Source organism: Mastigoproctus giganteus, chromosome 8 (assembly GCF_048544385.1).
Source record: "Mastigoproctus giganteus isolate SK-2022 chromosome 8, ASM4854438v1, whole genome shotgun sequence".
NCBI lineage: Eukaryota > Metazoa > Arthropoda > Arachnida > Uropygi > Thelyphonidae > Mastigoproctus > Mastigoproctus giganteus.
Window position 1 is genome coordinate 43,702,075 of NC_143582.1, and position 144,179 is coordinate 43,846,253.

Consider the following 144,179-nt stretch of genomic DNA (forward strand, 5'->3'; position numbering starts at 1 on the left):
TCATCTTTTGAACCATGCAAACAGAGATCAAGCTGAGAATGACTTTCTTAGCCAAGAGCAGGAGCAATCATCGGATGTGACATGCGCAAAAATATTGACCATCACGTGACCTCTTTCTTTATTAGGGCGCCTAATTGTATATTCTAACATTCAAACAAAACAAGCATGAGCCTGTCCTTTTTGGTAACCAGCTATGATTCATTTCCTATGGAAATAACGGTTGACATTACAGATACTTCTGGAAGTTTCTTCTCAAAGTAGCATCCTCTCAGTAGCCTTGAGATTCCGTTTATTTCCAAAGACATCTCTTTCTGATTGGTTGAACATGCGAACTGATATTTATTTTCCTTCTTCGGAATGAAATTGATTTTTTTTCCATTGTCTGTAGCTATCTTTTGAAAATCTAAAATCAACAAGCCGTTCGCTTTGAGTTTGTGATTCTCGCGGAAAAACAGACGCGAGCGTACATTTATTTTGAATTTACAATAATACTATTTTTCTTCAATTTATTTTGAAAGGCTAACTTCGAAAGAAAAAAAAAAAATAAGGATGTATTTCCCACTTCCAAGCCCGCGCACGGAATTAGCGCCCAGAGCCGGAAATCAGGTGGTGACATCAAAGGGGAAACTTCCGCCCTTACCATCACAGCTCATACATGGTATTGACATTGACCTACGTTTGAAAACGATAAAATATCTTGCGTCTTTGGAATTTAATGGATATTTTTGTTGTGAAATTAAATAGATATTTCTCCTTGACAAATCATAGAGAAATTTTTTTCTTTCATCTCAGTAGTTTTTTTTTTTTTTTTTTTCAAAATCTAAAAAATCCACTTTGTTGCCTGTATTTAAGTCAGAATTAAAATTGACATGTTCTCATGGGAAAAGCACAGCACGTGTGTTTATTTTCAAATATACATTGCCATCGGTTGCCATTTACACGTCATAAACTTCATCTGCCCGGACCCCGGTTCATCCCACAGCGCCAGTTCTGCCTACCAAAAGTGGCCCACTGGGCACTCACATCCTTTCGTCCGGGCTTCGAGTCAAGCAAGCCGGACTTCTCACCCATTTAAAGTTTGAGAATAGGTTGAGGTCGTTTCGGCCCCAAGGCCTCTAATCATTCGCTTTACCGGATGAGACTGATTCCCTCGAGCGCCAGCTATCCTGAGGGAAACTTCGGAGGGAACCAGCTACTAGATGGTTCGATTAGTCTTTCGCCCCTATACCCGGGTCTGACGATCGATTTGCACGTCAGAACTGCTGCGGACCTCCACCAGAGTTTCCTCTGGCTTCGTCCTGCCCAGGCATAGTTCACCATCTTTCGGGTCCCAATTCGAGAATTACATGCGGGATGGGGTTCCTAGGACCAGAAATCAGAAACAGGTCCTCTGCTAGAGAGTCCTGTACTGTCGAGAATTTGTACGGTTGGTTCCAGAGCTTGCTGTGCTAACGACAATTTGGACCGCAAGAGTACACCGACTGCCCGCCCCTCAACGATCCATCTACGTTTCCTCCTGCTTTTGACTATCAAGTCGATTTTCAGCTTTTTAAAATCACATAAAGAGATACTGTACCAGTTTTTACAACAGCAGAGCAGGAGTTTTCCAAGAAAAAATTAAGTCTAAGGCTTTTCACCCCAGCGTAATATCGATAGATGACGATGTCCCAGGAGTTATTATTTTGTTCCTCAGAAATTTTTTAGATCCAAGCGTAATGTCGTTATATGTGAATGTCGATATGAGACGAAATATGAGGAGATATTATTTTTTGTTCCTCGGAAAATGGTTAGGCAAATAAAAAATGCTATGGTTCTCAACTGCGTTTGATCATAGATATTTTGAAAAGAAAAAATCATGGGTATAGTGTTCACCTTGTTTGCTTAAAAGGAATTTCATCTTTTGCAGATGCTCAATGCCTTTCTTGACTTCTGTTCCTGTGAATATATCTATGTCAATGGTTTAAGGCAATACAGAGCCACTTAAGAGTAGCCATTTTTCTAACTTGACACTTAACATTGGAAGAGTGTTGTGGTTTTCCTCGTGCTGTGATTTCCTCCCCAAGAACCAAACATTAAGAATAACAGCAAGTAATCTTTTTTTAGTGGAGTGGAACTAAGTGATGATGTTTTTCGTAACATTAGAAAAAGCAAACAGTAGAAATCTTTTACTTGATAATAGTAAGTTCAACTTGAAACTAACACTGACAAGCAATCATATTTGCGTTTTCAACCCTAGCGACAACGAAAAATACACGCTTGATGACATCATAAGTTTTGAAAATCGCCCACTTGTTCAGAAAATGAATTGACAACCCAAAACAACTTGCTTTTGTGTGTATTCATACAGTTGGGAAATAACATGTTGCTAGCTTTCAGCATACTTTCCAAATCAGTATTTATGTGAGGTGAATGATACGTAAAATTTTAACTTTTGAAAGAACAAAATACTGATGGAAACGCTGAAACCAACAAACACTCAGACCTTTGTTATTACGAAAAAAATTTGTGTTCGAAACGAATAGTTATTTTTTCAATCACACATTTACATTTTTGAAAGTTAACGTTATCTTTCAGTAAAAATATGTAGCATATAGAGATCTCTTTGTTGATTGTCGCTGTCGGTCCAAAAGTACAACCGTTCTTTAGTCACTATAACTAATGAAAAATCAAAATGTGTGTGTATTCAGGCAGTTGGGAAACAGCATGTTGCTAGCTTTTAGCATACAAATTTATACACCTAAAACTAAGCGAGTCTTTTGTCAACGTCAGAACCAATGTGGGAACAGATAAACAGCCCAAACAGTCTTTAGCTCTCTGTAGCTATCTCAGATAGTTTGATCAAGGTTGTCGTGTGAATCTAGTTCCTTAATAGCATTAACAGAATATGGCGGTTTTCTTACAAGTAACAGTGATATCAGCGGTATGCATCGCACACAGTTTGATTTTTTTCATTAACAAGCATCACTATTCCCAAAACAACAGGGTCATTTCAGATTAAAAGGCAGTGAAATTATTTTCTTCATTGATTTTTGAATGTATAGGTAAACGTTTTCAGCGAAAAACCACCCGAAGCTAGATTCCCACCATAACACATCATCATCCCAGGTCAAGATATTAGAACTCGGTGCAGGAAATGAATGAATGAGTAGGCAATCATAGGGTAATTAACTCTCTGCTCTGTCTATGTGTTTCGTTCTTTGCATTGAGATATCTTTCTGAAAAGCCTGCTGCAACGTGAGAATAGGCAACAACGCGAGTCGACTATGAAAACAACCTTCATTGGTTAAATTTTCAGCTTTCCCACCAACTGATTGCTTATATTGGGTTAACATTTGAATCCTCACTTGGAGTTAAAAGGGCTAATTTTTGGTGGTGCTGTCTTCATGTTAGTCTTGCGTTCTAGTTGTTATATTTTCTGTTGTAATTTTACCGCTGATAATTTTTTTCCAATGGCTTGTAGTCATAGCTCAGTCTCCAATGTTTTAACTTCCACCATACTAGTGGTGGAAGTTCTGAGTGTTGTAAAAATTGGCATCTTGGGGAGGATGTTGACCTTCTGCATATTGCAGGGGAACACTGCATTTTGAGTGTTGGAATGGGGAAACCTCTATCCATTCCTACATTGCGGAGCTCAACCCCCACTAGTTTGACTCCTTCCTGTACTGATATCAATCCCTTTACTTCCTCTCCATCGAGGGATGACAGCATTTGGTATTATGCTAACTACAGTTCAAGCGATACATCTATGATAATTTCAATTCCCACAAGCTCGTGTATTTCCAGTGGTTCGTATGAAGTGGATATGTACTCCATCTCCTCAGACAGCACTATGTCTCGGTCTGTATCGTCAGTGTCCATTAGCCCAGGTTCAAATGGTTTAAGTTTTCATGGATCATTTCTACTAATCTCTGTAAACAATTGCCTTTGGACAGCCAGCACACATCTGAGTGAAACAACAAATTATTATATATTTCGTCATTGCTACACACAATTGTGCAAAAAGACATTCATTTAAAGTTTCGATTTTATAATATTTATAGTTTTTATGCCCAAATCTAAATAATCATGAAGTTTTTCATTAATTTTTTTTTTTCAACTAAATGTTGTCTGTGTAAAACACAATGCACTGTTCAAACGTTCCGGACTTTTTTCTTCAAATGAGCTAGAAATCCTCTATATTTACCAATCATTGCAGGCGCTCCATCACAAACAGCCGCAATTACATTGGAAATAGGTATTTTATATTTGTCTAAAATTTGTTTCAAAACAATCAAAAATAATTTCACCTGTCGTGTAAGTCTCTAATTTCTCAGCAGTAAGAAATTCTTCTTGCCCAATTATAGCCCAAGAAAATTCTTTTCTTGGGCTATAATAGCGAACATAAATCATCAACATGCCCATTCTTTCGAAAGTTGCCACGTCTAACTGAATGGCGAATTTATTTGTTTGTAGATTAAATAATAAAGACTTTTTAATATTCTCGGCCATTTCATCGATGCGACCTTGCACTGTGTTATTACTCAGCGGAATATTTTTTAATATTAGATCTGGGTCTATCTTCATTACAGTACTTATTGCCTCTCTTACTGCAGGTAAAATTAATTTTTCACCAACTGTATGAGGATATCCTCCTTTTGTAATCTTGCAATCTTTGTTGTAAGATGCTTCCATTCCGCCTTTCAACATTTTTTAGATGTGAATGATTTCAAAAATGACTTAGGTCCCGTTTTTGAACGTAAAAGAAAATTTTCTTTTAAATTTTTAAAATACTCTAAATTATTTTCTTTTTTTATTAGGATGCATTCTTTCAATGTGCTCTTTCATCTTTGATGGCTTCATAGCATCGTTAGTAAATGTTTTTTCACAGATGAGACATAGAGGCATTGTATCATTTCCCGGCGTAGAAATAAACCTTAAGTTTAAATATTCTTGGGAATACTGCAGGCACTTTCTTTTTGGTAGGGACATATTTACTGAATTCCTTAAAATTAAATAAAAATAATGAAGCAATCACATCTGACAAATAATTATTATATACATACAACTATATTCACAAATTACTATATTTTTATAAACTGCATCTACCATAAAACAGGCCTCTGTAGCACACGCTCCTTGAGTAGACCCGGGGTTCGAGCCCCTGACTGATAAATACGGTTGATCTGCCAACCTGCACTAGACCAGCGTGGCAGATTATGGTCAATTTCCCTCAACATGAATTGCTGAGGAGGCTTCCATCCTGCAGTGGGTTGATAATAGCTGCAGTTTACCTTTTTTTTTTACCATAAAATAAATATAAAACTAATGTATGTTTAAATTTCGACCTTACTCATTGCATTCTAAATCCATACTATAACTGTCGTCACTAAAACCAGAGAAATTACAAGTGATGGTCACGCAGTGTTCACGTGAACAATAGGTTCACGTGCACACGCTCCTTGAGTAGACCCGGGGTTTGAGCCCCTGACTGATAAATACGGTTGATCTGCCAACCTGCACTAGACCAGCGTGGCAGATTATGGTCAATTTCCCTCAACATGAATTGCTGAGGAGGCTTCCATCCTGCAGTGGGTTGATAATAGCTGCAGTTTACCTTTTTTTTTACCATAAAATAAATATAAAACTAATGTATGTTTAAATTTCGACCTTACTCGTTGCACTCTAAATCCATACTATAACTGTCGTCACTAAAACCAGAGATATTGCAAGTGATGGTCACGCAGTGTTCACGTGAACAATAGGCGGGCCTAAAGGGCCCGTATTACATTGGACAACTTGCTAGCTACACAAAAACACTAAACCAGACTTCTGAACAATACGAAAATTTTAAAAGAAATGAATTTAGTTAAGAAAAATGTATAAAAAAAATTAAATATAATAATACAACATAGATCTGAATCGACCACTAATAGTTCATTTACCCCTAAAACACCGCTAAAGTTTAATCGACCTCCCAGGGGGTCGATATCAACCCCGTTGGGAACCCCCTAAGCTAAAGGGATAAATTCCACGAATTAAGAGCTAAAACATTCTACAATTTAGTGGTGCCTGTAAAACCCAGCAGGAGGAAACTGGCTAACCATGGTGCAGGTTAGAGGAAGATGGTTTTGGGAGAGGCCTTTCCCAATCAGTGTATCAGCAATGGCTAAAAAGAAGTAAACAACTTTTACACTACTGTACCAAGAAATCATGCAGGTCAACTGCTGTGTCGACAGCCATTGACAAAGATTAAGGAATATTCCTGATGCAGACATTGGCTCTGGTAAACCTGTTTTATATATAAAAGCATCCTATTAGAGAATTAGGAGAGAGGGATTTTCTTTTATCCCGGAAATTCATCTGTTATTTCGAAGAAATGAGTCATGCAAACTTTCAGTATAATGTTCTCGTATCGTAACAGTACACTGAGTGGACAGAAATCATGGCATTCCTATCTAGTAACGGGTAAGCCCATCTTTCGTCCGGATAAGGGCAGTCACATGGCAAGACATTAAGTCCACTAGTTCACGAAAGCGTTCCACAGGTATTTTCATCCACGCTTGCTGCACCAATGTCCATAATCCTTTCGCATTCCTGGGTGGAGAATGCAAAGCTCGAACACACCCTTTGCACAGCATCCCAAAGATGCTCCACATGGTTAATGTCCAGCAAACAAGTAGGCCACTCCACGGTGCTAATACCTGCAGTATGCTCTTCGAACCATGTTCTAGTCACCACGTTGTTCTGCTGGAAGAGTCCATTGCCCTGTGGTTGCATGATGACCACAAAGGAATGCAGATGTCCTGTGCTTCTTAAGTAAATTCGTAGATATCTTCCTGTCAGTGCATGTACAATATCAGTGTCCTTAAAAGGTGATATCTTCTCTACATTGTTTGCCCCCTAGCAACCATACATTCTATTCCACCTATCAATATTTCCCACGTTCCTGCTAAGTCACCAACAAATCTCCTGTGGGACTAGCACATATCTCTTTAATATTGCCGCTGTTGCTTGATGCAAAAGATTGATGTGGTGTTGAATTTGGCAGCTGAGAGCTTAATGGATCCCCATTTTAATTCCTTCGAGGGAAGACATCTACACTACTGCTCACTCTCATAGATACCATGAGCATGCAGAGTTGGTTATCTGATTTTTCCATTTGTTGTACCTACCACTCACAAAGAAATCCCCCTTGGCTAGCTCATTATTATTCTGTTCTAGTTTCCATCCATGTAGCAGTGATTTTATCCCTCCAGAAACTGGGTTTTTATTCGTCCAGCATAACAGGCAAATTATGCCAGTGAACACACGCAAATTAGACAATACTTGAAAGGAAGCCTGAGGCTTACGCTGCACCAGCCAAAAAAAAAAATAAATAAATAAAAAATTACCCTGAGTGGGTGAGAAGAGGGTTAGAAACAGAAACACCAAAAAATAGAAGAATGATGATATCCAACTCAGGACCCCTGGGTGTGCCAAGCCTATACTCATCAGATATCAGCCCCTGGGGTTAATTGACTTACCTATAGTTTGTAAACTGCAAGTTCTCTTGGTCGGTTTGGGTTTTGATGGACGAACAATCCGAGTTTCCACGGATTAAAAATCTTGCTATCTGGCTTGAGACAGATTAACTCAGTCAGGGATTGCAAAAAAAAAAAGAAAAACAGCATGTGTATCCTGTACGCACAAAAGATGTTTTATGTGAAAACACCTTTGACAAAAATCATAACTTTTAAAATCGAACAGCTAAAACCAGCCACAATGTAACGTTTTATGCTCACGCCTACTAATTACTCTGAAATCAATGTTCGCTACATTAGTCATACTTCTGTCCGAACAATGCAATGTTTCATGCACACGCCCACTACTTACTCTACTGAGTGAACGTTTGGAATAGCCTAATTACCCATTTGCTGAGTAGTATGATTGCAACAATACAAATACTTGTATTGTTGCAATCCGTATTTTCATTAAATTTCACTGTACTGCTATAGATGTTTCACATCAATAATTTTACGAGTAGTGAAATGGACTGAATGCCACACTGCTAGTCTGTGTTCAACGGTGATGTCAAAGTCAAATTGAGAGCACTGTCGAGAGTATCGAGCAAGCCAACCTAACAAAATAAAGATGGAGGCAGCAATGAGTGTGAGAATGACAGACTAGAATGCATAAAAGACAAACAGAAAATCGAAGTGTTCGATTTAGCAGTGCCTTCAACCAGCAATGCCGCTCCACCTAACAATGGTATACCAAAAGTATTATGTGCAACAGAGCATTTCTCCGATTGCAGAGTAGATGTTTAATCAATTTCCTTTTCTTTACACATTCACATAAGAAAGCACATCGAGAGTTTGAAAGGATATTTACAAAAAATGATTTGTTCTGTATGCTACACTTGTGACCATCTATGGTCTACAAAAACGACACAAAGAAACCATCTGCTAAAAACGCACCATATTTCCACGTTTACAAGATTCGTGTCGTCATAATAGCTGCAGAGGATCACTAAAAACACCATTCCAGCACAAGCTAAGTCGAACAGCTTTCTCTATCTAGAAATTCCACGGCATTTACCAAAATAGTCAATCTCCCTTGGCAAGCAATGGACCATCATGTTCACTGAAACATGAACATTGATGACTTGGCCCAGAATGCAGTATTGTCCACGTGTCTCAGGCACTTCATTTGTGCATATAAAATACAATAAATTACACAAGTTCAGCTATTTGATTGGGTTAGTAAGAAAGTGAGTGGCTTCAGTATTCGGTCAACATGTCTCTATTGATTGTATAAAACCATAAAAGATTTTAATTTGGCTAAAAACACAAGCAAAGCGGTTCCGATCAAGGAGTCTCGTCTGTAACGATATTAGAATCACCCCACGAGAAACTAATGTACTGCAGAGCTTACTGTTTGATGAGCACACAGAGGAACTGTCCTTTCCTAGCATTAATCTTGTACAATTGAGAATGTTCGGAGAGAATTTACATGTGACTCAGTTCCCTGGTTATATGGCACATTTTGTTGGAAGTCTTGCCAACGATAATTTAATTCAACAGCTCATGAGAAAAAAAAAAAAAAAAAAAAAGCTAAATCTGGTGATATGTTAGGGAGAAAGGGTGCTTTGCAAGAAATCATTGCATGGAAAGCACCCAGTTTATCTTTGAACAGCATTACAAACCCAGCAAAACAATTTAATCCCCCCCCCCCCCAACCAGTTAACTGTGTTGCCACATAAAATAGTTTTCTGACCAACTTTTTTTTGGGCCCTAAGACACGATTTTCTATTGCAAGGACCGGACTTTGTTTCCAGGTTATAGATGCACATGCATAATTCACAACTACTAACAATGGCAGAAACAGTGTAGGTTAGCAGCAACACACTGAAAAACATGTGACCCATTGCTCTCGATCAGTAATGCTCAAATCTGTTGAAATATGACCCTCCCTCAAGAAATACCAATTTCTCTTGCAACTTTGGGGATAGTTAAACATTGATCACTCTTAATCAGAACACAAACAACTGAACTGTTGCTATTTTAAATTTTATGAGCAACCAAAGTGACAACCATCTTCAACAGCGGTCTTTAAACTATGCAGACACTGAAGTCTTTGAAATCTCGAATATCCTCAATTTTATTTTAATGTCCCATTTTCCTCTATTTGAAACAGAATTTGATGCAAATTCTGTTCACTAAAATCACATTTCAAAAAATGGATAAAAAATAAAGAATCTTCAAATTCAATGTAAATTAATTTAGAGAAATTGGTGATTCATGCATTAGTCAAGTCAAACATGATGCAACTCTCAAATGATACTGTTACTGAGTATCATTTAAATCCTTAAAATGTGCCAAAAATGAATGTTTAAGTCTGACTGTGGGTTCTTTTCAAGTGCAAGAATTAATGTTGAAAAGGGTAGTAAGCAGTTGCCCTTTGCCCAAGTACATTGCACCCGCCTCTACCTCCGCCACAACTCATTGCCCTGTATTATGTGAAGAATGTTAAATGAAAAACAACACTTTCTTCATTTACAGATATCAGTTTTTCACCAATGTCCAGAAATTAAAGTAAACGGGTACTTATTCTGGCACATACCACCATATGAGCAGAACAACCCATTGCCTTTTATGGGTCTAAAAAATTGTTAAATTTGGTAGAACCATAACTAAAAAAAAAAAAACAATTTCATGTGTATTTGAAGTATAATTAAAAGATGTCCTGAGTTGTAAGATCACCATTTGGGTGATCCTACTGCATATTCAAGTCACCTTTGAATAATGAAACATACATCAGCTATCAGAAGTTTTAATCTTTTTTATGTACATTGTTATTTTGATGGTTCAAAGTGATGGAGTCATTAAGACCTGAGGTTTAACCTTCATCACCCATGTGTTCAACGTGAAAAGAGGAGCACTCCTGTCCAGCAACCAGGTAAGAAAATAAAAAACTGCAAAGCACTGACCTTAACCAGCCAAGAGCAGACCTGAATAGGCTGGTATAATTATTCCATTATTATACAGAATAAAATGTTTGTTGCAATAGAATTTAGTTTCTATCTTCTGCAGGACTAAACTTTTGTTTGACAAATTCTCTACTAGAATTAAAGCATCAGAATGGGGAAATTATAGAGTGCGACAACTGAAAAACAAGACCGATCGATGATAAAAAAAATAGTCCCACTTACGAATAAACTAACTTCTTCCCACATTCACACTGCATGCAATGATCACAAAACAACTGGAATTGGTGGAGGGCCGTGACTGGTAAACTGTTCGTTTTTGTCACAGCTCTGAATGGTGCATGAACTCTGTGCACAATTTTTTGCTATCGTAAAAGTGCTCAGCATAGTTATGATTTTGGACTTTCCTCGATGAACTTTAATTGGCTTTCGGAGAATTTGCTGACTTCAAATACACTTTGCTGCAGGGTTGCATTGAAAACATCTCATCACACAATGATCGAATTCAGGAAGCTGGGTTTGCTTTCGGTGGCCTCAATGAGTTCCCTGCAGCAGTGTTCAACTCTTACCCATCATTGTTGACAAATGTGAAACAAACTTCACAGACCTACAAATCCTGGGTTGTCAAATGGTTTCCTTATTAACACAGCTCAGAAGTCATTTGGAGCATTGCACGTCGATCGCTGATACCAATTCCCCACACCTTTTCAATCAACTCTGGCATTTAAACCATTTTTGCTGGGCTTAGATGTTTGTCATCCAGAGATTCTCATCCACGGAAAAAAGGTTTAAGCCACTTGATCACAGATGCAAGAGACAGACAATTCTCTCCCTTCACTTGCTTCAACAAAATTCAATGTTTGCTCCTTGTTCCACTGTCCCTCCACAACAGGCACAGGAGCAATGTACAGTTCAGTTCATACATTCTGAAATGGCCACAATTTCTGCCAACTGTGGAGCTTGAGGAACAATCACTCTTTCATGTTATGTTTACTTCTAGTAAATGTAAGCACCAGCACTCATCTCATGTCTCATTTTCCAATTGCCTCACTGTGTACATACACACTCAAAGTATTGGGATACCATGAGAATGACAGTAATGCTTAATGTCATTGATGAAAAGTTAATTTTAACAAGATTTGCTTGTGATGCCTTAACCTATAACATATCACAACAATGGAAATATTTGCATTTCACAAGTAGAACAGTTTATTTCAGCGATGCTAACCTTGGATGAACACAGATTGGAATTCGAGTTAAACAATGCAGTATCACATTTTACCAAGCCAACACAGAGCTTTATATGAGAATCACTAAATGCTAACCTAAGATCCAACATCACAAACTTACAATGTTAAAAGACCACATAAATAATAGCTTGCTGTCTGCAAGCTATTATCCTCATAAATCATTATTTCCAATGGCATACTACGAAAAGCCAAAAGCAGACATTGATCATTTGCTCCACATTTGGGACTCTCCAAGTTGGCACACGTATACTAACCTGGAGAGATCTGAGAAAATGAATGGCTGTTCAGAATGTATGCCAGTGGAACTGAAGTCTCAGTGAGTATTGTATGTAAACTGCACGTTTTCATTTTGTGAGACAGAAAGCAGGAAGAAAATCATGCACTTCTTACATTCCAAACCATTGATGAATAATAAAACAGATAAAAGTTCCTCAGATTCTGATAGGAATAAAACCAGAAATGTGAGAGCAGTCACTTTCCACTGGACTATTCACAAGGATTTATTCAACATTAAAGAGTGATGTCACAAGCACTGGACATAATTTGACTGATTTTAAGTGTCATTACAGAATCAATGAGTAATGAGGATAAGTTCCAAAAGGTTAACTAGTGTTTTAGTTAAATCAGAGAGAAAATTTTCTATAATTTTCAGAAAACACTGCACAGCATATTAAAATTTATTGTTGGGATATGTTCAATATTACCATTAACAAAGAAAGACATTTCCCCCATCATCTCCTTCAATAACATAGTTGCCTGACTATCATACCATACCCAGAAGCAGAGGGCTGAAACCAGTTGGCATTTATGATTTAGGTGCAGATTTACAACTGTTCACCTTTAGCATCAGTATCCATAAGGTAGACAGCCCAGCCAATTTCAAGCCACCTCCTAAGACTGGACATTAACTCTTCTCTGGTCCCTGAAAACTAAGACATTACATGGATCTCTGCGGAACCAGGTAAATGTGAACAACCCATAGACATAAGATTATTATTTTTCCACCAATAATGAGCTTATTAATTTTAATTTAAATACATCAGCAGGACTATTTTATTTAAATTGTTCATTCAATAAAAAAATTAAGTTTAATTCTATTTGCAAAATTGCTGAGCAGTTAAATCTATTAATACATTTTCCTATTAACTATTCAGTGCAGTGTTTTTTCAAAATTATATTTCCTGAAAACAGCAGGCCATACAAGCTAAAGTAAGTCTGATAAACTTGCTTGTGTTTAACCTAAAGCAAGTTTTAGTGTGCATGTCCACTTAAATTTTATCTTCAAAGAACATATCCTGCTTTTTGCAATTTCATTTTATGTTGCCATGTGTATCTTCTGAGAAAAGTAAAGATGCCCTCAACATTGTTTACTCAACCCATTCAAAGCCTTACTAAAGTGTTGCTTGTGATTAAATAAATTCAAATAACAATTTTATTTCTTCATTTTAAATCATCCAAGTGTTTGAACATTTTAACGTGCACTAACAGAAACATGCCAAACTCTAATGCAGTTATCTGTATATCCAGCAAACAAAGCTTGTCCATCAGCTGACCAAGCCATTGAGATACATTGTGGAGGTTCTGCCTTAACATTACTGGTGATTACCTCAGGACGCAATTCATCAACCATATTTTTACCTTCCAAGTCCTGTAAGATATAATTACATAAAAACAATCATTTACTGTCACTAATTACATTTGAAGAAAGAATACATTAGGACTAAAACAAATGTTGAGTTAAATGGCTGTGCCTTAGTGTTAGATACATAATGCACTAAGAAAATTATAACAGATCTGGTGGTAAAAAATTAGAACACACAGAAAATTACTAAAAATCAAGAAGCAATAACAAAAAACGTTTTCAATTTAAATTTCTCCATTCTTCTAAAATTACTGACCCAAAGCATCTGCATGTGTTATTATTTAAAGAACCAATGATGTTATTCAGTTTATTAGTAGTCAGTTCTCCATACAATTATACTTTTTTCACTTAAGTTTTATAAATTTTGCTAGTAACCCTGCACAAGGTTCATAAGCAAAATTTAAATATTCAATACCTATAATATGGTCTTCAATTCTGACCTGCATCATTTTTTAAATTAATATAACTTAAAAAATAAACAAAATCTTTCTACAGTGATGTATGAAATGCAGTGTGCACCACAGCTTATTATTTTTCCATTTGAGTTTTGGTTTCTGTGTTTTGGAAGTAAATCAGTTGAAAATAATTTTTATTGGATAACAATAAGAACTACTGTTACACAAGATACTTTCTTATTATCTAATATATTGTCAAAATAAACAGAATTATAAACTGCACCATTTTAAAATTGGTGTTTTCACAAAAAATACTGATTGTTATATGCAGTACAAATGCATGCCTACTCATACAACTTTTTTTGGCAAGTTCAAATCTAAATGAACAACGAAGTTTCTATTTTCATCTGTTATTTCAAGAGATGAAAAAAAAAAAAAAAAAAAAAATTGGCCATTAGAATAACTGGACGTACATTTGATTATACTATTCCATGGTATAACGAAAAAGAAAAACTAATTAACTTGGCAGGTTGAAATGGTCTCTAATGGTTGGCAGCAACTTGCCTTCCAATATAGCCAGGTATCCACTGGCATTTATGAAACCTTTTATAAACTGCATGTGACCTTCTCCACGATACGAAATGCACCCCCATATCATTTGGCTGGTAGGGGATTTCACTGTAGATACCATACAGTCTGGATGGTATTCTTCACCACATCCACAGCGAAACGTTTGTCTCCCATCAGAGCCACGCAGGTTGAATTTCTCCTCATCCAAAAAAATAACTGACTTCCACTGTCTGGGTTCTATTTGATATGCTCCTTACATCAAATTAACCAGACCCTTTTCATTTTTTGTGTGGTAGGAGGGGCATCTTCTGACTGTTACTGCACTTGCTACCACTCCTGTATGTTCTTCCCATTCTCCTTTCAGCTCAGATTAAGAAGCTTTACAGTTTTTAAGGCATAAGCACTTCAAAATGCAGTCCTGTTTTGGCACAGGGACTTGTTTGCATCCAGTTCCTTTTTTCTTATCAGCAAAACCAGTATTCTTGAGTTTGGAAAGAAATGTATTCGCTGTCGACTGATTACAAGACACTCTATAAGCAATATGACGGGAAGAACATCCTTCCCCACGCAACTTGCCATCCTGATACAAGCAAGGAATGACTGCAACTCTTAAAGTTCATGCTTATATAGCTGATACAATATTACGTCACCACCCATATGCGTGTCAATCTTATCTGATGCAATCTGTAAGAAATACTGCCATATACTTAAGTTATTTGGACAATTACAATTTTAAGGGGTGATGCACTTTCTTTGAACTATATATAGGCAACCCCCGTATAACACAGTACTTCTACAACACATTTTTGCTCTAACACGATTGATAAATTGTGGCAAACATCGCACAACACGGTTAGAAAATTTTGATAAACCTTGCATGACGGTATTTTTGAGCTGTTGTGCACTGGAAACCCTGCTATTATGTTGGATGTAATTTTTCAAAATTTCCACTCTTTTTGAATCCCAGCTGTTGACTTGCTGGTCAAAAAAAAAAAAAAAAAAAAAAACCCCGGCCAAATAAGGAATCAAGCACGAGAACTTGCTACGTCGCTAGGAGGGGAAGGATTTGATGACATGACTACTGAAGCCACCATGGGTAGCACAGTTGAAAGAATTGCCCCTCCACACTGGGTGGAAATGACCTGAGTTCTATGCCCGTCGATGACAGGAGGAATTTTTATGGGTCTTTTTCACAACGTGGCTGAGTCAGTCGGGCTCAGGCGAGGGTAGCATGGTTTCCCCCCCGCAAATAGAAAATCAACCTCATGACAATATACATAGAGTAACATGGCCTTAGTTGCCGATGCTCCTAAAAAAAAAGATATGATTACTGAAGACGTTCAAAGAATAAATTTGTTAATATTTAAAAATACTTTTAATATTAACAAAAGCTAAATTCTACAAGCTATAATTCATTAATTCGATTATACCCATTACTACTCTTAATAGAAATCTTGATGCTTGGACTAACTGCTGAAAGTGTTAGTGACACATAACACGAAATATTGAATGTTATTACCTTGACAATGTGTTAAGAATAACTATTAAATAACAGAAAAAGTAAAAACAAACTGTTCTTAGTCCAATTAAAAACCTGTAATAAAAACAATTTCTTATAAGGGATATATTTTTACATAAAGCTGCTTTTCCTCCCAATGAACAGAAGTTATTTTAATAATACTTACCCAAATTTTGATGCTTGGACCTGTAGCAACACAAAGCCAGTATCGATTAGGGCTAAAGCATAATGCATTAATGATATCAGTGTGATCTAATGTGTAGAGATGCTTTCCTTCATTTAGATCCCACAGCATAGCTTTGCAATCCTGAAAATACAGCAATGTGGATTTAACTTCTCAAAGTTTATTTCACAGGCTAAATTCTAAATACACTAAATCTATAGAAATAAGGCATTCAGCTTTTTTTTTTTTTTTTTGTGAAATATCATTTCTATAAAACAAATTTGCACTGTAAAAAATGCAGCTGAACTTTTATTAGCAAACTAGTTACCAGAGTAAATATCTTAAATGAGTGTAATGTTACCAACCCTATACCAGCTTCTTTTCCCATGTATGAGCAAGAACAAACAAAACAAAATTTCCTTTCTCAAACTGCTGCCATCACACTTTAAGACTCACCTCTAATTCAACATCCAGTCTTCTCAGACTATTGTTCTCCAGTACCCACCTCCCACACTCCATAGTTGTATGTTTCTGTTTTAAGCAAATGGCAAACTTGAAGCACTTCAGCCACAAGCTATTCGTACAGCTCTTGTCAGCGGCCTGCCTCTTGATTTGGTAAAAAAATTACTCAATTCCACTTTTATTTCCAGAAATTATAACCTGGCTTTCTGGCAAGGCATTTACAACATACATGGAAAGCTGCAGGAAAAGTATTCCCTTGGGTTTAAACCAACCGTGCTAAATTTGTCAATGTAAAAGGATTCTTTTACTTTTCTTTTTTCAAAGTCTCTTCTATCCCCCCCCCCCCAACATTAACTGCAAAATCTGTATCACTATACATCTGGATGCATCTCAGCTAATGCTTTGCTAATTTCGGTTTTTTAGCATTCTCTTCAGTCATGTTTGTTGGTGTTCATCCATGCAAGCTTCAAATCTCTTCTTCTTTACTATGCATATCTTCCCACATTTTTGTACATTACATATATTCTGTTATAATCTGGTGTTGGATCTTTGAACAAATTGCTCATTTTATTAATCAACTTAAAAATCATCAAGGTTACTTTTTACAGATTTGTAGAGTATGATCATACTGTACGTATGGTCTACAAAATGCCAATGCCATTTGACTGATTTCATCCACTGAGATATGTGCTTGGAGAATAGTGAGAAAAATAAGCACTATAACATGCATAGAGCATAATCTGTTTTTAATTTCTTAAAGGACTGTGTAAAGACAACAGAACAGGCAAATGCAGCAACTTAATTACACATAATTACTTTAATTTTACTTTTAATACTTTTTACTGTAGGTAATTTCTGTTAATTAATTCATAGTTAAATAATTTAGTAATAAATTAATAAATAAAACAAAGTCGGCATTTCATGTGTATAAATATCCTTTATTTGTTTAAAGTAGAAACTACTCTTAACTAAGTAAAGAAACTACAGTAAAAACTAATAATCGTTAAAGGAAATAAGTGACCGCTGCAGCCTTATCTTCAGAGCACACACAAAATAAAGGAATTCACATTTAGACAACTGATTTTATCTTGTTTAAAGTAGGTGTTTTTGCCTGATTCATGGATATGGAGTAGAGTACCTTAAGGTTAAAACAAATCAATTAACAGCTGTCAAAAAACACTGGAAAGTTAAATTTAGTTATCTGATTTCATTCTATGCTTCATGACTTCTGCAAAGCAAACTCTTCTCATTCTTGGGTAGAATGCAAGACCCATTTGATTAATGACAAGATTACAGATGTATAATTCATGGTGACAGCTAATATTAAATGAATAATTGTCATTTGATCAGTAGGAATAGCAAGTGACTGCTTTGACACTTTCTTCTATTTAAATTAACTGAAATTAGAGAATGAATTTTTTTTAAATAAATTTACACTGACACTGAAATTTCAACACCCTGAAGGAACAGGAATACAGAGGATACTAGAGTAATGATAGCTAAGGAGTTGAGTAACACATGATGAAAGTTTCATTCATTAACTGTGTGTGTGTGTGTTAGCACGCTTAATGACACTATTTATGACTAATACACAAAGGCATTAAGAAATTCTATTAGGAATCCAAAATTGACAATTACAGGGGAAAATAGTCCTGTTATTTGCACCTGGTCCCACAGAACATCCATGATCTATGCTGGCTGTGGGTGGAATCCAATCATGGCCCACACGTACTTGATGGGGGAGAAATCTGGAGACCTGGCTGGCTAAGATAGTACATCCACAACACAAAGACACCCAGAGGAAACTCCTGTGGTAAGTATTTAGGCATTGTGCTTTTGAAAAACGGCATCAAGCACCCCAGTAAAAACGGAGGCAAGTGATGGGTTCCAGAATCATGGCATAGCAGCAATCAGTCAGAGTGCTGCTGGCAAACATTAACCTGATCATTCCATAACACCAGCATGGCATTCAACAATAGTTCTAGGATCATTGTGTTTGCCACATGTGTATGCGGTGATCATTGGTCCCCAAGCATAAGTGTGATTTATCACTGAAGACTGCCTGACACCATTCTATACTCCAGGTGGCACATACACGACTCTTTCGTATGCCTCTGATTACTTGCAGCAGCCCCATGCATACTGCCCATTTTATCAGCATTGACAAAATGGGCAGTATGCATGGGGGCTCCTTCTGTAAGTTGACATGCAATGGAGTGACAGTCAACTGATATCACAGCTTGTTGGGTGGTAGCCAGAGTGACTGTAGCTGTGGTGTAAACGTTGTCAACAGATAAGACAATCTTCCATTTTGTAGTCTTTTGTCATGCTCCACTACCCATTTGACAAGCAGTCACCTTCCCACAGCCCACATGTTCTGCTATATGACCATCTAGCCCCTCGAAGGATGATGATCTGCCTTGTGTCATGAGTTACAGATACTGAACACGATATCTAGACATGTTCAGCTCAACTCAGAGGAAAGAGAAAAAAAAATAAATAAAATAAATTCGGATAAAATCATTATGTGCATGTAGAATGTTATAACAAACCAATAATGATATTTAACACAATATTAAAATGTGTAAAACATCTGTGATTAATGTGCCACATACCAAAGCTCCACAGCTGCTAATCACAGAAAACTGTTCTGGTTCACAGAAAACCCACATTTTATGCCAAGAAACTGGACCACAATCTGTCATGTCACAAAATGCACTGGTAATACAGCAAATGACTATTGGGACTATAATTCTTTAAATACCTCAGTTAATCTAAGAATGCTACAAGAATGACATGCTCATTAACTTTATTTTCTGATTCTGTCATCAGTTATCCAGCTGGAGAACTGATAAGATAGAACCAGCACATTACATGCTCCCTTAGTGATGCTTTCCTGTATTGTCTGATTGGTTGTGGGTTACCTATTTGCTACCTGCTCTATTTGACTGGTCATCTTGAGATCTGAGTTGACATAAAGGAGACTGTTGCAAAACGACACAAAACATTTATGAGATTTGTTTTTTACCATGCTGTTATCATACGCATGAAAGACTACTACAGCAACCTTGTAGAAGTGATTACCATTTCTACAAGGGTAACAAGACAGTGGCACCCCTGACAACCTCATAATTGTAAGCTGCTGCTTGATCCCACTCACTCCATAAAGGTACTGAACACACTAAACCACTTATTTCAGTGTTACAAAACTAAATACAGTTTTTAATCTAGTAGTGATGGTGCCCATTTTCTTTTTGTTTGGAATATGTTTTGGGGTTTTTTTTTTAATGCTGTTTGAACAATGCCAATATTTCAACTTATCATAAATAGACTGCAGTACTTATTGCAATAGTTTAAATTTAAAAAACAAAGGTTTTACAACTTTCATTTAAAAAATGAATCAGACATAAAATAGAATGATCAGTCTCTTACATTTTCCTATTTAAAAGTAAGTGTACAATATTTCAAATTTCAACACTAACAGTTACTTCCATTTTCAGACTTATTTCAAATTTGATACCCTTCACAGCATGTGAAATTTGAAACTACATACGTTGCTTCTTGGAGATTAGCAGCCATTTTAACAGAATACCAGGTTTTGTGTTATTGTCTTTATGATTGGACAACAATAATAAATCTTTCAAAAACACTTAGGATGTTACAGTCAATTGACTATTGGCCTAGTGAGGGAGGGAACTGCATCAGCACTTCGTCCAGTAGCATGCAATTCAAGCAAAATTCAAATAGTTGCAAAAATGTTATCATCCTAAATGACAGGTTCTCATGTCCAATTTCCATAAGAAAATTAAGAATCACTTCAAAACTATTGCAGTAAACATTTGACTACATTTCAGATGATAAAAAATATTTCAGATTTTTAATCATTGATTAATGGCTAATGAGAGAACACTGGATGCAAGGGGCACCTGTGAGGTACCCTGTCGCCACCACTGGATTAATCTAGATTTGAGACTGAGAATGGTGAAGGAAGGGAGTCAAAGTGTTTAAACTCCTAACTTTTTACACTCTTCTCTTTAAATAGCCCATATTCAAAATGAGCAATTAAAAGAAATACATATATTATTCAAATGACGGCAAATTTTGGATTATTCACTCATCAAATAAAGTGCTTAATACGTGAAAGGACATTTTCAAATGATGCCAAAAAGGCTTGGGAACTGGGCTACCAATTAAACACATATCATACAGATAAAATAAACAAGGCCATACCTGTATTTGTAATTTGAAAAATTACATCATGTTTAAAAAAAAAAGTACCCAGTGTCTTTGATCATTAACAGCATTTGGTTGGTTAACAACACAGTGCTAGTCCTCAATAAACAAAAAATGAAGAATCTCAGTGTCTTATCCTGACATGAGAGCCCATCAGTTTTTTCAAAGGTAACTATTTATGATGCCTGTGAAATGCTTGATATTTTTCTTAGGTTTTTTTCAATCAATTAACCAAATAATGTGAGCAAAGTATGGACAAAGCAAACTGATGGCATTTACATCCCACATCTTCAACAAATTAATTAAAAGTGACAAACTGAGAAAAAGGGCAAACAGAAAATGAATTTCAACAAACCGAATCATGGCCTTTGTCACCAAGTAACATTCTTTAATCTTAACTGTTGCGAGAAAATACTGGAAACTTGACAGTTTCAAAATTTATAGAAAACATTAAATAAAAAATAAATTTTTTGTTTATAATCTGGTAGAACCACATGGTCAGAGGAATTCACAATACAGAGAATAAAAAAAAAACAGCACCATATTTAGTAGTCACATGAACTTACAGACCACTGTCACTCACAGCATACTTATGCACCCTCGTGCCAGACCACTTGGGTACAGCAGCCTGATAAATAATTGAACAATAATTTGATAAATTATTATCGGTCAATAATGATCTGGAAATCAATACTTCCATCTTAGAGCACTCAAAAACTTGATGTAGCACCCTAATGTCTTTTTGCAAAATGTACAAGAAGTTTGCTAAAAGGTGCAAAAGGAATTACAACATGATTAAGAAGTTCAAGCACTGTTTGTACCTGCACCAACTAAGACTAATAGGTAGATTATGGCCTTAGTAAACCGATAAATCAATGAAACAAAAAAAAAAAAAAAAAAAAAACCCAGCATACTGTATTGAAGTAAATATTAATTCTCCTCACCTTCAGCAAGAAATTAAATTGCTATTATTATTACATCCCCACATTATACTTAGCACAAAGGTTTCTGTGCTAACCGTCACTAACCACACAACAGAATAAGCTGCAAATTAGTGCATTTAAGACTCCATTTTGTCACTCTGAACCTTATTTACATCAACAATTAAGCATGTTATGCCAACAGTAACAAGCACAAGTTATCAACATCCATTTGTGTTGGTTATCAAGATTTAATTTACTTTTGATTTGCTCATCATTAATTTCGTAATTTTAATATACAGTCAAACATGATTATAATGAACACGGACGTTGGGTATATTCATACTATGATTTTTTAGTGTTTCTCACCAACCATTGAAGTAAAAACGAAAGACGAAAAACCAAATTCTTAAAATTTTAATATTTACAATAAATTTATTTACAGACAAAACAAAATGCCATATTACTGATGATAGCAATTTTAAAATAAGACAACTGTGATAATACAGATACCAAATTTAAAATACAATAAAATATACTAGGTTAAAAGTGCTAAAATACTAACTGAACTGAAGCTTTCAAAGGCTTCTGCCTTCTTTTTCAACAGTGTACTTCTATTCTGCGATGCATTATTAAATACCAGCAGGTTCACGTAAACGTATACTGTTCCCGTCGGAACCGGAAGTGGCTTGGGAGCGTTTCAGGCAAAAACGTTCATCCCCTCTATGAGGCGGTAATCCTTGGAGGGGATGAACGTTTTTGCCTGAAACGCTCCCAAGCCACTTCCGGTTCGGACAGGAACAGTATACACTTACGTGAGATGAACCTGCTGGTATTTAATGATGCACCGCAGAATAGAAGTACACTGTTGAGAAAGAAGGCAGAAGCCGTTGAAAGCGTCAGTTCAGTTAGTATTTTAGCACTTTTAGCCTAGTATATTTTATTGTATTTTAAATTCGGTATCTGTATTATCACCTTGTATATTTACTGTATATCACAGTTGTCTTATTTTAAAATTGCTATCATCAGTAATATGGCATTTTGTTTTGTCTGTAAATAAATTTATTGTAAATATTAAAATTTTAAGAATTTGGTTTTTTGTCTTTCGTTTTTACTTCAATGGTTGGTGAGAAACACTAAAAAATCATAGTATGTAATGAGGTCATAGCTACAGTGAGCAATGCTATCCCCAAGTTAAGCTTACAAGCATTTACATATAAAAATCTCACACATATAACGAGTACGCTTCATGGATATGTTGAGCAAATGTGGTCTGCTCATTTACAAAGTAGGCTGTGTTCTCTTTCTGTGGCATATTTCCTTAGAAGGAACATAACATAAAATTATTATAAAACAGGACTCATCCAAAATAAACTACTGCAGATGTTTAGTTCTGCACCTATCTCCCTCACTTAGAGATGAAATAAAAAGCACATTAATGAAATGTTAATTGCATGCAGGAAACTCACAAAAGTAAATATATGTCCCAGAGAGGGAACCTAGCTACCAAATTTGTCAGCTGCAATTCAGTTGTAAAGTTTTGTAAACTACAGCATGTGACATCCCTTTCAACAGTATCAGGAACAGTGAAAGCCAATGGAAAAGCTGGGTCCAATGAGCACCTAATGGGAAACTGAACTTGCGATAGCATTTAGCTGCATCACACACAGTAATATATTTGAGTTTTACAAAGATCTGGGTGATGATGATAAAAACACTAAATATTTTGCCCTTCAACGAGTAATATGTTTGCAAATAAAAGTGTCAGTTTATTTACCAAAAAAAAAAAAAAAAAAAAGTTGAAATCATCCAAAAGTTAAGAGAAGTAAAAAAAAAATGAAGTGTGCTAAATATTTAATTTATCATCATCTATAGTTTCAATTTTACAGAAAAGAAAATAACAAAATTAAACAACATCACTACAAATAAGAATGTGGAAATGTGATTTGGCCAATGCTATCCAGCAAGCACTGCTATGATTTTTTTGCAATGTAAAAAGGATTTCTGCAAAAATGAGAATTTTTGAAACATATCAGTTGTTATTTATTACATTAGAATAACATATATTTTTAAATATTGTAAATATACAGGTTAAAGAATTTTATTTATTTTTTAGATGTCAATCCGGAGACCCAGCTTACTTAGAATGCAACATTTTAATGTTGTGTTTTACATCGCTTTACATTCAATTGACACTAAACTAGAAAATCCAAATTCAGAAAAATAAGTAGTGGGCAAAATTACTACTAGGGCTAAGCTGAAAATATATTTTTTAATATTTTCCCTTCATCTTCAAATCAAAACTCTATTGAGTTCACATCACAACCAAGCAACATTTTGGCATCTCCATCTCTGTGTAAACCAAATAATTCTATTAAGTATTATTCTCTTTTACATCTGCTTGGCATAAAAAACCAATTTGGAATGAGCTACATGGGCTACAGTATTAAAACTTTTAAATCGTTGAAAAACTGGGATAACTGGAAAATATAACCTCACTTAAACCTACCCGTGTCTTCTATAAACTGTGCCAGTGTGGGGAAAAATGAAAAACGCAACTTCAACTTTTATGATCCAAAGGTCGAGCACTTTTGACCATTGTTTCCCAGCCGGTGTTCCGCAGAACTAGATAAGACAGCTTTATTGTGATAGGCAATTATGCCATTATAACAGTGATGATGGGAAATACAGATATGCCTATAACAACCTAATATATACTACATAATGCTAAGTAGAAGTACATAATACTATTTTTAAAAATTAGTTAAATATTGTATGCATAGTTTAATATTTTTGTGTTCTGTGGTATCCACCTCAAATATAAAAGTTTTCTGTAAAAAAGATTGGGAAACATTGCCACAGACCATTGCATCCTAACTTGTGGTCTGTAAATTAATGTATTGCATATATTAGTGTAAATCTAACTGATTACATCTGAACTACAGTGGAAGTCACACCTGACCCCTGCACCATTTTCTTTATGTAAACAATTAAAAAAATTTAATCTTCAAAAAAATCAAATGCAATATGTAATCATAACAATTACCTTTCCACCAGATGCACACAGTGATCCATCAGGTGACACAGTTACAGTGTTTAAGTAACCAGTATGACCAATGTGGTTAGTCTTGAGTCTACAATTTGTAAGATTCCATACCTATAAAAAACAAGATTAAAAGTAATTCATTTATGGAAAAAAAATAAAATAAAATAATAAAAATAAGAAAATGACAGGATTTTCTTAACATGCATTTGATGTTTAAGAGATAGGTGATGCCTTACACAAGAAAGAAATTATGTACTTTAAAACAATAAGAAAACAAACTTGACAAGTCTATGCTAATAACAAATTCTTGTGATGCAATCAATTTAAATCACTTAGTTTCTAACACTTATATACATATTATGGTATACAATTTGGCAAATATTTTAACTATTCCAAAGTATTCAATTACTCAAAAAAATTTGCAATCCTGTTTAGTACTAACCAAAAGTTTTAAGAGGGTAATGTAATGGAATGTATAAAAAGGTTCCAATGCTGAAATTTCAAAAAGCACAGCAGCATGAATTATGACTTGCTGTTAGCTACAATCAGCATTATGTTCTTAGTTCATGATAAAAGTAAAATTTTATCTGGTCTAAAGGTTAATTTAATTCAAAGTATACTAAGTTGTAAACTGAACTGCTATTCTAATAGTGGTTATTTGTTGCATTGGTGCACAATTAAAAAAAAAAAAGAAAGAAAAAAAGTTTTTTTGTAATGCTACATACTGTTATTTAAAAGATGAGTTTTAATGAGGACACAAGAGCATTTAGACTCTAATAACCTATAACTACATTTTGAATCCAGCAATTACGAGAAGCCATATCACTCACTGGTGCTATAAAAATTTTATTTATTTTTTATTGGTTGGAGATCAATCTATTGGGCTATCCTACAGTTGCCCCCTCAACTAATTAGGTGGTTCTAAATGAAGGTGCCTCATGGAATATACCATTTGAAACTCTCTGAAACAATGCCTCCTTTACATAATATAAACAAACATGGTTTGATCATGGTGTTTTAACTGGTCATGTGTGGAGGGCTAGGGAGGATATTTGAAATTATAATTCTTTGAATTATACTCTTTTTTTTAATGATGTATCTGTATCCAGGATTTCTGTGTTGCCAGAATCCAAATTATGGGCTTCCAAGATATTAGGGTTGGATACATATCTTATGTGTTCACATTCATCAGGTTAGCACAATATTTTAATTCTTTTACTTGTTCTGTACACCTGGCCAATAAAGCTCTGCTGCATTCTAAGCAGTTCCTATAAGTGTCTCCTCTGTTAAAGTGCATTCAACTTTAACGTGGCTTATATACACTGCTTTACCATTAATATCTGGACACCTGCCTTTAGACAAAAAAAAAAAAAAAAAACCACCTTTATTGTAATTTAATATTTTGTGCTGAAACCTTTTGCTTTTATGACAGCCTTTAATCTTCGTGGCATACTCTCAACCAGCTTTTTATAGATGTCAAGTGTTATGTTCCTCCACTCAGCCTTTAACCAGCCACCAGTTCAGTCTTGCTTTCTGGGCGATCTCGACATGCATGTACCCGATACATCCCAAAGATGCACAATAGGGTTCAGATCAGAACTCTGGGCTGGCCAATCCAACTTTTCCACATCCGTGTCCTCAAACCACTCCGTCATGACCTGAGCAGTATGGCATGGTGCATCATCTTGCTGATACAGGTATAGGCCTTCCCTGAAGTATTGCCATAATGTTGCAAGTGCATAATTGTCCAGGCTTCTTGGTATTGCACAGCATTTATGGTTTGGCTTGGCCAAACCACGAAAAGCAGCCCCATACCATGATACTACCTACAGCAAATTTCATTGTTGGGAGGATACAATTCAGGAAGGAACTGTTCTCCTGACATTCGTCACACCCAGGAATGGCCATAACACTGGTAGAATGCAAACCTCAACTTGTCTGTCCATAAGACTGTTTTCCACTGCTCTAAAATCCAGGATTCGCACTCCTTACACCATGTTAATTGGTCTCTAGCATTTGTTGAGGTGATCAATGGCTTGTGAACAGCTGCACAACCATTGTAATCCATATTACGAAGTGTCCTTCATGTACTAGTGCTGACATTAGTCCCAATACTCTCACAGAGGGTTTGGGTGACTTGAGACAATAGCAAATTACAATTTGCACACACATCTGTTGAACGTGTCATCTTGCATGCCCACTTTTGCAACTGTTTGTTCGGAGCCCAGCGTGCATATTTATAGCAGGTTTAGCGACTTTGTTGCGTGCATAGGACCTGTTTCTCCATCCACGGAGGGGCGTCTGGATATTAATGGTAGGGCAATGTATACCGTATGAGGGTGACATATAGCTAAACACATGCACAAACAAGTCACAGAGGGTAAGGGAAGACAAGTACAGAAGAGGATAAAATAATAAATAAAAAAATTATCCCTACAAGATAATTTTACTGTTAGGGATGATACTAATAATAATAAACAACAGAGGGCCTACATTAAAGAATACATACCTTTACATATTTATCCCATCCACAAGACACAATAATTGGATTACTGTTATTTGGAGAAAATCGAACACAAGATACCCAATCAGTATGACCTTCTTCCTAAAATAATAATAAAAAAAAGTTGAGAATTCCATGACATTCTCTTTAATATAATACTGAATGTTTTGAAAGAATATTTGCATTTTCAGGACAGAATACACATTTAATTTAAAAGGAATGAAGTGTTAATGTTTTCTTTGTTAAAGGATATTGTTTTAATCATTAGTATAACTTTAAACAGCATGGTGACAATTATACTCAGTTTAAGGTGATAGTATAGTATCATAAAGAGAATACCGGAATATCACCTACACTGTTACTTTGAATGAAAGTCAATAGCATTCTTGTACAGTCGGTCCTCGTATAACACGTGTTTCCATTACACGAATTCGATCATACACGATTTATAAATAGGGGAACGATATCTTATGTAACACGAACCGAATTCGCTTATGCACGATTCGCCTTGGTGTTTACAAGAAATGGCAATCACCCCAACCGAACACAACACGATAGAAATGAAGAGAAGATTCTGAAAATGTATTTATGCTTTTATATCAGTGAAGGGGAAACATATTTCACCATAATAACGTAAAAACCAACACAATTCCAGCTATCAATATAATCGCAAATGCAATTAGATCGAGTTTACTACCAGTTTATAATAGATTCCACTAGCAGAAACGCAACTGGAAATTGTTTTATGGTAGTAACCCCCAGAAATGTGCTTTAGTAAAATGTGAGGTGTTAATAGTATATCTTGGCCTTTACGGTGTTGTTTATTCAGTTGCTACACGGGCGCAGCTTTGTTTATGTGTATCAAGCGTGCCTCCTCGTTTTGTAATTGTGCTTTATTCCCTAAAAATGAGTAAAATACTTAAAAGGTGTGAAAAGGAAGCGTCCTGGATCGTTATAAAATACGTAAGTATTTTATAATGATTAAAATTACCCGATTATTTATTGTGTTTGGTAATGTTTTGGTTCCAAATGTGTGTTCAATCTTGGGTGGTCGGCACCTAACCCCACTTTTCCCATAGGGCATGTTGTTTATATTGCACGATTTTGCATTGCACGAGAGTTTCTAGGAACACAACTATCGTGCTATACGAGGACAGACTGTACTATCTATGTATGCAGCCACTGCCCGGATTGTGTAATACCCGATTTACGGAAATTCAACTTTACCTAAGATTTTGCCGGCCGGTGCAAACTCAAAAAAATCATGAAAACGTATTTTGCAGCCTGCAAGGAATAAATGGAGGTATCATGAAAAAGTGATGTAAACCAAATGACACACTGCTTTTTTTTTTTTTTTTTGGTAATTCGTTGCAAAGCATAGGAAGTTCAAATTTTTTGCTATATAACTAAGCTATTTATTCTCTAAAAGTTAATTTTTATAATAGAAATTGCACTACACTTCCATCATTATCATATGTTCTGTTATAAGAATCAATTTTGAATGCCTTTGTGATATTTTTCTAAAACACATTTCTGGAGGTCGCTACCATAAAACAATAAAAACAATTTGCACTTTCCGGTTTATTGGGCTTTTCTGTTAGCGCAATCTATTAAAAACGGGTAGTAAACTATATTATTGCATTTGCGATAATGCCGATAACTGGAATTCTGTGGGTTTTTACATTAGGGTATTATGGTGAAATGAGTTCCCATTCACTGAAATCTTCAATCATATAAAAAACAAATAAAATTTCAGAATCTTCTCTTCATTCCTATTTACTTATTACAATGGTGAAGGGAAAGGGACCAACGGAAAGTGCAAGCGCTGGCACTGCTAGGAAACAAAACAAAGTTGATTTAGAAATGAAAATAATTAATTAAGAAGTATGAAGCAGGACAAAGTTTGTCATCTATTGCATGGAATTAGGTCGCACTGCTTCAACAGTGAACACTATTTTAAGGGACAGCGTATGTATAAAGGTTTTAAAAGATCAACAGCGACATTCAGGTGCTATATTGAAGATGGAAAAGCTATTAATAATATGGATGGAAAATCAGATTCTGAAGTGAGTGCCCCGAGTCCAATGGCCATTCAAGCAAAGGCAAGAAGTATTTATGAAAACATTAAGGGTAAGTACAACGAACCCCAAGCCAAGTTCGTGGCAAGCAACAGGTGGTTTAATAGGTTCAAGCATTGCGCTGGTTTCCAAAACATTAAAGTATGCGGTGAAGTCACCAGTGCTGATTGTGCAGCTGCAGAGAAATTTTGTGATGTGTTCAAAAAAATGCCATCCAAATCTCCACAGCCCTCAACTTCCGCAGTGGCTTGCTTATCAGCTGAACAGTTAATTCTGGCAATGATGCTCGAAAGGGAAACTTACTGATGTTATTGGCTGTCTCCTCTCTCTTTTTGTAATTTTGTGCACTTCTGTAATTTTTCCTGCGATAAAAAAATTAATTTTTTTAAATGAAAAACCTAACACAAACTGTATTAGAACCTATATTACTTAGTACCGTGCATGGGTCGGAGGTTGGGAAGACGAACTCAATTTTCTCCCTGTCAGTGTTTTTCTTGCTCTTCATTTGTCGTCTTTGGTTCATCATGACAAGTGTTTCTTGACTAATTTTTTCTTCTTTGGATTTCTGTTTCCCTATAGAAGATATTTGTTGACATTAGACTTGAACTTCCATAGACTGTCATTTTCAGGAAATATGTATGAAGGAAGGTTGTTCCAGAAAACAGCAGTTCAACGAATAAACGAAGAAGATGCTAAAGTTGGACCGTGTTCAGACTGTTTTGAAAGAGAGAGCAGAAATTATAGAAGAGCAGTGCCCATGGAATTATCTGTAAAAAAGCATGCAACAGAAACAGAACGTCTACGAGACAAGAGTGCAGAGACTGTTAGAGATGAGTCATTAATTAACCTAATTGCCCTCTTCTGAATGGAATCTAGAAGCCCAAGAGGTTTTCGAGGTACCGATGCAGATGCCGAAACAATATTCCACGTTAGGGCAGATTTGCGATTTGTACAGAGGAAACAACTGTTTGAAAGAAAAGTAATGTAGAACAAAAGAGAAAAAGCAAGTTTCTTAGATGCAGAGGAAGCAATATTTGTAATGTGCTTGTACTAAGAGAGATCAGAAGTCAGGGTAACCCCGAAAAGAGATATATCATCTTGCCTAGAAATCGAAGTGTCACCAAAGATAAGCACAGGAGCAGAAGAATCTTTTTTGCGAGATACAAAACAGAACTGAGTTAATTATGGATAGGATTTCTGGTCAATCGAAGGCATTAATATACAAGAGGAAAAGAGTGGGGGAAAGAACTGAATCTTGGGGGATTCCAACATTAGTGAAGTTAGAAGACAGAGAGCCATCTACCATCACCTCCAGCAAGTGGTCTGAGAGAAAACTGGATAACCAATTACAAAAAAACAGTTGGCAAACCATAAGATGGAAGCTTGTTTAGAAGACCTTTATGCCAAATATGATCAAAAGCCTTTGAGATGTTAAGAGCAACTGCTTGTGCTTTACCAAACTTTTCCATTGAATTTCTCCATAAATGAGTCACAAGCTAGAATATTATCAGTGGATCGAAGCTGATGGAGTGTTTCTAGATAGTTTAAGAGTTGGCAGTAAATTGATTTCTCCATTACTTTAGAAAGAGAAGTAATTGCAATGGGAGTGATTTGTCTCCCTTTTTAGGAAGTAGCTGGACATAAGCAAATTTCCAAGCAAAAGAAAAAACACCTTTGGAATAAGAAAGTGAAAAAAGGCGTCAGAGAAAATGAGTAAATTCAGGAGCACAGGTTTTGAGAACAAGTGGAGAAATACTATCAGGACCTGAAGCTTTCTTAGCATCAAGATTTGTCAAAATCCTTTTGACGAAAGACCACAGGAGGCATTGAATGGAGGGTATTGGGAATGGTGGGAGGTGTTTTACCACGATCATTAATACATGAGTTGGAAGAAAAATAGGATGCTAGCAGGTCAGCTTTATCCTTGGCTGAAGTGACAATAGAACCATGTGGTTTTGATAGAGGTGGGCAAAAGTTGCAGCCAATAGCTTTGGCAAGAGATCAGAATGCTCAGCTACCATTAGGGCATGAAGCAAGTTTTCTACTCTTAGCCTGTTCAAAATCTAGTTTGAACTGATTAATAACTGCTTTACAATTGTTGCGAGCTCTGGTGTAGGCAGAAAATTAAACTGAAGAATTGGAAGCAAGCCAATTATGATAAGCAATATTCTCAGCAGATTTATTGGAAAACCAAGGTTTAGTTAAAAGGACGAGATTTTAAAGTGGAGTGTGGAATAAAGGATTCCATTCCTACAAGAATAATTTCACTGACATGGTCTGAGCAAACGTTAATATCAGAAGTTTTTGAAACAGTTTGCATTCTTGTAATGCCAAACAACACGAGGTTGGGAATAGCCATGAGATAAAGGTTCCACTGGAGAAGAGACAATCACCAAGTTGTGATCTGAAGTGCCTAAAGGACCACTCAGTTTGACTGTGTGTACTTAGAAAGGTTGTTTGTGAGAAAAAGATCAAGCATGTTAGCAGTATGGTTAGGATTGTCGAGTATTCTGGTAGGTAAACGAACAATTTGTGCAAGGTCATTAGTAATTGCAAAAGCATCAGCATCTCGACCAGCTGGGTCTGTGTGACTAGAAAACAGAAGCCAGCTGTAGTTGTGAACATTAAAATCACCAAGGAAACTTACCTCACTGTTAGGAAAGTTGGACTGCAGAAAGTGAAGTTGCAAAGAGTTCCAAGTGATTAGTGGAGTTGGGAGAACGGTAGAGACAAGAGATGAATTTAACAGAATGAGGTAGAGAGATTTTAAGCCAGAGAAGATTGAAAAGAGGAGATTCTAAATTACCACCAAGTCTCTGACAAGGAATATCGGAACAGACATATGAACAAGTACCACCACCTTTCAGGAAAAGGAATCATACTACAAATAATTTGGGCAACTGAGATGAGCAGTGATTGAATAAACCAACAACTGAGATTCCGCCAGAAAAAGTACATGGGGTTTGGCAGACTGTAAGTGGAAATGGACATAATTGAGATTAGAACCAATATTTGTGAAATGAACTAGAAGTGTTTGGGAAATTTAGATCTTTTTGCAGATAAGTTTGCTCTATGAGCTTGACAATTCATGGTGTATTCAATAGTAAGAAAAAGTGTGTGTGGGGGGGGGGGGATGCTGTATGAAGTGATTAAATTTTTGGATGTGGCATACACATGGTAAGAATATATCCAGATCCTTGACATAATATGGCTCGAAAAATGCCCACAACATACACAGTACCCAGACTCCCTCCAGTCACTATCTGGCAGAGTAGAGGTAGCAAGCTGTACACTTGCTGATCCAGAAGCCTCCTAGAGAGTTAACAATAGGTTCTGTCCAGTGTATTAACTAGTGGCCAGCCTGCAAACACCGTTTTAGAGCTGTACCCTCGAAATGTAAGGAAGTTTGGATCCTGCCATGGTGTTCATCATAAACTCAAAAGACATCAATCATACTGCAAGGTGGAAGAAATGGGGAAGGGTTGACCGGAACGTAGCTCTGGAGACTAAACATGGGTTCCACCACTTCAAGCTCGAATAAGCAAAGTGGCGGTATTGCACCAGTTGATGAGAGATGTCTACCAACTAGTAAATAATTCTATTTACATGTTCGAACATTTTTTTGTTTCAATCAAATTGAATCAATTTGCGAGTGATGCATAAGCATTTAGGGAAATTCCAACTTACCTAGAGTTCTGGGGAACACAACCCTTACGTAAATCGGGGAGTGGCTGGATATGTATTGCATTAAACCCCTATACAAAATTCTTTATTAGTATTAGTAACGGCCGCATGGTGCAAGAAAGCCTATGGCTTATGCTGCACCAGCCAAAAAAAAAAAAATCCGAACAAAACAATGATAAAAACAAAAAATAAATAAATAACTAAATAATAATAATTAATAAATAAAAAAAAAATAAAATAAAAAATAAATAAAAAGGAAATTAAACCTATCATCCTATGCACTTCCCTTACCCGAAAGTACTATCCAGATGACCTTTGAATTTCCCCAAACTGTCGGCCTCTACCACCCATGAAGGCAACTTATTCCAGTAATTTATAACTCGCTGGCTAAAATAGAACTTCCTGCAGTCCAATCTAAACATTTCCCCCCGTAACTTGAATTTATGTCCCCTAGTTCTAGCATCATTTATAATCTTGAAAATTTTGTCCTCATTCATTTTACTGATGCCTCTCAGAGCCTTAAACACCTCAATCAAATCTCCTCTAAGGTGTCTAGTTTCCAAACTCTGCAACCCACATATTCGAAGTCTTTCTTCATAAGGACGCCCCTTTGCCGATCTCACCAGGCGAGTTACCCTTCTTTGCACCCTTTCAAGAAGCTCGATGTCTTTCTTCAGGTGCGGTCTCCATACTTGAACACAGTATTCCAAGTGTGGTCTAACATAAGCCTTATATAATGGGATTATCACGTCCCTATCTCTACTTGCAAAAGTTCGATAGATCATCGATAGGACACCATGGGCCTTCCTTGCAACCTGTTTACAATGCTCAGAGAATTTCATGTCTGACTGTATCGTAACACCCAAGTCCCTTTCCTCCAGTACTGGCTTTAGTTGAACTCCACCAAGTGAATACGTTTTTTTGGGATTACTGTTTCCCAGGTGTAATACCTTACACTTTGTTGGATTAAAGCACAGCTGCCATTTTTCTGACCATTCCTGAAGTCTATCTAGGTCTCTCTGAAGCTCAGCTTGACAGTGATCATTAACTACTCTCCCAATTTTAACATCATCTGCAAATTTAGACATCACGCCCTCTATCCCTTCATCAATGTCGTTTATGAAAATTAAAAACAACAGTGGTCCTAATACTGATCCTTGGGGAACCCCACTTCTTACATCAACCCAATCTGAGGAATAGCCATTTATCACAACCCTCTGCCTCCTGCCCTGAAGCCATCCTTCTATCCATCTCAGGATTTTCCCAGTGATTCCAACCTGTTCCAGCTTATAAAGCAACCGCTCATGTGGGACTGAGTCAAAAGCTTTGCTGAAATCTAAATAAACAATGTCGAAATTATTCCCTAAATCCAGCTCGTGAGTGACCCTTTCGAAATAGCGAACCAGATTTGTTAAACATGATTTTCCTTTTACAAAACCGTGCTGAGTATCCTTGAGAATTTCCATTCGATCCAAATGATCCTGAATTCCACCCTTGATCATTGCCTCCATGATTTTCCCTACTACTGAAGTCAGACTGACAGGTCGATAATTTCCAACTTCACTTTTAGAGCCACCCTTATGTATGGGAGATATATTTGCACTTTTCCAATCCAAGGGAATCTCCCCAGAGTCTAATGATGCTCGCATAATTAGCCTCAATGGTCCAATGCACTCGCTTGCCGCCTCTCTTAAGATTATAGGGTATATTCCATCAACTCCAGGAGCTTTACTGGTCTGTAGGCTCGAGAGTTTTTTCATTAAATAATCTTGCGAAATTTCAATATCATTAATTACATATTTTTTAACTTCGCTCCCACAATTTCCCTTTGCCACAAAAGGCTTTTCATTTGTAAATATCGATGCAAAATAACTGTTGAGTTCATCTGCAAGTAAGAAAAAGTGTGTGTGTGGGGGGGGGGGGGGATGCTGTATGAAGTGATTAAATTTTTGGATGTGGCATACACATGGTAAGAATATATCCAGATCCTTGACATAATATGGCTCGAAAAATGCCCACAACATACACAGTACCCAGACTCCCTCCAGTCACTATCTGGCAGAGTAGAGGTAGCAAGCTGTACACTTGCTGATCCAGAAGCCTCCTAGAGAGTTAACAATAGGTTCTGTCCAGTGTATTAACTAGTGGCCAGCCTGCAAACACCGTTTTAGAGCTGTACCCTCGAAATGTAAGGAAGTTTGGATCCTGCCATGGTGTTCATCATAACCTCAAAAGACATCAATCATACTGCAAGGTGGAAGAAATGGGGAAGGGTTGACCGGAACGTAGCTCTGGAGACTAAACATGGGTTCCACCACTTCAAGCTCGAATAAGCAAAGTGGCGGTATTGCACCAGTTGATGAGAGATGTTTACCAACTAGTAAATAATTCTATTTACATGTTCTAACATTTTTTTGTTTCAATCAAATTGAATCAATTTGCGAGTGATGCATAAGCATTTAGGGAAATTCCAACTTACCTAGAGTTCTGGGGAACACAACCCTTACGTAAATCGGGGAGTGGCTGGATATGTATTGCATTAAACCCCTATACAAAATTCTTTATACAGAATAACACAGTAGAGATTTTTACTTTTTGAAATGAGTGAGAATCATCTACTTTAAGTTTACTCAAAGGTAAACCATAGATGACCCAGGGGAAGATAAATAAGAAAATAAACACACTTTCTTGGTTTACACTAGTCAAAAGGGAACAGACTTTTTGTCCTTGAATTTGAAATTAGATACTAAAGTGTTAGTTAAGGTAAAGAAGAAAGTAATAATAAAAGAACAACCTGCACAAGAATTCATTATGAGAAATAAAATTCTAAATACAATCTGGGCCCGAGCTCACTCAGTCACACACACACACACACACACACACACACACACACACACACACACACACACACACACACACACACACACACACACACACACACACACACACACACACACACAATGCGGAAGAAGTTAGCCTCATTCTATTCTGTTACTGAGACACCCCAACTTCTTTTAGCTGTCAACAGTGACAAACAATACATCAAACTGACACCATAAGACTGTACAAAAATGACAAGTTAAATAGGCAATTCAGTTACATCAATAAACTTCAGATGTAAGTAATTAACATTACTTCTTTATTAAAGAATTAGACAATTTATGAAGTCAAGCTGCCGAGACATAGGTACAAATAGACAGTCATACAATAAATTGAGCGCACTGCTTGTATGCCTCAGTCTACTCTTATAAAACTCTTTAGCTTGGCATATAATGTTCATAACATAAAAAAAAAAACACCTTTATTTCACCCATCCACTCGATCCAAATGTTTGTCAAGTTCTGCCTTGAATCTATTTGAGCTATTTGAACTTCTATGACAGATGGAAGTTTGTTCCAGCAAATAACCACCTGCTGGCTAAAGCCAAATTTCCGCACATCTATCTGTCATTTATGCTTTTTGTTCGCAAATGTCTGATTACATAGTTTCCTACTGCAAATGAAAGCAAGTCATTTATTAGTATGTTAGTACTATTATCATGTAAGTTTTCTGTGTCTGAATCATGCAGAATTTGTGGTTAATGGCAAAACGGCCCTAGAAAAAAAGATGAACAATTTTATGTTATTACCTTTTCATTGAAAATGTTAATTCCGCAGTGTTTTCTTAAATACTGACAAAATTTTCATGCAATAGCTGTCTCCACCAATTTAAATATAGAAGTTCTTAATAACTGCACATTTCTATTCTGTGATGCAAGCTAAAGATTCACTGGTTAATCATTAAACTGTTAATATTTGTCCAGAAGGAACTGGACAAATATTTACAGGGGATTGTTTGTAATTTTTTTTTTTTTTTTTTTTTGGCTGATGCTGCATAAGCTCATACACTTGCTTTCTTGCATCACATGTCACTACTTACTACTTGGAATACTGTAATTTGAGCAAAATTTTTTTAAGTCTTTGGAATCCAATATCAGACGTTACCCAATATGGCTGAAAGTCAATAGCTATCATTTCCCCAACTAAATAATGGATCTCTTTGGCCTTGTGGTCATTAATATCCCAAAGCTGCATCTATGTTAAAACTGTTTCTATAGTAGTTAACACTTCAGCAGGAGGTTCAATGGTGCTGGCACTTCCCAAACATTCAGCATATGTCCTTTTCAACTTATCTGATGCTTCTATTTCTTCTGGATGGAACTGTTTAAGATGATTCATCATATTTGTGGTTGTAAACTTTTTGGCTGTTTTACTACCCCATAAAATGGTGGCACCACATAAATTACACATGCAAACAAAGTGCCCTTTGGATTTATCTTAAAATACTTCTATGCAGTACTTGGTGCCACAATGGTCACCTTGACAATTACTTAGATTTTAATAAAATTTAATCTGAAAAAAAAAAAAAATAAGAGGATTGGGAACAATTATGGATTAATAAGGTGTACAAACAAGTTGAATACAACATGGGGCGAAGGTAAAGAAAGCCAACATGAGAACCACGGCAAACTATGGGATACGTATCTGACAAACTGCTTCACCACTACCACCCCTTTGTGCTGCATGCTCAGTAAACAGGCAATCAATCTGGAGCAGAAGTTGAGAACGATATATTGATTGACGCGTAAGCATGACAGACGATATGCTGATTGGTGCTTGAACATAACAGACGATAACATCACAGCCTTAAGTGATAGACTACCATTATGATATGTACATGATATAAAGAATCTTTCTTTTCCTGTTACATTCAGTCCTCGTATAACATGATAGTTGTGTTCCTAGAAACCCTTGTGCAATGCAAAATTGTGCAATATAAATAACAAGCCTTATGGGGAAAAATGGGGTTAGGTGCTGACCACCGAAGATTGAACACATTTATAACCAAAACATTTTCAAAAATGGATTTTGTTTCACTTTGAGTTGTTCCTGCTATGAAAGTTGCCTTTATTTTCTCTGCATTCTCTCTAATTGTTCTTGGCATTGCCTCGTTTAGGCCGGTAGCAGGTGCAATATGTTCTTTCATTTTGCTCAAAGAGTTTCACAATTTCGTATTTTCCTCTATCAACAGAGACAGACTGGTCATAAGCTTTACAGGGGAAACCCTCGTAGGCTGGTGTGATTTTGGCTGTAAACACCAGTATGAGGCAACTACTAATTTTCCTCGGTAAAAATTTTTGACCCAGTCCTCCTCTGTCAATCGATATTGCTTTTCTTTTTCTCTCTGAATCTGTAGTATCTTCACCAGAATGCTTCCTTTTCACACCTTTTCAAGTAGTTTACTCATTTTTAGGGAATTACAGTATAAAAAGGACAAAAATGAGGCGGCATGCCTGATACACATAAACAAAGCCGTGCGCAGGTAACTGAATAAACAACACTGTAAAGACAGAAACACTATCATCGCCTCACCTTTTATTAAGCACATTTCTGGAGGTCACTACCATAAAACGATAACAATTTCCAGTTGCATTTCTGCTAGTGAAATCTGTTATAAACAGGTAGTAAACTCTATCAAATTACATTTGCGATAATACCGATAGCTGGAATTGTGGGTTTTTACGTTATTACGGTGAAATGTGTTCCCCTTCACTGAAATCTTCAATCATATAAAAAACAAATTTCAGAATCTTCTCCATCATTCCCCTATTTATAAATCATGCATGACTGAATTCATGTAGTGTAAACACGTGTTATGAGGACTGACGGTATTTCCTAACCTTAAAAATTACTTGTATTAATGAAAATGAACCCCCCCCCCCACCAGAAAAGCACCATTGCATTCATTTTTATTATCATTATTATGTTGTTTTGGTAATCCTTTACTGTAGTGTCACAAGTTGACAAAAATAACTATCAATACTATTTTAGCACCATTATTAATACTGTAAATAACAAAATATCACTTCAATTTACCTGCAATACCATTAAATTCATTGGTGTTGAGTAGAACTGTCAAAGTCCCCAGCACTGCCACAAATTTCTAAGTCCAAAATGGCAGAAACAAAAAAAGACTTAAGTAGAAGGGGAAAAAAAAAAAAAATTTCATCCATAGGTTGCAATTTTCAACAGGTTCAGGTGAGATGGTCAGACTATCGAAGCAGGAATCATGTGACTAGCATTTAACTTCCTATGTGTATCAGGCAAGTGCTTCTGAGATGCAAATAATGAATCGGTGTCGCCGATACATCACTAGTATGTAACTAATCCTGTAACTGAACACTCTTAGACATGAATCATTGCAATATTCCTTGTATTAGTATTATTTAATTGATACTTTGACTGTATGTACTTGCCAATTAATCAGCAATCAGGCAATTTTCTTATTGGTGCAAGTGCAAACATATTTTTCAAATTTTAAGCAAAATTAACGAACTTTATTTCTTCATTTCATTAAAACTAATGGGTATTTTCAGTGGACAAAAAACACAGTATGTATAATGTTTTTTTTTCTTATTAAATTTGTACCTTATTGCAAATCCTACCTGAATAGTATATTTGCATTGGGCCAACGTGTTCCATAACTTAATTGTTTTATCCCGAGAACCAGACACAATTTGTCGATTATCAGCTGAAAAAGCCACACTTAGAACATCCTTTGAATGGTCTTCAAACCTCTTTGTAGTCTGACCTCTAAATATTAAAAATAAATACAAACATTAAAAAGAATAATCAATTTCAATCCCCCTGCCCCACCATACTATACATAATAGAAAAACAATGACTGCCTAATTTGTTTTTTTTTTTTTTTTTGTCTACAGATACTCAATAAGTTATTTTTCAGGCATTTTGTGTCAATAAACCATTTATGGCATAGGAGATGCAATTTTTGAAGTCTGATGACAGAATCTTCTGACAGTCTCATAAAAAAAAAAGATTGTAAGGCTAAGGTCAAGAGATCTTAGAAATTATAATTTTGCATCAAAATATTTAATAATTCCCAGCACAAAATGCCAATTCTTTTTTAACCTTACTTGAAATAAATTATATCTTTATTACACTGCTACAATGATAACAGTATAATAAACAGTACAATATAGCTTTTACTTTCACTATTCTATCTATTTACAGTACTAAAGTTCAAAGGCTGGCAGGATGGTTAATGACAGTAATCAATGCATGCTATTGCAACAAGATCTAGAAAAATTACCACAGATGGGCTGAGAAATGCCAGTTGAAGTTTAACACTGGCAAATGCCAAGTGTATCATATGGGTAGCAATAATCCCAGATTAATGTACCAGCATTAATACACTCAGCATAGTGGAAAATAAAAGACCTGGGGATAAAAATAAAATAAAAAAGATTAATGTACCAGCTGTGTACATTAAAGATTAATGTATCCAGCATAGTGGAAAATAAAAAAGACCTGGGGATAATTGTGCATATAAAATTTCATATCTGACTGCATATGCAGTCAGATATGAAGTTTTCTGAGCAGTGCAGACGCTGTCAAGACAACTTCTGGGGCTTTGTCAATGAATTTTGCTAGCAGGGATAAGGGGGTGATCATTACATTGTATAAGGCAATGGCCAGGCTGCATTTTGAGTACTGAATACAGGTCTGGAGACCTCATTTTGGAAAGATGTGGATCTGCTGGAATGGGTGCAGAAAAGGGAACAAGATGGCAAGGAGAATAAAAGGTGTTTTTTTCCAAGAAAGGCTTCAGTTCTGCAAATTGCTGTCTGAGGCACCTGTGAGGTGTTTAAGGCACTGAATGGATTGAGTAAGCTCAATGCTAATAGCATTCTTCCTCTTGCTCAGACTACACTCATGAGGAGAGGGGCATAATTCAAACTGAGAAAGGATGGTTGCAGAACACAATTTTGTGGAAGTTTGCCTTCAGTCAGCAGGTAGTTGTTTGTTGGAAACATCCATCTTTTGTGCTGAATGTCAATAGTTTGAATAAATTAGAGGAAGAAATAGAAAACTGTTGGAGAGGATGGACAGGTGATGTGGGAGGTGTTATTTTTTATTTTATTTTTGGTTGATGCTCCATAAACTTGCTTTCTTGTATCATTTGTCATTACTAATATTAAATGAAGTGAAAGTCTACCACCAAGGGTTAGAATCTGACTTTGGCTGGTTTAAGATCGGCACAATTTTTACTAATTTAAATTACTTTAACATGCCTTAACAGCATGTTCCACAGGTTATCATAATCAAAATACATGAAATGAAAGCACTTCACTTATGTAATGTTTAGAATGTATTTATTACTAACAGAGTCTCTGAATCATACTTTTTTGGTTTTCACACTCAACTTGTTTAGTGACTGAAAAAAGTTATTAATTTAATCTCATTCTAAAAAAAGTTGTCAAAAATACGTAATAGAGTTAATACTAAGATTAACCACTTATTTGTAACCATACTGTTATATACATATACACAAAAACAACCAAACTGATTTTCTTATATATGATTACAGCTACACATACACTTGATTAGCTAAAATTAAGAATTAACTATTAAATATTTTTGACAACTTTGTTAGGATTATATTAAATTAAAGATTAAAATTACAAGAACAGGCAACTTTACTTAGATTAGTGAATAAAATTAAAATTAATAATTTAAGTAAAAAATATCATAAAAGGAAAAAAGATAAGCCATCTTATTTTTATTTTTGAAAAGAAGAAAATATCTATGAAACTTATAATTACTTTACACAGGGTTTGACAAGTGTACCTCTGTCTTTGTTTAAAGGTTTCAGCTAAACTTCAAGAAATCAATGAGAACTGTATCCATAGTTCCACTTTAAATTTTAATTCAGACAGCTGGATTGCTAATGTTACCTCCAAAGGACTTATATCCACTGATTCTTCCTTGGGAATACAGCCTGCCTGTACTTTATCTAAACCAGTTTATTCCTTTGGTGGTGCAGTTCAGTAACTCAATATGTGCACAAACAAGATTCAATAAGTTATTTCGGTTGCACCTGAAACATCTTACTAAGTTTTGCCTTGTAGGAGTCATGCTCTCTATTTGAAGTTTTGGGTCTTTCTTCACTTCTCTGAAAGTTCAAAACTTCTTGCTGAACTAGATATCCAATGCTTGATCTCATTTTCCCCTTTCCGATAATATTCGCCTGACAGTGTTTTCAAGTCTTTAATTCACCGAACAAGTGAATTTGCCTCTTCTAGCACTTTGTCCAATCTTTATGAGGTTTTCTCCCCGATGCATTACCTGAATTCAACTTCTCTATTTCTTTAGCCCTTTGTACAGTACTCTCAATGTTCTCGACTATGGCCTTTGCCAAATAACCTCTTAAGGTCTTCGCCACTACCCTGTTTGAAGACATGAAACTTTTATCTCTTCACAGTTTTCTTCCCCCTCTTCTATGTCTAAATCAAACAAGTAAACTGGTGACCCTCTGATGTTTGTTATGCAGATCCCCCACCCAATTATCAACTTTCACAAGTTAAGGGTTAAAATGATATGAAATAATGATAAATGGTAATGCTAATTATATGAACCATCATAAACGATGTTCATACAATCACATATTTTTGCACAAAATGCAGTCATATAAATACGACAAATATTTAATATTTCTCTCAGTATAATGCCACCGATGTTCTGTATGCATACTACTGTGGCCTGTAAGCCTCCAAAACTATTCGGGTCTCCACAAGGCACAATCTGCTGTCAAACAGAATCTCAGTCTCTTCTGGTTATTAGGAATACTGTAATGGCTTAGGAATTTTGAGGTAAAGCTAGCTTATGTGGTGGACTATTAATAAAATGTCTGGTCTAACCTTGAATTCTGGCACGTATAATTGACAACATGTGCGTGTGTGTATATATCCAATATTTTAAATTAAATAAAATAAAACATAAGCCAGTAGTATGGCATAAACCGTAGAGCGAAAATTAACATAAAAATAACCAAATAAACAAACGAACGAAAAGAAAGAATAGACATAAATAGTAGCCCAGAAACCCTTGTATAATTTCGAACTTTAAATCCAATTAACAAAAACTATGCAAAATTTAGGATAATGCCAATTACATATTAATTTAGCGGTACCCCCCCCCCCGAGAGGTACCAGTTCCGAAAGATGTGAAATATCACCAAACGATAACAAAATCAAAATAAATTAAAATAAAATAGACTGACCGTCATGCCCCATATCGACAGAGGACCACGAGGCCAATAATGGTCATGGAATCGCTGCATTTCAATCGCTATACAAATCGTCGCCATGGTGAAAAGACCGAAGTACCAATTCACCCTCCCTCCTCCGATCGATCCACCAATGCAGAGGATTTGCACGGCAGTGGTCCTTATGTAGCGAAAAATAAATTATAGAACAGACAGCACTCTAGAGCAGAGCCACACCACTGACATACTGTAAGCTGAATCAGCTTATATAGAAGAAAAAAGGAAAATAGATGGCGGCACAGGCGTTGCTAAATTAGCATCATCATCATCATCAGCCATTTTCAATCCACTGCAGGATGAAGGCCTCTCCAGCCACTTTCCAGTTCCTTCTGTTTTGAGCACTGGCCATCCATTTACTACCCACAAACCCATGAATTTCATCTATCCATCTCCGCCTTTGTCTTCCAGGTTTTCTTCTAGCTCCTCTTGGATACCATTCTGTTATTTTCTTAGTCCATCTGTCATCATGTCTTCGAGCTATGTGTCCTGCCCAGGCCCATTTTAGTTCTTTAGTTTTGATAAGAATGTCCTTTACTTGAGTTTGTTGCCTAATCCATGTGTTTCTCTTCTTATCTAACAGTCTGATTCCCAATATGATTCGTTCCATTCTTCGCTGTGTAGTTCTCAGCTTCTCTTCCATTCTTTTGGTGAGTGCCCAAGTTTCACTTCCATAAGTCATGGTGGGGAGTATACATTGGTTCATTATTTTACGTTTCAGACAAACTGGGATATTGCTCTTCAGTATGTGACTATATTTCCTGAATGCTATCCATCCAAAATTTATTCTTCTCTTGACTTCCAGCCATTTATCATTATTACAACTAATAACTTGTCCCAGATAAGTATATGACTCCACCTTTTCAATTACTGCTCCTTCAATATTTATTTCCCTTTCTGTGGCATACTTGTTCATCATTACTTTTGTTTTAGCCATATTCATCTTTAGTCAAAAATCCTTACTAGCTGTGCATAACTGATTAAGATTTTCCTCTAATTCGTTGGGATCGTGGCTAATGACCACAATGTCATCTGCAAATCGTAAATGGTTTAGGTACTCTCCGTTCACATTGACTCCTTTCTGCGACCAGTCTAATCTTCTGAAAGCTTCCTCAAGGGCAGCAGTAAACAGCTTCGGAGATATTGTGTCCTTGTCGAACTCCTTTCTCAATTTTAAATTTCCTACTGTCTTTATCTAGTCTAATAAAGGAGGTAGCACTCTCATATATTTTCTTCAAAATCATAATATATGGGGTATCAATGCCTTGTCTTTCCAGTGCCCGAAACATTGCCTTATGCTGTATGGAGTCAAATGCCTTTTCATAATCCACAAATGCCAGGCATAATGGTGTTTTATATTCATTTGCTTTCTCCATTAGCTGTGATATTACATGAAGGTGATCCATAGTTGAGAATCCTGTCCTAAAGCCAGCTTGCACTTTCGGTTGATTCTCATCAAGTATTCTGTCTAATCTGTTAGTAATGACCCTTGTGAACAACTTGTAGACGTGGGATAGCAAGCTAATTGGTCTATAATTTCCAATTTCTGATTTATCTCCTTTCTTATGCAGCAAAACTATGATTGCATTATTCCACTGCTTAGGTGTCACACACCTTTTCTAATGCACTTTGTGAAGAGCTTTGCCAGTTTTTGTGTTATGTCTCTTCCTCCCAATTTTAACTCTACAGTAACTTCATCTTTCCCCGGGGCTTTCTGATTCTTCATTTTCTTCAATGCATGTTCTACCTCATCAGGAAGAATATTGGGTATGTCGTATGTGTTGCTACTTTGCAATCCATCTTCCCCACTGCTGGCATCATTCCCCTGCTCCTTGTATAATTCTCTATAGTAGTCTTCTGCTATTTGAATTATGCCTTCTCTGCTGTTTATAAGTACACCCTCGCTATTCTTCAGTTTCAGTATCATGTGTCTTTCTGTATTACTGCTCATGGCTGCTGATTTAATTCCTTTGTTTTCCCTTAATGCTTGTTCTACTTTTCTTGCGTTAAATCTTCTTATGTCCTCTCTGAGTCTCTTTCTAATGGCTTTGCATAACTCAGTATACTCAATTTTCTCCCTGTCAGTGTTTTTCTTGCTTTTCATTTGTCGTCTTCGGTTCATCATGACAAGTGTTTCTTGACTAATTTTTTCTTCTTTGGATTTCTTTTTCCCTATAGGTTTCTTGGGCTTTATCACTTTCAAAAAGTTGTAATATTCCTCGTCGATATCTTGGTCCTCAGCAGTCTGCAGAAGCTCATACTTGTTCTTAAGTTCCAGTACATACTGCTTTTTCTCCTCTTCTGTTATCTCAAAGACCTTTGTATTATTTACTCGGGTCAGTTTTTTCCTTTCCTTTCCTACATCTATATCAAGTGTACATCTTACCATTCTGTGATCACTTCCAACATTTACCTTATTCAGGACAGTAACATCATTCACAATATATCTTCTGTTAGTGAGGATGAAGTCGATTTCATTAGTAGTTAATCCATTTGGACTCTTCCATGTCCACTTTCTGTTCACCCTTTTCTTGAAAAAAGTGTTCATTACTAACAATCCTTGAGATTCTGCAAATTCCACAAGTCTTTCACCTCTTTCATTTCTTTCACCAATTCCAAAATTTCCTATTGTTCCCCTTTCTGCGCTGTTTTGTCTTTTTCCAACCTTAGCATTGAAGTCTCCCATAATAATAGTGTAGTGGGTTTTCTGCTCATCTAGAAGACTCTCCATTTCTGTATACATTTCTTCAACCTCTTCATCATCATGGCTCAATGTTGGTGCATAAATCATTATAATCTTTAGCTTGTATCTCTTAGAAATCTTGAGTATTAGTCTTGACACTCTTGGTGATGTACTTTTGAATTCCAAAATGTTGTTTTTAAAATCTTTATGGACCAGAAACCCAACTCCACCTTCACTTCTTTCACTGTTTCCATTGGTGTACAGCAGATTTCCACTTGGTAAACTTATAAGTGATTCATTTCTTCTTCTTGTTTCAGCCAAACCGATGATATTCCAATTCACATTTTCCAATTCCTTTTCCAGCTCTAATATCCTGTCTTCACCGATGAGTGTTCTTACGTTATAACAGGCCAAGTTCATTTTCCGTGCACGGCAGCCTGGTCGTACCCAGAGATTCTTAGCACCCTCTGCTTCCACTCTGATCCTCTCGCTGCCGTAAGAGGGAGAGTGAAAGCTGCTGGGGACTGAGGGCCATTTGTTTCGTCGTGCTTTCATGTGCTGGAGGGTTTGGTCTTTTCCTCTTCACGCTGACCAGGCGTCTTGAAGAGAACCACTCTACACGTTCGTTGCCACCTAAGTGACGTAACAGGGCTTACCATCGAGAAGGTGTGCATGAGTGGATTTTAGGGAGGCAGGTCAATCGGACTTCTCCTAAATCTTCTGTAATAGAGAGATATTGGATCCATCAGTGTTTTAGGCTGAGTGTCTGATAACACACAGGATACCTGTTCCCCTTTAAGCCCCTAAATTAGCATATCAACCCATTACTATTGAATTATATTAAATGTTGACAAAAGTTAAATTATAATAAAATGAATAAATAATTAAGCATTCATTAGAGGCACCAACTTGCAATTCCTCAATATGAAGCCGAAATATATACTATCATTGAATTATATTAAATATTAACATAAGTTAAATTATAATAAAATGAATAAATAAATAAATAATTAAACATTCATTAGAGGCAGCGACATGCAATTCCTCCATATGAAGCTGAAATACATCCAATATTTTAAATTAAATAAAATAAAACATAAGCCAGTAGTATTAATTAATCATTATTTATTAATTAAAATATTTATTTATAATAAAAATATTTATTAATTAAATATTAATTAATATTTATTTATTTATTCATTTTGTTATAATTTAACTTATGTTAATATTTAATATAATTCAATGATATATATATATATACACACACACACACACAAACTATCTCCTTTATTGTTTAAAAGGAGTAGTACATGAAAAAATATTAATAAAAGGCAAATTACCTCTTTACAGCCTTGCTACAGAGCTTTATAAGCTAAATAAAATAAAAAAATAATAATAAAAAACAATTATCCTTAAATATTGCCACTGTCACAAATTAAGAATTTTCCCTCAATTTTGGAGAGAGTACATTCTTAGAGCATGTTGCTAGATCCAGACAGTTCATTCAAAGGTACGGGTACATTCACAAAGAAATGATCCATCTTTCAAATAATAGACAACACAGTAATCATCTCAGGTATCTATCTTAACTTCACAAGAAACCTCCATGCTTAGAAATGTAGAAGAGAAAACCATCAACTCAACAGTTTAAATGCTTCATCTGCCAGTCTATTATCTTGATTTTCCACTGAATAGGTTTAATTTAACTGCTTTCACAATTTGGAAAAAGCAGGAGGAAACTTCACCTTAAAATTTAACCACTTTAGACAAAAATACTGTTGTCAAAATAGGCTTAATTGCAGAAGCAGCAGTAGACTATGAAATACAGTTCATTCCGGTTATTTGGGACACACCAGGACTAGTGCATTTTGGCCCGATTAAGCAGCTGCCCCAATTATCCAAAGTTTCACGTAAATAGTTAAAAATACAATGTACTCTCCCCCCTTACAATTAGGTTACACTGTACAATCAAATCACGTTATGACGAACTCACCATAGTAAAGTACCGTTCACCATACGATGTGTAGTAAGCGCCGGTCACTGCGATCACTTTTACGAATTTAATTTTAATTCTATTAAACAGCAATTCTAATTAGAGAAAATAGGAGGAATATTATCCATAGGCTATAAAAGTAAAGATATTAAGCACAAATTTACCCTTTATAATCTTAACAATTAAAAAATTAAATGATACGTGAAAATCGGAAAAATATACGTGATAATCTGAATAATTAATACATACTATTATTATTACTATTAGCCAAATGGTGCAAGGAAGCCTGAGACTTATGCTGCACCAGCCAAAAAAAAATTCTGTTACTCTGAGAGAGAAAGAGAAAAGGGAATCACCAAGAAAGAGAAGAATGATGATATCCGGCTAAGGACTCTGGGTGTGCCAAGCCCATACTCACCAGATGTGAGCACCTGGGGTTCACTATAATATGTACATGCGAACTAGTTGACATTTCTGTTCACTGACATTTTTGGGTGGGGGTTAAAATTAAAAACAGTAAAATGATAAGCAATCAATAACACAGAACACGGCACACGCAAATTGAAAGTAACACAATACACGCAAGTGAGAACAGAGTAACGAGTTACAAAGCTTTAAAAATAGGAATGAAGAGAAGATCTGAAAATAAATTTTTTTTATATCATCGAAGATTCCATGGAAGTGTAAACACATTTCACCATAATAACCCACAGAATTCCAGCTGTTGATATTATTGCAAATTCAGCAAGATCGAATTTACTGTCTGTTTATGATAGATTTCACTAACAGAAAAGTGCAATAAACAGGTGACTGCTAATTGTTTTTATTGTTTTATGGTTGTGACCTCCAGAATTTCGACCAAATCACATGCTACCGTCAGAGACAATCGTAGGGTAATCTCCAGTGCGGCGGTCTCCTGCCCCAATTAAGCGAAGTAAACCCTGGCTATTTTCTCGATTGGTTTCTGTTTTTTAAGATTTGCCCCAAATAACCAGAATCCACTGTATATAAATAATAAATATGTATGAAGTGAAAAGACCAATACAGAAATAAAAGGATTAATGAACAGGTTAAAATACTTTGTAATAGTCCCTACAATTGCAGATTAGAACAAAGTCCAATTTACATAACCAAAAGGCTTTCAAAATCTTCAACCTAAGTTGCTTATTGCGAAAAAATTAACTTACAATACAAGCAAATCCCAAAAAAATTTTACCAAATCAGAAAGAATAATATTAACTTACTTAATCTGAAGAGTAAAACAGAATTTCACATATTTACAGCAAACCAAAATTACCTAAATATTTCAATAATGATTCAATTTGCACATTAGTACAGACATCATCCATAAGACAATACGCTGATATTAGAATTAAAGAAAGGCAACAGATAATTGAAAATAAAAGCTCCGGGATATGCGGTGGTCATTCCCTGACCTTTCCGCATCCTCCGTATTTGGTGGTGACAGGCTTGAACCCCGGTCTAATCAAGAAGCGTGTGCTAACGCACTGCTGCTCCTTCCCACCTGGCTTCCCACACTGTGCGGAGGCGCCCGCACAGTGTGGACTACTCACATTAGTTACGACAGTCGGGGATTCAAACTTTAGGGAAAAAGAAAAAAAGTTTTGAGTAAAATAGAAAGCAAACAGGTTACTTCAATATAAAAATACCGGAATAACAAACTCAACAGTCAAGATATAATGACTGTATTTAAAGGCAGAAGAAATGTCAATAAATGCCACATGCGTAGACAACTTCATTCCAATTTTTATATACAGTTGAACTTGGTTATAACAAGCACAGAAATAACGAGATCAAGGCTGTAACGAGCAAAAAGCTATAATGATTATAATTTACGCATATTCCCACACAATCACTCACTATTATAACAAGCGTAATAAACGGATATACCGAACAAATTTTGGTAACCATGAAAACATTCTTAATTGCCCGGGTAGTCGAAAAAACCAAATTCTTGGAATAGGTGATAATGAAAAGGGCGACTTAGCTTTATGACCACCTGCATCAGATTAGCAGCCGGTCTAAGACCCCATCTTAGACCAGCACGCTGTACAATAACGTGCTGGCATTCTGCTTGTCTCATTACCCTATTACCAGATTATTCACTGAACCATATATTTATGACTTCTAAGAACTTTGTATGCAGATCACTTGATCATTTTAAAGTACAATCAGTTAGAAACAAATCCTGCAAAAATTAGTGGAGAATTCCAATCTGCAGATCCAGTAATGGCAAATGAATGGATTGAGTGTTTGGGCAGAAATCAGGAGATTTCAATGATGAAGACATTGAAAATGCTAACGAAACAGGAGACACCTGACAATACATTTAAATTCAGAAGGGGGAAAATGTGTTGGCATAAAAAAAAAAAAAAAAAAAAAAAAAACAAAGGCTCGCTTGATGGTGCTTGTATGCACAAATATGACAGGAACTGATAAAAAAAATTGTTATTGAATTTTCATTAAAACTTTGGTGTTTCAAAAACATAAGGAAACTTCCTGGGGATTACATTGCAAACAGGAAAGCTTGGATGACTTCGGATATTTTTTGGCAATACATTTGATTGGAATAAGGAGCTATCCAAAAAGAAGAAAAATATTTTGTTAGTAACTGTCCTGCACATCCTCAGATTCAAAATTTGTCGAACATTAAGCTAGTGTTTCTGCCTCCCAACGCAACATCAATTTTACAACCAATGGACATAGATGTGATCAAGAGTTTGAAAGGATTCTATAAAAGATTTCTAGTTCTACATCTGATCAGTCAAAGAGAACAGAAACTTTTGAGTTTATATTGACATTGGATGCTATAAATTTACTGAATGTTGTTGTTGTTGTTGTGGTGTTTTTTTGGTGCAAGGGCAACTTAGGCATATTGCACCTCCCAAATAAATTGACTTTACATACGGGAACTGCTTGTACAGCAGTTAAAAACGATCATACACTTTAATTTGTTTTAAATAGAGAAATAATTCAGAGAGATTTGCTTCTTTGCCTATGATGTTATTGAGAGACAAAGGTTGTTGCTGATCTGAGATGGAACTAAAAGCCATTAGTCGGGCATTGTTAAACAAGCTACATTCGACTAGTATATGTTTTACTGTAAGTGGCTGTGAGCAGTTTGCACATTGAGGAGGATCATTCCCTGTAAGCAAATAGAGATGTGTGAGGTGAGTGTGACCTATTCGGATTCTGGCTAAGATTACTTCTTCTTTTCTATTTTTACGAAAGCTAGAAGTCCATAATTGTGGTTCAGATTTTATTTGAAATAGCTTGTTATTTGTTTGCATTTTCCACAGAAGTGTCCATTGTTCCATGCATGTTTTCTGAATTTTGTGTCTGTAATCAAGATATGGGACTAGATCATTTGTTGAGGCTATATTAGAAGGATGCTTTGCAGCATCATCTGCACATTCATTTCCTAGGATACCACTGTGGCCTGGGACCCAAGAAAAGATAACAGTTTGTTTATGCTCATGAAGCAGCATCAGCTTATGTTTTATGAGTTTTAATAAAGGATTGGAGGGTAAGGAAATACCTTTCAAAGCTGTAATAGCACTTTGTGAATCGGTATATATTATACTTTTATTTATTGACAGCAGTGAGATGTTTTCAAGAGCAAGCTTGATGGCATGAAGCTCTGCGGTATAACTGCTACATTCGACTGGAAGTGAAAATGAGATAGTTGAATTAGGGAAGACAGCAGCTGCACCCACTTGATTGTCAGACTTTGAACCATCAGTATAGATCTTGGTGAATTCAGGGTACTTTTGTGTATGAGCATCATGTAGTTGTTGGATGTTAATATTTGCTATGGAACTTTTACCCCATTGCTCAAGGTATTCATGAGAAGAAAATGTGAGAGTAGACCATGGGGGATCTGGATCGTTTGATTCTCTGAGGATATTATCGAATTGGATGTTCCAGCTTTCTGCTAGAATCTGCAGTCTGATACCAGCAGGCTGAATTGTTCTGGGTTTATTTCTATAGTGAGTTTTCCACAGAGGATCATGCAGGAGTGGCCAAACAGGATGAGTAGGCAGGCTTTTAATTTTAGCTGAGTAATTCATCAGTAACATTTTTCTTCTGATGCTAAGTGGAGGTTCGTGAGCTTCAACGTAAAGACTTTGAACCGGTGATGTTCTGCATGCACCTAGGGCTAACCTAAGAGACGAATGTTGGATAGGCGCAAGACGCGCTAAGGTGCTTTCCCTAGCTGAGTCATAAACAGGTGCTCCGTAGTCTAACCGAGATCTAATTAGTGACTTATATAAGTGGAGCAGGGTACAGCGATCTGCACCCCAAGATGTACTGGAGATTACCCGGAGTATATTCATTTTCCTTGCGCATGAGGTTCTTAGATATTTTATGTGCTCCTGAAAATTTAATTTCTTATCGAAAATTAGCCCTAGGAGCCGAATACTGTTCACGATTGGTATAGGGTGATTGGCCAAGTGCAACTCGGGTTCAGGATGCATTCTGTGCTTTGTGCAGAAATGTATGGCTGTTGATTTGTGGCTTGACAGTCTGTATCCATTTTGTGCCATCCATAATTCAATGTTGTTTATGGATATTTGTAGATGCCTCTCGATATAGTTCATATTCTGGGAATGGCAGGATATGGTAAGGTCATCCGCATAGAGATATGAGTCAACTGTGTTTGGAATGCAGTTTGTAATATTGTTTATTCGTAGTGAGAACAGAGTGGCACTAAGAACAGAGCCCTGTGGGACTCCTTCTTCTTGTATATATGTTTGAGATAAAACCTGCCGGTACTTAACTTGGAAAGACCTATGTCGAAGAAAGCTTTGAATAAAATATGGTAAGTGCCCTCTCATATGAATAGAATGGAGATCTCTTAGGATGCCGTATCGCCATGTGGTATCGAAAGCCTTCTCTATGTCAAGGCATATCATGACGAGATGTTGATTTCTGATGAATGCATTTCTTATGTTGGATTCGGCTTTGGTCATGAGGTCTAGGGATGATCTGTTCTTTCGAAAACCAAACTGATTATTACTGATTATGTTTCGGGATTCAAGATACCATGTGAGACGATGGTGAACCATTTTTTCCAAAGCCTTACTCAAGCAGCTGGTAAGAGAAATTGGTCTATAATTGTGCGGAATCGAGTGATCTTTTCCAGGTTTCGGTATAGCTATTATATAAGAATGTTGCCAGGAGGTCGGGAATATATGTTCTGAGAATATCCGATTGTAAAGTTTAAGCAATAAAGATAGTGATTTCTGATTGAGATGTTGAAGCATTATATAGTAAATTCCGTCAGGGCCAGGAGCACTGTTTCTTGAGGTATACAAAACTTCTTTCAGTTCAGAAATTGTTAGTGGCTGGTTATAGGGTAAATGGCAGTTAGCTTTGAAGTTCAGTTTCCTTTTCTCTATTCCGGCTTTAATTTTTTGGAAAGACTGTTGATATGCACTTGAGGCAGATAATTCACAGAACACAGTTCCTAAGGCATTGGCAATCTCTCCAGGAGAGGAGATCTCCTTCCCATTCCAGTTAATAATAGGAGAAGGTGGTACATGATATTTTCCACTTAGCTTCTTTATTTTTTCCCAGATTATTCGGGTATCAGTATCTTTGTTGATTGAGGAGGCGAATTTTACCCATGAATCTTTTTTGGCCTTTCGCCGAATGAAACGAGCTTTGGCTCTCAGTTTCTTGTAGTTAATAAGGTTGGCAGTGGTGGGATATTTGCGGAAGGTATTCCATGCTGCATTTTTTTCCTTTTTCGCTTTATTGCAATCACCATTCCACCAGTGATTGGTATGCCGATGGTTTCTTATTTGAGACTTTGGGATGGCTGTTGTTGCAGCTGTTAGTATCTGCTTTGTAATATATTCGGTGGCAGCGTCAATAGGAAAAGACGTAATGACATCCTCATCAAAAGATACATGATTGGTAAATTTTGTCCAGTTTGCTTTGGAAAATTTCCATTGAGTTTTTGTTTGCGTTTGTTTGAAATGGGTGGATTGAATGCTACAAATCAGCGGAAAGTGATCGCTGTTTAGAGGATTGTCGTGTACTGTCCATTCTATGGTTGGGAACAGGATCGGAGAGCAGATTGAGAGATCGATAGCAGTGCTTGACCCAGTAGGAAAATGGATGTAGGTGGGTAAGCCAGTGTTCAACAGTGTCAGATTCTCTCTATCAAGTAGCATTTCAATAAGTTCGCCACGTCCATCTGAGACCAGTGAACCCCACAATGGATGATGTCCATTAAAATCGCCTAATAGACAGATTGGAGATGGTAATTGAGAAATAAGGCTTTCCAGATCCTGAAATGTGCATAAATGGTTTGGCGGAAGATATATCGAGACCACTGTCAATGTAATACCGATAACTATACGGGTTGCAACAGCTTCTAATGGTGTTTTCAAAGGAATCTGCCTGGAAGGGACTCTTGATTCCACAAGAACAGCTACTCCTCCATGAGGACTGTTAGTTTCAGATCGATCTTTTCTGAAGATGGTATAATTTTTGACTGAAACGGAGACTTGTGGTGTTAAATTGGTTTCTTGTAAGCACATAGCAGCGGGTTTGAAATGGTGAATTAATTCATAAATATCGTCAATACTGCTGCGAAAACCTCTGCAATTCCACTGTATGATCTGTTCCATTATTTAGTTCTGTGGGTGGAAGTTGAGTCTGTCTGTTTTTTGTGGGTGGCTTGTTTACCTCTTTCGAGTTTTAATTTTTCTTTTCTTAAAAAAGTAGGGCGTTCTGAGTCATTAATTTCTTCCATATCTCCATTTGCATGTATTTCCAGCAGATCCTGATTAGTTATGTCATCAGTGTCCATGCTTGATATATGAGATTGCTTTGCCTCAACAGGATCTGGTTGCTGTAAATTATCTACTGTTTGAGAACGGGGAGGTCTCTGGGATGGAACTGTTAGTGGTGTATTACTGCATTGGTCTACTACGTTTGGTGGAGATGGGTGTTCATTGGATAGGACTAACCGAGCCCAGTTGGAGATCGATGTGTCTGGAGGAATGGTCACTTCAGTCTGACATGCTACTGATTGGTGACTGTGTGTAGCAGTAGCATAGGTGTGTTTCGGCATACTTAATTTTACTTGTTTTCTTGCCTCTTGATAGGAAACCTTATTTTCAATTTTATATTTTTGTATTTTTTTCCCCAACTTCCAGAGGTCGCAGTCTTTGGAATAAGCGGGATGGTTGCCTTTGCAATTCGGACACTGTGGAGTTGGTGCCTTACATTCTGTTTGTGTATGAGTTTTACACCCACAGTTTGCACAAGTTGCATCTCCAGATATACCCTGGTCCTGTTCCATCTATCCTTTTTACACAATATATTGGCGCCTCCGTAGCCAGGTGGGCAGCAGCAGCAGTGTTTAGTACACGCTTCTTGATTAGACCGGGGTTCGATCCCGTGACCACCAAATACAGAGGATGCAGAAAGGTCAGGGAATGACCACCGCATATCCCTAAAGGAATATGGCCTTAGTTGCTAATGCTCCTAAATAACAACAACACAGTGTATTCCCTGACTCCCTGACAATAGAGTCACCAACAATAACTAGTTCCTTTGGGACCACTGCAATCTGCCTTGGAGATTGCCAGTGTTGCCTGATGTCCAGGAGTGAGCTCTGGCGTTGAGCTGGGTAGCTGAGAGCTTGATGGGCCCCTCATATTAATTTCTTCGAAGGCATCTACCCTACACCTCAAGCTCTCATAGACGTCCAGTAGGATGCTGAAATGATGCCTAATTTCTAGACACTCTAGAAATTAGGTCATGTTTCAATTAGGTCTAGATCATGTTCTGTTCCAGAGAGAGTTCGGCAAACATTTCACAAGTTGAACATTTTTTTTTTAGGCTGTGATGCATTGGAGAATCGCAAGGTTGAAACGAAATAATGGTTTTATGTATATTAAGTAGTAATCTACAAAAAATTATCTAAAATAAAAACAACCAGCGTAACTATAAGACTACATATAGTAACGTTGTTCCATGCATCATTCAGTAAATGGCCCCGAGTGCCAAGCGATAGTGACAAGCGATTTTCTCAGTGATCTATAGAGTGCCCTTATTAAAGAAAACGTTTTATTTGATTTCTAGTGTCTTTTTCTATTTAATTTACTTCCAGTTGTTCTGTGCTTAAAGTATTAAGTAAGAACACAGAAAGGGAAACAACCTTTCTTTATTTAGTATATATATTTTACTAATAACAAACAACTAACTTCTACAACCGCTTGGTCACTGGTGGCACCGCTCCTGCCTCCACGTGGCGGGGCTGGTAACCTGGGGGATAAGACAACCCCCGGGGCTAAAAGGAGCAGAGATGGAAACAAGTGATTTTCCACGCTTAGAGCCGAAGAGCTCTCAATTAAATGAGACACATGACACTGACCATGACTCCTCTATCTCAAAGAGAATGAAGAAAGACACTGGCAGACAGGAATTACCAGCCTTCCTGATTATACATTCTCTGTCAACGCAACCTGTCGGCAAGCTCTCCCCCTTCACCATTCAGAGATGCCTAGAACATGCTGCAGGTTCACCAAAAATGGTGAAACGTCTTCAATCTGGAGATTTGTTAATAGAGACCACCAATTCTAGACATTCTGAGCTACTACTACGTCTGACAACCTTGAGTGGAATCCCAGTTCAAATCACACCACACACCACCCTCAATTCTTCAAAGGGAGTGATCACTGAATGGGATTTATTGAACGTCCCCGAAGATGAAATAGTTCAAGAACTTAAAGAACAAAACGTCACTCAAGCAAAAAGGATCATTATCCGAAAAGATGGCAATTTAGTCCCTACCCGGAGTATAATTTTAACATTCAGTTCTCCAAATCTACCATCTTCAGTCAAGGCAGGATATTTAAACTGTCGCGTTCGGCCCTATATCCCGAACCCTCTAAGATGTTTCAAATGCCAGAAATTTGGCCATTCCCAGATAGCATGCCGTGGAGATGCAACTTGTGCAAACTGTGGGTGTAAAACTCATACACAAACAGAATGTAAGGCACCAACTCCACAGTGTCCGAATTGCAAAGGCAACCATCCCGCTTATTCCAAAGACTGCGACCTCTGGAAGTTGGGGAAAAAAATACAAAAATATAAAATTGAAAATAAGGTTTCCTATCAAGAGGCAAGAAAACAAGTAAAATTAAGTATGCCGAAACACACCTATGCTACTGCTACACACAGTCACCAATCAGTAGCATGTCAGACTGAAGTGACCATTCCTCCAGACACATCGATCTCCAACTGGGCTCGGTTAGTCCTATCCAATGAACACCCATCTCCACCAAACGTAGTAGACCAATGCAGTAATACACCACTAACAGTTCCATCCCAGAGACCTCCCCGTTCTCAAACAGTAGATAATTTACAGCAACCAGATCCTGTTGAGGCAAAGCAATCTCATATATCAAGCATGGACACTGATGACATAACTAATCAGGATCTGCTGGAAATACATGCAAATGGAGATATGGAAGAAATTAATGACTCAGAACGCCCTACTTTTTTAAGAAAAGAAAAATTAAAACTCGAAAGAGGTAAACAAGCCACCCACAAAAAACAGACAGACTCAACTTCCACCCACAGAACTAAATAATGGAACAGATCATACAGTGGAATTGCAGAGGTTTTCGCAGCAGTATTGACGATATTTATGAATTAATTCACCATTTCAAACCCGCTGCTATGTGCTTACAAGAAACCAATTTAACACCACAAGTCTCCGTTTCAGTCAAAAATTATACCATCTTCAGAAAAGATCGATCTGAAACTAACAGTCCTCATGGAGGAGTAGCTGTTCTTGTGGAATCAAGAGTCCCTTCCAGGCAGATTCCTTTGAAAACACCATTAGAAGCTGTTGCAACCCGTATAGTTATCGGTATTACATTGACAGTGGTCTCGATATATCTTCCGCCAAACCATTTATGCACATTTCAGGATCTGGAAAGCCTTATTTCTCAATTACCATCTCCAATCTGTCTATTAGGCGATTTTAATGGACATCATCCATTGTGGGGTTCACTGGTCTCAGATGGACGTGGCGAACTTATTGAAATGCTACTTGATAGAGAGAATCTGACACTGTTGAACACTGGCTTACCCACCTACATCCATTTTCCTACTGGGTCAAGCACTGCTATCGATCTCTCAATCTGCTCTCCGATCCTGTTCCCAACCATAGAATGGACAGTACACGACAATCCTCTAAACAGCGATCACTTTCCGCTGATTTGTAGCATTCAATCCACCCATTTCAAACAAACGCAAACAAAAACTCAATGGAAATTTTCCAAAGCAAACTGGACAAAATTTACCAATCATGTATCTTTTGATGAGGATGTCATTACGTCTTTTCCTATTGACGCTGCCACCGAATATATTACAAAGCAGATACTAACAGCTGCAACAACAGCCATCCCAAAGTCTCAAATAAGAAACCATCGGCATACCAATCACTGGTGGAATGGTGATTGCAATAAAGCGAAAAAGGAAAAAAATGCAGCATGGAATACCTTCCGCAAATATCCCACCACTGCCAACCTTATTAACTACAAGAAACTGAGAGCCAAAGCTCGTTTCATTCGGCGAAAGGCCAAAAAAGATTCATGGGTAAAATTCGCCTCCTCAATCAACAAAGATACTGATACCCGAATAATCTGGGAAAAAATAAAGAAGCTAAGTGGAAAATATCATGTACCACCTTCTCCTATTATTAACTGGAATGGGAAGGAGATCTCCTCTCCTGGAGAGATTGCCAATGCCTTAGGAACTGTGTTCTGTGAATTATCTAATCAACTAATATTCTCATCAACTAATATTCTGTGAATATTAGTTGATGACGTAAAGCATATATCATCTTTTAAGGGCATAAAAGGTGATATTGTTGCACACAGTGGCACCAATGACATCAAAAGTAGATCTGCAGATTTACTTAAAAGTATAGGTCAATGTTGCAAAAAAAAAAAAAAAAAAGTCACGAGTTACGGTTAAATTTTAAAGTGTGTGCAATTCTTCCCAGACACGATAGAAGGGAGTACATGATGAGAGCTTTGTCAATCAATTCGGCCCTGGAGGGAATGTGCAATGCTCAATGGGTAGAATTTTTTTTCAGCGTGGTCTGTGCTTGTTAACAGGAGAGACTGCTTCTACAGGGATGGGATACACTTAAATAGAAAGGGTGCAAGAATATTTGCTGATGCTACCAAGGCAGTGTTAGGTGGGTCAGAAAACTGCTAGCTTGGGGGGGGGGAATTCACAGATTAAAGGTTAAAAGTAGCCACAGGCAGAGGTGAAGGTGATTCTTGCACAACTTCTATTAGAATAAGTAGCAACCTGGAGCGAGGGGTGCTGGGGGTTTCAGGGACTGATGGCAGTCATCGTGAAACAGGTGGGTAAAGGAATAGGAGCATGTATATCATTGCTAGAAGTATAGTAAATAAATTTGATGAAATTGAAGTGTTGGTCAAGACATCAAAGGCAGATATTGTTGGGATATCAGAGATGTGGTGTCACACTGATATCAGGAATGCAGAATTGGAATTTGGGGAGTACAATGTGTACAGAAAGGATAGGAAGGGAGGAGGTGTCATGCTGTTAATTAAGAAAAACATAAAATCAAAAGAAGTGCATCCAGTTGATATACAGTAATATCCCGAAGTTACGCAATAGGTGGGTCCGACGAATATCGCTTAAGTTGAATTCACGTAAGTCGGGGTACAACTTTGCATATAAATACATATTTGAGCTGAGACCTGTCAAGCTTGCAATTGTCATGTGCTTTTCTGTGCTTAACTGGGTCTGAAGTGTCGGATACTTCAGTGACGTTTTGCTCACGCATCTCTATGAGCTCATTCACTGTCAGCTCCTGACTATGTGAATCCAACAGCTCGTTGACATCATCGCCACGGACTTCCAAATCTAATTGCCTGGCAAGATTAACAACTTCTATCACATGAGCGACATGATCAGTTTCTGGCGTTGTTCTCTCGTTTTTGAAAAAAAATGGACAAAGTTTCTTCCAGACACCATTCAATGTTTTTTTGTGAATTTCATCCCAAGATTCTTAGATGATTCTTACGGCATATAAAACATTGAACTGTTTCCAAAAGTCTAACAGATATCTCACTATTTTGTCTCATAGCTTCATTCAGACGTGCAAACGAACGCCTCGTGTAGTAAGCTTTGAATGTTTTGATGACACCCTGGTCCATTGGTTGAAGCAAGCTGGTTGTGTTTGGAGGCAAAAACACAACTTTCCCACGTGGGTCGAAATTAATTAGGGTAGCAGGAAGGTGACCGGGTGCATTGTCAATAAGAAGCATCACTTTAAATGGAATCTGTTTAGACTTGCAATAATGTTCGACTTTGGGTTTGAAGTGGTGACCAAACCAGTCCTCAAAAACGGAAGCTGTCACCCAAGCTTTATGATCTGACTTCCAAATCACTGGTAAGCTAATTTCAAATATACACCAAACGAAAAAATCAAGAACCGAGTAACTCCGAGTTCGCGTAAGTTGGGGTATTACTGTAGATGAACAGTGCACTGTTGAGTCAGTTTGGTGTGACATAAGCACTGTGAAAGCAAAAATAAGAGTAAGAGTGTGTTATAGGCCTATTGACTCAAATGAGTACAATGAACAATTGTACAGAGAAATAGTGTGCTAGTAAATCAGAATGTCTTATAATGGGTGATTTTAACTTCCCAGATATTGACTGGTACTTGTGGGTTGGTCACTCACACACTAGTAAGACTTGTGGATTTACTGGATGATTGTTTTCTGCAGCAGCATGTTCGAGAGGCAACCAGAGAGGGTAATACTCTTGATCTGGTTATCAGCATTGATCATTCGTGTATTAAGAATTTGCAGATAAAGGAACCACTAGGTGGCAGTGATCACAGTGTACTGATGTGGGATTTACTTAAAGATATAATTACCATCGGGGGTAAAGGAAAGGGTTTTTGCTTACGTAAAGGTGAGTACAGTGATCTCAGACAGTTTTTAAATTCTGTACAGTGGGATCAACTGACGATGTTACCAACAGTAAATTCAAAGTGGGAAGCATTCAAGGAATTAATCGTGGATGCTACTAAAAGTTTCATACCTGTTAAGAAATATTGTTCGAGGTTTAGGCCTAAATGGTTATCAAATGAACTGAGTGAGTGACAGAGAAGACAAATGCATGGGATACATATAAATTATCACGCGACTCAGAAGCCTATGGCAGATATAAGCTAGTCTGTAATCAGGTGACAAAGGAGGTTATGCAGGCGAGTCTGATTGGTCCACTTGATATCGATGGTTCGACTGTTGATGAGCCTGCTCAGATAGCAAACAAACTGAATGAGTATTTCGCATCTACATTCACACATGAGGAGTTAAGGTTTGAAAATGGCAGAAGGTTATCAAATTGTAGCAGGGTACTTAATGATTTTGTAATAACTGAGAGCAAAGTGGAGGAGAAATTATCGAAGTTAAACATAAGAAAGGCACCAGGGGTGGTTGGGATCTATCCAGTTATATTAAAGGAGGCGGCAAAGCAACTAAGCAAAACTTAGCCATAATTATGAGAGCATTCCTGGACTCAGGGAAGGTCTCCATGGACTGAAGATGTTCAAATGTATCCCCAACTCACAAAGGGGGAATCGAACGGTTCAAAGTAATTACAGACCAGTTAGTTTAACTTCTGTTCTGGGTAAAATAATGGAGTCACTGGTTAAATATGCATTGCAGGATCATCTAGACAAGACTGCAGCAATAATTCAGACACAGCATGGGTTTGTTAAGGAAAAGTCTTGTCTGACAAATTTGATAGGATATTATGATGTGGTTACAAAGGAACTGGATGCAAAAAAATAATTTTGATATCATATATTTGGATTTCAGGAAAGCTTTTGACATTATTGTGCATGGAAGACTATTGTGCAAATTGGAGCAGAATGGTATTAAGGGTAAGTTGCTACAATGGATAAAAGGATGGTTGAGTGAGAGAAGACAGAGGGTGGTAATCAATGGGTACTGCTCTTAGTGGACTAATGTTATTAGTGGGGTCCCACAGGGTTCGGTGCTGGGTCCTCTGTTGTTTTGTATATTTATCAATGATATTGATGAAGGTATATCAGGCTTAGTGTCGAAGTTTGCAGATCATACAAAGGTTGGCAGGGTTGTTAATGAAAACAATGGCAGTGTACTACTGCAACAGGATCTAAGAAGTGGCAACTGAAGTTTAACCTTGACAAATGCAAAGTACTGCATATGGGTAGAAGTAACCCCAGAGAACGTACCAACAGTGTGGTACTACACTTAAGGTGGTAGAAAATGAAAAAGACCTGGGAGTAATTGTGCAGTCAGATATGAAGTTTTCTGAGCAATGCAGACAGACTGCCAGGGCAGGTCATGGGGTTTTGTCAATTATATATAGGAATTTTGCCAGCAGGGAAAAGGAGGTGATTATACCTCTGTATAAGGCAATGGTCAGGCCACACCTTGAGTACTGCGTACAGGTCTGGAGGTCTCATTTTAGGAAGGATGTAGATTTACTTGAGCGTGTACAAAGAAGGGCAATAAAATTAGTGAGGAGAATGAAGGGATCCTCTTATCAAGAGAGGCTTAAGTTCTGCAAATTGCAGTGGCTGGAGACTAGGCACCTGCGCAGTGATCTGATTGAGGTGTATAAGGCCTTGAATGGGTTGAGCACGCTGAATTCTGATGGCATCCTTCCACTTGTTCAGATTATGAACCTAAGGGGGCATAAATTCAAATTAAGAAAAGACAGGTGTAGAATAGATGTGCAGAAATTTGCCTTTAGCCAGCGGGTGGTTAATTGCTGGAACAAACTTCCATCTGTCGTGGAAGTTGATAGGTTATATAAATTTAAGGAGGAACTGGACAGGCATTTGGAAGGAATGGTGTGATTTTTTTTTTCCTTTTTTGGCTGATGCTGCATAAGCTTTCTTATGCTGCACTTGCTTTCTTTCATCACATGCCACTACTACTACTTCAACAACCATACCTAATTGTTTCAAGAAATCGAAAATTAAATTCAAATGAAATTCAATTGCAGATAAAGAATGTGGAAACGAAGAAAACAACTTACCATTATCCGAATGGTTGCTAAGTAACAACATTGTAGGTCTTAATACAGATAACTTCGATGAATCTGTACAAGATGACGACAACTTATTAACTAGGTCTTCTGCAGAGAGTGACCCTGTATATGATGTGCTCAACAAAGACTATAATGATGATGGTAAAGACAACGATTGCGATAATGATATGATGACAACTGAAGGTGAATAAAAATCAGTGGCAACAATCTCAAGGTGCAATGGACACAGTCAATTTTTTTGAAGGAACTGAGGCAAGTAATGGAACTTTTAATGCATTGATTGTTTTAAGGGGAAACTTAAGAAATATCAAAGGGAAATCTTTAAAACAAACATCAATTTTAAGATTCATATATAAAGACTAATTAAAATCATGTTTATATTATTAAACAGTATTGTTTCTAATTACACAGAAATAAACTGTTTAGTATTAAGTGTATTGTTTTAAAATTACAGACAAAAAAAAAAAAAATTGTGTTTAATATTAAATGTACTATAGTTTACACAAGCATATTAATACAAATAATATATAGGTATATACTAATATAATTTTATTTTCTCTAATATTTCTTTTGTTTTTTGAATTTATCTTTTTATCAAGTTACTGAGAATTTAAAAAAACATAGGAGGTAGGTTTAACTCATCACTGATACAGCAAGTAATGGTTATAACAAGGAAATTTTGTTGGTCCTTTGATGCTAATCATAACCAAGTTCGACTGCATATTAATGAGAAGTCAAATATGAAAAACATGAATAGATAGCTGAATGTGAGAGTAGACAATGTAAAGCATATAGTTTAGGAGGAACACAATGGGGAATTAATACCCACAACAGAATCTTTTGCAGTGTCTTTAACCTCACAGTAATTGCAATTGACCAGACAGATGATATGCAAGCTAAAGTCTTATCTTCCTTATAGGCAATTTTCATTTCCACACAGCACCTGTGAGACAAATGAGGTGTTCGTGTTTAGCCACAAAATCAAAGTAAATCATTACTTTGATTTTGTGGCTAAACAAGAACAGCTGACAAAAATACAGACGTGTACTGCCAGTTGCCATGCGAGCATCTGCGGGATCAGCAACCATGAAAATGCTTAAAAACATAATATCATTATTCGTTTCTCTTGTTTATTTTCATTTGATATTTTAAAATGGGTTAAATTTGACTTAAATCACCAATTCTGATAACGAGGTATTATAAAATATAGTACTCAGTACCGTGCTTGCGTTAGAGGTTGAGAAGACGAAAGAAGATATTTGTTGACATTAGATTTGAACTTCTATAGACTGTAATTTTCAGGAAATACATATGAAGGAAGGTTGTTACAGAAAACGGCAGTTGAATGAATAAACGAGGAAGATGAAAAGTTGGTTCTGTGGGTTTGAAGTTGGACAGTAAATGGAGTTTGGCTGGTGGCAGCGCATGTTCAGACTTTTGAAAGATGCGGGAATTATAAAACCCAATTCAGTGCCCATGGAAGTATCTGTAGAAAAGGCATGCAGCAGAAACAGTACGATTGGGACAGAGAATGGAGAGACTCTGTTAGAGATGAGACCTAATTGCCCTCTTCTGAATGGAATCTAGAAGCCTGAGAGAGGTTTTGGAGGCATCGATCCACATGTGGGGGAACAATATTCCATGGCAGGGCTGATTTGCGATTTGTACAGAATGAACAGCTGTTTGGAAGAAAAGTAACAGAGAGCAAAAGAGAAAACAAGTTTTTTAGATGCAGAGTAAGCAATATTTGTAATGTGCTTGTGCCCAGAGAGATTAGATGTCAGAGTAACCCACAAAACAGATATATATATCATCTTGCCTAGAAATCGGAATGTCACCAAAGATAAGCACAGGAGCAGAAGAATCCTTTTTGCAAGATATGACAGGACTGTTTTAGAAGGATTAAAATGAACTAAGCTGTCTTTGCCTGGAGATTGGCATCTAAGGAATTGGTAGTGGATAATCGAGAAGTAGAAGCTGATTGTGCAGGGAAAGGTTTCTCAAACTGGAAAGTGGAATGCAATGTGCTATCAAAACTATGGATAGGATTTCCAGGGGAAAGAACTGAACCTTGGGGGCCACCAGCATTAGTAGAGAAGTCAGAGAGCCATCTACCATCACCACCCAGTGAGTGGTCAGAGAGAAAACTGGATAATAAATACAATTGCAAAAAAAAAAGTTGGCAAACCATAAGATGGAAGCTTGTTTAGAAGACCTTTATGCAACACACGATCAAAAGCCTTTGAGATGTCAAGAGCAAATGATTGTGTTTCACTGAACTTTTCCATTGAGTTTGTCCATAAATGGGTAACATAAGCCAGAATATCACCAGTGGATTGACACTGACTGAATCCATACTGGTGACTGTTGATCAGAAGGAAGGTTTCTAGTTAGTTTTAAGAGTTGGCATATAACTGATTTCTCCATTACTTTAGAAAGAGAAGTAATTGCAATGGGACAATAATTGGATGGAAGGGATTTGTCAACCTTTTTTTTAGGAACTGGCTGGATATGAGCAAATTTCCAAGCAGAAGGAAAAACGCCTTTGGAATAAGAAAGAGAAAAAAGGTGGCAAAGAACAGGAGTAAGTTCAGGAGCACAGGTTTTGAGAAATACCATCAGGACAGGGAGCTTTCTTAGCATTAAGTTTTGTCAAAATCCTTCTGACATCCATTTGACAGAAGACCATAGGAGCACATTGCAAATGATGGGAGGTGTTTTACCAAGATCATTAATACATGAGTTGAAAGAAAAATGGGATGCTAGCCGGTCAGCTTTATCCTTGGTTAAAGTGACAATAGAACCATCTGGTTTTGACAGAGGTGGGAGCAGAGATGGGCAAAAAGTTGTGCCAATAGCTTTGGCAAGAGACCAGAATGCTCAGCTATAATTAGGGCAAGAAGCAAGTTTTCTACTCTTAGCCTGTTCAAACTCTAGTTTGGACTGATTAATAACTGTTTTACAATTGTTGCGAGCTTTGGTGTAGGCAGAAAGTGAAACTGAAGAATTGGAAACAAGCCAATTATGACATGGAACATTCTTCTCTTGAACAGATTTAACATATTTATTGGAAAACCAAGGTTTAGATAAAGTATGAGATTTTAATGTGGAGTGTGAATAAAGGATTCTACTCCTACAAGGATAATTTCACTAACATGATCTGAGCAAATGTTGATATCAGAAGTTTTGAAACAGTAATCTGACCAAGGAAAAGAAATCTCACAGGTCATCCCATTTTGCAGTCTTTTAATGCCAAACAATGAGAGGTTGGAAATACCCATGAGATAAAGGCTCCATTGGAGAAGAAACAATCACCAAGTTGTGATCTGAGGTGCTTAAAGGACCACTCACTTTGACTGTGTACTTAGAAGAGTTGTTTGTGAGAAAAAGATCAAGCGTGTTGGCTGTATGTTTAGGATTGTCTGGTATTCTGGTAGGTAAATGAACATCTGTGCAAGGTCATCAGTAATTGCAAAAGCCTCAGCATCTCGACCAGCTGGGCCTGTGTGACTAGAGAACGGAAGCCAGCTGGAGTTGTGAACATTACAATCGCCAAGGAAAATTACCTCACTGTTAGGAAAGTTGGACTGAGATAGTGAAGTTGCAAAGAGAGGAAATTAAAGAGTTCCAATTGATTAGTGATGAATTTGACAGAATGAGGCAGAGAGATTTTAAGCCAGAGAAGATTGAAAAGAGGAGATTCCAAATTTACCAAGTCTCTGAGAGGGAATATCAGAACAGACATATGCACAAGTACCACCTTTGAGGCAAAAGCAATCATACAGCGAATAATTTGGGCAGCTGAGATTAACAGTGGTTGAATCAACCAATAACTGAGATTCTGTTGGACAAAGTACATGGAGTTTGGCAGACTAAGTGGAAATGGACATCGCTGAGATTAGAACCAACACCATGTATATTTGTGAAATGAACTAGGAAGTGTTTGGGAGGTTTAGATCTTCTCACAGATAAGCTTACTCTATTAGTTTGACAATTCATGTATTCAATAGTAACAAAAAGTTGGGGGCACGCTGTATAAAGTAATGAAATTTTTGGAAATGGCATACACACGGTAAGAATATACCCAGATCCTTGGCATAACGTGACCTCAACAATGCCCCCCCCCCCCAGAATACACAATACTCAGACTCCCTCTCGTCACTATCTGGCAGAGTAGAGGTAGCAAGATTATACACTAGCTGATCTGGAAGCCTCTAGAGAGTTACCAATAGGTTTCATCTGGTGTACTAACTAGCGGCTGGCCTGCGAACACCATTTTAGAGCTGTACCCTCAAAATGTAAGACAGTTTGGTTCTCGTCATGATGTTCATCATAACCTCAAAAGACATCAGTCATACTGCACAATGGAAGAGACGGGGAAAAGGTTGACAGGAACTTAGCTCTGGAGACTAAACATGGGTTCCATCACTTCAAGCCTCCAATAAGCAAAGTGGTGGTATTGCACTGGTTGATGAGTTATCTACCACCTTTCAGTCCAAATAACAGAATTTCTCTGAAACATAAATCCATACATAAAATCAGAGTAAATACTCAGTTCCCAATTGTGATCTTATTAACCCAATGCCAGTCACACTAAGTTAAAGATTTCAAATTAATTTTTAATTCAAAATTTCAATATTAAAAGATGCTGCTGAAGATGAAAGTAACAAAGTTAGTCATAAAATTATAAACATGAAACAATCACTCCCATTTTCCAATTCAGAGAGCTGTTAAGAGTGGAAAATGTAAAACTTACTTTGTATACACATTAAATGTTTTGTCAAACAAAGGAATTAATAATAATTGAAGCAAACCTTTTTTTTACAATCAGGATAATTGAGAGAAAAGAAATTTTATACCACATTTAAAAAAAAAAATAAATAAAAAGGAACTACTTTCTGTAGCAGATGTGCCATTTATGAGATGTTGAAAGACAAAATAGCATTGGCTTTCAGACAAAAGGTTGTTAGCATTTTTAACTCTAAGTAAACAATCTTTTGCTTCCAAAACATATTGAATAAAAGGTTGACTATATTTATGAAGAAAAAATTAACTTTTGTGATCTATTCCCTAAGTTTGCGGGAACGTTGCAAGAAAAAAGATTTCTGGTCTCTAAAAGCACTGAGTGCAGCCATGACCCAACATATCAAGAGTTTAAGTTCAGCAGGCATTTAGACAGCATGTAAAAATTACCCAAATGTTGGGAAGCAGTCATAAGGTGTGAAGGAGACTACACTGAAGGTTTTTTATATTTTTAAATCAGCATCTTTATGGCATGGACAATTAAACTTGCTTTTCAGGTAGAGAACTCAAATGCCTCAGAAAAATGTCATGCACTAAAGATCTGAGCCTCCCAACGGTCACTGAATTGCATATGCAATGCAGACACAAAATATATCTAAACTTACCTTTACCCTCTATCCTTTTCTTGAAGTATTAAATTAATTCACTGATCTATTAAACTTCTCTTAATATGCTGCTTGTGCGTGCTATCTAGGAATTGTAAAATTAAGTAATATTCTTTGTTATATATATAGATTGATAAAAAATAAAATAAGATGACACATACACAGTTAAGTCCCACAAGCGAAGAGTCTTATCCCACGAACAAGAAAGTGCATACTGCCCATCAGAAGACATCACAACATCAGTTACAAAGTGCCCATGACCTCTTAAGCGCTTCTGGGGTATACCATAATTTGTTTCATTTCTTGTTAACTTCCACATAATAAGGGTCTTATCTGTACAGAAATTATATATATAAAAAAAATTAATCATTTTCATTCAAATTTAAATAATAAAAGACAGCAAAATCAAGTTAAGAACAAACATGTTCTGTTAATTCCAAATTTTAAAAGCATTAAAAATCTTGGCAGATCTTAACTTTCATAAGCTTTAATTTTCTATAAAAAAAATGTAGAAAACTTGTACAGTGCAATAGATTTAAATCATCTTTGATTTAGTTTAAGTCGATAAGAACATCATTTATATAAGTTTTATCATTTCCACTGTAATTTGTGTTCTACACTATCACAACCATTAAAAAATTTAATGACAACAAAAAAAAAATTTTTTTTTTTTTTTTTTTTTTTTTTGGTTGTCTTTATCACAATCAAAAACAATTTCCTTTAATGCAACAAATGTTTACAGCTGAATACAACTCCTAATTCACAGACTGCAGGTGGAAAGTAAGAAAATGCAACATCACTTCTTAAAATTTCAGCAGAAGACTGTGCAGGTGCATTACTTAAAAATAATAACGCTTAATGTTTTCATATGTATTCCATTTTTACTTTTGAATAGTTTTACCATTTTTACAATGACCGTGAAACCATTCTGAAAAAAAAAAAAAAAAAAACCCCCTATTGTAAAATTATCATTTAGGAAAATCACTGTTCTGCATAAACCAAATGCACACATAAAAGGTAAGTACAGTATAAATTGTCTTTCTGCATCATTAGTTTTTAACAATATTAAAAACAGTTAGCCAACTAACTGCTGGCTTTTTTACATTTTAGGCTACACAATGATAACTTTATTTAATGATTGGAGCATTTTTTGGGGAGGGAAAGCACCACAGAAGATCATTGTCTACAGATACAGTAACAGAAAATGCACTGGAATAATCTTTGGGGGGAGGGCATCTTCCCTTGCCCAAGGGACCCTGCAAATGCTACTAATCCATTTAGTGTTGCCCAATTAAAAATATTCTTTTTCTTCCAATTAACCATCCCTATTTTCCAATGTTTAAAAGGCCCGGTAGCCATGCTAACAAGGGTGCTAGGCTGTACTGAATGTGGAGCATGCGGGGTTCGAGACCAGCTGTCAGTAGTTGTGGATTTCATCCTCAGTATCTTGAGTTAGTCAGTCTCAAAGCCAGGTGCTATTAGCAAGTCAAATCCAAGGATCCTGACTAGAAATACATTTGAAATAAATAAATTGTTTAAAAAACAACACACTGAGGATGCTCTTACCATTTATTATACTTGAAAGCCATAAAATAATGAACTATAATCATATTTTCTAGTTTTGGCCATACTTTTCAAGGTTCATATTCATGCTTGTCTTGCACTACAGTGCAAACGATAATCCACACATGTGAAAGGGAGCCAGCTGCTGGTAAATAAATAAATAAATAAAAAAAAAAAAACACGAGAATGTAGAAATTGTACATACAACAGACTTACACGCAAGAGATTTATCTATGTATTTTCCATTTTGTAAAATAAGAACAGAATATAACATTAGCTTACAATCCCACTGAAATTGCAATTGGTTCTAATTTTCAGTAAATATAAAATGAGATATTTACATTTAGTTGACATTTTCTAACGAAAATATCCATGTAGAAAGATAAACATCGGACACTTTTACTACTCTCTAAACAAAAATAATTGCACAAGGTGTATGGGAAAAGTTCACAAATTGTAGATACACAGTATATCTATATCATAAATATGGAAGAAAAAAAAAAAATTGTCAAGGCAAAAAAATTAAAATAACAGTTAAAAAAAAAAAAAAAAAATTCTTGATCAATATACAAATAACTAAGGTTCAATTGTATTTAAAATTTCTCCATCCTCAGTTATTCTGAAATTGGCCAAAACCATAAGCACCTTACCTTAAACCAGGGATCGCCAACCTACAGCTCTAACTTTTGACCCACATGAAGCAAAGTTTGAAATGGAGTAAGAGGACTTAAAAATCAAGGACATGTGGAGTGCAAGACTAAATTGCCCCAAAACTGAAATTGAGGATTTGAAGAGGCAAAAGGCTGCCCTTGCAATTCTACACAAATGGGCAGTGATAGATGAGTTTAAAAAGCAAGACGCATGGTGTAGCTTACCAGACACATAATTTTGAAAATATTTGCGTTTGGACTTCTCTCAGTTTTTGGTTTGACAAAATTTTTCCAACATGAACTATATTAAAAATAAACCAAGAACTGCCTAAACAATGCGAGTCTCTCAGCATGCTTAAAGATGAAAATTACGGCATACTTCCCTGATGTTGAGAGACTCACTTAAGAAGTTCAGCAGCAAAAGTCACATTAATCAGAAATATTATTAATAAATAATATTTCAAAATATATATATTTTTTTCATGGAATAGAGTGGGAAAGTGTTTACCTTCCCACTCTACTCCATTTCTTAAAAAATTCCAAGCTTGAGCTGAAGTGTGGCTCTTCAATCAAAAAGGTTGACGACCCCTGCCTTAAACCATAACCAAACTCGAACAAGATAAACTATCATACAGATACTAAATTTTTGACAGTTGTCAGTTAATTTCCAAAAATATAGTTATGAAACAGTAAAAATTGTGAATACTGTATTTGGTTTCAGAAGAGTTATGTGATTAAGAAGAATTAATTTATGACATCAAATATGTTACTATGGTTCAAAGAGCAACCACACGGCAAGATACAAGTTCAAAAACTGTTTAGAGGAAAAGAATGAGAAAAAGACCCCCATGAGGCATTTCCTTTTACTATTGGTTTCAATCTTTTAGTTTGTGTCCAATTATTTTTCAACCAAAAGAAAGATGATTATAATATGTTTTAAATAAAATGTTTTGATGGTGGCCATCAACATTAAATTTGATTAGGGTAAGGAATATTATAGCTGTCAAAAGGGGAAGACCCACACCACAAAAAAACCCTATATACTGGCTACAATATAGACTGCCATAAAAGCTTACATAGGAAAAAGCAAAAGAAAACTCAGAGTAAAAGAACATATGGACATTGAAAAAAGGCAGTAACAAATTCAGATCCAGCTTTCCACATGTGGGCAGAGGACCACAAAAGGGCATTTGCAGAAACATCAGCACTAGCTACAGACATACAATAATCATACTCTACAAAACAGCCTTTTTAATAGGAGCACAACAAGGAATTCTGATCAAAAACAGAAAACATCTTTAAGAATAGAGTCCTAACCAAAATTAAAAATAAGTTTCAACTTCTTAACAACCAACCCACCACCCAAACAATCCCCTATCAACTAAGGAAAAATTACAACCTAGGTAGATTCCTACCAACCACTCTAGAAACAAAAGATCTTGATGGGTAAAATTTTCCAACAATAAGTTAATTAGTTTATTTAATTTTATTTATAGTTGCCTCTACCATTGGCAAATTACCTCAAGATAAGTATTTAAGGAACTGGTAGTGAATATTTGAGAAGTTGAGGCTGTTTGCACAGAGCAAGGTTTCTCTGAAAAGTGTAATGTAGTGTGCTAACATTGGTTGGGGTTCATTAGCTACAAGGTTTGTTACCAGTGTCAAAGGAAAGCTATACATATGTCAGGTTTAATGCTTAATTCATTTTAATCCAAAGCTCAGAATGAAGTAAGCAGACCAGAATGCTGTTCAGGTTTGTAAAATTTTCCATTTTGATTAGTGTTTTAATTACCATTTGAGGCACAGTGCAATGTGTTAAAACTAGACACAGGCAAGTTACTTTTTAACCCAACAGAGGGCACGTAATACAACTTTCTGAAAAACACACACAAACTGCACCAAACCCCGATTTTATACTCACATTTTTAAAAAATATTTTTTAATATTTTGTATTCTTCCCCCCCCCCACCAATGATTACCAAAACTAAGACTCTACAAAATATCATTTCCATATTATTAGCAGCTTTTATTTTTTAAATATAATTCCCAAAGAAGGTAGATTTTACCAGCCATTTTTATATTTAAAAGCAAACAGTGCAAAAAATAAACATTTCTCAATGAATTTTTTGTTGAGGGTAAAGAACGTTACCCTCAGCTTTAGGCAATAACATTTGGGAATAATTTGGAATAAAGAGAGTAATTTTTGAATATATGTACTTAATTTTTAAATAAACAGGTGGTTTACATATATGACAGCAAACTGTGATAGGAGATTCAAAGCCCTTCAGGTATGTATCAGGTTAAATATCATTATACCTCACTCACTTCCATATCCTGTGGTGGTGAGACTGAAAATGTTAAATTTTCCCGCCTTCTTTAGGTTTTATGTGTGTAGTACTATTTATTGCGCAGGCGTACCAAGTTTTATCTCTGGCATGATAGTTTACCCTGCCATAGGCAAAATCTAATGCTCTGCATTCCTGAGTGGACTGGATGTTAAATTATAATTTAAAGTTTGGGACAATTGCATATTTTTGCTTGTTTTATTGTAGGAAGCAGATACACAATATTAATTTAATTTTTTATATTTATGTTTAATGCAATAAATTAAACTAAAAATGAGAAATAATAAATATTAAAATTAATCATGTAATCCGTAGAGTGTGGACCAACAACACTTTTCTAAGGCATGAAGGACCTGTATGTGCCCTTGGGGATAACTATTTACAAATATATACAGCCTCCTTCACTGTGAATCTTAACCCTGTGATTACTCGTTATATTCTGTGTTTGTAAATAAATCTTGTTTTTGCACTGATGCTGTAATAATTAATTGTATATGTTAGAATTTGTGGAATGCAATATACCTGTATAGTGACGATGACCAGTGTATTTACATTCATGGTGTTAATAACTTTGCTAGTAGGGATTTGATTTTGAACATCCAGGTACCATGTGGATAGGTAATGAGCCTCACCTATGCACAATTAACCTGGGGTTCAAATGTGGGCCAATTTTCAGCTCTAATTAGAGTGATGGAAAAGATTTTTTCTATGGTTCTGTTAGGATTAATGCTAGTTGGTTGCTGTTTGAGTTTTGCTTGTGCAGCTGCGTTTGTATGGTGTCTTGTGTAATTGTCAGGTATTTTGTTATTGATGAGGGTATTTTTCAGTTTTTTAAAAGCTTCCATCATGTTTTCTAGGTTATTGCATATGTGTATAATCCTGTTCGTTTGGTTTCTGATCATGTTTCCATGTATATTCTTGGCTGAATTACTTTTCCAGTTTGTTACAGGCCTTGGCAAACTTTTTGGATGAAGGGCCACATTAGGAATTCAAAAAGAAGGCGGGCCGCAAGTAAAATACTATTTTTAGATATATATTATTTATCATGAAGAAATATAACAAAAAAAATTATTCTCTAACAATCAAGAATTTAATGAGATGAATGGAACTGTTTTATATCTTTTAACATTTTTTAAATTTCGGGTGTTAATTTTATAGTTGAGATTCTTAAAACTGCTTGTAAATGTTCATCAGTGATGCTTGATCGTAAAGAATTTTTATTTAGATTCATGATGGAAAATGCTTGTTCCCATATGTAGGTTGATCCAAAAATAACTATTTTTCGGGCAAAATATTTAAGTTCATCGAATTTGTCCGAATTAAGAGTATTGTAAAATTTACAGATTTCCTCATGACGGTGCAATTCCCTTAAATCGGTATCACACTGCAGATTTATAATTTGAAGTTGTAGTTCGCTCGGTGCATTATCAATTTCTATTGAAAATGGGTCACACACTATTGCAAACTTGTCTCAATTTTTCGGAAGTCACCAAATCGCCATAATACGTTGGCATTCGAGGTGAGCGGACGCGCTTAGACAGGGCTCCTCAGTTAAGTGGTTTACTTTTGGATAGTGCTTTTAAATATTTGATTTATTTAGATATTGTTGGATTATTTTGTTATAGGTTTTCCTGTAACTGTTTGATTTTAATAATATAATTTTTTAAAGTTACTTTCATTGATATTTATTCAATTTTATAATGGTAGTTACGAGATCTGCCTTAAACACGTCACAGAGTATTGTGACTCACATGGAAAGTGTGAGTGAAACCTGTGGAACCTGTGGAATGTTTTCCAAGGTCGACCTGGTGATAATCCTACCTCACCTGGGGATTCTTTTCTTTGTGATCAATGTAAGGAGTGCACCGATCTTAAATTACAATTTGGTGCACTGATGGAACAATTTGAGTCCCTGAAAAATCAAGTGCTTGCCCTCGAAAATAATGCATCTGGGAGCTCGTCAGGGACTAAAAACTCCAGCAATCTACCAAGTGATGCACACCTGATTCGAGCCTCAAAACAGAAAAACCAAGTGCAAACTACTCTGGTTAAAAAGGACATTGTTTTATTAGGAGACTCCATTGTCAGGGAAATGGGGAATATTTTTTGTAATAAAGATAGGTGGAGCAGAACCAGGGTATGTCTGCCGGGAGCAACTATTGATGATGTCACCAACAGATTGTCAGATTTTAAAGGGGGTAAAGAAAATATTATTATTCATGTGGGGACAAATGATATTAAACGTACACGATCTGACGATTTGTTGGAAAAATACAGGACCGTGCTGAGGAAATGTCGCGAGCTAGGCCATAATGTCTATGTGTCTGCAATTCTGCCCAGACACGACAGGAGGGATTATATGTTTTAAGAGCCTTGTGGATTAACTCAAGACTTGAAGGAATCTGCAAGGCTTTAGGGGGTAAATTTCTATCAGCATGGCCCACACTTGTAGGTAGAAGGAATTTGTTTTGTAGAGACAGGATACACTTAAACAAAGGTGGTGCAAAAGTTTTTGCCAGTATTATTGAGGATACCTCAAAGGTTCAGGAAACTGCTAGTTAGGGGGGGATGTGGGTAATACTGACACGCGTTTATCTGATAATATTGGTCAATGTAACTCTTGCACATACCTTAAGAGTTCTTATCTGTTACCCCAACTGGACGTATTATCTAGATGTTCTGGGGGCAAAGACGTTTCACGTGAGCAGTATTAGTATTAGTATTAGTAACGGCCGCATGGTGCAAGAAAGCCTATGGCTTATGCTGCACCAGCCAAAAAAAAAAAAAAAAAAAAAAAATCCGAACAAAACAATGATAAAAACAAAAAAAAAAATAATAAATAAATAAATAACTAAATAATAATAATTAATAAATAAAAAAAAAATAAAATAAAAAGGAAATTAAACCTATCAACCTATGTGCTTCCCTTACCCGAAAGTACTATCCAGATGACCTTTGAATTTCCCCAAACTGTCGGCCTCTACCACCCATGAAGGCAACTTATTCCAGTAATTTATAACTCGCTGGCTAAAATAGAACTTCCTGCAATCCAATCTAAACATTTCCCCCCGTAACTTGAATTTATGTCCCCTAGTTCTAGCATCATTTATAATCTTGAAAATTTTGTCCTCATTCATTTTACTGATGCCTCTCAGAGCCTTAAATACCTCAATCAAATCTCCTCTAAGGTGTCTAGTTTCCAAACTCTGCAACCCACATATTCGAAGTCTTTCTTCATAAGGACGCCCTTTTGCCGATCTCACCAGGCGAGTTACCCTTCTTTGCACCCTTTCAAGAAGCTCGATGTCTTTCTTCAGGTGCGGTCTCCATACTTGAACACAGTATTCCAAGTGTGGTCTAACATAAGCCTTATATAATGGGATTATCACGTCCCTATCTCTACTTGCAAAAGTTCGATAGATCATCGATAGGACACCATGGGCCTTCCTTGCAACCTGTTTACAATGCTCAGAGAATTTCATGTCTGACCGTATCGTAGCTAATAGCAGGTAGCTAATATCAGGGAAGAGAGCCTAAAAAACTTCAAGGGTTGTTAAATATACAAGAACAGTAAATCTTAATTGTTTATATAGTAATGTTAGAAGTGTCATCAATAAAATGAGCGAATTCGAACTGCTGGTTAAAACAAGTAACGCGGACATAATAGGGCTTACAGAGACGTGGTGCCACCCGGAAATTGGGGATGATGAGTTTCAGTACGGCTTGTATAATGTATTTAGGAAGGATAGGTTAGATAGAAGGGGTGATGGGGTAATGCTTCTTATCAGAAGCAGCCTGAGTGCGACGATAGCTTTCCCGGATTCAGACATTTCACATGCTAGTATAGAGTCTGTATGGTGTGAGATAGTTGGAAACAAAGGTATAATGCGAGTAGGAGTAATCTACAGACCAGGTGATTGTGAAGATTATGACAAAAGCCTCTACATGCAAATGGAATGGGCAAGTAAGCGTCAATGCCTTATTATGGGTGATTTCAATTTGCCTCTAATTGATTGGAGTAAATGGGAAGGAAACTCGACATGGGGAACAAAATTTTTAAATCAACTAGATGACTGTTATTTGTATCAACATGTCAGGGAAAGTACTAGAGAAAAGAATATCCTAGACCTCATCATCACACATGAATCAGATGACATAACAGGGCTGACAGTAGAGGAACCAATAGCAGGAAGTTATCACGGAGTTCTACGGTGGATGATGACGAGAGAGGTAGCAGAAGTAAAAGGCAAAGGAATGGGTTTTAATTTCAGAAAAGGAAATTACGATGCCTTAAGGTACTACATGGCCTCTATTAACTGGGTAGATATCGGGCAGAGAATGAATACAATTGAACTGTGGTACGCTTTTAAAACATTAATCACAGATGCCTTGAATGCGTATATACCATTAAAAAAAATACTCCATGAGAAGGGTTCCAAGTTGGATGAATAGTGAAGTTGCCGAATTACTTGAGCAGAAAAAGGTGGCATGGAAAGGTTACAGAGCAATAAAAAGTACTGAAGCCTATAACAGCCACAAGGTGATGTGTAATAGAGCCACAGAACAGGTTCGACAGGCAAAGGCAGTTTATGAGAAATCACTAACAAACAGAGCAAAGGGGGGGGGGGGAAATAAAGAATTCTTCACATATATAAATGCCAAGAAGAGCAGGACAAACCAGATCGGACCTTTACGTAAGGGAAAGGGGATAGTAATAAATACACCAGCTGCCGTTGCAGATGAACTCAACAGTTATTTTGCAAAACGTTTTGTGGCAATGGGAAATTGTGGGAGCGAAGTTAAAAAATATGTAATTAATGATATTGAAATTTCGCAAGATTATTTAATGAAAAAACTTGAGCCTACAGACCAGTAAGGCTCCTGGAGTTGATGGAATATAACCTATTATCTTAAGAGAGGCGGCAAGCGAGTGCATTGAACCACTGAGGCTAATTATGCGAGCATCACTAGACTCTGGGGAGATTCCCTTGGATTGGAAAAGTGCAAATGTATCTCCCATACATAAGGGTGGCTCTAAAAGTGAAGTTGGAAATTATCGACCTGTCAGTCTGACTTCAGTAGTAGGGAAAATCATGGAGGCAATGATCAAGGGTGGAATTCAGGATCATTTGGATAGAATTGAAATTCTCAAGGATACTCAGCATGGTTTTGTAAAGGGAAAATCATGTTTAACAAATCTGGTTCGCTATTTCGAAAGGGTCACTCACGAGCTGGATTTAGGGAATAATTTCGACATTGTTTATTTAGATTTCAGCAAAGCTTTTGACTCAGTCCCACATGAGCGGTTGCTTTATAAGCTGGAACAGGTTGGAATCACTGGGAAAATCCTTAGATGGATAGAAGGATGGCTTCAGGGCAGGAGGCAGAGGGTTGTGATAAATGGCTATTCCTCAGATTGGGTTGATGTAAGAAGTGGGGTTCCCCACGGATCAGTATTAGGACCACTGTTGTTTTTAATTTTCATAAACGACACTGATGAAGGGATAGAGGGCGTGATGTCTAAATTTGCAGATGATGTTAAAACTGGTAGAGTAGTTAATGATCACTGTCAAGCTGAGCTTCTTCAGAGAGGCCTAGATAGACTTCAAGAATGGTCAGAAAAATGGCAGCTGTGCTTTAATCCAACAAAGTGTAAGGTATTACACCTGGGAAACAGTAATCCCAAAAAAAACTTATTCACTTGGAGTTCAACTAAACCCAGTACTGGAGGAAAGGGACTTGGGTGTTACGATACGGTCAGACACAAAATTCTTTGAGCATTGTAAACAGGTTGCAAGGAAGGCCCATGGTGTCCTATCGATGATCTATCGAACTGTTGCAAGTAGAGATAGGGACGTGATAATCCCATTATATAAGGCTTATGTTAGACCACACTTGGAATACTGTGTTCAAGTATGGAGACCGCACCTAAAGAAAGATATCGAGCTTCTTGAAAGGGTGCAAAGGGTAACTCGCCTGGTGAGATTGGCAAAAGGGGGTCCTTATGAAGAAAGACTTCGAATATGTGGGTTGCAGAGTTTGGAAACTAGACACCTTAGAGGAGATTTGACTGAGGTGTTTAAAGCTCTGAGAGGCATCAGTAAAATGAATGAGGACAAAATTTTCAAGATTATAAATGATGCTAGAACTAGGGGACATAAATTCAAGTTACGGGGGGGAAATGTTTAGATTGGACTGCAGGAAGTTTTATTTCAGCCAGCAAGTTATAAATTACTGGAATAAGTTGCCTTCATGGGTGGTAGAGGCCGACAGTTTGGGGAAATTCAAAGGTCATCTGGATAGTACTTTCAGGTAAGGGAAGCGCATTGGATGATAGGTTTAATTTCATTTTTATTTATTTTTTATTTTATTTTTTTTATTTATTAATTATTATTATTTAGTTATTTATTTATTTTTATCATTGTTTTGTTTGGATTTTTTTTTTTTGGCTGGTGCAGCATAAGCCATAGGCTTTCTTGCACCATGCGGCCGTTACTAATACTAAAAATCTTTGTGAAACGTCGTCATTCAGTGCATTGATAATTTCACAATATTTTTGAAATTTATTTTCTGGAATCTTCAGCAACTTCATGGTTGGAAAGTGGTCTACCTTGTTAATCAATAAATGCCAAAGGAACAACTGGAGTTTTAATTGAAATCCACTCAAACCTTTTACCATATCATGGGGGTATAAATTTTTCCCTTGTAACACGGTGTTGAAAATATTTAAGTGTGTCACGATGTCCAGGGTAAATGCAAAATCACAAATCCAGTTATCAGTTAATTCGGGAAAGTCCATAATATTTTTCAGTTTTAAAAATAGAATGATGTCATCTTTAAGATCCCACACTCGAAGAACTTTTTCTAAGCTAAGCCATCGAATTTGGCTATGATAAGGAATATCTGTGTACTCGGATTGAATATCTTGAAGAAAATTAAAAATTTTCTGTGTTTCAGGCCCCTTAATCGTATTAAATTTACTAGTAATACGAGATGTGACATGTTCAACTTTTAACACATTTTTACATAATACATGTTGATGTATAATACAATGAATTGTAATTAAATTATAATCAGGATAATTTTCACAAATTTTATCCTGAATTTTCTTTAATGCTCCAACATTTTTACCTGTCAAACTTGGTGCTCCGTCAGTTGTTACGCTTACCATTTTGTTCCATTGTAAATTATATCTTGTTAAGCATTTTTCAACTTTTTCAAAAATATCAGCCCGTTGTTTGGTCTTTAAGAGATTCCATTGAAAGAAGCTCTTCAATAATTTCAAAATTAGATCCATGTATGAAAATTAATAACTGTGCAGTATTCTTTTGGTCGTTACTTTCGTCGAGAGCTATCGAGTACCATTTTATGGATTCTAATACTGATAATAATTGCTCATTCAAATTTGTATCGATACATTCAATTCTTCTTACTACGGTTCGCCGAGATAAACTTATATTCTCAAATTTGTGTTTAATGTCAGGACATATAATTCCACAAGCTTCAGTCATACATTCTTTAATATAGTCTCCATCAGAAAAAGGCTTGTTGCTTTTTGCAATTATATGAGGAACAACAAAACTTACCTGTACAGTAGCTTCTTGTTCCTTAGTTAGCAGCATAAATACATTTTGTTGTCTAGATAAATTTTGAATCAGTCCATCAGCAGTTTTCTTTCTCGCTTCCGGAGTTAAAATGGCACCATATTCGGAATGTTTAGTAGTGAAATGTCTTTTAATATTGTACTCTTTCAACACTGAGACACTCTTGGCAGTTAGCAAAAAAATATTTTGTGTCCTAATCTTCATTGAAGACACTATGCTCTTTTTGAATTTTTCGTTTCTTATTCATTTTTAAAAGGGCGTAAATATTATTTTTTTTTATCACTACTGGCACCAAGATAATAACCGAAGATAATGCAAAAAAAACTAACTGTGGGATGACCGTCAGAGAAAACAGATTGGAACTGCAGCCGGTCAGCAGTCCTATCCTATCACTCCGCCACCGCAGCAAAGCCGTTCGGTTGTCTGTTACCGTAGTTTCGCACTGTTAGTTTATAATCGCAAATTATACCGTTATAAAAGCGCCCATTGGCTCGCTAAAGTTCATGCACAATTTCAAATTCCATCTGAACTTGAACAATACAGAGATGATAAAACAATTTACAAGTCGACAAATTTTATAATGTGTTACATATACAAATTTATTTTTCAAAAAGACGTCGCAAAAGGCACAAAATAAGTAAACTTTTTTCGAAAATACAATTAAAGCTTGCGGGCCACACAAAAATGTGTGGCAGGCCACATGCGGCCCGCGGGCCATAGTTTGCACGGGCCTGGTTTAATAGCTGGGAAGCTAAACTGGTCTCTTTTATTGTAGTGTCTGTGTATACTAAGTCGTTTGCTATTGTGATTTGACTATCTAGGTCAGTGGCTTGTAGGTTGCATTCTGTGTTGGTTCTTTCCATAGTCAGTTCTTCGGAATAAATTTTCTCAGCCATGTTGTCGAAACCTGCATAGTTGATGACAAGTACATTGTCATTGTACCTGTAGTATGTGATGTCTTCTTTAATCTTATTTCATAAAAGTGCAAATAGAGGTTGGCTATGGAGCAAGAACTACTTGCACCCATAGCCACGCCTCTTATTTGCACATAGATGCTATTACCCATCTGTATGTAGTTATTTTTCACACTAAGGTTGATAAGGTGTAGCCAGTACTGTTTTTTACATCCTAGTTTATCTTTATATTCTTTGTAATATTCAGATAGTGCTGGAGGGTTTGGTCTTTTCCTCTTCACGCTGACCAGGCACCTTGAAGTGAACCACTACACGTTCGTTGCCACCTAAGTGATGTAACAGGGCTTACCACCGAGGTGTGCATGAGTGGATTTTAGGGAGGTAGGCCAACCGGACTTCTCCTAAATCTTCTGAGAAAGAAAGATATTGGATCCATCAATGTTTTAGACTGAGTGTCTGATAGCACACAGAATGCCCGTTCCCCTCTAAGCCCCATCCAGATAGTACTTTTATCAAATTGTTGTGTGATATGCTGGTGAACAAATTTTTGAAGTCAAATGTGTACAGTTTGCTAATATGGTCGTTTCTAATATATTCAAATGTACTGCCTGTTACTGGAGTTGAATTTTTTGTTTCTGAGATTGCTAGTTTTTATATTTAATTTAGTTTCCATTATTTTGCTAGATGTTTGCTACAATAAAACAAGCAAAATATACAATTGTCCCAAGCTTTAAATTATAATTTAACATCCAGTCCACTCAGGAATGCAGAGCATTACATTTTGCCTAGATAAACTATCACACCACAGATAAAATTTGGTACGCCTGCACAATAAATAGTACTACACACACAAAACCTAAAGAAGGCAGGAAAATTTAACATTTTCAGTCTCACCACCACAGGATATGGAGGTGAGTAAGGTACAATGATATTTAACCTGATACATACCTGAAGGGCTTTGAATCTCCTATCACATTTTGCTGTCATATACGGCAAATATGCATATATGCTGTCATATAGGCTATCCATACCAGAGCTAGATTTATATATAACTAGCAGGTTGGTTGGGGTTACTACAAACTTAAAGCTCCCAAGTAGTACCAAAATTAATTATAAAAAGAAATAATATATAAATAAGTTAAGCACATACATAACCCATGCACATGTCTAATTATCATTGTACAATAGCATTAACATAGCACCTAATAACCTCATTTATGCAATTTAAAAATTTAATATATAAATCCGATTGATTTTCAGACAATTCCAGTGCACACACACACACACACTACATTACTCACAATAATCACAGTTTAATGATATCAAAATCACAGATTAAAATTTGTACAGTTTTATAATAATCTTAATATACTTAAATAATCTAAAATATTATAATAATAAGAAAATGTAATATTCTTTTTCCTGTTACCCCTTTCAAAATATTCTGCTGGCGCCAACGATCATGCCTTAATGCACCTGTCAAAGAAATTCATGAAAGTATGAATTGCTGATGCTATCGAGGCAGTGTTGGATGGATTGGAAAACTGCTAGCTTGAAGGGATAAACAGACTAATAGATTAAAAGTAGCCGCTGGTAAAGGCCAAAGTGATTCTTGCACTGCTTCTATCGGAATGAGCAGCAGCATAGAACACAAGATGCAGGGTATTTCAGAGACTGCTGGGAGTCATTGCAATATAAGTAAACACATAGGTTGTGTTAGGGTAGGTAAGAATAAGAATAGGAACATGTATACACCAATGCTAGGAGTTTAGTAAATAAATTTGAATTTGAGGTGTTGATTAAAACATCAAAGGCAGATATTATTGGGATATCAGAGATGTGGTGTCATGCAGAAGGAATGCAGAACTGGAATTTGGGGAGTACAACATGTACAGGAAGGATAGACAGGATAGGAACGGAGGAGGGGTTATGCTATTAGTTAAGAAACACATAAAATCCAAGGAAGTGAAGCCAGTCAACATCGCTGGACAGTGCAGTGTCGGGTCAGTTTGGTGTGACATAAGCATTTGGAGGTCAAAATTGAGAGTAGGAGTGTGCTATAGGCCTATTGACACTGATGAGTATAATAAGAAACTGTACAGGGAAATAGAGTGGGCTAGTAAATCAGAGATTCTTATAATGGGGGGGGGGGGGAGTTAATTTCTCGGATATTGACTGGAATTTGTGGGTTTGTCACTCACACACTAGCAAGGCCTTTGTGGATTTATTGGATGATTGTTTTCTACATCAGCATGTTAGGGAAGCAACTGCAGGGAGTAATACGCTTGATCTGATTATCAATAGTGATTCTTCATGCATTAAGAATCTGCAGATAAAGGAACCACTAGGTGGCAGTGATCACAATGTGCTGAAGTGGGATTTACCCAAAGAGGTAACTACCATCAGGGGTAAAGGGAAGGGTTTTTGCTTTTGTAAAGGTGACTACGGTGGTCTGAGACAGTATTTAAATTCTGTAAGGTGGGACCAAATGATGATGTTACCAATAGCAAATTCAAAATGGGAAGCATTTAAAGAATTTATCTTGGAAACTACTAGGCTAATAAGACATGGCAGAGAAGAAAAATGCGTGGGATACATATAAATTAACGGGTGACATTAGCATTAGTAGAGACATATGCAAGAAAACAAGCTTATGCAGTATCGCCCAAAAAAAAAAAAAAAAAAAAAAAAAACCCACCTCCATTTCACCCCTCCGTTTGTACGAAATACCTGTCCAGCTGAGCCTTAAATTTATTTAGGCTATCAACTTTCATAACAAGGGGTGGAAGTCTGTTCCACCAACCAAATACCCGCTGGCTAAAGGCAAATTTCCACATATCTATTCTACATCTGTCTTTCCTCAATCTGAATTTATGCCCTCTCATGTGATTATTCTGAGCAAGAGGAAGAATACCATCGGCATTGAGCATGCTCAAACCATTCAAAGCTTTATACTCCTCTATCAGATCACCTCGCCGGTGCCTAGTCTCCAGACACTAATTTGCAAAACTTAAGCCTTTCTTCTTAAGAGCAACCCTTTGTTCCATTCACTAATCTTGTTGCCCTTCTCTAGTACTTGTTCCAACATCTCTACATCCTTCTTAAAATGAGGCATCCAGACCTGTATACAGTACTCAAGGTGTGGCCTGACCATTGCCTTATACAAGGGAATAATCACCTCCTTATCTCTGCTAGAAAAATTCCTGTATATCATTGACAAGACACCATGAGCTACTCTTGCAGCCCGTCTGCACTACTCAGCAAACTTCATATCTGCTAGTCCCCACCAGCACTATATAAATGTGCAGTTGTGGAAAACCACTGGTGGCACCTTACCCAAACACTATTTAAACACTACGTGAGAAACATGTATTTCTCATGTCTGTGTGTTAGCTGAGGGTGCTTTCTGCTTATTATTGCCATGATGACTCATAAAATGAGCAGAAATTCAGCTAATCCCTTTACAGGTACAGAGCAGAGCTTATTTACATGTAAAGATGATTGACACAATTCAACGAAGTCATCTGTATTCCGCTTGCATAAGCTACACCTGTATGTGCATCTTGCTCAATTTTTTTATATTTTTATTTATTAATATTTTAATTCTAATAACAGATTAAACAACACAATAACCCACAAATAAATTTTTATAGGCAAAAAACTTTCTATTCTATTCCAATAACCCTACTCTATTTAAAGGCTAATTTTCATGTTTCTGGCAATGATAATCCCCATATCTCCAAAGATTTTGAAATGTTGTCTAAAGGGGCCTTTAAATGGTTGGGTTCCTGGAATGATTTCTGTAAAATTTTATTTTCCAGCTTGTTTCAAAACTCAATCATTCAGATTTTATGACTACCAAAAATTTTGGTGTGCAGTATTATTCAATTTGTTCTTGGAATCAATTATTTCCAAAGTATATATATCTTTCTCCCAAGAAATTATTATTTATTATTATTATTATTTTGTTATATCTGCTCTAAATCATAAAATATTGCATTTGCTATTCATGATAACTAAAGATTATAATGATTTATGCACCAACATCGAGCCATGATGATGAAGAGGTTGAAGAAATGCACACCAAAACAGAGTCTTCTAGATGTGCAGAAAACCCACTACACTATCATTATGGGGGACTTCAATGCTAAGGTTGGAAAAAGGCAAAACAGTGCAGAAAGAGGAACTATAGGAAATTTTGGAATTGATGAAAGAAATAAAAGAGGTGAAAGACGTGTGGAATTTGCAGAATCTCAAGGACTCTCAATAATGAACACTTTTTTCAAGAAAAGGGTGAACAGAAAGTGGACATGGAAGAGTCCAAATGGATTAACAACTAATGAAATCGGCTTCATCCTGACTAACAGAAGATATATTGTGAATGATGTTACCGTCCTGAATAAGGTAAATGTTGGAAGTGATCACAGAATGGTAAGATGTACACTTGATATAGATGTAGGAAAGGAAAAAACTGACTCGAGCAAATAATACAAAGGTCTATGAGATAACAGAGGAGGAGAAAAAGCAGTATGTACTGTAACTTAAGAACAAGTTTGAGCTTCTGCAGACTGCTCAGGACCAAGATATCGACGAGGAATATTACAACTTTTTGAAAGTGATAAAGCCCAAGAAACCTATAGGGAAAGAGAAATCCAAAGAAGAAAAAATTAGTCAAGAAACACTTGTCGTGATGAACCGAGGACGACAAATGAAGAGCAAGAAAAACACTGACAGGGAGAAAATTGAGTATACTGAGTTATGCAAAGCCATTAGAAAGAGACTCAGAGAGGACATAAGAAGATTTAACACAAGAAAGTAGAACAAGCATTAAGGGAAAACAAAGGATTTAAATCAGCAGCCATGAGCAGTAATACAGAAAGACAAATGATACTGAAACTGAAGAATAGCGATGGTGTACTTATAAACAGCAGAGAAGGCATAATTCAAATAGCAGAAGACTACTATAGAGAATTATACCAGCAGTGGGGAAGATGGATTGCAAAGTAGCAACACATACGACATACCCGATATTCTTCCTGATGAGGTAGAACATGCATTGAAGAAAATGAAGAATCAGAAAGCCCCGGGGGAAGATGAAGTTACTGTAGAGTTCCTAAAATTGGGAGGAAGAGACATAACACAAAAACTGGCAAGGCTCTTCCACAAAGTGCCTTAGAAAAGGTGTGATGCCTAAGCAGTGGAATAATGCAATCATAGTTTTGCAGCATAAGAAAGGAAATAAATCAGAAATTATAGACCAATTAGCTTGTTATCCCACATCTACAAGTTGTTCACAAGGGTCATTACTAACAGATTAGAAAGAATACTTGATGAGAATCAACCGAAAGTGCAAGCTGGCTTTAGGACAGGATTCTCAACTATGGATCACCTTCACGAAATATCACAGCTAATGGAGAAAGCAAATGAATATAAAAAAGCATTATGCTTGGCATTTGTGGAATTATGAAAAGGCATTTGACTCCATACAGCATAAGGCAATGTTTCGGGCACTGGAAAGACAAGGCATAGATACCCCATATATTATGATTTTGAAGAAAATATATGAGAGTGCTACCTCCTTTATTAGACTAGACAAAGACAGTAGCAAATTTAAAATTGAGAAAGGAGTTCGACAAGGACACAATATCTCCGAAGCTGTTTACTGCTGCCCTTGAGGAAGCTTTCAGAAGATTAGACTGGTTGCAGAAAGGAGTCAATGTGAACGGAGAGTACCTAAACCATTTACGATTTGCAGATGACACTGCGGTCATAAGCCACGATCGCAAAGAATTAGAGGAAAATCTTTTATGCGCAGTTAGTAAGGATTTTGGACTAAAGATGAATATGGCTAAAACAAAAGTAATGATGAACAAGTATGCCACAGAAAGGGAAATAATGATTGAAGGAGCAGTAATTGGAAAGGTGGAGTCATATACTTATCTGGGACAAGTTATCAGCTGTAATAATGATGTAAATTTTGGATGGATAGCATTCAGGAAATATAGTCACATACTGAAGAGCAATATCCCAGTTTGTCTGAAACGTAAAATAATGAATCAATGTATACTTCCCACCATGACTTATGGAAGTGAAACTTGGGCACTCACCAAAAGAATGGAAGAGAAGCTGAGAACTACACAGCGAAGAATGGAAACACATGGATTAGGCAGCAAACTCAAGTAAAGGACATTCTTATCAAAACTAAAGAACTAAAATGGTCTTGGGCAGGACACATAGCTCGAAGACATGATGACAGATGGACTAAGAAAATAACAGAATGGTACCCAAGAGGAGCTAGAAGAAAATCTATTCATGAGTTTGTGGGTAGTAAATGGATGGCCAGTGCTCAAAACAGTAGGAACTGGAAAGTTGCTGGAGAGGCCTTCATCCTGCAGTGGATTGAAAATGGCTGATGATCATGATGATTGATGATAAAAGGACTTTGGTCCTAAATGCTTGGTTTAGCAATTAGCTTTAAAGAGTTAACTTGCTGACACTAAAATTTCCTAACTAAAATAATTTACTTAATGTTTTATTGGGCTTCTCAAATTCCTTTAGAATCTACAGTTCTCCATTTAAGCTGGTCATCTCAGCAGCTGTAGTTTGCAAATATTTAGTTTAATAATATTTCAGATGTGTTTGTTGATCAAAGCTATGGTCAGAATCCATTACATTAGTGCAGACATGGTCCTTGAGGTTGTCACAGATATTCTCTCAGATATGCCAGACAAGCTGTACTTGCTACCTGGGAGCCTAAAACGCTGATAGAACTGATATTCGGGTGACACTCAAATCAAGTGGACCCAATTTCGGCAAAGTCCGGACGGTCTGTGACAGCCAAATCCTCTGCTTCCACCTTCACGATGGTGGGACTGTTAGTAATCCTCGGTATAACCTCCATGCACAAGTACATGGTGGGTGACCACCCAGGTGTGGCACCCATACCACATGGAGGAACGCCGCCCCTCTATGTTACCAGGCAGTACTAGGTGGTAGATGACTCTCATCAACAGGTGAAATACCACCACTTTGCTTATTGGAGGCTTGAAGTGGTGGAACCCATGTTTAGCCTCTAGAGCAAAGTTCCGGTCAACCCTTCCCTATCTCTTCCATCATGCAATACGATTGATGACTTTTGAGGTTATGATGAACGTCGTGGCGAGATCCAATATTCCTTCCATTTCGAGGGCACTGCTCTAAAACGGCATTCGCAGGCCGGCCACTAGTTAGTACACCAGACCGAACCTATTGGTAACTCTCTAGGAGGCTTCCGGATCAGCTGGTGTATAATCTTGCTACCTCTACTCTGCCAGATAGTGACTAGAGGGAGTCCGAGTAGTGTGTATGCGGGGAGCATTGTCGAGGCCACGTTATGTCAAGGATCTGGGTATATTCTTACCACATGTACATCATATCCAAAAATTTCATTACTTCATACAGCATGTCGCACCCACTTTTTCTTACTATTGAATACACAATGAATTGTCAAACTCAAACTAATAGAGCAAGCTTATCTGCGAAAAGATCTAAACCTCCCAAGGACTTCCTAATTCATTTCACAAATATACGTGAACCATGTCCATTTCCACTTGCAGTCTGTCAAACCCCATGTACTTTTTCTGACAGAATCTCAGTTATCGGTTGATTCAACTACTGCTCATCTCAGTTGCCCAAATTATCGCTGTATGATTCCTTTCTCCTCAAAGGTGGTACTTGTGCATATGTCCGTTCTGATATTCCCTGTCAGAGACTTGGCAATTTGGAATCTAATCTCTTTGATCTTCTCTGGCTTAAAATCTCTCTACCTCGTTGTGTCAAATTCATCTGTTGTCTCTACTGTTCTCTCAACTCCACTAATCACTTGGAGCTCTTTGACTTCCTCTCTTTGCAACTTGACTTTCTCCAGTCCAACTTTCCTAACAGTGAGGTAATTTTCCTTGGTGATTTTAATGTTCACAACTCTGGCTGGCTTCCATTTTCTAGTCACACCGACCCAGCAGGTCGAGATGCTGAGGCTTTTGCAATTACTAATGACCTAGCACAGACTGTTCATTTACCTACAAGAATACCGGACAATCCTAATCATACAGCCAATACGCTTGATCTTTTTCTCACAAACAAACCTTCTAAGTACACGGTCAAAGTGAGAGGTCCTTTAGGCACTTCAGATCACAACTTAGTGATTGTCTCTTCTCCAATGGAACCTTTATCTCATGGCTATTCCCAACCTCGTGTTGTTTGGCATTAAAAGAATGCAAAATGGGATGACCTGCGAGACTTCTTTTCTTCTTTTCCATGGTCGGATTACTGTTTCAAAACTTCTGATGTCGTTTGCTCAGATCGTGTCAGTGAAATTATTCTTGCAGAAATGGAATCTTTTATCCCACACTCCACTTTAAAATCTCGTCCTTTATCTAAACCTTGGTTTTCCAATAAATGTGCTAAGGCTGTTCAAGAGAAGAATGTTGCATATTGTAATTGGCTTGTTTCTAATTCTTCAGTTTCATTTTCTGCCTACACCAAAGCTCGCAACAATTGTAAAACAGTTATTAATCAGTCCAAACTAGAGTTTGAACAGGCTAAGAGTAGAAAACTTGCTTCTTGTCCTAATGGTAGCCGAGCATTCTGGTCTCTTGCCAAAGCTATTGGCCGCAACTTTTGCCCATCTCTGCTCCCACCTCTGTCCAAACCAGATGGTTCTGTTGTCACTTCAGCCAAGGATAAAGCTGACCTGCTAGCATCCCATTTTTCTTCCAGCTCATGTATTAATGATCTTGGTAAAACACCTCCCACCATTCCCAACATACTCCATTCAATGCCTCCTGTGCTCTTCTGTCAGAAGGATATTAGAAGGATTTTGATGAATCCTTCTAATGAAACCTACAGGTTTTGAGAACAAGTGGAGAAATACCATTGGGACCTGGAGCTTTCTTAGCATCAATATTCGTCAAAATCCTTCTGACATCCTTTTGACGGAAGACCACAGGAGGCATTGAATGGAGCATGTTGGAACTGGTGGGAGTTGTTCTACCAAGATCATTAATACAGGAGTTGGAAGAAAAATGGGATGCTAGAAGGTCAGCTTTATCCTTGGCTGAAGTGACAACAGAACCATCTGGATTGGACAGAGATGGGCAAAAGTTGAAGCCAATAGTTTTGGCAAGAGACCAGAATGCTCAGCTCCCATCAGGGCAGGAAGCAAGTTTTCTACTCTAGTTTGGACTGATTAATAACTGCTTTACAATTGTTGCGAGCTTTGGTGAAGGCAGAAAATGAAACTGAAGAATTAGAAACAAGCCAATTACAATATGCAACATTCTTCTCTTGAACAGCCTTAGCACATTTATTGGAAAACCAAGGTTTAGATAAAGGACCAGATTTTAAAGTGGAGTGTGGGATAAAGGATTCATTTCTGCAAGAATAATTTCACTGACACGATCTGAGCAAACGTTGACATCAGAAGTTTTGAAACAGTAATCCGACCCTGGAAAAGAAGTCTCACAGGTCATCCCATTTTGCATTCTTGTAATGCCAAACAACACGAGGTTGGGAATAGCCACGAGATAAAAGTTCCATTGGAGAAGAGATCACCAAGTTGTGATCTGAAGTGCCTAAAGGACCTCTCACTTCTACCGTGTACTTAGAAGGGTTGTTTGTGAGAAAAAGATCAAGCGTATTGGCTGTATGATTAGGATTGTCCAGTATTCTTGTAGGTAAATGAACAATCTGTGCTAGGTCATTGGTAATTGCAAAAGCCTCAGCATCTCGACCTGCTGGGTCGGTGTGACTAGAAAACGGAAGCCAGCTGGAGTTGTGAACATTAAAATCACCAAGGAAAATTACCTCACTTTTAGCAAAGTTGGACTGGAGAAAGTCAAGTTGCAAAGAGAGGAAGTCAAAGAGCTCCAAGTGATTAGTTAAGTTGGGAGAACGGTAGAGACAACAGATGAATTTGACACAATGAGGTAGAGAGATTTTAAGCCAGAGAAGATCAAAGAGAGGAGATTCCAAATTGCCAAGTCTCTGACAGGGAATATCAGAACGGACATATGCACAAGTACCACCTTTGAGGAGAAAGGAATCGTACAGCGAATAATTTGGGCATACGAGATGAGCAGTAGTTGAATCAACCGATAACTGAGATTCTGTCAGAAAAAGTACATGGGGTTTGGCAGACAGCAAGTGGAAATGGACATCGTTGAGATTAGAATTGAGACCACGTATATTTGTGAAATGAATTAGGAAGTGCTTGGGAGGTTTAGATCTTTTCGCAGATAAGCTTGCTCTATTAGTTGGACAATTCATGGTGTATTCAATAGTAAGAAAAAGTGAGTGGGACATGCTGTATGAAGTAATGAAATTTTTGGATATGGCGTTGTAGTAAGAATATGCCCAGATCCGTGACATAACGTGGCCTCAACAATGCTCCCCGCATACACACTACTCGGACTCCCTCCAGTCACTATCTGGCAGAGTAGAGATAGCAAGATTATACACTAGCCGATCCACAAGCCTCCTAGAGAGTTACCAATAGGTTCGGTCCATTGTACTAACTAGCGGCCAGCCTGCAAACACCGTTTTAGAGCAGTACCCTCGAAATGTAATGAATATTGGATCTCGCCACGATGTTCATTATAACTTCAAAAGTCATCAATCATACTGCACAATAGAAGAGATAGGGAAGGCTTGACCGGAACTTAGCTCTAGAGACTAAACATGGGTTCCACCACTTCAAGCCTGCAATAAGCAAAGTGGTGGTATTGCACCGGTTGATGAGAGCCATCTACCACCTAGTACTTGTTCTAGTAGCTTAATATCTTTAATACATGAGGCCTCCAGACCTGTATGCAATTCTCAAGGTGTAGCCTGACCATTGTCTTGTACAAGGAGATAATCACCTCCTTATCTTTGCCAGCAAAATTCCTACATATCATTGACAAGACCCCCTTGCAGCCTGTCTGCACTACTCAGAAAACTTCATATCTGATTGTACAATTACCTGCAGGTCATTATCATTCTCTACCAACCTGACTGTAGTACCGCACAGTTTGTTATACAGAGGATTACCAACAGTCCCAACATCGTGAAGGTGCAAGCAGAGGATTTGGCTGTCACAGACTGTCAGGACTTCACCGAAATTGGGTCCACTTGACTCGAGTGTCACCTGAATATCAGTTCCATCAGTTTAGACTCCCAGGTAGCAAGGACAGCTTGTCTGGCATATCTGAGAGAATGTCTGTGACAACCTCAAGGACTAGCAGTTGTAACATCTTCCAATATCAGAAAGCAGAGCATATGACCGAAAGTTGATGGCAGCTGCAAATCATCAACCAACCAATTAAAAGCATGTAGAAGATCATGATGTCTTCCAGCTTGTTTGTTTGGTTGGTTTGGGTTTTATTGATGTCTTCCAGCAGTGTGCAGCTCTGCCCTGTACCCGATACTAAATATTTGTCATTGATTTGAATGAATGTAAATGTTATAATAAGAAAAGATTGAGGAATAATTTTTTTATGCCGTAACTACTAGTGATAGCACAATATTTAAAAAAAAAAAAAAAAAAAAGATTTCATAATATGAGCAAACTTTTTTTTCTCATAATATGAAAAAACTGTGATGTTAATATTTAAGCTAGTAACTTTAGTTTAAGTTATTCTTTATTTAAAAACACTAAAAGCAATGTTATTTTTACACAACTTTCTTTTTTCCTTACCTCCCCTAAACTAAGGCTCTGGTGCAGCTACATCACCTGCACTTTGTAATACAGTGGTTTTCAACCTTTTTTTTTAATAACGGCACCCCTAAGTAATTTATTTTATTTTGCGGCATCCCTACTCAATTTTCTGCCTGCTTGATCCGATTCTCTCTCTGTATATATATCCGTGTATATATATAAAGAAATATGTTATATGATATTTATTACAATAATGTAATTATAAAAATTACATTTCATAATACAAATTATATATATATACAGTATATAATTTTATTCTTTATATAGAAGTACTAAGTAAACGTCAATTATAGATCACCACAAAATTAAAAAGATACTGTACACCATTTTATAATGAAATAAACGTATAAATTAAAAAATAATAAGTTTAAGTAACTTAAACCCAAATTACATGGCACCCCTGGAATGTTGTTGTGGCACCCCGGTTGAAAACCACTGATGTAATATATGGAAGCAAAGCATTAGTTTCTCTGGGGGTGAGTGAAAACGATTAAATGATTTGATTTATTACTTATCAGTCAGAAAAAAAGCTCAACTGATCCTTAAGAGTATGTTAAAAGTGAAAACTGACGGAACTGACTTCATCAACAAGCATATTATTTTTAGTATCACAGGTGGGGCCAAGCTGACAGAAACAGAATCAACTAGCCCAGGTGCCACTCTTTATAACACCCTAAAGGAGCACCCTATTTATATGTCATCTTGGGGAGAAAAGTATCTAGGCTCGCCCTAACCACAGGATTTAACCAGAAAACAGGTTTTGATGAAATAACATTCAAATTTCACAAGATCTGGTCTTCAAAAACTTTAAAAATGTCAAAAATATGTACTAGCGATCATTATTTACTTGAAGAGTTCCATAATTTTACACTATTTACAAACAGAGAAAGTTTTTCAATTAACTCATATCACCAATGGAGTGTTTCTTTCAAGGGCTGCAAAAATGCAGACTACTTCAAGAGTAATTTTTAGTTTTTTTTCTGTATTTTTGGACACGATAATAATATGGAAGAAATGTTTTAACTCTTCAATTCTCAATGGCTGTAGAAAATTAGTCAATGCAATCACTGAAGATATAATCTTAACTCACAAGGCATGGCTTAAAGCCAACTTTCACACCTTGAAAACAAGAAGCTACTGAGAAAAAAAAAAAAAAAATGCTAGTCATGTTTTTCCAATGTTCCCAATGTTTTATTATTAAATAAGATTGTATATATTTAGCAAAATAAAACTTATATGAAAAAAAATCTTTGATTTTTAATTATTTTTATTTCATGTAACTTTTACAAATTTGTCAATATATGTTCTCCTTTGCAATCTATTTTCAATTCTGATGTCCTTTTATAATAGTCTGGTAACTGAAGAAAGTGACCCTGTACATTTCTGATAGGTTGTTACTAGGGGACAAATATATTATGAAATAATGGAAAGGTAGGAAAAGATGGAAAAATGTACCAGATCAGATTAATGCCATCAAGTTACTTATTTTACATTACGTCTGTAAAATAAATATACAATAAGAGTGTACAGTAGAAGTATTCAAAGTGAGCCTTAAGGCCAAACGAGCAGATGTATGATAAAACTTTTAGCATGACTTAGAATAAAAGAGTATCAGAGTATAAAGTGAGCCATTAGCAAAAAAAAACTATAAAGAAATGTATAGGAGTACAAAGTGTGCACTTAGGCAAAAAGAACTTATAAAGGCTAAGATGGCCTGAGTTATAAAAATAAAGAATTAGGCTAATTATTCATAATAGGATATATGGAATGGTATAATGATGAGGATTAGAACCATTCAGTACATCCAATCAATAATTAGAAAGGTTATCTGTTTCTGTCTGAATATATTGAATGGTGCCAGGCTTGTCAACGTACCATTCAATGTATTCTATTATCAATAATCAGCCTCAATCTTTTTCTTTTAATTTTTATCTTATTTTATTACTAATCAATTTATTTACAGGGTATAACGCAATAAACCAACGCCGGCTATCTTTAGCCTTTATAGGTCCTATTGTCCAGGCTTACTTTGTACTCTATGTGCTTTTATTCTAAATCATCATGCTAAAGTCTTACCATACATCTGCTCTTTTGGCCTTAGGCTCAACTTTGAATACTTCTATTGTACATTTTCGTAAGACCTAGAATATTTCAATTTACTAATTTTTTGTAAAATAAACGTTAAATTACAATCACGCAAACCGCACGGCGGAATAACCTTTGGGTGACTGCTTTTTCACATTGTCTGTGCCAAATCCCGAAAAAATATAATTTCATGTTAAAAAAATTGACAGTAAACGAATTTCGATTTTTGCGAAATATTTTTAATGTAAATGAATGGTAATGAACGCGTAAAGAACAAATTCTGTTCTAAGAGTTAACACATTTCAATGAAAAACTATCTCACCTCTGGAAGATGACAATATCATATCAGGAAATTTAGGATTCGTAGCAATTTGCGAAACCCATCCATTATGACCTCTTAGAGTGCCCCTTAATTGCAACTGTTCAGTCATTTTCAAGTCTCAAATGCCAAATAATTAGCAGATGCAAAGGGATCAGGATCCACAAACACACGTAGCTAAACAGCACGATAAAAAGATATCAAAGAAACAATATAATATTTGACGTTTCTGACAGATGGCACTGTTGTAGTTCAGCGTTTTCGTCTGTTTAATGTTTAATCATTAATCAAGATTATAGCCCAAATATTACAAGGCGAAACTTCATATTTAAATATCCATTAATTGTAAGTAACACATAGTGCCTTCGTACTCTTTCCACCAATTGCCGTCATGGGCAGCACAATTTGTAGAATCGTGGTTCACCCACAACCGGGTGTAAAAAATTATAGAAGTCGTAGTACATGCAAGGAAGCAAACTTATAAGTTTGAAAGATGAAAGTTTCAAACTTATAAGTCAGAAAGCAAACTTATAGGTTTGCTTTCTTGCATCATCTAAAAAAAAAAAAAACAATTTCACATATCCAATCCCTCTAAACGTTTGTCCAGCTCTTCCTTGAATTTATTTAAGCTATCAGCTTCCACAACGACAAATGGAAGTTTTTTTCCAACAATCAACTACCTGCTGGATAAAGGTAACTTTCCGCACATCAATTCTATACCTGTCTTTCTTCAATATGAATTGATGTCCCCTACGTCGAATCGAGCACTACTTAACCCTTTCAAGGCTTTATATGCCTCAATCAGATCACCTCGTAGGTGTCTAGTCTGGAGACGCTGCACTTTGCAGAATTTAAGCCTTACTTAGTAAGATCACTCCCTTCGTTCCCGTCAACAACCTTGTTGCCCTTCTCTGTACTCGCTCATGCAACTCTACATCCTTCAAAAATGAGGCCATCAGAACCGTACTCAGTACACCACGCGTGGCCTGACCATTGCCTTATACAAGTATTAAGTATTTAAGTGTAGTTGTTGCGGGTTCCCCCCATTAGCCGCTTTTATACTTCTTGTGGTGAGGCTGAGCTGTAATCGATCATGTGTGTGTAGTGATTGCTGTGGGTAATCTGTCATCGTGACGGGCGCCTGGCATCTTACCAAAAGTCTCATCCTGGTATCAGAAACAGCAAACAGAGAAAGCTCTACAAGACATTATTTTCTTCATTGTGGAAAGAGTCCAAATATCATGGATCAATTTTTACCCCATTAAACTATTATTAGGGAAAGATTCATCATTAACAAATATATGTACTATGTACAAACACTATCAAGTCTTAGTTGGCTTCAACAGTTCACCAAACAATACAATTCCAAAAGGATAATCCACTGGAGTAGAATTACCAAGGAACAAAGAGTAGAATCTTCAGAGGCAGTAGAAATTCAGTAGTTCTAATATATAACAATAACATTGTTACAATCTAATACAAGCAATCACTGTTAGAACTCGCAGTTAAAATCACTTTTATGTACACCAACCCTGAGGTACAAAGAGTCACAAGAACAACAGTCTATCTTGGATTAACTGATCAAACTTAATCTCTCCTTTTGAAGACACGTGTAGCAAATTTTTAAGAGCATTAAATACAACCTGAGAACGAACAAGTAAAGGTTTATTTTCATTAGTGAAGTGTCCTGCAGTAAGTTGAAGTTCTTGTCTATAGTTCAAATAGTAGTGACAATCAAATAAGATACGATCCACGTTCTCTTCAGCCCCACACAGACAGAGCGTAGTAAGAGACAGTCCTAGTTTAAACAGTTTACTATTAATGCTGCCATGACGCGAAAGGCAGGAATGTGCGGGTACACCTGGGGAAAACCATAAAAATTCTTTCTTTTTTCTTGAACACTGTAACTGACGGTAAAAATTCTTTCATTACACTACCAAGAACTGAGGTATTCCAATCTCTTTGAGGCTTTTCAATGTAGATGGAACGCAGTCTTTTCTTTTTAGACGTCAAAGAGGCAATCAAATCAAGCTGCACATTTTCCAAGGAAACAGGGAGTGCTTTCTTTAGATGATAATTCATGCATCTGTATTGGATCTCATAACGTACTGGTACTTTTTCCAACGTGTAAAGCCACAAATCAAATAATTATATTAGGGCCACACATTATTTATAATATATACCCATATAAGTATTTTGTCTTTAAATTGCGTGTGTTCTCTGGTCGATTTTCGTGTTTTCTGGATGAAAAAAACCCCAGTTTCTGGGGAAAAACCTTGCTATTTACGCTTGAGACCGATTAACTCAGCCAAGGAGTGAAAAAAAGCCCATTAAATAGATGTAATCCTACATGCTCTAAACATTATCAGGAGAGCAGCACGCTGGGCCTGTAACCGGTAGCGCTGTGTTCCTATGTGCCGCCAGTAAGCAAAATAAAATTTGCCACACTAAATATTGAATACTGATAAGGGTTAACCAATCAGAAAATAATATCAAAAGAAATTTCGGCGCCCACTTGAACTGCCGCCTGTAAGCGACGCTTACCTCACCTACCCCACTTGCGGAGGCCCTGCTTGTAACAACTGTTTAATCACAGCACACTTAATAGCTCTATAGCCCCAAGCACAAGCACCATAGGTAATGATAGACTAAAAGACAATTGTAATATAATCTGAGAGAGTGACCTCTCAAAACCCACACCTTTCTGGTTACCAATCGTAATCTTGCCAGAATTGATTTACATTTTTCCTCTATGTACTTTCCATGGGCAAAAAACGTAAGGTGTCATCAAGATAGATTAGATGTCTAAATACTTAGTTGTGGAATTATACTTAATGAACTGCCCTCGATACTTGATCAGCGGAGGGCGCCACCTATCTAGCTTACCTTTCAACAACATATCACATGTTTTAGACGTTGAGCCTGGAGTTTGTGTATTTCAGACCAAGTGGAAAGTCAGTGCAGTTCGTGATTGGCCGTAATTTCCAAAGAGGTCCTTGAGTTTCCCTGCGCAAGAATGGTAAGATCATCAGCATATTCAATCATGATGATGGCTTCAAATTTTCTGTTAAGCCAAGAGTCAAATACAAGATTCCAACACAGAGGCCCCAATACTGACAATTGTGGACATCATTTTGAGACATTCCTGCAGAACTGTACAGATCCACTTTTGACGTTCAATGAAAAAAGATTATATTGCTCTTGATAATTCGGCCTCCCGAATCCTCTCGAGGACATTTTACCACCAAAGGGTGTCGATGGTCCCTTTTAAGCCCACAAAGAGGCCCAGCAAATATTTAGTTGTAGTCTCCATATACGATTTTTCAGGCAAAAGGAATCATACAGCGAATAATTTGGGCCCCTTAGACGAGCAGCAGTTCAATCAACTGATAACTGAGATTCTGTCAGAAAAATACATGGGGTTTGGCATAAGTAAGCTCTTTGATAGACTCCTTTACCAAAGAATCCTCCATCACTATGAGAATGCTAACCTTGCAGCTATAAACCAGTTTGGATTTAAACCTGTACTTTCTACTGTGGTTGCTCTTCACAACCTGCTTACATCGGTTGCCAACTGTGACAAAAAGTGTTTTTTGCTGATTTCTGTCGAGTTCGCCGGGGCGTTCGACACCCCCTGGTGGCCGAGCATCCTCACCAGGTTGCGCAGAGCCACCTTACCAAGGAACCTATATGAAACTATGAAAACATACCTCTCAAACAGGAAAGTGGTGGTCAACGCACCATACCAGAATATATCTAGAACAGTTCTCCGGGGCTCCATCTTTGGTCCTCTGCTATGGAACATTGTCATGGATGGTTTCCTCAACAAGGACCTGGGGAAGGTAAATGCCCAAACTTATGCCGATGATCTCATCATCACTGTGGCTGCTGACAGCAGAACCTGAATGGAGGCCCCGTCAAACCAAGCCCTCAATACTCTCCAAAAATGGGCCTCCGACAACAATCTCCATCTTTCCCCAACTAAAACCAATTCTCTCCTTCTCAAAGGCAAGCTGGAAATGAGAAGACTCCGGCTGATCAGAAAAAATGGAACAACTATCAAGTTTTCAACAGAATTAAAGTACCTGGAAGGTATTTCTGACACAACATGCTCATTCCAACGTTATCTGAAATACCCCAGTAAAAAGGTACGAAATTATGCAGCCCTGGTTGCCAGGGTCTCACATCGTGACGGGGGACTCAACCAGAAGACCTTATCTTTATTTTTCAAAACTGTTTTCACACCCATAACATATGCTTCTGGAATCTGGTATACCAAAGTTACCACTGCCACTTACAGGATGCTGGATGCCATCGAACTTTCCGTACTGCTTGTCACCTTCCGTGCCTGCCGCACTGTGAGCACTCATGCCCTCCATGTCCTCGCGGGTGCCTTAGTTCTCGAACTCAAGGTCATTAGAACTGTTCTACTCTACCATCTTTCTAAGGGGAACCCACAAACCTTCCTCAATTTTACAATTAATCCAACAAATGGCAAGACAGCTAAAAAATATTGCCTCCGTGCATATCTGGAGCAGGAATGGCAAACCAGATGGTCAAACTCTACCAAGGGAGAGATCAGATCACCAGAAAATTCCTACCAGATGTCAATAGAACCTTCCTCAGACCCCCACCATGGTTCTTGCCAGGCCTGTACAGGCCCTTTTTTCTTACTGGTCACGGTTCTATAAATGCTAAACTCTCAGCATCACAGAGGACCCAAAATGTGCCTGCGGGGGGGGGGGGGGGGGCTTGAGAGCTAGCATCACCTTGTCTACGACTGCCAGCTATACGAGGACCTTCGCTATATTTTCATTACGAAGATCAGATATAATCCAAAGGATCAAGAATATCCTCTTAGGCACTCAGGATGAATATAGTGCCTTCTCTTGCTTTGCAAAGTATCTCTCCACAAGACAAAGAACTCTCCTAGCACAACAAAGGCAGACTTGAACAAGATGATCCAATAGCGAAAGATATATCCACCAAACCAAGATGCCCATTAGTAAAACAGAACATTTGTAATAACAGAACTATAAGGAGGACAATTCTTGACCCCCTCCAGACAAACCTGCTGAAATTGGCAACCACTAATTTGGACTTACCAATTGGACTGACAACACCAAAGGTCTTTTGGCAACCTACACCAGTGCTCTCTTGCACAGTACCTTCTTTACCATTTCCTGGGGAGGAGGGGAAGGGACGGTCCTGTCCCCTCCTTGCCATTCTTCCATCTGGTGGGACATGGGCCTGTCCCACTGTCAAATGCAGGGTTTAATTTCTCTATCAACCCCTTACTTCCAACTTGTATCCCCCCCATCTTCTCACCAACCCTGTCTACTACACACAGCATATGCCCCACACAGTCGAAACTGAAAAGCACTAAAATTCTTTTCACCCAATTTTTTGGCCTTATACACCATTCTGGGTATTTTTTTATTTATTTACTTACTGGACCCCTACAGAGTCATTTTTTATTTTATTTTATTTCATTTATTTATATATTTTTTTTAGGCCCTTGCCATTGAAATCCCAGGAGATTAGTTGGCAGGGACTGCTAGAGTTCAAATTATGTGCTGGTTTACCTGGTATGCCTCAACGGGGCAACGTGTGGGCAACGTTAGGTCCGATTAGGGGCTCAGCGGCTAAATGACCAGATGAACAATGGTAGACAACACTACACCTAACAATATCCATACACTTTTCAATCTCTGGCATTTACAGCGTACTGTATCACACGACAATGTAAACTTGCGGTGATGGGAGAAATCCCTGGTACCGTTTGACCCTCAACACACTGAACACTGCAAGTGGAAATGGACTTCGTTGAGATTAGAACACCACGTATACCAGTATTTGTGAAATGAACTAAGAAGTGTTTGGGAGGTTTATCTTTTCGCAGATAAGCTTACTCTATTAGTTTGACAATTAATAGTGTATTCAATAGTAAGAAAAAGTGTGTCGGGGGGGGGGAACATGCTGTATGAAGTAATGAAATTTTTGAATATGGCGTACACATGGTAAAAATATACCGAGATCCTTGAAATAATGTGGCCTCGACAATGCTCCCCCGCATACACACTAATCAGACTCCCTCCAGTCACTATCTGGCAGAGTAGAGGTAGCAAGATTATACACTAGCTGATCCGGAAGTCTTCTGAAGAGTTACCAATAGGTTAGGTCCAGTGTATTAAGTAGCGGCCAGCCTGCGAGCACATTTTTAAGCTGTACCTTCGAAATATAAGGAAGATTGGATCTCGCCACGATGTTCATCACACCTCTCAAAAGTCATGTCATACTGCATGATAGAAGAGATGGGGAATGGTTAACCGGAGCTCTGGAGACTAAACACGAGTTCCACCATTTCAAGCCTCCAATAAGCAAAGTGGTGATATTGCACCAGTTGCACCTGGGCGCCACACCTCGACCCCTGCTTACATTGGTTCACACCCAGTGTACTTGTGCATGGAGGTTATACCCAGGATTACTAAGTCTCACCATCGTGAAGGTGCAAGCAGAGGATTTGGCTGTCACAGACCGTCTGGACTTTGCCGAAATTGGGTGCACTTGATTTGAATGTCACCCGAATATCAGTTCCATCAGCGTTTTACACTCCCACATAGCAAGTACAGCAATTGCATCCTCTGTATCCTTGCAACGATAAATCCATATTGCACTGGAGACAGAAGTCTTTTATTAGTGTAAGCAATCGTAACACGTTCAGCAATAATCTTCTGAAGTGCCTTGTCCAAAACAGGTAGCAAGGCAATAGGTCAGTATGGGGACTGATCAGACTCAGGCTTTTTTAGTAAGATCTTCAAATTAGCAATCTTCCATGCCCTAAGAAAAATGCCCTTCAAAAGGCAAGAGTTAAACAAAGCATGGATAATATATGAATTTATATGCATCCCATAAATATGAGGAACAATCTTCCAAACCCGTTTAATCACAACAACCTCCAAGCCGTCATTACCTGGGCATTTTCCAGAGCGCATTGATTTAATAGCAGACTCAGTCTTCTCTATTGAAAAATTGGATTCATCAGAACCGGTATAGGTAGAGTTTTTCATTTTGATTACTGCTTGCGTGGGATGAACACAATCCTCATTATCCTGAAGGATAATAATAATATCAAGGATACTATTAATAGCAGGCACCCAAGACAAAGTATACTGATCATCTGCCACTCTGACTGACTGCCACTTCTCCAGGTGGAATATTGTTGTTCAACAGCTTATAGATAAGTCCCCAGGGACCAGCATTTCACTGAGTACTCACCAAGTTTTCCCAAGAGGCTTTCTTCTGTTTAGAAATCTCCTGATCTGATGATATTTCTTTCTTGACTGTTTATACCTATTCTGTAGCTAGTTATCTCTAGGGAAGAACAAGATCTATCTCTTTTCACTCTTTGATATTCTCGCCTTGTTTGCCTGGTCAATGATTTCAACTCAAATAGAACAGGGGACCCCCAGTGCACATGATAAGGTTTCCTTTTCCTATAATGCATTGACATTTTACAAGCTAAGATTTTCGTTTGCTAAAAATCCACCTGATCATCAACAGGTAGAGATTTCATAGAGTTCAGCTGTTCCTGTAGGAAACAGCTGAACTCTATGAAAGACTTCCTGAGGTAGCCATCAAAGATCTGCCATTCTGCATTTTTCGTACGAAATCTATGGACATCTGTAGAATCTAATCTTGATTGCATGACATCGCCTCCAAGATGAAATGTTATGACATTGTGGTCGACTAGTGACCAGCAAATTCCAATTGCTGAGTCTGGGAGCAACACTTGCAGTTGCCAGAGTGATATCAATATTCGAATGACCTAATGGTGTTACACAAGTTGGAGGATGTCCTGATATGTTTAATATAGGTAATCGATGAGACAGAATAATATCTTCCAGCAATTCACCTTTTTCATTTGTATGAGCACTGTTCCAGAGCATAGATTCAGCATTGGCATCCGTCATTATGATGACATGTTTGTCGTTAAGTGATTGCAAAGTTGTGTCAAGATAATCTACAAAAGGCTGTATAGAATCCCATATTGAGAACACTGACAGTACAGGGAAACTACATAAATCTGGCCAAACCAACCTTCCAAACAAACACACACACACAGCATGTGTAGTACAAAGATGAGAAATTTCTGTAACGGTTAAGGCTGGGTCCAAAATGGCAATTGCATCCCAGATTCTGCACTGAGCATTTCTGCCAGTTCGAACTGTAGTGGGATTAGACTGGATAATGCAATAACGAATGGGAAGCCCCTTATAAGAATAAGGCTCCTGTAGGGCATGAACCGGGAATGAGTGCTCCTGAGTGATCATAGTCAGATCGTTTGTTACTGCTTTACACCGCTGACAATTTAATTGTAAAAATTTAAGATTTAAATTTTGTATACTTCCTGAATCATTACTTCTAGGTGTTCTATTATCCGTAAAAGGTCTTGGAACGAATCGCTTCAATAGCTTTTAGATATTCTTGGCATTTTGAGTCCTTAAAAGAATATGCACAGTTTCTTTTTCTTTTCCTACAATTTGGACACTTGGAAGGTTTATCTTTGTTCTGGCAATCAGCTAGATTATGCACTATATTTCCACAATGCCCACATGTTTGTGATTCTTGAGTACATACTCCTGACGAACGACCATATCACAGAAAGAGAAGAATGATGATATCCAGTTCAGGACCCTGAGTGTGCCAAGCCCATACTCACCAGATGAGAGCTCCTGGGGTTAACATCTTTATGAATATTGTATATCACCACAGTTGGGCACAATTTCTTGGGCGTTTCAGGCTTAAGCCCACATTCTTGTAATCAAGTACAGTTTTTAATCTTTTCCAAGTCTTGAGATGTTGTCGTCTCAATCAAAATTGCATTTGCCCGAATTTTATGCATGAGCTTAATGTTTATATCTTTAATATCAGTAGAAACTTAAGAAACTTAGTTGTCTACTGATACGAAATTGCCTTGTACAAAGGGATAATCACCTCCTTTTACTGACAAGCAAAATTCCTGTATGTCATTGACAATACCCCATGAACTGCTCTTGCAGCCTGCCCGCACTGCTCACCAAAACTTCATATCTAACTGCACAATTACTCCCACGTCTTTTTTATTCTCTACCACCCAAGTGTAGTACCACACATAGTGTTTGGGGGTGAGATAACACCGGTATTTTCCCAAAATGCGCCTCGAGTACTTTTGTGAGGATGACAGAACTCTGTAACTGTCGGAAGCATGTGTAATTTTTGGCTAGTGCAGCATAAGCCTCAGGCTTCCTTGCACCATATGCCTAAAAAAAAAAAAAATAATAATATATATAATAATAATAATGTGGGCTTATATAGATTTAGTCTGGTTCTGTTGTTGTTCTGAATTTTTCTGTAGTACTACACAGTTGGTATGTTTCTCTTGGGCTACTACTACCCATATGCAGTACAGTGCTTTGCATTTGTCAATTTAAAACCTCAGTTGCCACTTCTCATCCCAACAAATACAACTTTTCTAGATAACCTTTGTAAATGCAACTTTTCAACATAACCTTTGTATTATCTCCAAACTACGACATTAAGCCTGATATACCTTCATCAATATCATTGATATACAAAACAACAGTGGCCCAATACCAAACCCTGTGGGACTCCACTAATAACATAAGTCCACGAAGAGCAACATCCATTACCATTCTCTGTCTTCTCCCACTCAACCACCCTTTTATCCATTGTAGCATATTGCCCTTAATACCATACTACTCCAATTTGTACAGTAGTCTTTCGTGCGAAAGAGTGTCATAAGCTTTCCTGAAATCCAAGTATATGATATCAAAATTGTTTTTTGCATCCAGTTCCTTTGTAACCACATCAGAGTATCCAATCAAATTTGTCAGAAAAGACTTTCCCTTAACAAACTGATGCTATGTCAGAATTATTACTGCAGTCCTGTCTAAATGATCCTGCATTGCTTCTTTAATCAGTGACCCCATTATTTTCCTGAGAACATAAATTAAACTAACTGGTCTATAATTATTCATGTTATCCTTCTCCCGTAAACTCAGTTTTTTTTCCCCAGCAAACAGAAAATCGCCAATGGCAAACATTTACAGACAATATCCACGGAGCAACAGGGCTTCAGTAGGATATTTGCTGACGCCTAACTAAAAAAAACTTACACATTTGCTGCTAACCCTACTTTGTAATAGGCTGACCTCTTGAGGTGCTATTCCGGTGACTTCTCACTTGTTCCACTCTGTAACGATGCCTATGCCTTCAACCTTAAGTTTCCTTCTCGCTATGGATGCTTCAGGAGAGTAGCCTGGATACACTTTGAGGCTTAGCCTCACCATCACCTTCAGGACACTGTCCATAAACTCTATGTACTTTCAACTTTCCACAGCTTTACTCTTAAATCTCTTTAAGGGCTCCAACCCAAATAGTGGCCTAATTCTTCGGATAAAAAAAAAACCTCCCATTTCACCCCTCCATTCATTCCAAATGCCTGTCCAGCTCAGCCTTAAATTTATTTAGGCTATCAACCTCCACAACAAAAGATGGAAGTCTGTTCCACCAATCAACCACCTGCTGGTTAAAGGCGAATTTCTGCACATATATTCTACAACTGCCTTTCCCCAATTTGAATCTATGCCCCCTCAGGTTCTTAATCTGAGAATGGGAATGAGGAAGAATCCCATCAGCATTCAGCTTGCTCAACCCATTTAAGCCCTTATACACCTCAATCAGATCACCTTGCAGGTGCTGCAATTTGCAGAACTTTTCCTATATATCATGACCTGCCCTGGCAGCCTGTCAGCACTGTTCAGCAATCTTCATAACTGAATGCACAATTATCCCCTAGGTCTTTTTCACTTCCCTGAGTGTAGTACCACACAGTTCGTACATTTCTCTTGGGTTATTTCTACCCATATGTAGTACTTTGCATTTGTCAATGTTAAACTTCAGTTGCCACTTCTCAGCCCATTGCCCAACTTATCTAGATCCAGCTGGAGTAGCATACTGTCTTAACAACCCTGCTAACCTTTGTATCATCTGCAAACTTTGACATTAATCCTGCTATACCTTCCTCAATATCATTGATGAATACACAAAACAACAATGGGCCCACCACCAAACCCTGGGTAACTTCACTAATATCATTTGTCCACGAAGAGCAGTGTTGATTACCACTCTCTGTCGTCTCTCACTCAACCATCCCTTTATCCATTGTAGCATCTTATCCTTAATACCATACCTCTCCAATTTGTACAGCAGTCTTCCATGTGCAACAGTATCAAAAGCTTTCCTGAAATCCAAGTATATGATTTCAAAATTAACCTTTGCATCCAATTCCTTTGTGACCACATCATAGTATCCAATCAAATTAGTCAGACAAGATCTCCCTTTAATAAACCCATGCTGTGTCTTAACTATTGCTGCAGTCTTGTCTAGATGATCCTGCAATGCTTCTTTAACCAGTGACTCCATTATTTTCCCCGGAACTCAAGTTTAACTGTCTATGGTTACTTGTGTCACCTTTTGAACTCCCTTTTTTGAATTGGTGATACATTTGCACATCTCCAGTCCATGGAGACTTCCCCTGAGCCCAAGAAAGCTCTCATAATTATGGATAAGCGTTTGCTTACTTCCTTTGCTGCCTTCTTTAATATAACTGGATAGATCCAGTTCACCTTATGTTTAACTTCAACAATTTCTCCTCCAATTTGCTCTCAGTTATTACAAAATCACTTACTCCCTGTTAGAGTTTGATAAACTTCTGGCATTCCCCTCATTGAATAACTACTCATGTGTGAATGTAGAGGTAAAATATTCATTCAGTTTATCAGCTACCTGAGCATGATCATCAATAGTCAACCGATCTATGTTAAGTGGTGAAATCTGATTCATCCCTTTCCTTCTAGAGTTTACATAAGTAAAAATCTTTGTCTTTCTTTGCATCCTTTGCCAAAGATTTCTCGTAATCTACCTTTATCTGCCTAACCTCCTTTGTGACTTGATTACAGACAAGCTTATATCTGCTATAGTCTTCTGTGTCATCTGATAATTTATATGCATCCCATACATTTTTCTTCTATTTTTTCTACTTATAAAGTACAATGTATGACAATTAAGTAAATAAAACAGCAGATGCTTGGATGTATGAGGGCAGAAGGAGAATACACTTAAGATGGTCACAACTATGTTAGTGATGACATTATTTATTTATATTTTTTAAGAATGAATTAGGCTACTTTTTGTCAGACTGTGTATGAAATGACCAACTTTGCCTATATCTTCATGATTATAGTTGGTAGGTTCTTGGAAAAAAGAGTCAAAATGAAAGGAACTTTTTAAAGCGACTAACAACTGTGGTTTCTGCCCTCAAAATTGGAATAAAAAAATAAAATGAACTGTAATACATTACAAAACCAGAGGAATTTAATTAGAGTTAATCTGCAGTGAATTACAGTAAAATTTTTTACAGATGTACCAAAGAAATTTTGCTCTCCCCCAAGTAAAAAGATATATGTATTCAGAATATTTTTGAATGTGCAATTTGGTTGAGTTCTAAATAAGTATTTTTTCTGGGAAATATTAAATTTTTTCTTCCCCATGAAGAAAAAATTTAATATTTAAACTTTATGTGTAGTAATTTTCATTAGTAGTACTAACTTTTAAATAATACTTTGTATCAGTAATGCTAATATAACAATACTCATTTATCGTTCATAAAAAGTTAAAAGTGAAGTGTATATGTCTGAGTGTGTTCACAGTAAACAAAATGCATCTCAGGCAGATGCAATGAAATTTAAAATTAAAGTAGTGAATTAAAAGAAAAGTGCTAATTTTCAAGAAACCAAGTTTTATATGATTTCTCTTTTAACTTTGGTATGAGTATAATGAAATATGTTAAGACAAGAGAACAAACAAAGAATTATGCGAAACATTATATAAATTTTATTTATTTTTGATTAATATCGATCAAAGATAATTGCTATAAACAACAAAAACAATTTTAACTTCACAGCACAAATATTGGTTTTGTTTAAGGCACAATATGCAAATACATAAATGTTTAGACTTTCTTTAAAAATTGTAAATTGATTATTAAATAACCTAAAGAAATAATATGAAATCACCTCAACTATATGTTGAGAAAATACATATGCACATAAACAATATAAAATTATTCAGCTTTCACTCTAAACATAAAGTGAAAGATAATTCACAAATTTATGCAATATAAGAACAATGAGATGAATTTTTTTAGTATCAGGTTGTTTGACTTGGTCATTTCTTTACAAGGCAGCTGATCTATGATTTGATATTATCATATGAAAAAAAAATATCAAACTTTCTACACTTTTATACAAGAGTCTAACAAAAATTAATATACATGCAAACAGTTCATTACAGATGATCACTTGTAAAGTGCAAAATACCTTTAAATTTTATTTTTGTTTTTCTTTATACATTTTTCAAAAATTTTTCCATACACAATCCTATATAGTAATTTATTAAATTACTGGATTCTAGTTTATAACAGGGACACAACAGCCCATTTTTTTTTTCTTTTAGGCAGAAAAGAAAACTTACAGGATATTAAAAATTTGAAATTATGCAACTAAACAATGATTAATTAACTACTTTAAAAAACCATTAGATTAAACTGTAGGAATTTCAACTTGCAAAATACCCTAACAGCATAAAAAGTGCTAAACTATGGGAAAATCTTATGCTATTATATATCTCAGTAGTAATTCTGAAAGGGAAGAATGCAGCAATATGCTGCCAAACAATTAACAGTTTGTTTGCTATATAACTAATGGTGGGCTTGCTAACTGTGACCAACTGTTTATGACACAACTAATATCTTAACAATGGACTTCACAAGCTATCAAAAATTTAACAACAGGCTTTCATGAGCCCAACCAAGTCCTTAACAGCGCTGTTGGAAGATATCTGGAACTGATACACAATAAAGTAAGAAAACTAGCTGTAGTATATAGTAAAGTATGCTTCTTTTGTGTTACAGACCTTTGATGTGACATGGGATGCAAAAACAAATACAGTATATTTTTTATTCATCAATAAAGACTACAGTATTCATCTGGTACTTTGTTGTGTTTGTACCGTTCGGTATTGAAAGTAGGGCTCTCACTACTTTCAACACGTGGTATTAGACATGCATAATTGACCCCTTCACATGTGATTCTCAGTGTGCTTCTGGTGTACCTTGCTTAACGACATGGTTAGGTTCTTCAAAAATGAGTCAAGCGAAAAGTCGATTTCTCATATACTTCCTAGCTAAAAAACAACGTAATAAGAAGAGAAACTAATTCATTTAATGTGGAACTAGCCCTTATAACTGTGGAAGAAAGGAAAATTGTAGAATAAAAAATATGAGCATTTGTATTTTATTTTTTGAAGCTAAGTCTGTCACAAACAATGAAGTCATAGTTGAATAAAGAAGTTAAAAATATGTATTTGTCAATGTATTCTTTATGTTCCTGTTAATTCTGGTGCTCTTTATCTTTCTCAGCAAAAGATGGCCATTATAGTTTTAAATGGGTAACAGCTTCTAACATGTCCTTGGTCATTATTAATTCTGTAGGCATCAGTGTTAGAAAATTTTCACCCTTCTTTTTTTTCATTTCTTCTTTGGTCACCAAGTTCAAGAGTTCTTTGGTAGTGATATTTTCACCATGTGATTCAAGTAAATAACCACATCAGCCTCCTCAACATTATTAAGGCCACACTTTTTTTTTTTTTTTTGCAATCTCCACAATGTTCCTTTGTATATCATGTGCTGGCTCTCCCAGTCCAAGGTATAATTTTGAAACAATCAGGCCATAGGTTTTTCACATTTGATATCTTAACTTCCTTCTTCTTGTTGTTGTTGCGAACATTTTAATCCTGTATTTTTTATTTTAAATAGATCCAAAACAGGACTGTTAAAATGAAGTCGATAAATGAATCAAGTAAACAGAGAACAAGTAAAAATGGTGAAATAAAGTACTTCTATTTACTAAATGATGCTTGACCATGACGATAAACATTGATACAATGATTTATTTTTACTCATCTCTGAGCACTGCTGTTTGGTGGTGTGCTTTTAACATTCTGGAATTCATTTTCAATGTGTCATTATATAATGAGGTGAGGATACAAACTGAATATTGGTAATTTTCAAGTGTCATTATAATGAAATATCATTAAGCAACTTGTATTCTTTACTGTGATTCTTGATAAAATATGATGTAAGGTGCTTATCTCTTACAGTATCTTCAGAAATTGTGAAGAATTCTTGAAAGTTAATGATCAATTTTAAAGTAAGGTATGTAGACTACATGCAAGTAAACAAATATAAAAAAAAATATGGGAATTGGGCACTGTAGACTATTATTACAGAATCTATTGTTGAATAGGAAGTATGCTTGCACATTACCGTCTAGAAAATGCACTGCTTTGAACTACAATTTCACAATAATAACTAGAGGGCTTTGCCCCCTGCTTGCTGCACTCGCTTCTTTTAATAAAATAAAACACTTACAGAAGCTTTCGCCACTGTGTGTGTCTCTTCTTTCAGCTATGAATACATAAATACTTACATATGGAAATCAAGAATGGTACCGCGTGGCCATTCTAGATAAAAAAAGTGCATGCACAAGGTTTATCTAGCACAATCACGTTAAAACAGAAGCTTGTTTTACAACAGTAAAGCAAGCTTCTGTTATGTATTTTAGTATTTGTTACGTATTACCATGTAACCTGCATCCCTTTTCTCCCATTGGCTGAATAAATATCACTAGGAAGAAAATAATTTTAATGTATAGAAAGATAAAACTATATAATATAAATTTACATGAAATTATTTCCTACAATGATTTTTACCCCTTTCATTTGTTAACATTATTATATGGGAGTAGTGAAATAAACACTTTATAAAATATGCTTCTGCTTTTTTTTTTTTTTTTTTTTTCGGGTAATGTACATAATAAAAGGGTGCTGACTTAGTAATTGCAAAGTCATTGACAACACTATGAACATCTTTATACCTGCTTAGCAAAACTTCTGAACAATTTATATGCTAGTATTATTATTTGGTAATTCAACCACTGACTACAAGAGATGACAAAAGTCCAGTTTGTCGTTTGGTATTTTTTTGGTTTTGTTTCTTACAGAAATTTTATTTTTTTAAACTCAGATAATATGCTGAATCAGTACCGAAATATAAAAAAGAATGCTGTTTCTGCTTAGCAAAAAAAAAGGGTAATTTCTTATACAGCTCTTTTTCTAGAAATATTTTTATTATCTTGAAGCTGCATCATTTCCTTCACCCTATAACTCAATATAAAATAATACAATAAAAAAAAAAAAGGTTCTTCACCCACAACAAATAATGAGGCAGTGATGTGTATCACAGGTTGCTGTCCTTAATAAATGACAGTGAAAACTATCAGTGCAAAATTCATTTTTTGATAATTATAATAAGTGTAAATCAGGAAAATACTACAATACTTTATTTATTATTAAGATTAAATACTAATATGTCAGAACTTTTTCAGTTGCCTTTAAAATTCCTTTTCAAAATCTTTCTTATAAATTTAGCTACTTCTTTCTATTTCATCTACCTAAAACTTCAACAGTGTTTACTTCAGCCTTTATAATTAGTCCCAGTAGTCTTCAGAATGATTCTTCCACTATCATTGCAAAAGTACAGAATGCACTAATCACTTTATGGGATAAAGATCACATAAACTGAATTCACATTTCATTACAGAGATAGGAATCTGAATATACTTTGGTTTCTCAATTTTAAAGCAAGGTATACAATAATCATGTAGTCTTAATCTGAAGAAGTCTTCTTGGTGGTATCTATATGAGAGTTTTCTGTCAAGAAATCTTGCCAACAGACACACACACACAAGAGAAACAAAAAGTATAGTATGAAGAACGGAAATAAACTTTTGTTTCAGTAAGGAAACAAAAGTTTTAGTTATCAGTCGATTTGATTTCATGATTTTCACAAAAGACTGAAATCTTTAGTAGAACAAATTTTCATTTCTCACATTTTCATCTATAGGCCAGCATAATTTATTAACATTGGCGTGGTCTCTAATGTAAGCAAAAGTCCAAGTTTAAGTAAAAAAAAAATATATATATATACTGTATATATATATATATATATTTTTTTTTTTTTTTCTTATGCAGAAATTTATACATTTTCAGATTAGTATATTTTTATAATGAAGAACTTAATAAGAACTAAATCAGAATGTCTTATAATGGGGGATTTTAACTTTCCAGATATTGACTGGAATTTATGGGTTGGTCACTCAAACACTGGAAAGACTTTTGTAAATTTAATGGATGACTGCTTTCTACAGCAGCATGTTAGAGAGGTAACAAGGGACAGCAATATTCTTGATCTGGTTATCAGCAGTGATCCTTCATGCATTAAGAATCTGCAGATAAAAGAACCACTAGGTGGCAGTGGTCATAGTGTGTTGACATTGGATTTAATTAAGGATGTAACTTTGGTTTTTTTTTTTTTTTTTTTTAGGAGCATTAGCAACTAAGGCCATATTGCTCCGGGATATGCGGTGGTCATTCCTGACCTTTCCGCATTCTCCGTATTTGGTGGTGACGGGCTCGAACCCCGATCTAATCAAGAAGCGTGTGCTACGCACTGCTGCTCCTTCCCACCTGGCTACGGAGGCGCCAAGGATGTAACTACCATCAAGGGTAAAGGAAAGTGTTTTTGCTTTTGTAAAGAAGACCACAGTGGTCTCAGATAGTGTTAAATTCTATACAGTGGACCCGATTAATGATGTTACCAGCAACAAATTGTAAATGGAGAAGCATTCAGGGAAATAATCATAGAAGCTACTAGGATTTCATACCAAGAAATATTGTTCAAAGCGTAGATCTAAATGGATATCAGACAAACTGATGAGACTTGTGGCAGAGAAGAAAAATGCAAGGGATGCATAAAAATTATCGGGTGATATGAATGATATATAAACCAGTCTGCAATCAAGACGCAAAGGAGGTTAGGTTAGGCAAGCTAAGTCAGATTATGAGAAGTCTCTGGCAAAGAATGCAAAGAACAGCAGCAAAGACTTCTATGCTTATATTAACAGTAGAAGGAAGAAGATGAATCGCATTGGTCCACTTGATATCGATGGTTTAGCTATTGATGATCAAGCTCAAGTTGCTGACAAACTGAACAGGTATTTTCAAGGTAGTTTTGTGTGTAATTAAAACCACACACAGGAAAAAAAAACAAAAAACAGACACACGCCTCATAATTTAGTAAATAATGTTACAGTACTTAGAAAAACTAATAAACAGTTAGTTTATAACTTAATATATTAATTTTGGGTATATTGTATTAAATTATTTACATTCAAAAACTGGAACCATACCCGACCCATGAACCGCAAAATTTCTGAAGGCCCGACCTGCACTGTGGGTAACATGCGGGTACCCGAACTGATGCAGGACTCTAGTTCATGTTACATCTGGCAGATTCCACATGAGCGTCTGGGTTTCAATCTGGGGAGTCAGTGATCTCGAAAATTCTAAAAAAATATGATAGAAACTTTATTATTATTATTGGTTTTTCTCATTTATTTTTGCTTGATATTTTTAAAAAAAATTTTAAATTGAGTTTAGTAAATCATTATTTTAAATTCAGTAAAAAGGCTAAAAATTATTTTTTTATAATTAAAACAAAATAGGAAAGGGGGTGTTAAACAGACACCACATGTGTGTCCGTGTTACAATTGTGGGTGTGGGTGAGTAAATGCTAAAAAATACTTCAGTATCCTTAAATTCAAACTTATAGGTATATAGTTTATATACTATATATCATATATTTAACAATCAACACATAAAGGTGAATGAATCATTATCTACAATCCACTTTGAAATCATATGTAGTAATACAACATATCTTTTGAATTTAACTTTATCTTGTTTTCTGAAAATGATACCAAAAGAATATTTGTCTATCATTTTTATTAATAACATTTTGTTATGAAATTCAAGCACACCACCTTTCTGTGAAAGTATTTTATTTTTATAATCATTAACCTTCCATTAGTATAGTGTCTGAGAGACCACTTTTTTAAATGTTTTTTTTGTTTTTGTAAATGAGATCAGATCCTGCTATGTACCTTTGCCCATTAATATTCTCTAACTGGTTATACAGTATTTTCTGCTTTCATTTTGGCATACTATGAATTACGAGATGTTAAATTTTGTTTAGCTTTTAACAGATGCCAGGTGAGCATAAGCTTCTATATTTATTCTAGGCAATCCCAATTCCCATGTGGTGTCTGGAGATCCATTAACAGGTGTCTAATCTTACAGAAAACATGTTAATGGTTTCTCTTTATTCTCTTTCAATATTTTTCAAAATGAGTTTAGCAGATCATAATTAATAGATCTATGGTTTCAATTAAGAAAAAAAGCTAAAAAGTATTTTTTTATAATAAAAACAAAAAAAAGGGGTGGCTCAGAACACCATATAAGCTTCCTTGTTAAATAATACTTAAAATGATGAACTGCTTTTTTAAGAAGAAATGAAAAACAGTGGCAAGAATTACTCATATAACAGAATTCAAGAACATTCCACTGGTGGTGATTACATGAAGTAATGAAAACAAACATTGTGCAAATGTTATTAACGTCAGTTAAAGAATGATGATTAAACTAATTTTAAATGTAAGAATAAAAGTTCTTGTTCCTAATTTACTTGGATAAGATGCAATAACAAGGTGTTATTTAAAAATTACATCAAAGATTCAAATTTCTGTTTATACATAAAGGTAAAAAATTCATTCATTTTTATTTAAAGTCACTTGTAATCTAGTGTACATAATTTATAGATGCAACTTTCAGTTTTTTTTTTTTTTTACCCAAGGCATACAGGTAAAAACACCAGTTGGTGATCAAGTTAAATCATACATCCATTTTAAATCAGTCTCTATTAATTTATTTAATTGAAAATTATTAAATATTACTTAGCCTAAAAATCAAATTAGAAAGTCACATTTTAAGCAAATGAATTTCCAAATTTAAGGTATTATTGCTACTACCACTATGCTTAACCAGGAATTATCCTGAAAAGTTGATAAAAATAGTTTGTGTCACTCTCTCATTGCTTAACATTATTTCCTAATGATTACTATGGCTAAATACCGAAGATTTAATTTTTGAATGTGTGCATATTTGTATTCCTGAATTGATTTTATTTGCTTATGGGGATTAAAAGCCGCCCCAAAATGTTGGAATCCTCCAGTGAATTTTGCATGGTAATTTCAAATATGAAAAGCTATTGAAACTAACAGTTCAGTAAACTTTAACTTAAGTAGTTCATTCAACAATTAAATAATTAAAAATTTAATTGTTAATAACATCAAATTTGTACAAACTTTTTCTTTCTAAATCATACTCCATTAATTTGTTTAATTAAAAATTTTTTAAATGTTAATAGCTATTGATTTTCAATAGCTTGAAAATCAATTAAAGGTCAAATTTTGGGGAAACGAATTTCCAAATTTATATTATTTCATATGATTACTGCTATGTCTACTTAAGAACTACCTTGAAGAGTCATCCGAAAATGTCATTTGCAACTCAGGGTACCTTTTGAACTTTGAGGTATACCTCACTCTGTCCCAGTGACAAAATTGCAAAGTGACAAAACATGTGATAAAGTTGAATTTTGTCATATGTTGCTTATGATTAGAATTGTTCAAGGGTTGGGAATTTTTGTAATTGTTTATTGTGACATTTTAATAAACTAATTTTCATGTGTAAAAGTGTTAGTACGGAGGGTTGATAACGATTTTGACATTAATCCTGCTTGTGATGTATGGCAGCAATGTAATTTTTTTTTCCTGCAGGTGCAGTCCCAAACCTTATGAACAGGTGTATCAGTTGTAGAAGTTGTTTTAATGTCGACATGCCTCGGAAATTGGACCAATGGTTGGAAGGTTACATAACTGCACTTTCCGAAGAAGGGTAGAGTTATGCGAAAATTATTGATAGGTGCAAGTCGAAAAATTTTAGTGTATTGAAGTTCGGTATTCATGAGGTTTTGAATGGCAAAGGAAAATTCCGCGAAGCTGCTGCAAGTGGGCGGAAAACACCGAAGAAACTGCAACCTGCTCCAAGTCGAACGAGGGAGGTAGTACGAAAAGAGCAGTTGCTCGTTGTCTGTGAAAATCCAAAAACCCAAAGAGCTATAGTGTCACATGTGGGAACATCCCAGTCAACCGTATGTCAAATAATCAACGAAAATTTGCAATTTGAGAAGAAGCACAAGGCCCTCGTACACTACCTAGGAGCAAGGCACATTGCAGAGTGGTGGGTCAATGCTCGAAAACTCTACGAAAAATATCTGGCAGCTGAAAGGTGGAAATTCGTAGCAACATTGGATGATACGTGGCACCTCTCCTATTGCAACAAAATTGGGGCAATTTATTACCGTCCACAGGGTGACAAGGCCTTTCCAACATGGGCGCATCAGTACAAGGAAAGTTTTGACCGAGGTTTTATGGTTGTAACCGGTTTTTGTTATAATGGCAAATTTTAGTTGCGTAGAGTCACCAAAAATGTGAAAGTCAACTCAGTGTATTACCAGACTGAAGTTCTACAGCCATTGTTTGAACGCGAAATACCCATACTGTACGGTTCTGACACTGAAAAGGTCTAGGTGCACCATGATAAGGCGTCCAGCCACAGTCAAATTCCACCTGTGCTTTTTTTGCAGAGAATGGAAGTGGTGAGAGGTATTCATTCGATCCCGTTTGAAGATATACCTGTTAAATCACCTGACGCCTCACCCATGAATTTTTGTGCATTTTAAAAAGAGCTCTCGGAAATCGCCGCCCCAGAACTGTTGAAGGTTTGTGGAAAGTCTGCCAGCAGGAATGGGACAAGATCGACTTGGCAGTTTTGCAGGGGGGAGCTTTACTTCAATAGAAACGATAGTCCACGAGCAGGGAAGACAAATAGAACACAACCAGCGGCGGCATGGAATTTCATAGATGGAAGGATTGTCAAAATCGTTATGAAAAGGCTGAATCCACCCTCCCTATTTTATTTACTTATCATTTAACGATCTTTGATAGTGAGACACTGATGAATTAGTATTAGTACTAGTAGTGGCAAGTGATGCAACAAAGCAAGCAGCCAAAAAAAAAAAAAAACTTCCCATATTACCTGCCCATCCTCTCTAATAGTTTGTTTAGTTCTGCCTTGAGTTTATTCAGACTACCTACTCCCACAACACCAGATGGAAGCCTGTTCCAACAATCAACTACTTGACGGCAAACTTCAACACACATCTAAACTGCAATTATTCTTCCTCAATTTGAATTTATGTCCCCTCATGTGTAGTCTGAGCAAGGAAAAGGATGCCATCAACACTGAGCTTAATTAATCCATTCAAAGCATTAAACACCTCATTCAGAACTCCCCATAGTGTTAAATGTTCGTATGAAGTATCATGCATTATGGGACTGAGACATGAGCACTAAAGGAAGAGGCTACTTCCTTTAGTGCCCATGAAGAAGAACTGAGGCTTTTGAGATCTGGGTGCAGAGAAGGCTTGAATGAATGAAATGGAGATAGGATGGTTAGAAATGAGGAACTATTACTGAGGAGGGTAGGAGAAAATTTAAATAAAATAAAGGCTATAAAGAAAAGAAAGAAAATTTGGATTAAGGGGAGAGAGAGAGAGTTTGTTAAGAGATGTGATTGAAGGGTAAGAGACCGAGAGAAAGAAGGAGAAGTGAAGTTCTGGATTATTTCAGTCTGATGGGTATGTGGGCAGAAGAGAGGGCTAAAGACAGGAGGAGAAATGGAGGTGCATTCAAGTTCCGGTTGTCATGGATGTGCCATGTGGCAGAGAACTCATGATGACAATAACTATGAACACGACAATCAATTTTTAAAGTAGCCATAACGGGAGTAATTCATCTAAAAGTTAAACATACACTATAAATATTGTACTGCTATTATGATTACAGTATTTTCATGTTACATGTCAAAATATTGCACTGACTGGGGGGGGGGGAGTAATATTCATTGTCAAGTTTGAAATATTTTAATATGGGTCAGCTTTTCTAACTAACATTAGAATGCTTAACTTTTCCAACCATCACATGAAAATCTGTAGAGAATTATATTTATAAAAATTCACATAATGGTAGAATTGTTCTATGCTGTTTTTTTCCTATTCCTAAGGTAATTGTTATACTTTGAAAAGGATAGCTCAAATGTACTTAAAGCGGTCCGATTTTGATTTTACGAACAGAGGAACAAAAATTAGACATTTTGTAGCAATTCAATTTTATCAGAAACTGAACTATTAGAAATTTAAGGAGAATTAAGAATGCATTTTTATAAGAAGGAATAAAATTCACTATATGCAGAACTCATATTTTTGATATATTGAAATTAATATGCACTTGCATTTTTAATTAAAGGTGAGTTCAGTTTTTTTGATACTCCATGTTCACAGCCATATATATTCATCAAACATGTACATTTATTATTTGTGCAGCCACATTTGTTGGGAATATCACAACAATTGCATACAATTATTTTCTTCCATTATCCCAGTAAATGCAGAATAGAGTACTGGCCAGAAAGTTTAAGCCGTAATATGAGAATACAGAGTGGCTAAGTAGATCAACATGACAACTAAGACATACATCTAATACTAGAGAATGTAGACCACAAGAGGAATGTGAAGCTAAAATGAAAGGCAACTGTACAGCAAGCACAAAAAAATATCAACATGGAAGGTGATCAATACCTTACCATCTCAACCGTATACAAAGCAATCAATAATTTATTTATAAACAATTTGTCTCTGTTGCAGACATGCGTGCCAGCAGCATGGTGCAAGGTTGTGCAAGTGTTCCACCTTGCACCATGCTGGATTTCAAAGTAATACACAATTTTTAATATTTTCATTAATTTATTTTGATGAAAATTTGGTGAACAAAAGATTTATTCCCAATGCACAACCTTGAAAAATATCCTGCCAGCACCCATGGTTGCAGAAATAAAAATAGAGATCCTGTGCCATCAACATTCTGATAGTGGTCAGGGTGTCCCATAAGTAGTTTCATAGGAAAAAATATATTTAACTACATTTGAAGAAAATAATAAATTAGTGCATTTGACTAAACTAATACAAATGTTCAAAGTGATATCTTTAACTCAGTTTGAAGAAATAATATAGTAAAATCCCATTATAATGAACTTCTCAGGGGTCACAAATCATTTCATTATACTGCAATTTTATTCTAAAGAATATCACTCAAAATTTTTATCTGTTCAAAACGTTTTCCTGCACTTTTCTACCACCATAGAGAAAGAGTAATTTCCATGTTATTACATATAACCTGATTTAAAAATTAAAAGTAAGTAAAGATAGCAAAATATATACTACAAAAGTAAATATATCTGTGCAGGGATTATCATTTTGAAAAAAATGTTTTACTTATAAGAAATAGAATCATAAAATTTTAATAAATTGCACATTCAGAAATACAGTAAGTATAACTTATTGTTAATTTTCATGCATTAATATGAAAATGCAATCTAAAATGTTTCATTCCAATTACACTAAAGGGGAATAAGATTTCTAATTTGGCACTTTTTTTTTGCCTAACAAGGGGACCTAGAATGAAAGATTGGAGAGCAGAGCATGACAATATGAGGCTTCTTTCATGATCTGATCAATTCATTATAATTCATTATCTGAATTATTCCACTGAATTTCTAAAAAAATTCCTAAAAAAACAGAAGATCTGGGAATGAATAACAACTTTGCATATTAGTACTTAATATTAATGGTGTCAAATAATGCAAGAAAGCAAGCTTATACAAACATGCTTCCCACATCACCCGTCTAACTCCTCTAATAAAAATGTCTAGTCTTAAATTTAATTAGTTACCCACTTAAACACTGGATCAGAGCTTATTCCAACAAACAGCTACACATTGGTGAAAACAAATTTCTGTACATTGATCCTGCAACCATCTTTCCTCAATTTAATTTATATCAACTGATGTATGTGTTGTTTGAGCAAGAGGAAGGATGCCACCAGCATTTAACTTATTCAATCAGATCTCCTTGCAGGTGGCTAGTTTCCATACATTTTAATTTGCAGAAGTAAAGCCTTTCTTGGTAAGAGTACCCTTCCCCCCCCTAACCTTGTTGCTATTCTCTCCACCTGTTCCAACAGATCTAAATCTTTCCAAAAATGAAGCTTTTGCACAAATACACCAGTACTCAAGATGTGGCCTAACTGTTGCCTTATACAATGGGATAATCACCTCCTTATCCCTGGTGACAAAATTCTTCTACATCATTGACAAAATTCCACAAGTTGTCCTAACAATTTATGTGCACTGTTTAGAGAACTTCATGTCTGACTGCCCAATTATCCCACCAGGTCTCTTTCCTTCTCCACTTTCAGTGTGGTACCACACAGTTGGCATGTTATTCTGGGATTACTGTTACCCATATGCTGATTAGACTGGGGTTCGAACCCGTCACCACCAAATACGGAGGATGCGGAAAGGTCAGGGAATGACCACCGCATATCCCGGAGCAATATTGCCTTAGTTGCTAATACTCCTAAAAACCAAAAAAAAAAAAAAAACAAACAAAACCCATATGCAGTACCTCACATTTGTCAATGTTAAACTTCTGCTACTTAGCCGATCTGCCTAGATTGCTAGATTTTAGTGCAGTAGTAGTATACTATCAGTAACCACCCTTCCAATCTTTGTATCACTGTGAACTTTGACATTAAGCCTGATATGCCTTCATCAGTATCAGTAATAAAGGGTGAAAACAACAGTGGGACCAGCACTGAACTATGCTGTTAGTTAAGGGGTTATGCTATCAGTTAAGAAACACATAAAATCCAAGGAAGTGAAGCCACTCGACATCAATGGACAGTGCAGTGTCGAGTCAGTTTGGTGTGACATAAGCATTGGGAGATCAAAATTGAGAGGAGGAGTGTGCTATAGGCCTAATGACTCTGATGAGTATAATAAGAAACTGTACAGGGAAATAGAGTGGGCCAGTAAATCAGAGAGTCTTATAATGGGGGATTTTAATTTCCCAGATATTGACTGGAATTTGTGGGCTGGTCATCACACACTAGCAAGGCTTTTGTGGATTTATTGGATGATTGTTTTCTACATCAGCATGTTCAGGAGGCAATTAGAGGGGGTAATACTCTTGATTTGATTATCAGTAGTGATTCTTCATGCATTAAGAATCTGCAGATAAAGGAACCACTAGGTGGCAGCGATCACAGTGTGCTAAAGTGGGATTTACTCAAGGAGGTAACTACCATCAGGGGTAAAGGGAAGGGGTATTGCTTTTGTAAAGGCGACTACGAGGGTCTGAGACAGTATTTAAATTCTATACAGTGGGACAAACTGATGATGTTACCAACAACAAATTCAAAATGGGAAGCATTCAAAGAACTTATCTTGGAAGCTACTAGGTTTTACATACCAACTAAGAAATAATGTTCAAGGTTTAGGCCTAAATTGATGTCAGATGAACTAATGAGACATATGGCAGACAACAAAAATGCATGGGATACATACAAATTAACACGTGACACAGAAGCCTATGATAGATACAAGTTGATCTGTAACCAAGTTACAAAGGAGGTTAGGCAGGCGAAGGCAGATTACGAGAAATCTTTGGCAAGGGAAGCAAAGAAAAACAGCAAAGAGTTCTTTACTTATGTAAACTCTAGAAGGAAGGGGATGAATCAGATTGGTTCATTTGATATCGATGGGTCAACTGTTGATGATCTTGCTCAGGTAGCTAACAAACTAAATGAATATTTTGCATCGACATTCACACATGAGGAGTTATTCAGCGAGGGGAATACCAGAGGTGTATTCAACTCTAGCAGTAAGCTAGAGAATCTTGTAATAACTGAGAGTAAAGTGGAGGAGAAATTGTTGAAGATAAACACAAGAAAGGCACCTGGTGTGGATGGGATCTATCCAGTTATATTAAAGGAGGCAGCAAAGGAAGTAAGCAAACCTTTAGCCATAATTATGAGAGCTTCCTTGGACTCAGGGGAGGTACCCACAGACTGGAGATGTGCAAATGTGACCCCAATTCACAAAGGAGGATCAAAGGCTGACACAAGTAATTATAGACCTGTGAGTTTAACTTCTGTTCCAGGAACATTAATGGAGATACTGGTTAAAGAAGCACTGCAGGATCATCTAGACAGGACTTCAGTTATAGCTCGGACACAGCATGGTTTTGTTAAGGGGAAGTCTTGCCTGACCAATTTGATTGGATACTATTATGCAGTCACTAAAGAACTGGATGCAGGGAATAACTTTGATATTATATACTTCGATCTTAGAAAGCCTTTTGATACTGTTGCACATGGAAGACTGCTGCACAAATTGGAGCAGTGTGGCATTGGAGGCAAATTGCTGCTATGGATAAAGGGGTGGTTGAGGGGGAGAAGACAGAGAGTGGTATTCAATGGACACTGCTCATCATGGACTAATGTTATTAGTGGAGTCCCTCAGAGTTCAGTGTTTGGTCGATTATTGTTTTCTGTATTTATAAATGATACTGATGATGGTATATCAAGCTTAATATCCAAGTTTGCAGACGATACAAAGGTTGGCAGGGTTGTCAAGGACACTACTGACACTATGTTGCTGCAACAGGATCTGTAAAGGTTGAGCAGATCGGCTGAGAGGTGGCAAATGAAGTTTAACATTTGTCAATGTTAAACTTCATTTGCCACCTCTCAGCCCATCTGCTCAACCTTTACAGATCCTGTTGCAGCAAGATAGTAGTAGTAGTAGTGGCATGACCTGGAGCGAGGGGTGTTGGGGGTTTCAGGGATGGATGACAGTCATCGTGAAACAGGTGGGTACATGGGATGTGTTAGAGTAACTAAAAATAAGAATAGGTGCACGTATACTTGCATGTATACATGCAAGTATACATGCAATGCTAGAAGTATAGTAAATAAATTTGATGAATTTGAAGTGTTGGTCAAGACATCAAAGGCGGATATTGTTGGGATATCAGAGACGTGGTGTCACACAGATATTTAGGAATGCCAAACTGGAATTTGGGGAGTACAATGTGTACAGAAAGGATAGACAGGATAGGAAGGGAGGAGGTGTTATGCTGTTAATTAAGAAAAACATAAAATCAAAAGAAGTGCATCCAGTTGATATAGATGAACAGTGCACTGTTGAGTCAGTTTGGTGTGACATAAACACTGCAAAAGCAAAAATAAGAGTAGGAGTGTGCTATAGGCCTAATGACTTGAATGAGTACAATGAACAATTGTACAGAGAAATAGAGTGAGCTAGTAAATTGGAATGTCTTATAATGGGGGATTTTAACTTCCCAGATATTGACTGGAACTTGTGGGTTGGTCACACACACTAGTCAGACTTTTGTGGATTTATTGGATGATTGTTTTTTACAGCAGCATGTTCGAGAGACAACCAGAGAAAGTAATACTCTTGATCTGGTTATCAGCAGTGATCATTCATGTATTAGGAATTTGCAGATAAAAGAACCACTAGGTGGCAGTGATCACAATGTACTGACGTGGGATTTACTTAAAGATTTAATTACCATCGGGGTAAAGGAAAGGGTTTTTGCTTCCGTAAAGGCGAGTACAGTGGTCTCCGACAGTTTTTAAATTCTGTACAGTGGGATCGACTGATGATGTTACCAACAGTAAATTCTAAGTGGGAAGCATTCAAGGAATTAATCGTGGAAGCTACTAAAAGTTTCATACCTATTAAGAAATATTGTTCAAAGTTTAGGCCTAAATGGTTGTCAAATGAACTAATGAGACTCGTAACAGAGAAGAAAAATGCATGGGATGCATATAAATTATCAAGCGACTCAGAAGCCTATGGCAGATATAAGTTAATCTGTAATCAGGTCACAAAGGAGGTTCAGCAGGTGAAGGCAGATTACGAGAAATCTTTGGCAAAAGATGCTAAGAAAAACAGCAAGGATTTCTTTACTTATATAAACTCTAAAAGGAAGGGGATGAATCAGATTGGTCCACTTGACATCGATGGTTCGACTGTTGATGATCCTGCTCAGATAGCAAACAAACTGAATGAGTATTTTGCATCTACATTCACACGTGAGGAATTATTAAGGTTTGAAAATGACAGAAGGTTATCAAATTGTAGCAGGATACTTAATGATTTTGTAATAACTGAGAGCAAAGTGGAAGAGAAATTGTTGAAGTTAAACGTAAGAAAAGCACCTGGGGTAGATGGGATCTATCCAGTTATATTAAAGGAGGCGGCAAAGCAACTAAGCAAACCCTTAGCCATAATTATGAGAGCGTCCTTGGACTCAGGGGAGGTTCCCACGGACTGGAGATGTGCAAATGTATCCCCAATTCAAAAAAGGGGATCGAAGGGTGACACGAGTAACTACAGACCAGTTAGTTTAACTTCTGTTCCGGGTAAAATAATGGAGTCACTGGTTAAAGATGCATTGCAGGATTATCTAGATAAGACTGCAGCAATAATTCAGACAGAGCATGGGTTTGTTAAAGGAAAGTCTTGTCTGACAAATTTGATAGGATATTATGATGTGGTTACAAAGGAACTGGATGCAAAAAATAATTTTGATATCATATATTTGGATTTCAGGAAAGCTTTTGACACTGTTGCGCATGGAAGACTATTGTACAAATTGGAGCAGAATGGTATTAAGGGTAAGTTGCTAGAATGGATAAAAGGATGGTTAAGTGGGAGAAGACAGAGGGTGGTAATCAATGGGTGCTGCTCTTCTTGGACTAATGTTATTAGTGGGGTCCCACAGGGTTCGGTGTTAGGTCTACTGTTGTTTTGTATATTTATCAATGATATTGATGAAGGTATATCAGGCTTAATGTCGAAGTTTGCAGATGATACAAAGGTTGGCAGGGTTGTTAATGACAGTAATGGTAGCTACTGCAACAGGATCTAGATAATTTGGGCAGATGGGCTAAGAAGTGGCAACTGAAGTTTAACCTTGACAAATGCAAAGTACTGCATATGGGTAGAAGTAACCCCAGAGAAACGTACCAACTGTGTGGTACTACACTTAAGGTGGTAGAAAATGAAAAAGACCTGGGAGTAATTGTGCAGGCAGATATGAAGTTCTCTGAGCAATGCAGACAGGCTGCCAGGGCAGATCATGGGGTTTTGTCAATGATATATAGGAATTTTGCTAGCAGGGAAAAGGAGGTGATTATCCCTCTGTATAAGGCAATGGTCAGGCCACGCCTTGAGTACTGCGTACAGGTCTGGAGGCCTCATTTTAGGAAGGCTGTAGATTTACTTGAGCGTGTACAGAGAAGGGCAACAAGATTGGTGAGGGGAACGAAGGGATCCTCTTATCAAGAGAGGCTTAAGTTCTGCAAATTGCAGTGGCTGGAGACTAGGCACCTGAGCACTTGAGGTGTATAAGGCCTTGAATGGGTTAAGCACGCTGAATTCTGATGGGATCCTTCCACTTGTTCAGATTACGAACCTAAGGGGGCATAAATTCAAATTAAGAAAGGACAGATGTAGAATAGATGTGCGGAAATTTGCCTTTAGCCAGCGGGTGGTTAATTGCTGGAACAAACTTCCATCTGTCGTTGTGGAAGTTGATAGGTTGAATAAATTTAAGGAGGAACTGGACAGGCATTTGGAGGGAATGGTGTGATTTTTTTTTTTTTTTTTGGCTGATGCTGCATAAGCTCATACACTTGCTTTCTTGCATCACATGCCATTACTACTACTACTACTATATGTTGCCGAAACAGGATCTGTAAAGTTTGAGCAGATGGGCTGTGAAGTGGCAAATTAAGTTTAACATTGACAAATGTAAAGTACTACATATGGGAAACAGCAACTCCACAGCAACGTATCAACTCTGTGGTACTACACTGACAGTTGTAGAGAATGAAAAGAACCTGGGGGTGTGCAGGCAGATATGAAGTGCTCTGACAGTGCAGATGGGCTACAAGAGTAGCTCATGGTGTATTGTCAATGGTATACAGAAATTTTTCTAGCAGGGATAAGGAGGTGATTATTCCCTTGTATAAGGCAATGGTCAGGCCACACCTAGAGTCCTGTATACAGGTCTGGAGGCCTCATTTCAAGAAGGATGTAGAGCTGCTGGAATGAGTATTGAGTAGGGCAACAAGATTAGTGAATGGAACAAAGGGGTGCTCTTACGAAGAAAGGCTTAAGTTTTGCAAATTACAGTGTCTGGAGACTAGGCACCAGCGAGGTGATCTGATAGAGGTGTATAAAGTCTTGAATGGTTTGAGTATGCTCAATGCTGATGGGATTCTTCCTCTTGCTAGAATAATCACCTGAAAGGGCATAAATTCAAATGCCATAAACTGAGGAAAGACAGATGTAGGAGAGATGTACAGAAATTTGCCTTTAGCCAGTGGAACAGACTTCCATCCCTTGTCGTGGAAGTTGATAGCCAAAATAAATTTAAGGCTCAACTGGACAGGTATTTCGAACAAACAGAGGTGTGAAGTGGAAGTGGTTTTTTTTTTTTTTTTTGGCTGATGCTGCATAAGCTTGCTTTCTTGCATCACATGCCTCTACTAATAACATTAATCCAACAAGTGAATTGTCTATTGATAACCAATCTCTGTTCTCTCCCATTCAACCAAACCTTTATGCATGGCAGTAACTTGCCACTAATGCTACACAGCTTCAATTTGTGTAGCAATCTTTAATGTGGAATAGTATCGAAAGCTTTTCTGAAATCTAAGTATATGATGTCAAAATTACCTGTATCATCCAGTTTCTTTGTTACTGCATCCTAGTATCCAATCAGATTGATCACACAAGACTGTCCCGTAATCCATGCTGTGACTGCTCTATAATTGCATTCCTGTCTAGATGGTACTGCGTTATTTTCCCTGGGAACAGAAGTCAAACCTTAGAAGTCTGGAATTATTCAGATCACTCTTTGATCCCCCCATGCAAATTGGGGATATATTTGCACATCTTCAGTTGATTGGAGTCCTTCCCTGAATCCAAGAACTCTCAAAATTATGGCTAAAGGTTTGCTGACCTCTTTTGTTGCCTTTCTTTATTACAACTGGACAGATCCCATCTGCCTCAGATGCCTTATTTATGTTTAGCTTCAATAATTTCTCTTCCACAATCCTCTCAGTTATCACAAAATCATTTAGCTCCATCTCTAAAAAATTTCATGTGTTGAATGTAGATGCAAAAATATTTATTCAGTTTGTTAGTAACCTGAGCAGGATCATTATACCATTCATATGTAGTGGATAAATGCGATTCACCCCTTTCCTTTTTGTGTTCATACAGGTTAAGAAGTCTTTGCCACAGACTTCTAGTAATCTACTTTGGCTTGCTAAATCCACTTTGAGACTTGATCACAGACTAGTTTTTTTTTTTTTCCTCTGCCACTAGTCCCATCAATTCATCTGACATCCATTTAGATCTAAATTTTGAATAGTATCTCTTAGTTTGTATAAAAAGCCTAGTAGCTTCTATACCTGCTTCCCTGATGCTTCCTATTTAGAATTTGCTGTTGGTAACATCGTCCAGGGGTGGGGCAGGCCGTCCTGAGGGTGCACTGCGCCCCGGCACCTGAAACTTACATACACATATGAGGAAAATTTTAAAGGGGATGCCAAATTGCGACTGGCACCTGGGTGCCACATATCCTAGGAACGCCCCTGACATCATCAGTTGGTCCCACTGAATAGTTTAAAAATTGTGCACAGTGTATTGATAGGGGATTAATAAATCTCCCATCAATACACTGTGCTCACTGCCATGTAGTGGTTCCTTTATCTGCAGATTCTTAATGCATGAAGAGTCACTCTGGTAATCAGATCAAGAGTTTACTTTTCTCCTTGCCTCTCTAACATGCTGGGTAGAAAACGTCACACAACAAATCCAGAAAAGTCTTGCTACTGTGTGAGTGACCATTCCCACAAGTTCCAGTCAATATCTGGAAAGTTAAAATCCCCATTTATAAGACATTCTGATTTTTTGGCACACTGCTTGTCTGTACAGTGGTTCATTATAATGATCACAGCTATTTGACCTATAAAAGAAATTGTGCTCTCACTACTGTATTTTCAGTGCCTGTGTCACACCAAACTGACTCAATATTGCACTGGCCACTTACATGGATTGCCTGCATTGACTTACATTCTATGTGCTTCTTAACTAAGAGCATAACTCCTCTCCTCCTGTCCTTTCTGTACACATTGTACTTCCTATATTTAAATTTTGTATTCCTTATATCATAGTATATATGGGATGCAGGTATAGACAACACTTATATCCTTTACTAAAGATTATGTATCCCCATTTGATGACTTTAACACCACACATCTCTGATATCTCTACAGTATCCTCATATGATGACTTAACCAGCCCTTCAAATTCATCAAATTTGTTTACTAAACTTCTAGCATTAGTTTACATACGAGTATACATGCACCCATTTTTATTTTTAGTATTCCTGATACAGCTCATGTATTTGCTTGTTTCATGAGGACCCCCCCAGCAGGCCTTGTAATCCCCGACATTTTTCTTTACAGGCATGGCATGTCCAAATCAAAACAGTGAAAGAATAACTTATGCAAATTTGTCACTCATAGACTTTTTTTTTTTTTTTTGTAATTTGGAAAACAGAGGTATACTACTGAATTCTTCTGCCACTTTGTTCAAAATTTCTTCCTCCAAACAAATGGTGTTGGTAGTTCCTTATTCCTTCCTTAACTGTATTCACAATAGGGTATGCTTGAGGTACTGTTCTAAAGTATGAGTATCTAATATGAATGTTACCAGCACTGTCTATTCATGATTTTAGCACAGTTTTAATTTCTTTCTTTCTCAACTTGATTATAACTATTAGTTACATACAAGTATACGTGCACCCATTTTTATTTTTAGTAATAATGGTTATAACAAGATCATGGCAACAGTGAGCAAATAAGCTGTTGTTGTTGTTGTTGTTGTTAAATTTGTTGGTGCATCAGCAACTTAGGCTATAATGCATAAGAGCAAATAAGCAGGTATTCACCAGAACCAATGTATTTTAATAGTAAAATTTTTGTTTGTACCAAGTATGTAATTGTGAGATATACGAAAAAAACAAAAGAAAGAGCTTTAAGTTATTTGTGCAAATATAACCATTTCATTTTTTCTAAGAAAGTCAGTTTTGCAGAGAAAGGCTTTAAATATCAGTAAAACTGGGATAGTGATGCAACTAGGTGTTTTGACAACTTTATTGCTTTTATGCACTGGTTGAACCTAGCTGCTTTGGTTGCATTACTCACCTGTTCAACAAATCATATCACAAGTAAATTTTATTTGGTGATATGCACTGCATGGTGGTATACATAAATGACATTTATTTTCTGTAGTTCTTGGTAAATTCTATTAATTATATAAATTACATAAATAAAATGAATTTTATCTGCCATTGGAGGCATATTATGTGGTTATTGTTGATACTGGAACTAATAAATGCAACTGATATGTGTATGGTAGCATATTATGTGGTTATTGTTGATACTGGAACTAATAAATGCAACTGATATGTGTATGGTAGCATATTATGTGGTTATTGTTGATACTGGAACTAATAAATGCAACTGATATGTGTATGGTAGCTGTTGCAGAATGAGAATCAGCTCCATCAGTAAGGGGAATCAGTTTCATTCTTCTTGTACGGCACATAGCAAATTTTGACCAATGGCCTGAGCAGATACTCTGATATAAGTTTTGTTCCTATCCTTTCTTAGCCATTAGTAAAAATTTGTTGTTTGGCTGAGGGTTTATTGTTTCCATACTGCAGCCTGTCTTCCATGGTGTTTCCTCAAGAATTATTCCAGGTTTTTCAGTCCACACAATATGCAAATAATTTTTTTCTGTTTAGGAAAAAAAATAAAAAACTTAAATTTCTTTGACATTAACTTTAATTCCAGTAGCTTACAACTGAGAAATGCACTCATAATATGATGCCAGTAATTTGAGGATGTCAAATTGCTGGCATCATATTGTAAGCTTTAATTTAAGAAAAAAGGAAAAATTGCTCACTTTAAAGTTTATATGACATATCTTCCTTATTTGCACCAATGGAATGTACGAGGGGGTATCAAAAAAGTTCGTGGAAATGGGCATTCCAGTTTGGTCATACAAGTGTCTTTGACAAGCCAAGAGAGGGAAGGCCATCAACAGCCATAGACAGTGAGACGGCTGTAAGGGAAAATCTTTATAAACCTATTACTACTGCTCAATTAAGATCTGCTTTTCCAGCGCTCTCATCTAATCCTGATCCTGATGGAGTGACCGACACAATTAAGATCCATGCCAGAAAAACTTTTGACTGACCTTATGCACATATTTTTATGGGTCGATTTTATTCCCCAGTGTTTATATGATGCATATACTGTATTTATTCCAAAGAAGGCCGATTGAAAATTACCATCTGAATTCAGACCAATAACTGTCTTCTGTTATATGGAGAACATATCACAAGATCCTTGCATGCAGACTGTCATCTATGATGAAGTTGGATAACAGACAGAAAGCCTTTCTTCCAATTGATGGAGTGGCCAAAAATGTGATTATTTTACAATAATTGATCAACGTTGCGAGAAAGGAGCTCAAGACTCTCCATTTAGCCTCTATTGATTTGTGTAAAACGTTTGATAGTGTCTCTTTTCATGTTATTACTGAGGCGCTGTGGAGGAGACATTTGCCTGAAACTTTTATTAATTATATTTTTAAATTGCACCGCTCCTGTGTTACCTCATTGAGGTTTAGAGGTTATTGCCTTAAGCTATGTCCAACTAATGAGGTGTGACAAGGTGATCCTTTGTCACCTTTCGTTTTTAATTTGATTTTAGACCAATTATTTTGCAAAATTCCCTCATTTTACCCCAGGGGCTCACATTTGGTGAGTATGGGCTTGGCAAAGCCAGGGTGCTGAGCTGGATATCATCATTCTTCTCTTTCTTGCTTTCTTGGTGATTCCCTTCTATTTCTGACTCTCTCTCTCTCAGGGTAATGTGGAATTTTTTTTTTTTTTTTTTTGGCTGGTGCAGCATAAGCCTCAGGCTTCCTTACACCATATGGCTAATAATAATAATATATTGGTTTTAAACTTGGACAATATAATGTGAATGCTTTGGCCTTTGCTGATGACCTCATCCTGGCAGCTTCCACACAATCCGGGTTACAGTGCCTTTTAGATCAGGTGAATAATTTCTTCAGTACCAGGGGGTCTTAGAATCAATGTTGAGAAGATGTTGTTTTTGTTTTGGTTTTTTTTTTTTTTTTAGGAGCATTAGCAACTAAGGCCATATTGCTCCAGGATATGCGGTGGTCATTCCCTGACCTTTCCGCATCTTCCGTATTTGGTGGTGACGGGCTCGAACCCTGGTCTAATCAAGAAGCATGTGATACGCACTACTGCTCCTTCCCACCTGGCTACGGAGGCGCCCAATGTTGAGAAGAGTTGGACACTATCTTGGGTGGCCTCAGGTAGACAGAAGAAGGTCAGAGTGGAGCACAAGAACTTCCTACTAGGTGAAGCTAGGTTACCTTTGGGTGATATTAATTGGACCTGGAAATATTTGGGAATAGTCTTTGATGTCTCTGGTAAATCTTATCCGACTTTCTCCCTGGGTGATCTGCTGGGGGGGGCTTCAAAAAGCCCCATTAAAACCCCAGCAGAGGCTGTTTATCCTCTGAGCATATTTGTTGCCTAGATTTTATTATTGTTTAGTGCTGGGGAGGGTAAGGCTTTTAGGCTTAATGCCTGGGATACCCAGGTTAGACTTGCTATTAAGAAATGGCTTAGGTTGCCAAATGACATGGTGAATGCATATTTTTATGCTGACATTGTGGATAGGGTCTAGGACTATCCCACATCACTACAATGGTTTATTCCCTTATTGAAGAAAGAAACATTAGAGAAGCAACAGGGCTCTGCTTCTGACCTAGTATACGCTACTTAATTGAAAAGCCATCCATAAAGAAAGAACTGAGCTCAGCTAAGAATTTGTTAAAGGATGGAAATGTATTTATAAATTCTAAAGCATCCATAAAGAAGAGATGGAGGGATCTCCTGCACGGCTCCTTTGATGACTGTTGTTTCAAAAATTCTAACCAGGTTCGCTCAAAACACCAGTGGGTGGGTGATGGACCCAAATTGCTATCCGGTCATGCTTTTGTTGACCTAGTGAAAACTAGGATCAATGCCCTTCCTACCCTCTCTAGAACACGAAGAGGATGTAGTACAGATAGGCAATGCAGAGCTGGATGCAATGTGGTCGAGTCGCTCACCCACATAGTACAAAGGTGTCATAAAACACACGGTGTTAGAGTTAAAAGAAACGATTGTATAGTAAACCTGATAGAAAACTGGTTGCACCAGAAGGGCTAGGAGGTTAGAAAAATACCATCATCAATTGAAAACAGAGGTTTTCAACTGAAGAGGGTATCAGAAACCAGACCTCCTTTGTGCTCGGGTTTGCTCCGTCTATCTTCTGGATGTCCAGATTGTAGGGACCAGTCCACCCCTTGAGCACGTTCACCACATAAAATCTGACTATTACAATAACGTGAGTCTCAAAAGGTTAATAGAAGCAGAATATCTTATCAGTCCTATTGTATAGTCAGTAATAATCTCATACAGAGGAGTTTGGTGCAAGTCTTCTTCGTCCTTGCTCCTTTGTATGGGATTGATAGTTTCTGACTTAAAAATCTTGGCACTGTGGGCACTGCAAGGTACTTGGAGCTGCTGGGGGATTCATTAGCAAATGATCTAGCACATTGCTGTTGATTCCCTTATATGTAATATTATGTTTTTTGCATTTTTATAGTTTAACCTTTTACTTAATAAAGGGAATTTGTTAAAAAAAAAAAAAAAGAAAAAAGGAAAAATTGCTCACTTTAAAGTTTATATGACATATCTTCATTATTTGCACCAATGGAATGTAAGATGGGGTATCAAAAAAGTTTGTACCCTGACCTAGAAAAAACATCAGTAGGAAGATGCCATTTTTAATATAAGTTGTCTACACATTCAATAACTAACATGTGAAATTTCATTCCCATAGGTGATCGTACACCTATGGGAATGAATGGGTGGAGCCCAGAATATGAGGAAGGACACTATGGTTGACAAAGTGGCATATCGAGCAGTAATCAAGTTCCTGCATTTGCAGACAAGAAAGCTCAGGAAATTGATGAAGAAATGAAAGCTGTGTATGACAGGATAGGATTGTCCATCCTATGACACTGTAAAAAAGTGGAAATGGGAGTTCCAGTGTGGCAGTACAAGAGCCAAGAGAAGAAAGGCCATCAACATCCACAGACAGTGAGACAGTTGCAAAGGTTGAGCAGCTGGTGCAGAGTGAAAGACATGTGACAATTCATTTCATTGCAAATGCAGTGGGAATTAGTTATGGGTCTGTCCACAGCATTTTACATGACCATTTGCACATGTCTAAAATCTCCACATGATGGGTTCCAAGACTGCTGACGCCTTTGCAGAAGCAATGTCGAATGCGATGTTCTCGGCAACTGTTGGATTTATGTAATGCAGATGTTATAGATGCAATGATTGCTATGGATGTTATGACTGCAGATACAATGAAGTGGAATTGTGATTTCAGGCAAAAATTGTGGACTTTTATGATCAAGGCATTAAACAACTGATCCATAGATGGAAGAAATGTGTTACTATACATGGAGAGCACATAGAAAAGGATTAAAGTTCCTGTAAAGTTTCACCTTTCTAGGACTATTATTTCTAGGTAAGGGTATGAACCTTTTGTTACCCCCTCGTATATTGTACTGTCTAATTCTATTCTGTAAATGAATGTGAGTTGAGCCAAGGGGATATAGAATAGCCTGTTGACATGCCATTAAATAACTGACATTTGTTTCATCTAAGAAGTTTGTTAAACCTGGGCTTGGTGTTTTTAAAACATCAGAAAACAATTTCCTCATGGATTTAAAAGTTATTGTAAAGCCTGTGCTCTTGAAAAATTTTGAGAAAAGGTCGATTTACATTTCTATTAACCCTTGCAGTGATGATTTTGGTAAACATCTCTTCCTACCATACTAAAAACATTTATCATTTGAGGACTCCCTCAAATGATAAATGTTTATTATCAAGGATTATTCTTAGGATTATCAAGGATTATTATCAAGGATTATAATTAGGATTATTCTAATTCCTTTCTGACAGAAAGGAATTAGAATAATCCTAAACAGTCTCAATGCAAGAAGTTGCCAGATACTGATATATCTACTTGTTCTTAAAAACTATTCTCCAGAGTAATTGCTATTTTGTGTCACCTTTTTTACATTCTCATTTCACTGGCAAATTTAAACCTTTCCTTTATTGCTCTGTGCACTTCATGAACACTTTCCCAAAGTAATGGAGGAATCCATCAACCCTCAACTCTTATACTACCTTGAAACCTTCTAAATGATTAAAGATCACAAATATTGAATTCATCAGTATCAATCCATTGGTGACATCTGGTTTGTGCTACCCATCTATAGGCAAATCCATTCATGGAAAAGTTTGGAGAGACCTGAGCAGTTACTATTGATGCTTTCAATTGTGTTTGGCATAAAGGTCTCCAAAAGCAAGCTTACATTTCCATTTTATGGTTTGCTTTTTGAATTCCACAAGTAGGTAACCAGTTTCCATTGACAAAATACAGTCCATAGTTTTGCTGTATCCTACTTTCCACTTTAACAAATCCTGCTCTATCCAAAAACTTTGAGAAAAGACTTGGTTGCAGCTTCACCACCATTATTTCTTTATTTGCTCTGTGTTGCTATTTTTGGTTTCAATGTAATATAAACAAGTAATCACTTAGCTACTACTACAGGAATTAGGAATTTTTTGTTATGTTTAATCACAGGGCTGTGCCGTGCTATGATACAGAGAGGTGGCCGCATCAGGTGGCACCGTAAGGGGGCGTCATAAGCAGCGAAATCAAAATAGGGGCGGCATTTCGAAGACTTGCATCATACTGAGAAAATCTACCGCATGGCCCTGTTTAATCATTATATAAAATAGTTTCTTTGTTAATTATTATTATTATTTAACAAAACATTAATATGTGTGTGCATGTGTTAGTTTGAATTTTTGTGCACTTAACGATTTTATAAACTTGGTAACCAGAAGTGCCTAATAGTTTCCTGTTTATATTTTATGTTTTCCTGTTTATATTTTATGTTTATAACATTTTTTTTATTTAAAGTAGAATTAATAAAAGATTGTTTCAATGAAAATAATGGGTGTAAAGTGGACTTCTTTATTCCAAGGATTTAGTGAATGTGATCATCTGCTTGAAATTGGCAATTACATTCTGATCCCTGTGCTCTAATATCAATGTCATATTGGTATGCATGAAGATGGTCTTCACCATCCAGTAAGCTAACTCATCAAGGTTGTTCAGGTGACCTGGGGGCATTGTCTTAATGAGGTAACCCTCATTAAGACAATGCCCTCCGAACTACAATATTTTATTTACTATTATGCAAAGAAGTGAAGGTATGCCCTAGTTTTGTATACCCAACAGACATTGATGGCAGTGTGAGACACGTGGCAATGCTATGATGGTTATGAGAACTAATAATGGATTCAAAAATAATGGTATTATATAGCAACGATGATACAAGAGATGATGGAGCTGGAAGCAAACAGATATCAAGGGTGTACCATGCAGTAATAACATTAATTTGTTCCATATATATATATATATATATATATATATATATATATATATATATATATATATATATATATATATAATATTACGGATAATATAAAGAAAATAAATCCAACAATAATACCATCAGGGACATAAGACAACGCAAAAAAAAAAAAATAAAAAATAATTATTATCGCTTTTTACCGACAATCTAGATGACGTCAACTGGGGCCAACCGCCCGGAAAAAAAAAAATAATAATAATTATTTATTTATTTTTTTTTTTTGCGTTGTCTTAGGTCCCTGATGGTATTATTGTTGGATTTATTTTCTTTATATTATCCGTAATATTATAGACATTATGGGTGCATTGCATGATTGCTTGCAACTGCATTGACTCATAAATATTATTTACATATTAGTTACAGTTACTTTCGTTTTAACTTTCTTTACTTTTTTATCAATAATTATAATTATATATATATATATATATATATATATAGATGCAACTAGCAAAATCTGGGTGCTATGATTAAATAAAGATTAAATTGAGGAAAGACAATTGTAAAATAGATGTGCAGAAATTTGCCTTTAGCCAGCAGGTGGTTGATAGTTGGAACAAACTTCCATCTGTTGTAGTGGAGATCAACAACTTAAATAAGTTCAAGGCAGAACTAGACAAACATTTGGAGTGAATGGATGGGTGAAATGAGAAGGTTTTTTTTTTTTTTAATGCTAAAGCTAAAGTCTTTTCTATACTCCATGATCACATGCACTACACTGTTTGAGTTGATTTTGTAGCAATTACAAATAATTATGCATGCTGAAAATGTGTCATAGCATCACAAAGCAGTATTTCTCCTAATGTCAATCCAGTTCTGTGCACCCCTTTGTGATTAAATTTCTCAAATTCTACATTTGGAAAAATTTGTTTCAAATGGAGTTTGATACTTATGAACAGTAACTTTCACTATGGATATATATTTATACTATTATATACTATACCATAGGTGTACAGTATCTACCATATATTCTGACATATAAAGTCGACTTTACATATAAGCCAACCTCTGTTTTCTGGGCTTGAAAATCCATGCTGAATTATATATTTGCTGTATAAGTCAACTTCTTTTTTTCCCCCACCATCTTTCACATCTCGCAAGGTAGTTGGGTATTATCCTGATTATCATACTATATAAGGCAACGATTAGGCTGCATCTTGGGCACTGCATACAGGTCTGGAAGCCACATTTTAAGAAAGATATACATCTGTTGGAACAAGTGCAGAGAAAATCAACAAGATTAGTCAAGGGCACAAAAGGGTACTGTTACCATAAAAGGCTTCAGTTCTGCAAATTTCACTGCTCGGAAACAAGCAGACTTGATTGAAGTGTTTAAATGGATTAAGCAAACTAAATGCTGGTGGCATCCTTACTCTTTCTTGGATCAACACACAAGAGGACATAAATTAAAAAAAAAAGGATGATTCTAAGACAGATAGTGGGTAATTTGAATAAATTTAAGGAAGAATTAGACAAATTATTAGAGGGGAGGATGGAAAAGTGAGGTGGGCAGGTTTTTTTTTTTTTTTTTGCTGATGCTGTATAAACTTGCTTCCTTGCATCATTTTCCACTACAAATACTAATAACATCAGCAAGATCTGCATTTAAGAACCACTGTCTCCTTTTTGATTCAATTATGACTGATCTTTCTTTTAAAAGTTTACTTTGTGACATTTAATTACACTGCACAGTAAACTGTAAAGAAAACAGTAAGGTATACAGGTACTCCCCCCTATACATCACAAAACCAAAACCTAAAGGCATTGATGATGACATGACAGCACTTTTATTCATGCTATATGTATACAGGCACTCCTCTAATTACTTACAATTCACAGATATGTACGAAGCACAAAGCTGTTGCTATGTTTGGTTATAAGAATCAATTTTGAACGCCTTCATGATATTTTTCTAAAGCAGATTTCTGGAGGTCACTACCATAAAATAATAAAAACAATTAGCAGTTTTCGGTTTGTTGAGCTTTTCTGTTAGTGCAATCTATTATAAATGGGTAGTAAACTCAATCTTATTGCATTTGCGATAATACCGATAGCTGGAATTGTGTGGAATTTTACGTTATTATGGTGAAATGTGCTTCCCCGTTACTGAAATCTTCAATCATATAAAAACATAAATAAATTTTTTTCAGAATCTTCTCTTCATTCCTATTTTTTGAGCTTTGTAAAGTTGTTACTCCATATCTCAGGCCCACATCTTGGTGAGTATGAGCTTGGCACACCCAGCCTGACCTGGATATCATCATTCTTCTCTTTCTTGGTGATTCCTCTCTCTTTCAGAGTAACTCGGGAATTTTTTTTGGCTGGTGCAGCATAAGCCTCAGGCTTCCTTACACCAATATGGCTAATAATAATAATAATCTCACTTGCACATATCGTGTTAGTTGCAATTTGTTCGTGCCGTGTTCTTTGTTATTGATTGCTTATTTTCTTACTGTTTTAAATTTTACGACAAAAAAAATAAATAAAAAGAAAAAATGTCAGTGAACAGAAATATCAATTAGTTACACTATTAATTAAGCTATGTACTAAGCATAAATTTATTTTTATTTTGCTAACCTGTGGGAAATATTTTTTGGATTTTCACACATCATTTAATTTTGTTAATTGGAGGAAGTAAAATGTAAATCTGTGCTCTATATCTTTACTTTTATAGCCTGTGGATAATATTACTCCTATTTTTGCTTATTAGAATTGCTGTTTAATACAATTAAAATTCAGTCGCAAATGTGATCACAATGATTACTACATATCGTATAGTGAATGGTATTTTAATTTGGAGAGTCCACCATAAAGTGATTTGATCATAGATTAAATTAAATTATGTATCGCATTTAGATTAAATTAGTTTTGAATAAATACTGTACTTCACATTATTTTTCATTTTATGTTTTTTCAACCTCATTTAACTGGGTTACAAATCATAAAATGCTGTACATGATGAAGTTTGTTGGGGGTTATAATCTTGGTGCATTGTACTGTACTAGAAGACGAAATGCACAAAGCATAATTTAGGTAATTAACTATATAATATATAATTAACTAATATGATAATTAACTAATTAACTTATGTGTTTAGGTAATTAACTATATAATATCGATGTATACACCATAGTTTATCCATAAATTTTAACTATGTATGTAGCGTAAAAGGTATCGTTTTAATTGTATCTCATATTGTGGGTGCCTTCACAATGCAATAGCTGGTATTGCACTACTTCAAATAAATAACGCTTCTCTAGTAGAGAAGACTACTGTTATTTATTTTCAGTGGATACCACCACCCAGACGATTGTTTTGAAGCTAGTTGGCTTCTTCATCAATGAGTGGGCATGTACCCTGGTAATACATGCCATCACAGTTGCGAAGTTATTTCCACAATACGAGAGATGCCAAATGGTGTATAAATAATAATATATTAGAAGGCGAAATGCATAAGGCATAATTTCTTATGCGTTTTATGTAATTAACTATATAATATTGGTGTAGATACACCATAGTTTACTCATAAATTTGAACTACGTATGTTAGTGTAAAAGGCATCGTTTTAATTGTATCCCATATTGTGGGTTCCTTCACAATTTATACACCATTTGGCATTTCTCATATTGTGGAAATAACTTTGTGATGGCATGTTGCATTACCAGGGTACCTTTCCACTCACTGATGACGAAGCCAACTAGCTTCGAAATGATCATCTGGGTGGTGGTATCCACTGAAAATAAATAACAGTAGTCTACTCTACTAGAGAAGTGTTATTTATTTGAAGTAGTGCAATAACAGCTATCTTGTTGTGAAGGTACCCACAATATGAGATACAATTAAAACGATGCCTTTTACACTACATACATAGTTCGAATTTATGGGTAAACTATGGTGTATCTACACTGATATTATATAGTTGTACTGTACTGTACATGTATTTTGTATTTACAAGACTGAAGTGAAGCCAGTCGACATCGCTGGACAGTGCAGTGTTGAGTCAGTTTGGTGTGACATAAGCATTGGGAGATCAAAATTGAGAGTAGGAGTGTGCTATAGGCCTAATGACTCTGATGAGTATAATAAGGAACTGTACAGGGAAATAGAGTGGGCCAGTAAATCAGAGAGTCTTATAATGGGAGATTTTAACTTCCCAGATATTGACTGGAATTTGGGGGCTGGTTACTCACACACTAGCAGGGCTTTTGTGGATTTATTGGATGATTGTTTTCTACATCAGCATGTTCGGGAGGCAACAAGAGGGAGTAATACTCTTGATTTGATTATCAGCAGTGATTCTTCATGCATTAAGAATCTGCAGATAAATGAACCACTAGGTGGCAGTGATCACAGTGTGCTGAAGTGGGATTTACTCAAAGAGGTAACTACCATCAGGGGTAAAGGGAAGGGTTATTGCTTCCGTAAAGGCGACTACGATGGACTGAGACAGTATTTAAATTCTATACAGTGGGACCAACTGATGATGTTACCAACAGCAAATTCAAAATGGGAAGCATTCAAAGAACTTATCTTGGAAGCTACTAGGCTTTACATACCAACTAAGAAATATTGTTCAAGGTTTAGGCCAAAATGGATGTCAGATGAACTAATGAGGCATATGGCAGAGAAGAAAAATGCATGGGATACTTACAAATTAACACATGACACAGAAGCCTATGATAGATACAAGTTGATATGAAACCAAGTTACAAAGGAGGTTAGGCAGGCGAAGGCAGATTACGAGAAATCTTTGGCAAGGGAAGCAAAGAAAAACAGCAAAGAGTTCTTTACTTATGTAAACTCTAGAAGGAAGGGGATGAATCAGATTGGTCCACTTGATATTGATGGGTCAACTGTTGATGATCCTGCTCAGGTAGCTAACAAACTAAATGAATATTTTGCATTGACATTCACACATGAGGAGTTATTCAGCAAGGGGAATGCCAGAGGTGTATTCAACTCTAGCAGTAATCTACAGAATCTTGAAATAACTGGGAGTAAAGTGGAGGAGAAACTGTTGAAGATAAACACAAGAAAGGCACCCGGGGTGGATGGGATCTATCCAGTTATATTAAAGGAGGCAGCAAAGGAAGTAAGCAAACCCTTAGCCATAATTATGAGAGCTTCCTTGGACTCAGGGGAGGTACCCACAGACTGGAAATGTGCAAATGTGACCCAAATTCACAAAGGAGGATCAAAGGCTGACACAAGTAACTATAGACCTGTGAGCTTAACTTCTGTTCCAGGAAAATTAATGGAGGCACTGGTTAAAGAAGCACTGCAGGATCATTTAGACAAGACTTCAGTTATAGCTCAGACACAGCATGGTTTTGTTAAGGGGAAGTCTTGCCTGACCAACTTGATTGGATACTATGATGCAGTCACAAAAGAACTGGATGCAGGGAATAACTTTGATATTATATACTTGGATCTTAGAAAGGCTTTTGATACTGTTGCACATGGAAGACTGCTACACAAATTGGAGCAGTGTGGCATTGGAGGCAAGCTGCTGCTATGGATAAAGGGGTGGTTGAGGGGGAGAAGACAGAGAGTGGTAATTAATGGACACTGCTCATCGTGGACTAATGTTATTAGTGGAGTCCCTCAGGGCTCAGTGTTGGGTCCATTATTGTTTTCTGTATTTATAAATGATATTGATGATGGTATATCAAGCTTAATGTCCAAGTTTGCAGATGATACAAAGGTTGGCAGGGTTGTCAAGGACACTACTGACACTATGCTGCTGCAACAGGGTCTGGAAAGGTTGAGCAGATGGGCTGAGAGGTGGAAAATGAAGTTTAACATTGACAAATGTAAAGTACTACACATGGGAAACAGCAACCCCAGAGCAACGTATCAACTCTGTGGTACTACACTGACAGTGGTAGAGAATGAAAGGGACTTGGGGGTGGTTGTGCAGGCAGATATGAAGTTCTCTGAGCAGTGCAGACGGGCTGCAAGAGTAGCTCATGGAGTATTGTCAATGATATACAGGAATTTTTTCAGCAGGGATAAGGAGGTGATTATTCCATTGTATAAGGCAATGGTCAGGCCACACCTAGAGTACTGTATACAGGTCTGGAGGCCTCATTTCAAGAAGGATGTAGAGCTGCTGGAACGAGTACAGAGAAGGGCAACAAGATTAGTGAATGGAACAAAGGGGTGCTCTTACGAAGAAAGGCTTAAGTTTTGCAAATTACAGTGTCTGGAGACTAGGCACCAGCGAGGTGATCTGATAGAGGTGTATAAAGCCTTGAATGGTTTAAGCATGCTCAATGCTGATGGGATTCTTCCTCTAGCTCAGAAAAATCACCTGAGAGGGCACAAATTCAAATTGAGGAAAGACAAATGTAGGATAGACGTGCGGAAATTTGCCTTTAGCCAGCGGGTGGTTGGTTGGTGGAACAGACTCCCATCCCTTGTGGTGGAGGTTGATAGCCTAAATAAGTTTAAGGCTCAGCTGGACAGGTATTTTGAACGAACAGAGGGGTGAAGTGGAAGTGGGTTTTTTTTTTTTTTTTTTGGCTGATGCTGCATAAGCTTGCTTTCTTGCATCAAATGCCTCTACTAATGCTAATGCTAATGCTAAAGTTGGATTTACGTACAAAACTGACTTACGTACATGAAAAAAAAAACCTATTAAGTATGTAAGTCGAGGAGTGCCTGTATATGGGAGGCTTTGATTATGAAACTGAGTTATTCATTGTTGCCTGTTGAGTACTCTATTACAGATTGGTTCCTCTAAACATAATGACTCAGTGTGGAAGTAGGTAGGCAACAAGAAACTAACTGACAATTTAATTTCAGGTTTACTGCAAGAAATTGATGTGTTTTGGGTTTACTTTTTTGAGAACTCTAAAGTAAACCAGAAACATAACTCCTGACGGATTCCCTAAATTGTTTTGTATCTGATGAACAAATTCTTGTATTAAAATATGTGATTTATTTTAATTTAAAGGGAATAAATATATATACTTAACAATTGTAAATATATTGGTATTAATTCATGTCTTTCAAACCCCAAGAACATGACTTTAATTCAAGTTTAGGATTTTAGTGTGTGTGTGTGTGCATAAGTTGACTCTAAAATTTTACATGATTTTTAGTGCTTGAAAAGTTAAGTTGAAATATATGGTAATTTATAATTGCCAAATTTTATGTGAGCAAGCATGTGGCACGTAAAATGCAATAATAATTGTTATAAATTTTCAATGCAAATACTTTTCCAATTCTAACATAATCAATGATGTAGCTAAAAAGCCAAAATACACTGAGTGAATACTAAAATTCACATTAACATCACTCTAATAGATATTTTAATTTAAAATTTAATTTTAAACACTTTAGTATCAAGCAAGTTCATAAGAGTCAAGAACTCTTAGAACATGCAAGCTATTGGCAGTACTTGATTTTGGTTTTTAAAATACTGTATGTGACTACTTATTTATAATTCGTATTCATAAATTTTTAATTACAAGTAATATGTAGCAGAAAAAAATCACAATTAAATGAATTACAAATTCAAAATACCATTTATCAAATTCACTGAATAACAAAAGCAGAATCTCTCTTCAGATTATTTCTTTTCACACTATTATAACAAAGCTGAATCTTGGTTATAAACTAATTTTGTGCAGCATGGTGACTTGGTGCCTGATGTCTTGTCTTGTCTACTCATTAAAGAAATATACATTTTTTATGAGATAGCACCTCATATTTTGCACAGCTGACAACAGAATGATGCCAATTCCATAATTTGATGGATCCTATATATGTC

General features: G+C 36.6%; 1 protein-coding gene across 1 annotated transcript; it reads right to left on the reverse strand.

Annotated features, from left to right (window-relative positions):
* Nucleotides 1-13,108: 13,108 nt before the first annotated feature.
* On the reverse strand, nt 13,109-95,728 carry Rack1 (Receptor of activated protein kinase C 1). The gene is made up of 7 exons (XM_090379331.1): nt 95,519-95,728; nt 68,463-68,634; nt 39,394-39,541; nt 27,154-27,249; nt 24,645-24,755; nt 15,987-16,127; nt 13,109-13,342 (listed from the first exon to the last, which is right to left on the reverse strand). Exons 1-7 carry the CDS (start codon nt 95,625-95,627, stop codon nt 13,166-13,168), a joined length of 954 nt encoding a protein of 317 aa, XP_090235457.1. The 5' UTR covers nt 95,628-95,728; the 3' UTR covers nt 13,109-13,165.
* Between the last annotated feature and the right edge of the window lie 48,451 nt (nt 95,729-144,179).

What these genes read in the sequence shown, in the direction of transcription:
- Rack1 (XM_090379331.1), bottom strand. Translation starts at nt 95,627, where the DNA reads ATGACTGAACAGTTGCAATTAAGGGGCACTCTAAGAGGTCATAATGGA. An exon ending in TGTGTGCATCTGGTGGAAAG is followed by an intron (nt 16,128 to 24,644) that starts GTAATTGTTATG and finishes CTGTATTTTCAG; the next exon opens with GATTGCAAAGCTATGCTGTG. An exon ending in GTCCAAGCATCAAAATTTGG is followed by an intron (nt 13,343 to 15,986) that starts GTAAGTATTATT and finishes TATATCTTACAG; the next exon opens with GACTTGGAAGGTAAAAATAT.